This window comes from Artemia franciscana, chromosome 5, assembly GCF_032884065.1.
Source record: "Artemia franciscana chromosome 5, ASM3288406v1, whole genome shotgun sequence".
Lineage (NCBI taxonomy): Eukaryota > Metazoa > Arthropoda > Branchiopoda > Anostraca > Artemiidae > Artemia > Artemia franciscana.
In genome coordinates, this window is record NC_088867.1 from 50,749,211 (window position 1) to 50,893,389 (window position 144,179).

At 34.7% G+C, this 144,179-nt stretch overlaps 3 protein-coding genes across 3 annotated transcripts in view; 1 reads left to right on the forward strand and 2 right to left on the reverse strand.

The window, feature by feature from the left end:
• Positions 1 to 9,022, reverse strand: part of LOC136027558 (ADP-ribose pyrophosphatase, mitochondrial-like) — a 22,751-nt gene extending 13,729 nt beyond the window's left edge. The window contains exons 1-3 of the mRNA XM_065704926.1: positions 8,890 to 9,022; positions 4,093 to 4,214; positions 413 to 508 (exon numbers count right to left, since the gene is read on the reverse strand). Coding sequence (XP_065560998.1) covers positions 413 to 508; positions 4,093 to 4,214; positions 8,890 to 8,982 — 311 coding nt within the window. The 5' untranslated portion in view covers positions 8,983 to 9,022. The remainder of the gene's footprint in view (positions 1 to 412; positions 509 to 4,092; positions 4,215 to 8,889) is intronic.
• Positions 9,023 to 28,432: 19,410 nt separating this feature from the next.
• Positions 28,433 to 47,322, forward strand: LOC136027559 (THO complex subunit 3-like). Its single transcript, XM_065704927.1, has 5 exons — positions 28,433 to 28,624; positions 31,265 to 31,421; positions 36,628 to 36,832; positions 43,253 to 43,414; positions 47,059 to 47,322. Exons 1-5 carry the CDS (start codon positions 28,448 to 28,450, stop codon positions 47,285 to 47,287), a joined length of 930 nt encoding a protein of 309 aa, XP_065560999.1. The 5' UTR covers positions 28,433 to 28,447; the 3' UTR covers positions 47,288 to 47,322.
• A 4,744-nt stretch (positions 47,323 to 52,066) lies between these two features.
• Positions 52,067 to 84,509, reverse strand: LOC136027560 (uncharacterized). Its single transcript, XM_065704928.1, has 3 exons — positions 84,335 to 84,509; positions 73,658 to 73,852; positions 52,067 to 52,269 (listed from the first exon to the last, which is right to left on the reverse strand). The coding sequence occupies exons 1-3, from the start codon at positions 84,387 to 84,389 to the stop codon at positions 52,211 to 52,213; spliced, it is 309 nt and encodes a 102-aa protein (XP_065561000.1). The 5' UTR covers positions 84,390 to 84,509; the 3' UTR covers positions 52,067 to 52,210.
• Positions 84,510 to 144,179: the final 59,670 nt, after the last annotated feature.

The following is a 144,179-nucleotide window of genomic DNA, read 5'->3' on the forward strand; positions in this document are numbered from 1 at the left end:
TAAAACGTACAGGAATTAGAAGAGGCAGTTGGGGGGCTGCCGCCCCCCAAACCCCCAGCTTTTAAAGACTCTTTTGTACAGGTTGTTTTTGTGGGGGGACTTCATTGTTACTAATTACTAGTTTCGGCGCAATGGTTCTCCTGTCCTCTTGTGTTTAACATTTTTCGAAGTTATTCCATTATTCATTCATTTCAATGTTTTGTTAATTAAAAGAGGGCCTTTCCCAAGCCAAGAGCGGGGGGTTAGCAAAAAAACAAAAAATCTGTACAAAAGAGTCTTTAAAATCTGGGGGTTTGGGGGGCGGCAGCCCCCCAACTGCCTCTTCTAATTCCTGTACGTTTTAAGGTTCGACTTTGGGACGCAGCCTCTTTAACTCTTTAAGAAAACGAAGTTTTTTTCATATTATACTTACAATGGGCGGCCGCTCACAACTTGATAATACCCAATAAAGCTTCGGCGATCCACATTTCCATCCTTCTCATTCCACCGTGGTGCAAAAGACTTGTCACTGTAAGCAAAGAAAAGAAAGTCATTAGTTTTCAAAACATGAATTTTACTTGTCGTTTCCATAAATTGCAATATGTAATTGAAAGTGAATAGAATATTTTAGAAGAAGCAGGGAACGATGAAGCCTTTTGCATTTTAACACAAATATGTAGAAAAAAGAATGGTTAGCTCAACAAAACTTGAAGAGCAATCTTACTCTCACAATATTCTAGGAATACTGGTTCAACAAAAATTTTCTCTAAAAAGCAAACAAATAAATAAAAATCTGTGACAATCCGTGTCTTAATATTTCACAATTTTTTTACCTGGTGTTTTTGCATTAAATACTAAATCAAGCATACCAGAAAAATTTACAAAAATTATTTGTTGTATTTTTCTCGTGGATGAACTTCTGTTAAATCCCAACATTCTCTTGAGCAGGATTTTACATCTTTTTTTTTATATCAACTAGCTCGATAATGCCTTATTTCCTCTTGAAGGCCAACATTAACTTCACTTGAGCTGAAATCTTCCTTTTCTTTTTGGGAGTATTTTCCTTAATTTTTATTCTTTTTTCTTTCTTGTCTAATATTATCTTTTTTACTTCTTCGGAAAAGCGTCATGAACTTCAATGGGGAGAAATATTTCTTTATGGAGTTTCCCTTCAGTTTTTTTTTGTTGGGGTGGGGTATTCCTTCACATATTAATCTTTTTTAGGCAGAGTGCTGGATCCCGTCACTAGCACAGATAAAACTTGCAGAGATTAGACATTCTGGACTAAATTTATAATGACACACTAGATATAACATAGAAAAAAGAGAAAAGATAAAGTAGAGACAGCTTTAAACTTTCTGTTTAAAACAAACTTTTATTCCCTTTCAAAAAGAAATAAGTTTTTGTACATATTTGTTATTAAATTTCCTGATCCTGAAACATGATTGATTTCACTGTTGTCAGATGCTACTCAAAACGTTGGACAACTTACTCTTTCATTTCTTTTATTATTATTATTAAATGAATGCTTTTTTGATCCTGAAGCAGTTTTTCCGTAATTCTCGCATTTCTAGATTTATATAGACAGGTAGGTAATTTATTAGCACACCAATGACCTTGCTTTGGCTCTCAGATCTATTGAATTTGATAGTGAAGCTATGTATCATTTCTCGTATTTTTGATTGCACCTCTTTCGCAGACAGCTTAATTTTTGACAAAAAATTATACCATCAGTCTCTTAATTTTTCCGTGACGATTATATTTTAATCTCTATCTTTTATTCTATATTCTATACTATATATACTATATAGTATATACTATATTATATACTATATTCTTTTTATCAAAGTGCCGGCTAAAATAATAGCTTGTGGAAAAGGCTACTTTTCCTTCTTTTTCTATGCAGTGCGGTATATGACTTTCAGCTTAGGCTATTAGATTTGAACTAGCGGTTTGAAACAACGGATGCTACCCGAGCAAAGCCATAAGTGACGGAATTAAGAAAAAAAAGCGCCACGCAAGTTCTGTTTTAAACGATTTGGTATCTTCAAAAACCATAATTTTTTACTTTTAGTTCACTTCTGTCAAACATTGGAATTTGTTTTTAATGATTATTTTTTTTTTTAGTACCGGCATTTTTGAGGTAAAAATCCATATAAAACTGCGGCATTGTTTTCTTATCCTGTGCGTTTTTTTTTTTTTTTTTTTTTTTTTTTTTTTATCAAGTCTTCCTTTATAAGCAGAAAAATAGTCTTAGCAAGAGTAAGGCACATATACAAAAAATTCCTACCCTCGATAAATCATAATAAATATTAGCTGCATTTTTGTCACCAGTGACTAGCAGTCACTGGGTAGTCAAAAACTCCTGGGCTTCTGGTCATCCATTATAGGCAAGCCTGTCCACAAACGAACTGTCCTACATGAACTGACAATCCTTTGCAAGTTGATTAGTGAGCTCAACAGACTAGTCATCAACTAGTAACCCAAGCCAGCATCGCCAGCTTTCCTTCACCTGACCCTGCTCACCGGGTCTTCAGCCATCGCAAATATAGATTGACGTAGCCTCACTCCACTCGTTTCACTCAGGACCGTCAGCAGTTAATCTAATCGGCCATCGCATGCTGATATATTTAGGAATTGATTAAAGGCACGAAATAGATGCTAAAACTGCCTCAACCTTTAAAATATTTTACAAAGTCGTCAAAATAAGATTAAATATCACGAAGCCATAGACTATGCTGGAAAGCCTCTACAAGAAATGAACAAAAAATTATAGATTAAGAAACAATTAGTTATCAACCAAAACATAAAAAGTTATACAGGGCCGAATGGGGGAAACATTTGCTGATCTATCGCTACTGATAAACAGAAAATTTTTCCAAGCGAGGAACACCAAGCAACGTTACTATATGCATTCAATCTAAAGCCTTTCACACAGAAAGGCTTCTAAAGTCAGATAAAAAAAACAGTACTATCACTACTACTACTACTAATAGCTCACTGCATCACCAAGCCGCCTGAGGGCAGCACAGCTACACACGCTCCTTCTCCATCCTAATCTATTCAAAGCCTCCCTCTTTACACCCTCCGAGGAAGTTCCCATTTCCCTTAATTCTTTCTTTATGACATCTTCGATTGCTTCGAATACTACTACCACTACTACTACTAACAGCTCATCGCTTTACCAAGCCGCCCGAGGCCAACACAGCTACGCACACTCCTCCTCCATCCTAATCTATTCAAAGCCTCTCTCTTTACACCCAGGAAGTTCCCATTTCCCTTAAATCTTTCTTTACGACATCCTTGATTGCTTTCAATACTTTTCTGAACAGAAATGTCAACCATTCATTTTTACCAATTCATAAAAAAGAAACTTTTAGTTATTTTCGTCATAATTTTACTGGTCGGAGCCTACATTGAAGTAGGTAACTAGCACTTGCGTTTTCAGTGAAGGTCATACTCTTGTTCTTTAATATTGAATATTAATTATAACTTGATATTTAATATACCTTATATTTGATGCTTAACAACTAAATATAACTTAAACTTTAATATTTAGTTATAAATGCTTTGAAAGAGACACTTTATCCTACTACTCAAAAAACGTTTCAAGCCCACTGCAAGACCAAAAGAACGAAACCGTAAAATACAAAATCTCATAGCGGTCAGAAAATTTGTAAACGACCGAAAATGTGTCAAAGATTACAAACAACAGTACATTTATTAATTATTATAGTCTATTTTGCTTTCTAACAAAAAGGAAGATACACCTACTACACAAAAAACATGTAGTTTCCCAAACATGTAGTTTACCTAGTTTCCCAGGTGCAACTAGATGTACATCCCGATCAGCACCAACGCTGGGCTATAATCTAAAGTATAGGTGTCTTTAACGGTTTTAAGCTAGGAGTTAACGAATATTTCACTCGGGTCCTAACCAAAGAGCGAGGCAAATATTTGATTATAAGAAGAAGACGTTTTTCTTTCATGAGGTGAAGTTGAATCCAGCAGTCTAGAGGTAAATTTGCCTCTTGTCAGAACCAGGGTTAAGAACCTAACACTAGAACAAGTCTTGAGTAGCAGATTCTCTTACTTATGAAGTGAAAAGCTTACCCACTGTCTTTGTCAGCCCATGGTTTATTAAAGAGAGATTCCGACGTGTAATCAGGTGGATTGTAATCCTTTAATGGGTTTTCCCATGAAATCTGATCAGGCTCTAAATGGAATCGCTGGACCTATAAAAAGAATACAAATTGATATGTTGCCAAAATGGTAAAACCTTCAAGAAACATGTGTCGTCCCAATTCAAATCCTCCAATTTACACGAAAAATTAAAATAAACACGTCCTAAAAGCGTCTAAATAAAATCCTCTTAATGTGAGGAATATCTGTGAACCATTTTATGTTATGTCGAAATCAGAATCATATAAAGATTTTTAGTCTGCATGATTAGATGTCAGGCACATCTATTGGAGAGGGGGGAGGCAGTTACTTCATCCCTCATACTTCCCTCCTAAATTTTAATAAATCCCGTATTTGGTATTTCCATTGAAAAATCCTATTTTTGTTACCTCCATTGAGAAAATCGACAAAACAACAAACACCCCCTCCCTCCAATAGGCTTTAAAAAACACACTTTGCACCCCTCCTGGAGTTCTGCAAATTGATGTGACTGTGTAGCGCACCAATGAGGGTCATGGAGTGCAATTCCCTCGCCGCCTTTCTGTTTTATTGGTACATACAGGCATGAAAAGTCTATGTCAACACTTGAGCATTCCAAGATTTGTTGGGTAGTAGTCCTCAATGGCCAAATATTACAGATGGAAAACAAATCACATTAGTCTACAGTTTGAATTTTAATGAAATTTAGGTTTACAGAAAGTATCCTACGCATAGAAATGAAATTTCTATGCGTTGGCATGAAGCATCCAACCCTAACACTACACCAAAGGAATTTATTTATGACCTGTTGTAAATATAAACGACAAACGGAACGCAACCTAAATAGAGACAGGCGGAAAATGACAGATAAAACACACAAAAAAAGAAATCCATAACACACTACATACAGTCATACAAACACATATACAGTCACGACAATAACGGAATTCCCAATGGATAAAAATCCCAGAAAAACGTTACGTTTACTGTTTTAAAAAAGGACACATCGTGTTTGTTGATTTGGTTATTGTATGCTTCAATGCATCTGCCGACGGCAGCATTAATGTCTATGATGCCCTGGCTCAAGTCGCCACAACTACAACTACTTCTACCGCCGCAGTTTCTATTAATGTTATCTTAAACTAACTACTCTAACCACAACTGCTTCTACAACTAATATTTAGACTAGAGCTAAGAAGGGCAGCCCTACTCCTTCCAAGGCTGCTACAATCAGAATTAGTAAGTAAGACGGCACTAGACCCTTAAGGTCCAAACCGGCGGTGCTGATCTCCGTTTCATGGCTCTTCAGCCAGGAAGTGCAATGGGGGGTTGGGGGCCAACCATCCTGTGCTTTCACACACCCTTCCTGCTTACCTTCCCCAGATTTCTCCAGGTACCCATTTAGAGCTGGGTCGACTCTGGCTGAGATTACAGTCACACCACTGACCCCCGTCCCAAACTAAATAACTGGTCATAACTGGGATTGAACCCGTGGCCCTTGGACACAGAATTCCCACGCCAGCGCGCCAACCACTCAGCCAGGACGGTACTATCAGAATTGTTCTACCATGAACACCCCTACTACTTCTACCACCATCTCAACCACGACACTCCCAATACAACTGTTCCTACAGCAAGTATTCCTTTCAAGACTGTTACTCCTCGGATAGCTACTTCTTCTACAAATAGCCCTGCCAGAACTACTTTCACAACGGGTACTTGCTCATTTTTGGAATACTTTAGGTATATACTAACAAAAATAGGAGTTATAAGCTGAAATTACTATTATTAATACTAGCAGAATCTACTAAAAGTAAAAAATAAAACTATATTGAGATAAAAAAACAATCCACAAAAAGTAAAGAGTGAAATAAACCTTTAAATGGCCACAAACTACCTTATATCAAATGTTAAACTTAAACGAACAGAAATAACAACGAATAAATAGATCTTCAGTGCAAAGCCCCACGGAGCGTTGCTGCATCCGTGATCCATGGGTCACAGCATGTGTCATAACTATATCTCCCGAGTAATAAATATGTATGCTACCGTGTCATGCTTGCAGATGCATCCCGATTACTATGACTTATTGTTTGTAAGGTCAACGTGCACCTTAAAATTTCAAGTGTAAACTCAAATGTGGCTGTGACCCATCTCTGTGACTCATGGGTCACAATTGCGGAGCAACACAAAATGCTATATCTCGTAGGTAATAAATATGTATACTCCCCTATAAAGTTTGCCGATGCTTTAAGATTATTGTAATTTTTATTTGTAAGGTCAACGTGTAATTGAAACATTTGAAACAAGTTTTGTGTGTACAACCTGTATCAAGACTGTGTACTATTTACCCCGGTCAATTAACATCCATGAAACGGCACATAGTGTAAAATTTTATATTTTAGTACGTGGCTCATATCAGATATAGAAGGGCGCATGTCTTCTTGTTTACTTGTATGTCATTAAACGTCAAAAATATAACAAACATCAAAATCGAAAATTTTCGAAAATAAATGAAATTCAAACCTCTTATTGGAAATCAGGATTTACGGTATTATTTCCCGAAATTTATGAAGAATGCAGAAATTTTGCTTAGGTTTTGAAGAGATAGTTTGATATTCTATCAGCATCCAAAGTTATTTGATTTCTAAAAAAATTCGCTTCGAAGCTAGCGCTTCTTATTTCAAAAATATATAGGAAATTTGCAAACTTAAAACTTTAAAACAGAAAAAGTCCCTGGAGAAATTTTAATTTAGGAAAAACACCGTCAGCTCCAGTCCTATATCAAGATCCGGGCGGAGGAAAAATTCTACCTTCTCTGGGAAAACAGTTGCCTCTAGGATATCAAAAACGAGAAAAAATTCGGACGTTATTTCTAAGTGAACAAAGCAATTTTGTATATGGGTTGAGTACTTTTCGTAGAATTATTTGACTGAAATACAACAGGAAGCAAATCAAAGACTTCAGAAACCTAGAAAACCAAAAAAACTAGGATTTGGCATTTGAAATTGACTTTTCCAAAATTATTTCAAAGAAATCTATAAAACATACGGCATTTTGTTATCCAGGACTCACTCTGAGATATAATTTAATGTTCTGCAAGAGTAGGACATAAAATTGTTCTGAAAACGTTTAGTGTTTTGTTTTCGCGCCATGCGTAAAATGAGGAAAAAAGAATTTTTTTCATTTTTCTTTTTCTCGAAAACGAAGTGAAATTTTTACAAACTTTAATAGAATTTTCTGCCCTATTTCACAATTCCATACCCAGAAAAATTTCAACTTTGGATATCTTATAACTCCTGAACTACAGACCACAGATCACGGGAGAATAAAAGGTGCAAATCATGCTGCTCTGCAACACAATGGATATAAACTGAGGTGCATTGATTACTCAATTAATTTTCTATACATTTGGGAGGAAAAAAGCAAAAAAACAAAATAACAAAAGAAAAGGAAGAAATCTGACGTTTAGTGCTACATTAGATTAGAAAAAAAGTAACATTAATAAAAGTCACAACACATTTGGTCATTTTTATGTTAAAATAGATTCTTTTTTTAGGGGAAGGGGCATAAAATATCCCAGCAGCTCATAGGACCAAAAAAATTCCTTTACTCCACCAACATTCAGCACAATTTTTCTGTTATACGGATATTTGTTACTTGTAACGTATAAATGTTATTCACTGTTTTAAAGTTACAAAATTACAAATATTAGACTAAACATACAACATGGGCATTCTAAAACAAAAACAGCATGAAGCCTAGATGTTTTACATATGAATTTTAGTTTCCATCACAATTTATTTTAAAGGATATCTGAGCTTGTTGATTACAAATCAGGTGCTAATGTTGCAAAAAAGTGCGTGATCACCATGGTCTTATCAGTTAACTGATGTCGTTATCTGGATAACGATAAATTCTGATCAAGATAAACTAATTAGTTTTGTTTACCCATTTTCATTGTTCAACCTGGCAACACTGACGTAAATGTGACATTTCCCAAAAAATACACCCTAATTTCAAAACAATCAAAAGATTTTTTTTTTTGTATGAATAGAATACATACTTTTCAATATCCATAGTACTTAATTTTTTTTTCAAATTTAGCTGATGAAATTATTCAACTTTAGTTACTTCAATCATTCCTAATACATTGAATTCATTATTATTGAATTATAGTTTTTATTGAAATGCATGTCATATTGAATTTTAAATAGTAACTACTATCCTAAACATACTAGCACAAATCATTACATAGTGTAACACTGTCTAGCGAAACAAGCTGCTTTCATACTATAACAGATAAGAATAATTTAGTTAAATAGGTGAAACTGTAATGATAAATTAACAAAACACAAAATCGCAAAGAAAAGAAGAACGAGGACAATTAACAGCCAGTGAAAAAATTTTCACAGTGAAAGAATTTTCACTGGCAGTTAATTGTCCTCGTTCTTCTTTTTTTTTCGCGATTTAGCGTTTTGTCATAATTAGCCAGTGTGGTCTCAGAAATTATTTAATGATAAATTAACCATTATTATTAATGTGTCTTTATTTTTAATAAGTCTTTATATTAGTAACTAATATAGTTATAGTACTATCTATCACTGTCTCATCAGATCGATTAGAAAAGTCCTCGAAAATAACCAATGTATGGACTTTCTTACCAGATCAAGAAATAAAAGTACTATAAACTTCATTTACGAATTAAAATTTTGTTGAGATTTTTTAGATATATTAAATTGTACTTAACTTGCTTCTAGGATAAAGTTGATTTACACACTTCTCATGATTCATCTTTAACATTTTCTTGAACATGAGCCAAATATAAACACAAAAGAACATACAAATTATTAGTTCGTAGTAAATGTAGATGCTGTTGCTATTTTTTGACAGTTGCAATCACCCAGTCCATTCCATCCTGCAATTCAGATGCAACAATTAGATAAAATCAAAACAGCCACCAAATCTATAATTTAATTTTCTTAAAATATAACTAATTTTCATTCTTATCTTCTTTTCATTTTTCTGTCTTTTCATGGTTATATTTCCTGTATATGCTATGACTAGTACAGGTTTGCACAATACAGTACTCTGGTATCCAATTAAAAGGAAATAGAAGTTTAAGTTGTCTTTATCAGAGAGAAAGAAGAGAGAGATAGAGAGAGAGCGAGCGAGAGTCAAGCGAGAGAGAGCAAGCGAATCAAATTCCAAGCATTCCAACCTTTATAAATATTCAGTTTTGTTTAATTGTTTAACTATCTTGAATTTTTTTACATCTGTTTAGTAGCTAGTATTGTACGCCACATTTATTCAAGTTTCAGTGCGAACTATCAATTTGGGTCATAAGTAAGTTCCAGGTATAAATTTCGAATATTCGTTTTACTCTTGATATTTCTTACAAGCACTTATCCTGTGTGTGTTCGGGAGGGGGGGGCGGTATTGAGTCTGAACTCCGCCTACTGCAAATTTTTCCTTGACTCATATAATGAACTAGAAAATGGAGGTAAAAAGCCCCCCCCCCCACAAAAAAAGAAATTCCCTTGGTACTTCTCCACCACACCCTGGACAAAAATCCTGGATACAATCCCGGTTTCTTATCAGTTTTGATGAATTGTAGTATTTCTAGTTTGTCCTGCAGTGTCTAAAAGAATATATCACAATTATTTCTTCGTTTTACTGTTGTAAAATATGCCTTAATATGCCGAAGATACATGTCTAATCTTTATTTCAATTTTAGGTGTTTTTGCTGAGATAAATTTTTTCTCTCTAGTTGATTATGCATAAGATATGCATAGTAATGAGAAACATAAAACTCTATTTACATAGTATCTGTGGACCAAAACGACCTCAGGATGGATAATTGGCACACAAAGCTACTGGTTTTATCAACAAATTTAAGAAAAGGAAAAAAAAAAGGAAATTGCTATCCTATATTTTCGTGTTAAAAAGTGTTCTGTAACTCCAATGACTTATTACCAGTTTCCTACACTCTTTAAGACCAGCTCTAAGCTATCCCACAAAGATGGATGAAACATTAGCGCGCAAGACCATTCATTTTCTGTTGCCTCAAACCTTACTGGAGGCACATTTAAAAGAATGGCTGAAAGAGCATAAATCATACTAGCAGGAGGAGGAGGGGGGTCAGTACAACACAAAAATAGATTTTTGTATGTGTTCTATGAATCTAAATGGATCATCTACAAGTGAAGACTAAGAACTTACCTTTATGCCATCCCCATTTACAGCACAACAGGCTTGAATTTGCCACACACGATCTGTTATACGATGAAGACCAAGTCCCTGAGCGATAATGCTTGCTTTCAAAGCTTTAGACAGGTCTTGCTTATTAGCATAGATTAGAAGAGGCACCTCTTTGAGCTTTTCTTCGTTTATGAGCTCGAACAATTCTTCACCGCTTTCTTCTAACCGATCAGTGTCGCTGCTGTCTATTACATATATCTGAAAATAATGAATGCAATTTTTAAAAGCCCTTTGTTATTTATTCCGACGATTTAAGCATATTCTAGTAAAGTGCATGTCTTTAAGTTCCCAATTCAAACCTGTCTATTGAATCGTTAATTTGTCCAAGGAGTCACAACTCTTATAAGGTCGGGATTACACATACAAGGAGTCACAGTCAGTCAGTAATAACAAAATTACTAAATTTCAATCACAACTAATGCATAAATAAATGCAATCAACGAACAAGTGCATCAATCAATAATTAATAGGACGTTCAGATTCGGCTAATACAACAGGTAATTAGGCTCAACTTATAATTTATTTTAAAGGGTTCGTAGGGTAGCACATATAATTTTTTTTACCCTTATTTAGGGGGAGGAGGGAAAGAGGGAGGAAGTAAACTTAATAAAAAGTTTAAGTACGATCTATCGCCATGTCAGATGATAGTCTAACATATTTTTTTGTGCGTGAGTCTCACAAAAAAATGATCATAAAAAATTGAAGTTCACAAGGGCGTATCCAGTATTTTTGTTAAGAGGGGGGTATCTTTTTGAAGGCATGTTTTGCAAAAAAAAAATCATTAAAAATCAGTTTATATGTATTTTAGCTACGATTTTACGAGTCAGACAGTTTTTTTTTTCTTTTTCTTTTTTTTTTTTTTTTTTTTTTTTTTTTTTTTTAGAGGGAGAGGTTTCAAACCATGAAACCCTCATCCTGGATACAACCTTGATGGTCTATCTTAGGTTTACAGCTGCCCTATTTTGAAAATATTAATGTTTCGCGTTTCCTATGGAATTTCACCTGTGCACATCGGTGTAAGAACATACGTTATGGCGGTTAGGCGGGAATGCTAAGTTACATACAACTGATGATAAGAACAAAACAGACTTGAAAGAGATAGATTTAAAAGGAAGGAAGTATTGTTGAAAAATCGCCATATTGATTAATTAGTTATTAGAGCCATGAGAATATAGATGAAATTTAAAGCCCCATTAAACCTCTGAAACTGAATGGATAGCAACAGCTACTACGGTGATATCAAAACAAAGCTCCTACTGTTGAAACGAAACTTTCAAAAAAGCAAAAGCGAAATTCTAAGCTTTAAGCAGTAAAGAGAGGAAGAAATACCATCCTTGTTTAGGATAATTTCTGTTTTTTCAACTCCTAATTCGTGGTCCAGACGTTTGACTAACGAGTTCATTTCTGCGCATTTTCAATCAGAGAATGACTCCTCACTATGCGATAAGAATTTTACGTTTGCGTTTACTTTATTTTTACGCTCACTTTACGTTCTTGTTTTTTTACTTCACAATAATAAAAAAACGATAATGTTAATGACTTTACATGTCTTTGACAAAAATAACGACTGAAATAAGGATAGGGATTCTGTTTTCAAGAATGAAGAAAAGGTTTCATCAGACCTTAAATATCACATCGTTTCAAATTCAATCTAGCATTAACTGAAATTCAGTTTCAATCTCAACTTCGATAAACACTAAATTTCGGGGAACACGAAATAAATTATAGAAAATTCACGTTCAATGTTTCATAGGGGACAGAATGGTCAAAAAAACGCTCTCGTGTGGAAGTGCCAACTTGCGCTATTTTTCTGTTCACTCATTTTTACTATGTATTTCAACACTTACTTACTTTTTAATGAGATATTTCAATACTTACTAAAACATCCGTATTTTCAAAGTAGTTCCTCCAGTATGGTCTGATCTTTTTCTGTCCACCAATATCCCAAACATTCAATTTAAATCCATCAGATTGAACAGATTTGATATTAAATCCTTGAGTTGGAGTAACTTGGGTAATATCCTCTAAGGCCAATTTTTTCAGAATTGTAGTTTTTCCGGCATTATCAAGGCCAAGCAATAATATTCTCAGTTCTTTTCCTTGACTTCCCCGGAGCTTCCGGAAGAGAGAAAGTAGTCCTTGGGTGAACTAGAAATAAAAATGGAAATTAGGCTAAGACTAACATAACAGACAGGTACAGAAGTCATAGTACAACTTAGGCTTAGATGAAAAGTTGTAATTATAGGTTATCATTAATAGATTATGCTTTAAATTTGAATTGCATTATAATCATGACAAATTACTACTAATAACACACTGCAGCACCAAGCCGTCTGAGGCCAACACAGCTACGCACCCCAACCTAATCTATTCAAGGCCTTCCTCTTTACACACTCCCAGGAAGTTCCCATTTCCTTTAAATCTTTATTTATGACATCCTCTCAACCCAGACGAGGACGACCTGCTTTCCGTGTAGCCCCAGACGGTTGGCCAAAAAGGACAATCTTCGGCAATCTGTCATCTATTCATCCGCAGAACGTGGCCTAGCCATCTCAACCTTTCTTTCATTATAGCCCTAGAAAGCGGGATTGAACCACATTTTTCGTACAACCTACTGTTTGAAATACGGTCAGTCAGCTGGGTACCTAGAACAATCCGTAGGCAATTTCTCTGGAAAACATCTAGAAAGTTTTCGTCTGCTTTTCGGAGCACCCATGCTTCAGAGCCATATCTGACCACTGCCATCACTGTAGCTTCAAATATTCTAACCTTGGTTTGCAGACTTATCTTTCTATTCTTCCAAACTTTTTTTTTGACTGTGAAAAAACACCCTGAGCCTTAGCAATTCTACTTTTAACATCTTCACTGATCCCACCGTCTTTACTAATAATACTTCCAAGGTAAGTGAAGCTGCTAACCTGATCAATCTTTTCGTTACCCAACGTCACCTTTTCATCTTCACTTATTCCTAGTCTTAGTAACTTTAGTCTTCTTAAGGCCGATCTCCCATGCCGATCTCCCTGGTTGTAAGTCAATGCCATTTTCCTTTAGCATTGAAATGCGTATTAACAACAGAAACGAGCAGATTCTTTGATGAAAAAATTACTGTGGCTTCATTGAAAGCTTTAACATGAATAGGCCGAACAAATTTGCATTTTTTTTTCTTTAGAGCTTCATAAAAAATTAATTAGTGGGGACACTTCTAATTTCTAAAAGTAGTAATAAAACTATTTTTATTAGGCGTAGAGTATTGTAATATAGCCCCTCGATTTGCCACAAGATTCCAAAATTTTTGGCCGTGAATTTTTTTTTATTATTATCAGTTTTCTTTAAAATTGGCCATTTAAGATATGCTTCCTTTACTATTTATAAGGGTTGTACTAATCACACAATTTTAATTTTTGTGTTGTTTTGTAGATCTTATACCAATAAATAATCCCAAAGATTCTTAAGTTTGTAGTTATATGACATGATTTTTAGCAATAATTTTTAATATCCAAGATTTCCATATTTCTCATTGGCTTCAGTTGGCCAGTTAGCTTAAGTCAACAGCCTTCAGATATTCTGGCACACCCCTCAAGGAGCAATTGAGCCAATGAAAAAGGAGGAAATTTCGTTTACGTTTTGAGAAATCTTGTTCGCTTTCAACCAGGGAGATTCGCGACATTTCCAAGCCTATTCTAGCACCCTGAACTCGCAAAACCTCTAAAAATTCATTCATTTTGATCATACTTTCATCTAATATGCTTAAATCATCAGCATAATCTAAGTCCAGGAGCGTTTTTCCTCCCCATTTTGATTCCATGGTCTCCAATTGCCTCTCCTGTGCTCTTTAAGACGAAGTCCATCAAAATGATCCATATAAAGGGGGATAGAACACAACCCTGCATAACTCCTGATTCAACACAAAACCAGTTGCTAACCTCAATTCCTACCTTAACCGCAGCAGTATTATTCTCGTACATAGCACATATCACCACTTGCACATGGGCGCCGGCAGGAGGGGGCAGGCCATGCCCCCCTGATAATTTGGGACTATAAAGTAATTATAAGGAAATCAAAGCCATGAGAGCAGAATAGGGAAAAACGAGCGAAAAATTTGTGTGGCCCCATTGTTGGCTGTCTGCCAATAGATTTTGACCATTAATAAGGAAAATAAAAATTCTAATTTGTGACAGAGTGACCCCTTTCGAGATTTCGACAAACATTTTTCTAAATAATTTGGTTGGAGCAAAAAAAAAAAAAAAAAAAATCAAATTCTTCATAGTAATGAATGGTAAACAAATAACGATCCTTGTCAATAAGGAAAGTAAAAGAGCCTAACAATTGATAACATTCAATCAAAGAATCAGCTTTTTCTGGTGATCATAAATATGCATTTGTTCATTAGTAATTAATGCAGTTATTAGTACACAAGAAAGTTCGTATAATTATAGAAAACACAAGGGAAACCACTTAATAAGGAGCAATTTCGGTAAAAATATGCCGTCAAATTTTGCTTGCATTGTGAGAGTACCTATATATGAAGCCAGTACAATCAGAAATGTTTCCCCTGAGCGGAATGCAGGGAATTTCTGTATTTTCCCCCTGACCGGACATGTTTTTTAAGTTTTATTATCATTTTTTTTCCCAGAAGTAATTGTATTTATCTAGTTGCCACTTAAAAAAAATCAATTTTTTACAGTTATGAAGTATAAAGGTGCCAGACATATTGATTTTTGGTATCCAAAATTAAATTAAAAATATTACCTTAAAAATTTTTCTCTGATTTTATTAATCTTAGTTTTAATGTTTTACTTTGAACAAACTACTTTGATAATGCGTTACTTTTTATGAAGACTGAGTCTAAAGGCATTAGATATTTTGGTCTTTGGTAACCCAGTTAAAAACTGTCGATATTGTTCAAAAATATCCGTCCAACGCTTCGAAATCAAACAGTTCGTGGTAACGAACAGTAGCAAGGAGCGACCTGGCTCAATAGTAACCAAAAATCTAAAAAATGGAATTTTGACACCAATAGCTACATCAAAAGAATTGAATTTTAATGCTGATTTTAAATATATAGGTTTCATCAAGATTAGTCTTACACATCAAAAGTTACAAGCCTGAGAAAATTTGTCTAATTTTAGAAAATAGGGGGAAACTGCCCCCAAAAGTCATAGAATCTTAACGAAAATCACATCATCAGATTCAGCGTATCAGAGAACCCTGTTGTAGAGGTTTCAAGCTCCTATCTATAAAAAAGTGGAATTTTGCATTTTTTGCCAGAAGACAGATCACGGATGCGTGTTTATTTCTTTTTTTGTTTCTTTGTTTTCCAGGTGTGATTCCAGGGCTCATTCTAACGGAAATGAAAAGTTCTAGTTCCCTTTTTAAGTGACCAAAAAAAATTGGAGGGGAACTAGGACCCCTCCCACGCTAATTATTTTCCCAAAGTCACCGGATCGAAATTCTGAGATAGCCATTTTATTCAGCGTAGTCGAAAAACCTTATAACTATGTCTTTGGGGACAACTTACTCCCCCACATCCCCGTGGGAGGGGCTAAAAGTTATAAACTTTGACCGGTGCTTACATATAGTAATGGTTATTTGGAAGTGTGCACACGTTTTCAGGGGGATATTTTTGGTTGGGGGAGGGGTTGAGAAGAGGGAGATACGTTGGGGAACTTTCCTTGGATGAATTTGTCATGGGAGAAGAAAATGTCCATGAAGGGAGCGCAGGATTTTCTAGCATTATAAAAAAAAAACAATGAAAAAATAAATATGATAAAGTTTTTTCAACTGAAAGTAAGGAGCAGCATTAAAACTTGAGACAAACAGAAACTATTACGCATATGGTGGGCTCACCTCCTCCTAATACCTCGCTCTTTACACTAAAGTATTTTTAGTAATTTCAACTATTTATTCTACGGCTTTTGTGATTCAGGGGTCATTCTTAAGAAATTGGGACAAAATTTAAGCTTTAGTGTAAAGAGCGAGGTACTGACCAGGGGGAGGACCCTCTCATATACGTAATAAAAACACGAGAATACAGAAGTTCGTTATGTAAGCTACGTATATTTTTTTTACTAATAAAAACATTCATAAAAAATTAGAAGTTCTAGTTGCCTTTTTAAGTAACCAAAAAATCGGAGGACAACTAGGCCTTCTCCCCCGCTCCTTTTCCTCAAAATCATTCGATCAAAACTATGAGAAAGCCATTTAGCCAAAAAAAAATATGCGAATTTCGTTTTAATTATTCATCTGAGGAGAGTCAAGATAAAAACATGCATTGATTCAAAAACGTTCAGAAATTAAATAAAAAAAAGTTTTTTTTTAACGGAAAGTAAGGAGCGACATTAAAACTTAAAACAAACAGAAATTACTTCGTATATGAAAGGGGCTGCTTCCTCATCAACGCCCCGCTCTTTAAGCTAAGGTTTTTTACTGTTTTAAAAAGTAGAGTTAAGAGAAAGAGTCAAACTTTAGCATAAAGAGCGGGGCACTGATGAGGCAGCAGCCCCTTTCACATACGAAGTAACTTCTGTTCGTTTTAAGTTTTAATGTTGCTCCTTACTTTCCGTTAAAAAAAACTTTATTTTATTTAATTGCTTAACAGAACGCTGGGAGTTTATACGTTAGTTTTTGTAAGTAGGCTATTGTTTTGCGTATTTTTGTAGTTACTTACTTATTTGATTTTTGTATGCTTTTACTTTAATTGAAATACTTTTTTCCATTGCCTTTAGAAAAATGTTAGTCTCTAAGCTTAGTGAAATAAAGAAAAAAACAAGTTTTTTCAACTGAAAATAAGGAGCAACATACAAAAAGTAAAACAAACACAAAGCATTACGTATATGAGGGGGTTGCCCCCTCCTCAACACTTCGCTCTTCACACAACAGTTTTTCGGTACTTTGAAAAAAGTTACTTATTGTTCTAACTAAACAACCCTCATGTTTCAGGAGTCTTTTTTAAAGAATTCGGACAACATTTAAACTTTTTAGTGCAAAGAGCGATGTGTTGAGGAGGGGGCAACCACCCTCGTATTCGTAATAATTTCTGTTCGTTTTAATTTTTAATGTTGCTCCTTATTTTCAGTGTAAAAATTGTTTAATTTCTGATCGTTTTTTAAGTAACGCCGGGATACCTGGCTCGACCTCCACGGAAAAATCTCCTCTTCATTAAAATATCCTCTAGACAATTCAATTCTGGCGAAAACTTACTCCGGGCAATGATCCTTAACATCTCGACGCGTAAAATTGAATCGGTAAAGAGAAAGCAAGACATATAAAGAAATTTCGTATAGGAATTCTGGCAAACTCACTCAGTGTAAAATTGCCCCTGAAAAGTTCACCCCCTGGATCGTTTCCTCTCCATGGAAAATTCTCCCAGCAGAAAATTCGTCCTCACCTCTTACCCGAAGAATATATGCATACTTCCAATTAAAAAATTAAACAATGGGCAAATTTGATAACTTAAAAACCTTTCTCCAGGGGCTTTAGGGGGTCATTTTATGTCCAAAAACATACTTATTGGGCCTTATTTTTTTTTGATAATTCGATGACACTTGTCCTCTTCCCAAATGACAGGTCTCCTATGAAATGATTTCCAGTGTAGGTGCCTAAGACAAACCATATCTTACGGTATAACATTACCCGATTGTTGTTGAAAACAAAAAAAAATTCTTTTGAAGCCTTTCTCCCCGTTCTTCTAAAAATATATTATCCGAGGATCATATGTTCTTTAAGTGATCTCAGGGCGTCTGGCTTGTAAACTGAACTGCGAAAAGAATTTCATAAGGGGTTTTTCTTTTCCTTTTTTTTTTAGTACAGACGGAGAGCTTACCATAAAAATCTTTAATCAGTCATTTCCTAAAATCACTCAACTCAAAACTAGCTTACTGCGTACGGAAACGGAAAAATTGTATACTAGAGCGTTTCTACGGGTGATATAAGTAAACAAACTGAGTTAAGAGATAGAAACACCAATCAATAATAACACAGCAAGTCAACACATAGGATTTCCTATAAAATGTCCATGAAAAGGGGAAGAGGGGTGCTTAAAGAGCGGGGTAAGCTCGAAAAATATTCCAATGGAGGAGGTTTTCTAAAAGAACATGCTTTTCCGAACACGTTACACAGACGCCCACCGTTTTTGTGTGTTTTTTGGTCTTGCGAAGAAGGTGTAAATGCCTGTTTTACACTCTTCCCATCTTCTGTGAGCAGCCACGAATTGACCGTCATGATCTCAAACACACAAGCCGATATTTAGGGAATAGGTGAAAGATTTTCCGACGGAGAGGAGAGAGGGCATGAAACATAGGAAAGTATCTGTCGGACCACAGAGACAGTGTTCAAAAACTGAAAATTTTCAGCTATTTATAGTCATAGTTCAATTGATGATTTATAAACAAGTTTGTACTTTTTGTTGAATCGATTACGTGTTTCAACCTTCAACTGCTTTAATTTTATTCTTGCAGACTTTCTTTTCTTGAAGCTAATCTAAGCTTGTGGCTTTTATGTGTAAATTTTTCTTGACAGAACCAGTTCGAAGCACGAGGAATGACTTAGTTGCGAAGTCAAATCAATGAAAAAAAAGGCCACGCTGCGATGTGGGCACAGTGTATTATTATTTTTTTTTTGTTTCTGACCAGCGCAGTTCGTATGGGAGGAGTTGTTGTAACAACTACGAAAGAGGCTCATTCGATTGGAAATTGAAAGGGCTAGTGCCATTTTTAATAGTCAAAAGTGATTGGAGGGCAACCAGCCCCCTCCCCATGACTATCATTCCTCCAAACTCATCCAATCAAAATTCTAAGATAGCCATCTTGTTCAGCACAGTTGAAAGCTATGTATGTCTTTTGACATTAATTAAGACGACAACCTCCCACAGCCCTCAAGGCAAGGGTTGTAAGTTATGCCCCGAGGGCATATAAGATTTTTATGGAAAGAGTGGTCGTATAAACTTCAAAAGACGCTCATTGGATTGGAACTCAGGTTCTAGTGCCCTTTTTAAAAGTAAAAGTGATCGGAGGGCAGCAATCCCTCCCTACGTCGTATTTTCCCAAAATGCATTTGATAGATATTTTGAGATAGCCATTTGTTCAAAAATATTCCAAAGATCACCTATCAAGGCTTTTGGGGTTGACATAACCCCCAGAGTCTGGGGGTTAGGGTTGTAAGTTAACCCCCGGGGTGTATAGGGTTTTTATGGAAGGGATGGTCGTGTGAACTTTAGAGGAGGCTCACTCGATTAGAAAAGTTTAGTTCCAGTTCTCTTTTAAGAATCAAACGTGATGGAGGATGAGAGAATGGATACATCCTCTCGACAACCTATCTGGGCTTAGTGTGTTTCGATTTAGTTTAATACAGTTTCAATAGTGCCCAACATTTTCGTCTTAATACCTTTAGCTTTAGTAGAAGTAGCAGTAGCACCAGTAGTTATAGTAGTAGCATTAGAGTTAAAAGTGGTAGTCTTAGCTATAGTAGTAGTGGTAGCAGTAATAATAATAGTAGTTGTTGTAGGAGTAAAAGAAGTAGTATTATGATGTAAATATTGTCTTTGGGTTAGTTCAATATCCCCCACAACAAGCTTTGTAAGTTTTAACTTCTACGTCAAACTGTTCCTAGATATTGCTGATGTGCTCTTTTGACAACCTGCATATGGATGGCGTGTTGTGATTTAGTTTACCTGCCACCAAAAAACTTCATTGAAAATTTCACCTCCATATCCTTAGGTATAGTTGCAATAGAAGTCATAGCAGTAGTTTTAATACTCAACTTAATACAATTATCCATTGCTATGACATTGTTGATGCTTAATTTTGATACCCTATATATTCATATACTTCTTGAAATTTTCACCTTAATGCTCTTAGCCTTCCAAGCAGTTGCAATAGAAGTAGTAGTTGGAGCAATACTGATAGTAGTAGTAGAACAAGTAAATGTAGCAGTGGTAGGAGCATAAGTAGTAGTGAGCACATATTGCCTTTTGGTCAATTGCTCTTCCCGTTTAAGTATTCAATGAGTATTCCAACTCCATACACAAATCAGTTCTTAAGATGTGCTGTTTGACAATCTTAATGCACAAAGTGTCTTTAGTAAGTTCAAATTTGCCATCAATATTCTCTCAAATTTTACCTTCACAGACTTAGCTTTAATTGTACTAGCATCACAGTAGTTGCAGTGGTAGTAAGAGAAGTAGTTACACTGTTAGTGTCATATTAGTAGTAGTAGTAACAGCAGTATTAATAGCAGTAGTAGCATATACATTTTGCCTTTCGGTCAGTTGAACATCCATTTCATGATCCCCTGGAAGTTTCATCTTGACACAGTAAGCCATTTCAAAAATATTGCTGATGTATGCTTTTGACCCCCTTTCCATCTTAATTACAAGTTGTGCGATCGAAGTAGTACTTGGAGTACTTTAGTAGCAGTATTAATATCAGTAAAAGTAGCAGTAGTATTAGTAGTGACATGCATATATTACCCTTTTGTCAGTTAATTTTCCCCTTTAAGTATTCTCTGAAAGTTCTAACTTAATCTACAAATTTATTCTTGAGACATGCCCTTTTGAAAATCTGCATGCACATTTGCATTGACAATCTCCATGCATTTAGTCCAAATTCCCCCTCAATATTCTGTAAAACTTTCGCCTTCATACATGTAGCCTTAATTGTACTAGCATCATAGTAGTAATGGTAGTAATAGGAATAGTAGTAACAGCAATAGTGTGTTATTATTATTAGTAGAAACAGGAGTAGCAGCAGTATTCACAACAATAGTAGTAGGTGCATTTTGCCATTTGGTTGACTGAGCATCCCGCTTATGACGTCCTTGAACTTTCTTCTTGATACAAAAAGCCGTTCCAAAAATATTGCTTATATGCCTATATCAGTAATCTGTATGCACATAGTATGTTCTGATTTAGTCTGACATTTCCCTCAACATTTCCTCAGATATTTATTTCAATGTCCTCAGCCTTTGTACCACTCACTACAGAATTAATAGATTTAGTGGTAGTAGCAGTGGCAGTTTTGGTAGCAGTAGCATAAAAATATTGCTTTTTTGGTCAATTGATCATCTCCCTTATCATTTCCTGGTAGTTCGAAATTAATTTGCTCAGTCATTCTCGAGTTACATCCTTTTGACGACCCATATTCACATAACATGTTTTGATTTAGTTCATCACTCCCCTCAACATTTCTTGAAAGACTTTTCCTAATGCAGTTTTTATTTTGGTAAAGTAGAAGTCAAACACGCACACCTTTTCTCAATAGCATATACTGTATGTAAAGTTCCAAGTTAATATAACCAGTCATTCCTGTGTGATGCTCTTTTGACTAGTTCTCCTGTCACTTTTGACTCTTAAAAGGGAACTAAAACTTCTAATTTTCAACCAATTAGCTACCTCTAAAGTTTATTCAACCTTATCTTCCATAAAATCTTCAAATGTCACCAGAGCATAAATTACAACCCTTGCCCTCAGGCTCTGATAGTTTATATCAACCTCAAAAGCCTTGTTATATGATCTTTGGACTATTTTGAATAAAAGCCTATCTCAAAATAATACAGCTATCTTCATTTCAGGAAAAACAATGTGTGGGGGGGCATGGATGCCAGCAGGGAGGGGGAAATGGGGCATGCCCTCCTCCTTAAAAATTTGGGATTATAAAGTAATTATAAAAAAATAAAGGAAAGAGAACAAAATAGGGAAAAACCATGAAAAAATGTGTATTACCCCATTGTTGGCTGCCTCCCGATAGATTTTGACCCTTAATAAGGAAAATATAAGTTCTAATTCGTGACTGAGTGACCCCTTTCCAGTTTTCCACAAACATTTCTTCTATATGATTTGGTATGAGTAAAAAAAAAAAAAAAAAAAAAAATCAAATTTTTTCATAGCAGTGAATGGTAAATAAACAACGATTCTTGTCAATAACGAACGTGTAAGAGCCTAACTATTGATAACATTAAATCAAAGAATCAGGTTTTCATAGTGATCCTAAACATGTATTTGCAAGAGTAGGTCTACCCATGAGCTGATATATGAAGCCAATATAATCAGAAATGTTTCCCCTGAATGGAATGCTGGGAATTTCTGTATTTTACCCCTGAACGGACTCATTTTTGTGTTTTATTATCATTTATTTATTTTTTCCGGAAGTGATTAAGTTCATAACTTAAAACACATTAAAATTGTCTGTATATAAGGGGGACTGCCCCCTTATATACAAGGGGGCAGTTGATTAGTACCATCCTATGTTTAAATTTGCAATTCCAAACTTGGATAAAATTTAAATATACTTAAAAAATTAGCAATGAATAGCAATTTTGGTAAAAAATCCGGAAGTCCATGTCAATATTACTACTAAAGAATTTTGATTGGATGAAAAGGAGTATTATTATCTGTATGGATGGAAATTCAGTGAGACCTTTGATCTTCTACATAACTAAAGCCATCACAACCTCTACAACAGTATTTTCTTATCAATAAATACATTACATATATTTTTTTAAATACATTGAAGTACTTCATATAAATTGAAAAAAAATATTTCGATTTAAAATTGATGAAAACTAAGTTCCTAGCAGTATTCATCTGATCTAGCACATTTATCTGAAGCCTCATGAAGAGTAAGCAGTTTGTCCAATAAAATGTGCTTTTATTAGTCATACCCTACCCCCCAAACAATGACTCCCCCCTCCCCATTATAGCTGATACGCAATTACAGATCACCAAATAAAGCCAAACAAACAAAGGGAATTAACTTGGTTGAGTCCAGTACTGCAACCATGTGGCATTACTTGTTTTGCAACTGGGAAGCCTAAAATATAGTTATTGATACTTTTAAATCAATCAGCTTGAATTTTAAATTGATTGCAAATTCGTCCTTTTTGGGGTAAAAGTCATAGTGTGGCGCCTTAAATGGCAGAAAACAAGACTTTCCCAGGCCCAGGATGTATAGTCACTTAAAAGAGAGCTTTAAATTTACATTTGAATGAACTCTGTCCAAATTATCTTGGACCTTCGGTTTGATACAATCACCACTGAAAAAAAAAAAAAAAAAAAAAAAAAAAAAAAAAAAAAAAAAAAAAAAAAAAAAAAAAAAAAAAACATGCATCAATGATGTTTCTTCTGAAAGATAAAAAAAATATTCAAAATTCCACATTTAGAAGATTGGAAGTAGAATTTGCATAGAATTAAAATCGAATAGTTGTGGGCATCAAGCCATGGCTAATTGTAGAAAAAGCCAAGACAGATAGTCTGATTGACCAAGAGGCAAATCTGGCATTAACCCCCATTTCAGGATTGTATAAAAATGGTGTTAGTTCATTTGTTAACAGACCAATTCCACATTTTGAAGATTGGAGCTTGAAACCTACAGTAGGGTTCTCTGATATAATGTTTCAAATAAAAGGATTTTCAATAATATTGCTTGCTTTTTTGGGGGTGTTTCTCCTTTTTTCAAAAATCAGAAAAATTTTCTCAGATTTTGGGTTTTGGTTGGTAACAGTTGGTAAAAGGGCAATCAATAGGCTATTGTACAAGGATGGTTCAAAGTCCCATCTTAAAAATTACACACCAATTTCAAATACATTCATCTTTTCCCATATGATGGAGAGAGTTCTGGAGAGCAGAATCCAAACCCATTTTGACAAAAATAATTTATAGCATTCAGCTCAGCATGGGTTCTGTAAGAGGCGTTCTTGTAACATGCAACTTCTGGTGGTGATTAATGATTTTCCATTGATGGCAGATAATGGTATTTTACTTGATTGCATTTACACTGACTTTTTCAAAGCGTTTGACAAAATTTCATTCCTGTTCTGATAAAGAAACGTAAACTATATGGTATCAGTCCACAAATTGAGGCATGGATGACAGATTATCTTAAAATAGAATCAAAGAGGTTGCAGTAGGTAATGATTTGTCATCACCTATGTCTGATATAAATGGAGTTCTGCAAGGCAGTTGTCTTGGGCTTTTACTCTTCTGCCTTTTTATCAATGATTTGCCACATGTTGTTAGGATGACAACCTTTAAAATGTTTGCATAGGATATGAAAGTTTACAGGTCAGCCATGAATGAGCATGAGATTTCTTTCCTTCAAGAGGATTTGATTGCTCTGTACAAGTGGTGTATGGTGAATTTATATGTTCATTAACAAAATTAAGTGCATATAAATATGTATTGGATATCACTGCAAGGCAAATTACCAATTATTATGTCAAAAGTGTACATTTTATAAGTTTAATGTTTATTCATTGATTTCACTTTATGTATCCACTGTAATAATAATAATAATTTATTTCTTACCCACTTACAAAAGGGAAAAGTGGAGTACAAGGAGAAAAACAAAGAACTACAAACAACACAAAGAACATAAAAAACACAAATACAAGAAAAAGAAATAACAATTTGGCAAAAGAGGCAGATAAGATGATTGTTAGGACCAAAACAGATTGGCGCTTCATCTATTAATTTTGAGCTTAGTTTTTCCACTGAGAGAACAATATCTGTTGCCTGATATTTACTAATTAACCTTCAGTTCTGAAATGATTGTGGTAAATAAAGTAAGAACTTACAATACTGATAGCAATCCGTCTTGAACCTCTTTACGTCACCTTTATTCAAAAGCATATAAAAAACCAGCACAAAATAACACAGAATGGTTGCAGAAACTCGAGTACAGCTTTGTAAGTGCTTGTTGCTGGAAATGTCCACAATTTCCAGCAATTTTAGAATACCCTAGTTTAAGCTTAAATTGAATATCCTGAATACTGTACATCCAATACTTGAGTATTGCTCATCAGTATGGTATCCCCTTAATAAGAGACATAGAGAAAGACTTGAGAAAGTGGAACATGGGGCCACCAAACTCATACCTTAACTAAGACATCTACCATACCACCAGAAAATGTAGAGGCTACAGCTGCCTAGTCTTCAGTTCTGATGTGATAGAGCCAATCTAATAAATATATTCTGCATTGTTAGGAATATTGATAATACCACTCCAACTCACTTCTCCACTTTTACAGAATACAGTAGTACCTGTCAATACTAACACAAAATATACCTACCATGTCAACATAAAGATTAAGCCAAAACTCTTTGTCTAGCCAAGTGTGGAAGACTTGGAATGCACTTCCATTGAAAATGGTTTTGACTATCACAGTCTAGTCATTTGAAAATAGTTTAGCCTCTACAGATTTCCATACTAGGTCTTATAATAATATGTTTTGAGAATGTTTTTGTTTTTTTGTATTAGTTGTTTTGTGACCTGTATGTTTTCATAGTGTGTTATTTTTCATAGATTAGTAGGCTATGTGTGTATTATGTTGGCAGCATTGCCATAAACCTTTTTATAGTATTTAGTGTGACAAGCTTGATAAAGCTTACAGTATTTTGGTATTAATAAATATATAAATAAATATGATTCTCTCGTGACAAATTTTTTTTTGAATCTCTTCATTTTATTTAGTTGAATAGGACTATAAAAAGAAAGAGTCAATTTGACAGTTGGGTAGTTAAGTTTAAACTTTGTTTTTCTTTTGCTCTATTTTTTTTAATGTCTGAATATATGAAAAATTATTCAATCTGTGAATAAATCTCACAATTTATTGAAATTAAATTTATTGAAAATTGCCTTGAAAATTCCTCAAGGGAGGGAATTTTCCTGTTTAAAACAGGTACATCTTACATGGCTGTTATAAAATTCAAAACATGGTATCCATGCAGGCATGATAATTTTTTAGTATCTCTACTCCTTCTGTAAACTATTCTAAGGTGTAGGAAATTGCATAAAAACAAGTCTATATCTGTTATAACCTACCAAAGCAATATATCTTTCTGTAATTTTGGTTTGAGTTTGATTTTCTTTTAAGATTAAATGCATAGTAATTAAAAACATTGATCCTTTTGCCAGGAATCCTTGTTGTTTAAAATTTACTGTATTTTGTTTCACTTTGCATGCAGTTTAATTGCTCTTTCTATTTGAGAGTTTTTTTCTAAAAGTATTAAAAAATAAAATTATTCCTACAAAAACATATCCTGAAATGTATTTCCTGTCATCCAGCCACCATGGCTATTTTGGTGTCTGCCCCCTGGAAAATTTTCTGCCAGCACCCTTGGGGGGGATGAATAACAATATTGTCTATTAATTTTCAGTTTTCACTTTCTTTTTCTCTGGTTTTAGTTTTGAAAATGCTATTCTTGTTATTGAATTTTAAGCCATATCAATGTTTTTTCTTCTAAATTTAGAAAATATACTTGTAGATTTTTTATATCTTATAAATTGGAATTGAGCAAAATTGTGAAGCTGAAAATACTCTTTTCATACTTTAATTAAGCTCAAGATCTATTTTAGTTTCACTTTTATAAAAAAAAGATTTTTTAAGGTCATTAAAGGTTGTTACTGTCTAGAAGGAGAAGAAGCAGAAGTAGGCACTTCAAAACACCTTCCTAGGGCATACTTTAGTCTGTAGATCTATCCCTGAAAGTTTCAGTGGTAAAATTCTAGTTAATTGACTTCTTGCTATCTCAGAAAGGGTTTAGGTTAGGAAAATGAAACTTTCAGGGATAAATCTACAGACTAAAGTATGTCTTGGGAAGGTATTTTGAAGCAACTACCTCCACTCCTTCTTGCTCTTGAGGGCCCTGACCTTTGATGACCTTTAAAACTATGTGTGTTAAACAGATCATCTGCTTAATTGAAGTACAACAAAATTGGGTAAAATTCTAGTCAATTGACTTCTTGCTATCTCGGAAAGGGTTTAGGTTAGGAAAATGAAACTTTCAGGGATAAATCTACAGGCTAAAGTATGTCTGGGAGGTATTCGAAAGTACCCACCTCCACTCCTTCTCCCTCTAGAGGGCCCTGGATTTTGCCTAAATGACAGGTCTATACTTATTGAAATTTTGACAAAACAACATTTTACCTTAATTTTTGGTTACCAGTTGCTTTTTCTCTGCCTTTAGTTCTGAAAATGCAATTCCTGTTATCTGAGTAGAATTTTGAGCCATATCAATGTTTTTTTTTCCAAAATTTAGGAAGTGTATTTGTATATCTTTAAAACCTTATAAAATGAAATTGAGCAAAGTTATGATGCTGAAAATAATTTTGTTGTGCTTCAATTAAGCAGAAGATCTATTTTGCAACTGTTTCACTTTTATAACACACATATTTTTAAAGGTCATCAAAGGTCAAGGGCCTCTAGAGGGAGAAGGAGTGGAGGTAGTTGCTTCAAAATACCTTCCCGGCACATACTTTAGTCTGTAGATTTATCCCTGAAAGTTTCATTTTCCTAACCTAAACCCTTTCTGAGATAGCAAGAAGTCAATTAACTAGAATTTTACCATTTCAGTTTCTAACCTAACCACTTTCTAAGATAGCAAATTTTAGGTCTATACCTATTGAAATTTTGACAAAACATCATTTTACCCTAATTTTTAGTTACCAGTTGCTTTTTCTCTGCCTTTAGTTCTGAAAATGCAATTCCTATTATTTGAGTAGAATTCTGAGCCATATCAATGTTTTTTTTTCAAAATTTAGGAGATGTAGTTGCATAAATTAAAAACCTTATAAATTGGGATTGAGCAAAGTTGTGAAGCTGAAAACAATTTTTTTGTAGGCTACTTTATTTAAGCAGAAAATCTATGGTGCAAGATTTCACTTTTATAACACACATATTTTTGAAGGTCATCAAAGGTCAGGGCCCTCTAGAGGGAGAAGGAGTGGAGGTAGGTACTTCAAAATACCTTCCCAGGACATACTTTAGCCTGTTGACCCATCCCTGAAAGTTTCATTTTCCTAACCTAACCCCTTTATGAGATGGCAAGAAGCCAATCAACTAGAATTTTACCTTATGCCATATGGTTGATGTCACTCAGTGTGCATTTACTGAATTAAGGAGGCTTCTTAACTAATATGGTCCTTACATCAATCCTTGCTAGTGTCTTCTTCCGCGTGTCTATTGTTTTAAATTTTGTTCTACAGTCGTCATCTATGCTGTATTCGCGCCGTTGAGAAATAGACAGCATTTTCGCTGAAAAATTCAAAAATTAAAAATGCCAGAAAGCCTGCAGGATCTCCAAAATCATTTCAAAAGGAATAGCAAAGTCAGGGACTTTCCAACGCATAAATCAAAAGTCCATTCTGTTGACTGGAATTCTGATGGTAGAAGACTTGCGTCTGGGTCTTTTGATCAAACAATATGTATATACAGTCTTTCAGGGGACAGGCTAGTAAGAAACAATTCAGTCTTGATCTGTTAGGCTTGCTATTACTTTAATTGTTTGGGATGCTAATGATAAGAATTTTGGTAAAAATTTTTGATGATTAACTATTGTCTATCTTGGAAAGAAGTAGAGTAAGGTGAATGGAGATCTCAGGAAATTGATCCAGATGTCAATTATTCACAGTGAATGTATTTGCAGTACACACATCTACCTATTCCAAGAGAGTAAAAGTGAAGCCTTGAGAAATAGATTTGGGTACTGGTCCAGCTAAGGGGTCATTAAGAAGGAATCATTCTGTGCAAATAGTTTTTACTTCATAATGTTTAGAATAATTATATCTAGCACATTTTCCATGCCATACCTCTTTACTTTACCCCCCTCCCTCAAATGTGTAAATATGTAGTTCAAATTATCCTATATATTTCTAATGTATTCAGCCACACTGTAACTCTTGTTTACTCACAGTTTGTTTAATTTGTGGATAGCATGCACAGGTTGAAACAAGAGAGATGCATTGGCACAGTATATTGTAAATATATAATTTGGACTAAACAGTAGAGGGGAGGGGGTAAAGTATAGTCAATCTGCAGTCAAAATATTAGCTGCTACTATTATTCTGCATTTATAAAGTAAGAATTGTTTTCTTAACATATTTCCTTCTGAATAGCTAATCTATAATTTTCCCTAGATCTCCTGCTGAAATTAAAACCAAGGGGTGTGCTTATAACCCTTTTCCTTTGCTCATTTCCGATTTGTTAAGTTATAAAAGATATAATAACTTCTTCCTTGAATTTTAATCAACTAATAATGACTTTTTCTTTGAAGAAAATAAATATTGCTGGCACCATTGTCTAAAAGGAATTATAAATTTTAAGAATCTCCAGTACATATACCTTACAAGAATGTAATTGTTCTACTTTAAAATCCTTATATCACTCCAAGCTGTGATTTAAGGTAATTTAAGATTTAAGGTCATTTAGATGGACTATGTTTTTTTATACTGCTAGTAATGGTACATTATCTCAGCCCTAGACTCTTTAAACATTTTTGTTTATTCATTTTTTTTTCAAATTTGTATCATAGCTATAAGCCTAGAATTAGGGCTGTTGAGAAGGAAACTTGTTTAGAAAACAATTCTTCCTTCATAATTTTCAAAATAATTGTAATAAATGTATTTTGACTTCAATTCTGCTATGCAAATACTTACATACATAAATAAATAAATGCACAATTATTGCTCACTTATAAAGATAATAATATATACTGTCTTTATAAGCAAGCAATAATTGTGTATGTATGTATATATTATATTTCTTGAAAACAGCTTCATATTTTTTAAAGAAAAATTGGCATCCTTGGATTCTGGCCTAAAAAAGTGCAGCTAAAGCAAAGGGCATTGGCAAATTGTCTAAAGTAAAGAAAATCCAAAATGGAGAAGAAAGAAACATTTGCATAATTATTGTATTATTCTTTAGTTTTCAGTCATGAGGGGGTAACTCAGCAATTTCAGTTGAGTTAAGAAATCTCAGCACAAGTTCAAGTCATTCTTCTTGTTTATCCTTCACAGAATCATATAGTTTCTAGGATTTTTTTCCCTGAGATCCATTGTGATTTTTGATATTTCTTCTTTTAGAACTATAGATTTTGTTTATGTTTTGATATGGTCATTGCTTGCCTTCTAACTGGAGATTTCATTGCTTGTTTATGTTCATCATTACCTTGGAAGTTTTTTTCCATTCCTTTTGCTTTAGTAGTTTGGATTCATTCATCATCTTATATAATTTTGCGTGAGCCAGAAATGCCAAAAAAACTTCTTTTCTGGCTTCTAACAGCAGATTCTTGTTTGCAATTCAATGTGCTTTTTGTATTGCTTGTTCTATATCTTTTGCTTTAGCTATCCAGAATCCATAATTGGCAGTTTAAATTGACATAAGGATTTCTACTGTAAATTTAATTCTTCCTTCCTCTTTATCCTTCACAGATGTTAAAATAACATGTTGTTCATTTCATTGTAATTTTTCTTCTAACCACAAAATTTTGTTTTGCCACATTTTATTTGCAACTTCCTATTGAAGTTCAGAAGCCCTGAAAGAGATAAATCAATAATGAAAAGCAAATTGTCTGTTGAAAATAAGCAATTGCATTACTTTAGTTGGTATTCCAACTAAATTAATTTATTTATTTTGTTAATGTTAAAATTAATTTAATTTTTTAACTGCAAGGATTGGCGATAAGAGATGGTAAAGATTTCAAGTTATTTTGATGAGTTTTGCCACTAATGAAACAAGAAAGTTCACTTCGCTTAATTTTATAGGAGTGACTCCCCTTTATATAAGCCATTTTCTTCAAATTCTTTCTACAACCAAAGACCTATGCCAACGAGAAACCAATAGGGATTGTTGTCCCATATTTGCATGTTAAAAAGTTTTCGTTAATGCCATTGGCTGATTTCTGTGACATCTTCGTGAGACAAATCACATTATTCCGTATTTGTTGACAGACAATTGCCCCCCTTTAAAAAAAAAACTAAGTCTATATGATCAAAAGCCTGATAATGGTGCATGATACCATTTTAAGACTTCCTTTTATCAGTTTCCCATACTCATTGGTCTGTAGCCTCGTATCTATAAAGCTCTTGTTTTTAAGGAAAAGCCTGCTTTCTGCAAAGGGCATTTCAATACAGTTGATCAGATTAAATGGCATGCAACTAATCCTGATCTTCTTAGCTCTGCAAGTGCTGACAAAACAGTTCGAGTCTGGGACGCTAGGCTAAACAGAGATGTTGCCAAAGTATCCACAAAAGGTAATAAGGTTTGATTCATTTTATGTAACTATTTGAAAAGAGCATTGAATGATTGGCTAAACAGAAATGTTTCCAAACTAGCCACAAAAAGTAATAGCTCTTGATCTTTCGTACGAATTATTAATTTACAAATCATAAACTGCTTTTTTTCTCACTAATTAAATAGTAAGTATAAGTTGATGTGCTCTTTTGAATGAGTTTGTATCAAAGAATAAGGTGCCCGAAAATTTAGTTTGGTCCCACTTTTTAAGGCTACAATGAAAGAAGAATTAAGTTGATATAATAAGTTGATTATGAGTATAAGTTGAGGTGCTCTTTTGAATGACCTTCTATCAAAGATTAAGGCGTCTGAAAACTTAGTTCAGTCCTACTTTTTAAGTCTACAATGACAGAGGAATTAAGATGGTTAAGTCACATTTATAAGTTGATTGTAAGTATAAGTTGAGGTGCTCTGTTGAATGACTTTCTTTCATAGAATAAGGCGTCCGAAAATGTATTTCGGTCCCACTTTTTAAGGCTACAATGAAAGAACAATTAAGATGGTTGAGTCACATTTATATGTTGATTATGAGTATAAGTTGAGGTGCTCTTTTGGATGACTTTCTATCAAAGAATAAGGTGTCAAAAATGTAGTAGGTCCCACTTTTTAAGGCTACAATGAAAGAAGAATTAAGATAGTTAAGTCACATTTATAAGTTGATTATAAGTTTAAGTTGAGGTGTTCTTTCGAATGACTTTCTATCAAAGAATAAGGTGTCCGAAAATGTAGTTCGGTCCCACTTTTTAAGGCTACAATGAAAGAAGAATTAAGATGGTTAAGTCACATTTATAATTTGATTATAAGTATAAGTTGAGGTGCTCTTTTGAATGAGTTTCTATCAAAGAATAAGACGTTGAAAATGTAGTTCGATCCCACTTTTTAGGGTTACAATGAAAGAATAATTAAGATGGTTAAGTCACATTTTGTGCTTTTGTGTTGACAAACGATGTATTTTTTTTTGCAACTCAGCTGAAGCGAAATGAACAGGAGGATATCCTTGTTTGGGGAGGTGAGAGGTCATAAGTAAGGTTTTAAAGGAGTAGGAACTCAGTGGGAGTGAGTAAATTGTGAATATTCGAACTAAGTTGGGTGGAGGAGGACCTTTGATATCTGTGTCAGCCATGTTTTGTGACAATTTAGCGGTAGTAGTAGCTATAGTTTTACCCATGCTGTAGAAAGAATGACTTGTATAGAAATAAATAAAGAATTTTAGAAAGGCGAAAGTGCATAAAATAAGGAAGATAAAAACATTCTTGACTTTGGGAACTACTAAAATAAGACCAAAACAACAATAAATTAAAATAAATTCAAAACATGAGGGAGGTGTAAAAAAATACATAAGTAGAAACAATCCAAATACACAGTTCCAGAATTTAGATATTGTTGTGAAGTTCCTAACTTCAACACTGTCATTAAATTATTTCTTTTATCATTTATTTTCTTCGACTGTATTCCTTTAATCCTGGCTCAGTATACAGGCAATAAGGGTAGTCGTGCTCAAGGTACAATCAGCTTATGAACTCTAGGATTTCCTGCTAGCGTTCTACTTATTAGTTCTGTCTTAGGAGTAATCTTTTCTGGGTGGTTTCTAGAGAGTTCGTTAGACACAAGCTTAGAAAGAGAAGAAGGGTTTAATCATCATGTGAAACGTTGCATCTTGAGGGAGGTACCACATATATTGCTAGATTTGTATTCCTCCTTAAACCCTTTTTAGTTCGTGTTAGCTGAACTAAACTAATTTATTTAGCCTACAAACTTCTATGAAATTAAGATCATTAAAAACAACCGCAAAGGAAGGCAACAAAAGCACTTGATAAAAGGCGGCTATCATTTAAAAAAGAAGAAAATCAAAATTCTCCCTCTATCATCGCCCTATCATCCCTCTCCCTCTACCTCCCCTAATCATCGAAAAAAGAAATATAAAGCAAGAAAAATTATTACAAAAAAAGAAAAAAAAAATAATATTTCTCCTCCTTGTGACAGTGCAGTGGGTAAAGCCATACCTGGATACTATGAGGACTTCGCTTTAATCTTACGTGTTGTAAGCCGTTCTCATTTGAGAAGCAGCAAAAAAGGGGTTTTTGCTCTGCTGGCCTCAAGTGGCTTCGTCGTGTGATGAGTCAATGCACGTCAGCCATTATGGAGGAGGGCCGACAGGTTTTCGTGAACAATACTTCATATAAGGGCTTTTTCTCGAAGCGTTGCTGTTCAAACGTCAAGTTTTGATTTAAAGTGTAAGGGATCGCAGGGGTGGTAGTCCTCCTCGTATTTAGGGTAAACCTTTCTATTCAAGTGAAAACGAACTGAAATTAGGTCTTGGAAAACAAGTTTTTCTAAATAAAAGTAAAGAGCGACATTAAAACTTAAATGGACGTAAATTATTTGGTATATAAGGGGCGGCCCCATCCTTGACACCTGCTCTTTGTGCTTAAGTTTGACTATTTCTCCTAATTCTTTGAGAACGTCTGCTCAAACACAAGGGCTGTTGTTTCAGATGTCAATTAGGACACATGAAGTTTTCTTTCAGATGAAAGTAATGAGCGAAGCTGTAGCCTGAAATTAGCAAAAATTAATGCTTCGCAGTTTATGCAACGTATTTTTGAAAAATTGTTTCAAACAGACTGGCTCGTGATATTTCCCTCTATTTGTAGAAGTCGATTTTTATAATTGTAAACTAGTGCTTTCCTGAAAACACAAAACCGACGCAACAAAACAGAAATAGAAACATGAAAACCCTTATGTGGTCTGCATAAACTAAATGAATTATTCATGAAGTCCTCGATAGTCTTTTACCGGCCATAAAATAAATAACCTTTACAACAAAATTTTAACTCTCTAAAAAACTCAAGAAAGCTTAGTTTTCAGAAAAGCAATAGTTTTTCAGAATTCTACAAATATACAAAAATATCACGATTCAGTTTATTGGAAACAGTTGTTCAAAAATATGTTGCATAAGCTTCGTAGCAGTAACTTTTGTTCGTTTTAAATTTCAACTTCAGTTTTTAGTTTCTTCAGAAAAACTTTTTTTAATTAATTTTTGCACGTGTTTTAGGTTTTAAAAATATTGACAGTAAACCTTATAAAAAATTTTTTCAACTTGGGCAAAGAACTAATGAAAATAACATAATTCTTTGCCAAACTAGGGTATTAAATATAGGTCTAGCTCCACATCTCTTCTAAACTTTACCTTAAAAATCTTAGATTTGTAAAAAGAGTCCTTGGGGAATCTATCCTTGGCATTTTTGAGGAGTTGCAAATGAAAAATTCAACTATCTATGAAATTACTAAAGGAATTTAAGATATGTCGCTAAAATAATTCAATATTTTTTTATTTTATTTTATTTTACATTATTTTAGTTTTCATTATTTTTGCCTCTTTGACTTTAACATTTATGGAGAATCGATCATTGGTAGTTAATTGGCGCTTGAAAGAGAACACACATCCAAAAAAATGTTCTTTCCAAGACTCGAATTTCTGTTACCAAAGCTACAATACATAGCCGTTGCCACTAGACTAAACGCCTTATAAATAAGTCTTCTGTATACTGTTTGCTTTTTCTAATTACGAGTTTGTTATTAGCCAGAAACTTAAGAAAATAATGTAATAATTTTCACCATAAAAACCTAATTCTTTGATGTATATTTTGCAATAATTTTTTTTTTTAGATTTTCATCTACTATCATCCTGTGTCGCTCCTTACCTACAGTTAGTAACTCTGAACTGTTTGATAATATCTAATGCTTGATCTTTTTTTATTACTATTTTTCTTTTATGAGTTCAATAAATAGTTTCTTGATTTCTAACATAAATGTTTCTAATTTACAACTTTCGTCACTATGTTTTACAAAAAAGGTGGAAAGATTAACACATACTTAGAATTAATTAGTTTAATCTAAATTAATTCAGAAAGAATTAATATCTAGGGAATACTAAGGAATATTTTTATCTTGAAAAGGGGGGTAAATAATTTCTTAGACCACACTGCCTCTCTATTCACATAATTTAACAAATGAAAATATACAGAGAAGAAACTGGTATAATATTTAAGGAGAGCAGTGGACAAAGAAAACAAAATAAACAATAAAAACATTAATTTTTTACTCAACATCCGAGAGCCTTTATCAACTGAAAAAAACTGAATTGCGCTAAATTAAACAGTGAAATATCTTAATAACTCCCAGAATCACTGAAATCAATAACCATATCACCTCAAATAGATTGATAGTTCAGATAGCACAATATTTTTGATTGAATCGTGACGGACAATGTCCCCTGGACTTGTAGGTGAAACGGGGGACTGAGATATTTTCAAACACTTCAAGTTCTGCCTATTGGGAAAGCCTAGCAGAATTATAGTGGGATAAGGAGACCAAGATCCTTAGGTTGACTCATGACTGACTATGTTTTGCCTAAGTTTGAGTAGGTGACGTCTAAAGTTAGAAGTAGATGTATTTTAAAAGTAAAATACATGTATTTTAAGTCGTCTCTGCGAGGAGAGGAGGTGGGATTTTAAATTAAAAAAAATAGCACGAATTTACAACACAAAATGACAAGTTATATTGTCTCTGGTACAATTGAATTACCAAATATAAATTGTAGCAGTGACAATCTAACTTGTCTTTCTGTGTTGCGTATTCGTGATACGTAGCACTATCAGTCTATTGGAAGTGATATTGAAATTGGTTCAGTAATATTGGAAGTTATTAATGTGGGAGTTTTATTTATTTGTTTGTTTTTGCTATATGGTTTGGGTTTAATTTAGCTTAATTAATTTTTTTCCCGTTGATAAAGACTCCCGGACGAGGAGTCTCTATTACATTTTATCAATAATAAAATAAAATTTTATTATTTACTTTTTTGTTTTTTTTTTGTTTTGTCCAATGCTTTGTTTAAATATTATGCCTTTTTTTTCTTTATATTTTTCATCGGTTAAATTCTGTGAAAAGTGTTGGCTCACCAGTAAGTGGTCTAAACTTTATGTTTTTGAAGGTGAGAACATTAGTTGGTCCTCTGATAAAACTACAATTGCCGTTGGAAACAAAGAAGATTTGGTCACTTTTATTGATACGCGTAACTTCAAAATTTTTCCCCCTATTTTTCATTGGTTAAATTCTGTGAAAAGGGGTGGTTCACCAGTACATGGTTTAAACTTTATATTTTTGAAGGTGAGAATATAAACATTAGTTGGTCTCCTGATGGAACTACAATTGCTGTTGGAAACAAAGAAGATTTAGTCACTTTTATTGATACGCGTAACTTCAAAATTCGAACAGAAATGCAATACAAGTTCGAAGTTAATGAAATCGCTTGGAACAAAGCTAATGACCTATTCTTCATGACAAGTGGCCAAGGACATATTCATGTTCTAAAGTAAGATTTTCTAATTGGAAACAGTGTCAATTGAAGTTATTTTCTTGTGTTTAGCAACCATTTCGATACACCTCGTTTCTAGGTAGTCAGTATTCTAGTGAACTAATCTATTTTCTTAACTAATTAAGATACGCCTTTTAATTCCGAAGTAATTTTTATTTGCTTTTCGGTCATTCTACGATGGAGGAAGGAGTGAGCACATCTGGAGTTTACTTCAGATCGCTTGTTGCTGCGATGAATTTTTAGTAGAAGAAGCGTTAGTATTTTTATGAAGTCAGCCCACATAACTTGCGTCGTGCTTGGTTTTTAATTTTGGATCATTGCCAAATCTTAAAACTTACTTAAATTTTTCACATGATGACCAAAAGTCTACGTTGCGCAGGTACCGACCTCCTGACTCGATGCCTTCGACTGGGAGCACAATGCGTGTTTGGGGGCAAATCATCCGACACTTCCCGTGTTTTTTCTCCCAGATTTTTTCTGGTGCGCATTTAGAGCTGGGTTGACTCTGGCTGAGCTTATCGAGTTCACACCATTGACTCCCATTCCAAACCAAATAACCAGTGACACCAGAACTCGTACCCCTAACCTAAGGATTTCAAGTCTGGAGCGCCAGTCACTCGGCTAGGACGGCTCATCATTACCAAATCATTTATTGTTAATGTATTTTCAAATAAGGGTGATGAACTCCTGAGTGTAAACTCTATGGTCTGCTATTACTACTATTAAAAATTCACCACCAAGCCCCGTGAGGCCAACACAGCTGCGTGTGCACCCCTTTCGTCTCGACCTATTCAATGTTTCCCTCTTTACAACCTCCCAAGAAGTTCTAATTTTCTTCAGACCCTTTCTTACGACACCTTTCCGCCCCATTCGGGGGTGACCTGCTTTTTGTTTTGCCCTGGATGGGTGGCTGAAAAGGATGATCTTTAGTAATATGTCATTCTTCGTCCCCAAAAATTTGTTCTAGCCATTTCAACCTTTCTTTTTCTTATAATAGCCCTAGAAAGCAGGATTGAACCACAGTTTTTGTACAACTCACTGTTTGCAAACACGATTAGTCAGACGGGTACGCAAAATAATGTGTAGGAAGTTCTTCTTTTAAACATCTTAAAATTCCTTCTCCGTCTTCTGAAACGTCCATGTTTCAGAACCATGCCTGACCACTGTCTTCGTTACAGCTCCGATATTATAATCTTAGTTCGCAGATTTGTCTTGCTCCGGCGTTGAAAAAGTGCGATAGCATGGTAGTCGTGCTACTTAGCAGTTTTCATGAAAATGTTAATGGTAATTCAGAAAACTATTGATATTTCTAACAACAGGCTATACTAAGTTACATTTGTTACTGTTCTGCTAAAATGTTGGCAGCTTTTGGAATTTTGTCGAACTTTGCTACTAGCAGCGTTGGAGCTTCTTCATACCTGATATTGCTTTTCTTAATAACTTTTCAACTGTGAAAATCACCGTGGACTGTTTTTACATTTTCACTGCACCCACTGTATTTACTAACAATACTACCGAGGTGAGTGAAGCTATCCACTTGATCGATCTTTTTAGTTCAGACCAAGAAAACACCTTCTTTTTTTTTTATTCTAACTAATGCAGTAAATGAAACAATAAAGAAAAGATATTCCCTAGAGAAAAATCAGAAATACTCCTAATAACTCTCAAATTGGCTTCAGCGCTATCTGTGATCAGTCACAGATAGCGTTGTAGTTAAAGACTACTATGCTTTTTTCTGTTTTCAAATCACTAAATTCCTTTTAGGTTCATGTTAAAAAACTCAAGTGTGGGTTCTCTCTATTTCTATGTGTACTGGTTCTTGTTAAGTTTAGGTTAGTTATATTGTTGTTGGACAAAATTTGATTCTGTCCTTGAATTTCTTGTTAAACCTAGCGACCCATTTTTCATGGAAAGATAGCTAGGTTCCATTCACGTCCTTATTCAGCTTACATTTCTAGTTATGTACATGGTTTACGGAAGGAGGAGAAGTTTAGATGTGTTGCTAATAATATCATTCATGAAAATTGTTTTATTGTTTTTTGTTTTCGTTCTAAAACACCTGATAAAGTGTAATTTCTTAGTATTGACATGGTGGAAAGAACTAGACAGTTAACAAATTTTGCTTATTATGAGTATATAGGGGGTTGAATTTGAATTATCAGTAATTTTATCATGAAGGTAACAATAACTAATTAATTATTATCGATGATAGTTGGCTGCTAGAACGCACCCTTAGACGACTATTTCATATATTTCACTTTCTGTTTAATCAAACTTTACTTTGCACATGTAAATCATGAGTTATAATCCCCACTTTTGCGTTGTACTGTTCAGTCTTAAACGAATTATTGCTATTATTCAAGTATTCTTTTTTCCCCTTTTGCTTCTTATATCGTCTTGAAACATACAGACTACCCTCAGTCAATTGTGAAAGAGCTAGATTTCCAATGAGATTTCAATCCCTTTTATAGCAAATGGCTTTAAACTAAGCTGTAAATTTGAAAACCTATTTATCTTTTTGCAATATTGTATGTTGAATTTTCCACGTTGGCGGAACCTCTTTCGTTTGTCTCTTGGACGAAGTCGTCACACTTTCCAATATCTTTATTCTTTATTTTTTTTTGTGTGTCTTTTGGCATTTGATAAAGCTTGTCTGATAATAAGTAGCCTTAGATTTGAGCTTGCTCTGTGTTCGTTTGTTTATTTTGCATATGAAATAAAGAATGTTGAATCTTTTGAAATATTAAAACAGAAACTTATAAACTAAATTCAGTTACCCAAAAGAACTTTCGGCTAGACGTTTTTATAATAGAATACATGCATAATACCCTGCGGAGAGAACTTATACTTTTTGTTTGGATTGGTATAGAGACGCTTTCGCATAATCTCATCGCTGAAATCAAATTCTGGTTCCCGCAGTGGGTTGCTCCAGCCGAGTTAATTATCGTCTCGTATTACCAACCATAGATCAATCCCGTTGCGCATTGCATGATGCTTTTTAAAAGCCTATTCTTTTTTCATCTTATTCTTTCTTTTTTTTCTTCTATTCTTTTTTCATCTTATCATCTTACTTATCATCGTGTTTATTATCTTGATTGTTATGGAGACGCTTCTGCGTAATCTCATCACATGAATAAAATTCAGAGATTTTTATTTAAGTATTTTCAGACAGTTTGTGGTTACGAAGTTTAAGTAAAGAGTGACCCGGCTCAATAGTAACCGAAAGTCTAAAAAATGGAATTTTGATACCAATAGACATATCAAAATAACTTATTATGTATTTACTTATTATGCTGACTCCAAATATATAAGTTTCATTTAGCTTAGTCTTATTCATCAAAGGCTATGAACCTGAGAAAATTTGCCTGATTTTCGAAAAAAACGGGGAAACGCCCCGTAAAATTCCAAGAATCTTAATGAAAATCCTATCGTCAGATTCAGCGTATCAGGGAACCCTACTGAAGAGGTTTCAAGCTTTTATCGGCGAAAATGTAGAATTGTGTATTCTCTTTTTTGTCAAAAAAAGATCATGGATGTATGTTTATTCTTTTCTTTATTTACGTATTATTTTTCAGGAGTTATCGTATCGACTCAGCGGTCGTATAATATCGGTAGAGAGCCCATTTAAATGAAAAATAAGCGTTCTAGTACCCTAGTAAATATCAACGAATATTTAACAGTTTTTCAAGTTCGGGGTAACGAACTGTAAGTAAGGAGCATCTCGGCTTTATAGTGACCCAAACTTTAAAACACAGATTTTTGATACCAATAGATACACCGAAAGAATCGGATTTTTATGCTGATTTTAAATATATATAAGTCTCGTTAAGTTTAGTCCTACTCGTCAAAAGTTACGAGCCTGAGAAAATTTGCCTTATTTTCGAAAAAAAAGGGAAAATCTCCTAAAAGCTATAGAATCTTAATGAAAATCACATCATCAGATTCAGCATATCAGAGAACCCTACTGTAGAGGTTTGAAGCTCCTATCTGCAAGAATGTGGAATTTTGTATTTTTTTTTGCTAAAACAAAGACTATGTATGCATATTTATCATTTTTTTTCATTTATTATTTTCCAAGAGTGATCGTATCGATTCAGCGGTCATAGGATATCGAGAGAGGGCCCATTTAACTGAAAAATTGTAGTGCCCTTTCAAGTGGCCAAAATAATGTGAGGGTAACTAGGCCCCCTCCCACGCCCTTTTTCTCAAAATTGTCTGATCAAAAGTTTGAGATAGCCATTTTGTTTAACATAGTTTGAAGGCAAGGCTAAATAACTATGCCTTTGGAGATAACATGACCACCCACCGCTTTTGGGGAAAAGCCTTTAACTTATAAAATTTGTTCATTATTTATGTATAGTATTTGTTATTGGAAAATATGCATATTTTTTTTTTTGGGGGGGGGTATTTTCATTGGGATAATTTTCCATGAGGGAGGGGGTTTGAGGGGGTAATTTTTCAGAGAAAATTTCATACTATGGGAATTTGCCAGAATTCCTACACGAAATTCTTCTTATGTCTTGCTTTCTCTTTGCCGACTCAATTTTACACGTGGAGATGTTAAGGGTAATTGTCCGTTGTAAATTTTCACCAGGATCGAATTGTCTAGAGGATATATCCAGGGGAGGAGGGACTTTTCCAGGGAGGTGGAGCCAGATTTCCTGGCACTATAAAGAAACGATCAGAAATTAAATAAAAAAAACAAACTATTTTTTCAACTGAAAGTAAGGAGCAACATTGAAATCTAAAACAAACAGAAATTATTAATTATAGGAGGGAGGTTGCTCTCTTCTCAACACCTCTCTCTTTACGCCAAAGTTCGAATTTTGTCCCAATTCTTTAAGAATGGCTCCTGAATCACAAGGTTCGTTTAATTAGAACAATAAGAAGCTAAACAACTTTAGTGTGAACCCCATATCATACACGAAATAATTTCTGCTCGTTTTAAGTTTTTACGTTGCTCCTTACTTTCAGTTGAAAAACTTATTTTTTTTATTTAATTAAACGTTTAGGGCTGTTTGAAACTATAGTTCTTATCTGTCTTTTGACAGCCAAGCTCAGAATCTCAAATTATTTCTTGAATGGATCTAAATTTAAAACATACATTATTTCTTTACTAGTAGTTCCGGGGGCTTCACAAGGCTTCAAGATATACGAAGAATATGGCTCTTTTTTTCGGTCAGAAAACCTCTTCACGCCCAAATGGTTTTTGGGAATACCCTCTTGGGGTTTTTGAATTATTTGCACCTACAGGAAGGAGATGGAGGAGGATCATTTTACTTGTTCTGAAAGTTCACGTTTAGTTATTTTAAGCATAGACACTTAAAACAACTGAAAATTTACTACTTCGAATTAGGAGTAATGACCCCCTCCCTCCGAGATATATTCTCCGACCTCCTCTTGGGTTTCAGAAAGCCAATTTATACGTGATGACATTATTAATTTTCTTTTTATCTATTTCTCTGTCTTCATGATTCCTCTTTTTGTCTTTTCTTTTGTTGTTGTTATAAACTTATTTTTAATTAACGTTATTGTCATTTACTTTTATATGGTAAATTTAATATAAAAAATTGTTTATTAACAGTTAAGTTTAAAGAGTATACACATTTATGTATATTATATTTATATACATATTATAAACAATATGTATGATTCTTGATAATAATTTTATTATAAATAATATTTATGTGTCTCTCTGTCTCTGTCTCTGTCTCTGTCTCTGTCTCTCTCTCTCTCTCTCTCTCTCTCTCTCTCTCTCTCTCTCTCTCTCTCTCTCTCTCTCTCTCTCTCTCTCTCTCCTCTCTCTCTCTCTCTCTCTCTCTTTCTCTATCTCTATCTATCTCTCCCTCCCTCTATCTCTATCTATCTCTCCCTCCCTCTCTCTCTATCTATTTGTCTATATCTCTCCCTCATCCCCTCTCTCTTTCTTTCTTTCTTTCGCTCTTACTCACCCTCTTTTTGTCCCTCGTATGTCCTTCTTGTCCCATGTCTTTCACATGCATGAAGTAAGTAAGTATGACGGCACTAGACCCTTAAGGTCCAAACCGGTCGTGCTGATCTCCGTTTTGTGGCCTTTTATCTAGGAAGTGAAATGGGAGGTTGGGGGCCTGCCACCCTGGGGTTTAGAAGAGTAACTATTTATGAACAGCTTTTGTTCTTATATATGGCAAAAAATTAATATATCGTTTTTTCCTATTATTTGCAAATTATGATGATATTTTTGTTAACTCATCTTTTCTAAGTCCACTAACTTTCTAACTAACAACTTATTTTCGTCTTTTCTAAATAAAATTAATTAGTAAAATCCAATAGTTTCTAGTAAACCAAGGGAAACACTAAGGTGATATTGTACAAAGGTAAAGAAAAAAAAGAATAAATTTTGAAATTACGAGTATATCACTTTTCTCATGTTTCTAGCTATCCTGAGCTGACCACTGTATATACCATTAATGCTCATCCTGGCAATTGTATATGTATTGAATTTGATCCTTCTGGGCAGTTATTCGCAGTCGGGTCAGCTGATGCAATTGTGTCTCTCTGGGACCTCAGCGAACTCGCTTGCTTGCGGACTTTCTCTAGGTTTGTTATTTCCAATTATTATGTTTATTATGGACAATTTTCTGTGTATTAATTGAAAAAAAAAATATAGAAAAGCAAAGAGCTTGTTGGCATTGGTGTAGCACATGGTTACCGCTTGAGCAACGGTCTTACCACTGACGGTCTAAGCATCCGTGCTATATTAAACCGAATTTGAACAACGGTTAAGTGATCCTATCCTACATAATAGGCTTTACCCTATACTTAGGAATAAAGATTTTAGTGATAATCGGGTAGCCTATTTCCGTTTTTGTAAATATCTTCTTTATCTTCCTCTTTGGTATAGGAATAGAAAAATTATAAACAAGTTTCACCTCCCAAGTATTACTGAAAAGCTGACTGGTTTACACAAAAAGATTTCGGAAACAACGTATCGATGTTTGTTGCCTCATCATGGTTTAATTTGGTTGTTTCATTAATTTTATTTATTGAATGTTATTGTTGTTTAATTGTTTTTGGTGATTTATTTTTGTTGTTGTAATGTTATTGTTGATTTTTGTTTGTGTTTACTCCACTATTTATCTTTATATATAAGTGGGTTATAAATATATATATATATATATATATATATATATATATATATATATATATATATATATATATATATATATACATATATATATATATATATATATAATATATATATATATATATATATATATATATATATATATATATATATATATATATATATATATATATATATATATATATATATATATATATATATATATATATATATATATATATATATATATATATATATATATATATATATATATATATATATAAATATAATAATTAAAATCTAAAACGAATAGGAATGAAAATGAATACTCTCATGAAACAGAAAAATTAAATTTGCTTCTATGGGGAAATAGATGAAATCTAAAGCGAACAGAGCTTACCAAATATAAGAGGGAGGATACTGTCCCACTAAAATCTCCGAGGATTGTAACCTTATTACAATTAATCGTTTGCTATGCTCGTTTAACTGGATGCATTACAATATTTATTTTATTTTCGTAAAAACAAAAGCTTTGTAGAGGTTTTATTTTTATGGTTTTCTTGCTTGACTCCAACAATTTTCTTTATTTCACACCATTTATTTTGATATTGTTAGATAGATTTCTACGTAGGGAATCTTTAGCCTATCAGCTGTGTAAAAGAAACAAAACATTTTCGTGTCCTATTTTATCTTACATAAACATGAAGTTATATTGGTTTTAAATTGTTCGTGTTTTATTTTATTTAATCGGATTCCCTCCCACACTCTTAAGCTGGCATTGTTCAATTCACTCAATTCTATATGATACTCAATTTATTTACAATATAATTAATAACCGTAGGTAGTTCATGACTAATAATCATCTTATTATATTAATGTAACATTTACTAATATTAGTTTATTTAGTACGTATCAACAGAATTAAAAATCGAATGAAAATTAATCGAAAATTAAACAAGACTGAAATCGATAAAATTGAAAATAAATTTATCGAAAAAATGCTTTCAGTAAAATTGAAAAAAACTAAAAAATTGATATGAAATAAGAAGAGAACTGAATCAGACGAGAGCATTATGCCTCGCTATTGATCTTTAATTTTATATTTTTATTAAAATTTGATCAACATCATAGTATTTTTTGTTAATTTAATGAGTTAATTATATATTTTTTCAAAAATAAATTTTAAAACTAATACCTATGACCTCAAAGACTGAGAATTCGTTGTATTTTTTTTTTTTTTTTGACTAATAACTCTGACAGTGGTTTCACATTGGCCTATCATATGTATACATACGGCCCTTAGAAATATATCTTTACCTCTAGCTGTTAGATTATCTTGAGGGAACTTGTGTAGACTGTTTTATATAATTAAGTCAAGTAGCTCTTGTACTGAATGGCAATTTGAAGGCCATTGCTTGCTTTATTTAAACCGAGAATGCAACATTTCTATTCCTCCATACTTCTTCCACTATGCTTCTTCTTCCACAAATCCGGCATAGAAATTAATGGCTACCACTGACTGTCTTGCGACGAATCAAAAGTAATAAGACCTAAATGAAAATCTCCGCGGGTGGCACTATTGGGCGTTGCTGTCAGTTGTACTAGTGATATAGGCTTCTTTTAAGATTTTTCTCGGTAATTAATAGATGGCGTTTCTCGGAGACCTGCTTGAATTTTGCTCTGATTGGTTGCTTGTACTCTCTGGAGGTAGTGGTAAGTTAGTTCAGCCATTAAAGGTGTTGGTTAAGTTTCTATTGAAAGGAGGAAGTCAAAAACTAACAGATGCATTTCTAAGCCATTGTTTTTCTAATTGTCCAGGGGAAAGGTTCATTGGTACCGTACAGTTTTGGTGGAAATCTCCCTTACCATAGAAGACAAATCTAAGATCTTTAAATAAACAGCAATGGGACAAGATATACGGTAGCGTTATAATTTTGCATATATTCCACTATTATATGGTTTGCTATTATTAAAAATGCAACCTCCAAATGTACCTAATATTATGCCCCTTTTATCAAAAATTTAGCTTTATTTCTCAAAAAAAGCTAGTATCATTATGCCTTGCTACTGGCACAAGTACTATGAACTGCTCTCACTGGGATAATCTGAAATAAGGGAATATTGTTGTATATATTATAAGCTTTATTAGGAAACCTATACTTTCTATGGTTATAACAAGGCTATATCTTCTTTCAAAATAGCTTTCTTAGAAAGGACCGAAAATAGCCAACTGTTCACTTATTACTGTTGATTAATGACAGAGAATTGAGTTGAGTTGTTGAAACGAGATTTTCTCTGTTTTCGCTACAGTTGCATTGAGTTGACTTTCACTATAGAAGTCATAATTTAAAATCTTAGAATTTCAATTAAAAGCCCTTGCTGATTTGAGTAAAGATATGGCTGAGTTGAGTTGACTTTCTCTATAGAACTCATGATTTAAAGTTTTAGAATTTCAAATACAAGCTGTAGTTGAGTTGAGTAATGACATAGTTGAGTTGACTTTCACTATAGAAGTCATGATTAAAAATCTTAGAAAATTCAAGTAAAAACTTTGGTGTGAAATCTTGTACTTTTATATAGATTATTGATTTGAATTTTATCCGAACATTTTAAACATTTGAGATAAAGTAGGGTATAAAAGCTAGAGACATGATTCTGTATAGCTAGGGTAAACAATCGCTTTCGTATAATATTTTCTTTGGTAAGAAAGTATTTTTAAAAATTGTTTAAATAGTTTTATTATTTACCCTACTTTAGGGTGTATCTAGAAAGAAGTATTTAGTATTTTAGGAAGTATTTAAAATAGTATTTTAGAAAGTTCTCTATACCCTACTTTATGGTATTGTGTCTAGAAAGTATTTAGTAGTTTAGAAAGAGTTTTAGAAAGAATTTAAAGAAAGTATTAAGGCCTGATGAATGAAATTTCAGACATCGAATCAGACATCAAGTCTAGAAACTATACGAAAGTTTTATTCCTCAAGCTCAACTACGGGTCTTTGAAATTTTCAAGAAGGTTCAATCTAGATTACTAATACTTTATTTTTCCTTTGCCCGTGTTTCTTTTGAAAAAATCTAATTTTTTTTCTGTTTAAATTTAGACTCTTATCTTTTATTTAAGATTGGAGTGGCCTGTTAGAACCATTAGCTTCAGTCATGACAGTCGGCTTCTTGCTTCTGCTTCAGAAGATCTGGAAATTGACATTAGTGACGTAGAATCTGGTGAGAATGTATCATCTGTGAAAATTGGTCAGCCCTGCTTTACGGTTGCTTGGCATCCAAAACGTTATTTGCTGGCTTTTGCTTGCGATGATCCAGGCAATGTCCAGCTCTATGGTATTCCAGATTAATTATTCATAAAAATAAATTTTTAATTTTGTCTATAGTTGGTGATTTTGCCCACATCTTAGTGGCTTCGGTTGGTATTTTCATGGATTGAGAGTTAAACGAACAACAAAACAATTGAATAAAACAACAAACAATCTTAATATTAGCGTTAAGCTTCTATAAAAGTGATATTATTGGAAAAACTCTGTCTAAGGGCGGGTATCTTCTATCATTACCGTTTTTCCTGCTTTTCTACCGTTTTCTGTCCAATGTATTCTGTTGGTATATTTTGATCTTAGAGACTGGGCCTGCTGATCTTGAAAATTTACTGATAGACAGATATCACAGTTCAAGCGATAATATGTACTATGGTTACAGCAATAGCTGCAGTCTAGTAAAAGACAGCATACGCGGATTTTGATGATTTCATACTGGTTGGATCTGTACGCGATTCATTTGAAGCCAATCCGGCTTGATTTGAAGTTCGAAGCTTGTCATAAATTTTGTTTTAGAGATGAGTGAAGAGTTAAGATGTAATTTTAATTGGCGGTGCCATAAATGTCTAAGTAAAGAGCGATGTGGTTACAATGTATTATTTGCTTTTTTTTTCACCGAAGCCCTTTGTATAGAAGGAGCTATTGTAAGAACTTTGGAGTGGCTGTGGGCTGTGGAAAAATCTCCAAGGGCTGTGGAGGGTATGACATTCCTAAAGGCATAGTTATTAGACCTTTTGAATAATTTGAAAAAAGTTACACGTGACTTTATTAGACTTGACTTTATTAAACAAGAAACGATATACACAAATCTTATACAAAGGAGTCAGGGAGGCAACTCGTGGCTATTCCTTTCATTTGGTTCATCGTCACCTGATAATTTATGTAACAAACCGGAAGTCACTAAACCATTGACGAACTTAAGAACGTGATCCGTAGTCATACTACAAGTAGTCATACTAGGCATAGTTATTAGACCTTTTGAATAATTTGAACAAAGTGGCTATTTAATAATTTTTATCAGTATTAATTGGGTCTAAAAGGGGGCCCTTTGCACTCCAAGCACTGTTCAATATGCCCTGGAAGTTCCAGCTATTCCTGAGATATAGCTGAAGCGCTCTTTTGACAATCAGCATGCATCTAGTGTCTAATTTTGTTCAACATCCTCGTCAATATTCCTTGAAAGTAGTTGCAAGTAGATATAGTAGCATTTGCTGGCCGTCGCAAACATAGTTGCAAGTTGTTGTTGTCGAAAGTAGCCGCAGTAGTCTTTGCAGCCGCAGTCGTAGCAGTAGTAGTGGCCCTGAAAGTTAATACCCTTACTCATTCCTAGGACATTTAAGATACGTCGTTTTTGTCGGAAGTAGCCGCAGTAGCGTTTACAGCTGCAGTCGTAGCGGTAGTATTGACCCTGAAAGCTAATACCCGTTCCTAGGACATTTAAGTCACGCCTTTTTGATGAATTGTATACAAATAATTTCTTGTGATTTAGCTTAACATACTGTACAGCATTCCCAGAAAATTCACCTCAATGCCTTTAGCCTTTACAAACACACCCAACATCAAACATCCCCCCCTTTTCCCAATGATAAATCCTGTATGTAACAAATGGAGAAATTATGAAATTTATATTCATTGCCCCGGGGGCTGTGGGGTCATGGCATCCCTGGAGGCATAGCTATTAGACTTTGTAAATATTTTGGATAAAATGACTATCAGTATTAGGGGGGCAACTAACAGGACAAGTGTGATTGCCCTCCGTTCCTTTTCCGAAACCACTCTCAATATGTCTTTAAAGTTTCAACTTAACACCCTAAGCCGTTCCTTAGATATTGCTGTTATGCCCTTTTGACAACTCCTTGCATACATTGTGTTTTGGTTCTGTTCGACATCCCCCTCAACACTTTCTAAAAGTTTTACCTTAATATCCTCAGCCCTTCGGTAGCTAAAAGTAAGGAATGGAAGGGGGCTGGTTGCCCTCTGACCGCTTTTTAACATCCCCCTCAACTTACCCGGAAAGTTTAATCTTAATACCCTCTGCCGTTCTAAAAATATTGCAAATAAGTTTTAAAAAATAATTTTTTATTTGTCATTAAAAATTTTAAACGAAATCACTTTTTAGAAATTTCGATGATTTTTGAGGGGAGGGTGTATCTAAAACTTCAACGAGGCTGGTTACCCTCCGGCCACTCTTCACCCCCCCCCCCCCTTAATATACCCTGAAAGTTTCGACTTAATACCCTCATCTGTTCCTTAGATATTGTTGATACGCCTTTTTGACAACCAGCGTGCACACATATTTTTCGATTGGGTTTGGCAGCCCTCCCAAAACCAATGGGGGTTATATCATCCCCAGAGGCATAGCCATTTGAGCTTTAGACTGTTTTGATCAAGATGGTTAATTGATCGAATGTTTTTGGAGGGACAGCAGCTAAAAGGACATGAGAGGGAGGCTTATCCCCCAACATCCCCGTCAACATGTCCAGAAAGCTCCCTAAGAAGGAAAAGGATCGGAGTTGCCCCCCCGATCCCTCTTCAACATACCTTAAAAATTCAAATTAATGCACTCAGCCGTTTCTTAGATATTGCTTTTATTCCCTTTTGACAACCAGCAAGGAAATAGTGTGTTTTCATAGTTTTCAGCATCCCTCTCGACATTTCCTTAAAATTTCAGCTGAATCCTTTAAGCCTTTTTGGAGACCCAGGATCAAATTTACCCTCTCCTCCCAATGAAAAACCTTCTATGTTAATAGTCGGCAACTTGCATAACTTAAAACTTTTGCTAGTGTCTATGGGGGATATTGTCAACTCTGGAGGCATAGTTATTTGACCTTTGGACTATTTTTAACAAAATGCCTATCTCAAAATTTTGATCGGATGTACATAGGGAATGAGGCATGGGAGAGGGGGCTGGCTGGCCTCCAATCACTTTTGACTCTGAGAAAGGGAACTAGAACTTTTGGTTTCCAATCTAATGAGCCTCCTCCGAAATTTGTTTATGCGATCACCCCTTCCTATGAAGTTCCTCTGGGGGAAAAATGATACATGGAAGATTTGTTGCCATTAAATCCAGAAGGTGCTATAGCGTTACCTTGCTACCAAAACTTGCGAGCCTTGATTTAGAAGCATTTCTCATTACAAAATGAATTCCCGATTTTTTCATAATTTTTTAAGGCATATATGGTTGCGTAAAATTCCACTCACCAATCTAAACAATGAGGTTTCGTTTTCAATGTCCTTGGTGCTTTAATAATTGGGTAGAAATACGGTCAAAAATGTGCCGTTTAGTAGATAAATATGATACCGTAAAGAAATGTCGAATCACACAGTGTGTTTTGAATGCGGTTGGCAGCCTCTCAAAATCTTTGGGGGATTATGTTATCCCCATAGGCATAGCTATTTGAGATCTAGACTATTTGGAACAAAGTGGCAATTTCAAATTTTGATCGGAGAGACAGCAGCTAGAAAGGACATTGGAGGAGGGCTTATCCCCCAACATCCCTGTCAAAATGTCCTGAAAGTTTCTACTTAATACTCTCAGTTGTTCTTAAGATATTGCAGATCCTCCTGTTTGGTAAACGGCACACACAATGTGCTTTTTCATTTAGCTTGAAATACCTCTCAAAATTCTCCAAATTTGATGGTAATACCCTTAGTGTTTTTCGATACATCAGAATCTTTCCTCTTATCCTAATTATAAATCTTATATGAAAACAATGAGCAAATTTCATATTTACTATCCATGCCCGGGGATTGTGCGGGGCATAGCATCCCTGGAGACGTAGCTATTAGACCTTTTTGACTAGTTTGAACAAAATGACAATTCCAAATCTTGATCAGTGTTCAGCAGAGGGGGCACCTAAGAAGAAAAAGAATCGGAGTTGACCTCCAGTCCCTGTTAAACATTCCTCCAAAAAGGCTTAGGACGTTCAACTGAAATTTTAAGGAAATGTCGAGAGGGATGCCGAACAGATTCAAAACTCACCATGTACCCTAGCTCTGCAAAGGGTCTTACGCTAGATTAGCTTTTATTATGTCTTAGGAAAGTCAATATAGTAGCAACAAAATTGAACTTTTGGATAAGCAGTCAATAAATTTTCAAATTAATCATTGCTAGAAGTCTTCTCAGGATTGACCAGAACTGGAACCTCCATCTCAATTCCACATTTTCAAATTTTGAATAGTTTGCTTTTGTTGATTTTGACAATTTTAGACGATGATTACGAATATTTTATGATTTTGACATTACCCTAGTATGAAAGGACGTGTTTAAGTGTAAAATTTTAGAATCAACCCCTTGGCATAGGACATTAATTACGTTGCAGGAAAGCCTTTTGTTTCCAAAAGACTGGCAACAGCCTAGGGAATTAAATGCGTTCCCATTTTAAACATTATCTGTCCAATTATATTTTGTGCCAGATAAAGAGAATCTAAATCTCCAAAAGTTGGCTATAGTATCTCTGTTCATCTTAAATATTACATCTGGGGAATAAGAAGATGCCTTGCAATGCTCTTATTCGAAAAAAAAGAAGCTGTGTCTGATTTTCTAATTTGAATGAAACCTCTTTGGGGCCCACTCATAAGGAAGGACTTCGAGAACAGAAGTGTCCCTAAAGAGGACTTTTATCTCAGAATAAGTTATCTTTAAATACTGCTCAATAGGGTTGCTATTTATTTTGTTTTCCTCAATGAAAGAAAAAAAAAATATTAGCACTGGACTGGTAGGAAGTCAATTTTGATTCTAGTTTCTCTCGCTCCAAAATTTCGGGATTTTTGTTTCGTTGCGCTTATAAACTTCTTAAATTGCTATTCAAGTATTGTATTGACTTATAAAAAATTAATCACTTTACGAAAACTACCACAGCAGAGGTGGAATTTTCAAATGGCCTCTTCAATATTACTACCATTTGGCCAACTGATAAGCAAGCCAGCTCATGTTCCATTCATCATTCACTAGAACTTAATATACCATCGATGACACAAAGAAATCGTGATGGCATGACTGGTACGAACTAAAAAAGAGACTTAATTATAATCAATTTAGTGAAAACAAGAGTTTAACAAGACCCATGTTCCTGATCACGTGAAATTCCAGTTTGACAGCATCGTTTATCATCAAAGATAGAGTTAATAAAAAAAAAAAAAAAATTCTTCCAAGATAAAATCAATATGTGCGGCGATTGATAAATGTGTTTTGGTCTGGTTTTAACTGATCATCAATACTACTTAACGAATTATCAAGGCTTCCTTAGTAATGACATTTATTTATCATACTTTTTCGCCTTTTTCAATTTAGACACAATACTATTATACAGCCAATCAATTAAGAAGGAGAAATTAATTAAAGCTCTCATATTATAGTTGCAGGCATGACTGTTCTTTTCTTACAATTTTTTTTATGCATGTTCCAGTTTCTCAGATACGCTTAGGTGGACGTTTTGATAATATTTAAACATTAATAATAATTAGTAATAGCAGTAGGTTTTTCTTTCTTTTTTGGCCCAAAGCTACGTGTTCAATTAAGTGAGGCGCTTCATGGTGTGATATCTGGCCCCATAAAACCTACATTTACTATATGTAGCAGATATACAAAAGCCCCCATGTCATTTTGGGGAATTGGGGGAGGTGATGCCTGGTGAACTCCTCCTTCTCCCATTGCCAAAGTATTCGGATAAGGGTATAGAAACAATTGAGTGATTACAAAGTTGTGATTGCAAATTTGTGGCTAGTTATGCAATAAACGTCCTAAATCAAAACATGTTGAGTAACCCCACATATTTCACAAATGACTTGTATGTCATATCTTGTTGAAATCAGAGTGTTTTGCGAATGATTGTGTATCCTAAGTAGACTCCTCGGATCCCTACCGTCTCGATTTTCCCCTTCTCTCTACATGTAGACACATTGCACCTCTTTCGACTACATATTTCAGAAATGGTGGGTATGTTCCATCTTGGTGAAATTAGAGTCTTGTAAGGATTTTTACTTAGCAGGATTGTAGGTCCTAAGCAGACTCTTGGGATCCCTGCTGTATCTCCTTACATATAGACATTTTGTACCTCTTACGACTGATTGGTTATAAACCTTATCTTGCAGATGAAATATATGAGAAAATATTGAAATACTAAGTTATAAAATTAAAACAAAGTCAAACATACAATTAAATGTGTGTATCGCGTCAATGCTATAGATTTTTCTGAGGTTTAGGAGGTAAGAAACCCCCCTCCCCCCTTATTTTAGTTATTTAATTTTCGATTTATTCAATTTGGCTGCTTAGTACATTAGGATATCTAGCAGTTTTATACTTCATTTCTATCTTCACGGGAATTTTGCTAATTTAGCTCTGATTTCCTATATAGGCTAATTCCTACTCCATTTAAGCTTTTAATTCTCTTTTTACTTTTATTGAAAACTTTGTTTTTATTTTCACTTTAATACTGAAATTAAATAGATTTTCAAACGTATTTATGTCAAAAAAACCTTTTATTCTTGGAAACTATGTTGGTATTTTATTCCTATCTTTCTTTCTCTAATTGGTAAGTTTCCCTAATACCTGGCAAGGTAGTAACAGGTAGTCTGTAACAAGTAGCAAGCGCTAGTATTTCTTAGAGTCCTTTTGCAGTTAGTGTCATTTTCCTCCTGATAATCACAAAAGAGTTGTGATTATCGGAGAGGCGTGATCTTGTTGAATAAACACAGCAAGAGAGTTTTGTCTCATATAGGGGCGGGGTCTGGGGGTTTGACTTCAAACCTTCATATTTTTTTGGGTGGGGGGAAGTAAAGAGACTTACAGTTTTATTTTCGGAGGAAAGTGCAAACTATTTTGTCTCCATCCTCATAAAAGAATATACGAAGCTATTTTTAGTTTTTTATGCCCGACAGGTTCTTTGGCTGGTATAGTATAATAGAATATATTCAACAGTGCAAGACAGTATAATATAATAGAATATATAATAGAATATAATAGAATATATTCAATAGTGCAAGACAGTATAATATAATAGAACTAGCTGTTGGGGTGGCGCTTCGCGCCACCCCAACACCTAGTTGGTGGGGGCGCTTCGCGCCCCCCCCCAAGCCCCCCCGCGCGCGTAAGTCGTTACGCGCCATAATAGTTACGCGCCATTGTAGTTGTGTCCCTATGTCCCACCTGTGAATATAGATATATATATATATATATGGTTTTAACTACGTAAAACTTGCGAATATACAACATTCTTTGCTGTCCCATTGTCTTTGCATATAAATAGATTGTCAGGTTATCCCCCTGTTTCCCCCGGTGTCCCCGTTGTAGTTGTGTCCCTGTGTCCCGGTCGTCATTTATATTCCCTGTGTCCCGGGTCCCGGTCATCATTTGTATCCCGGTGTCCCGGTCTGTATATACATTCGTTTTTTAGTTTTGTTTTTCTCCTTTATTTTTTTCCTTTTTTTTTCTTTTTTAGCTTATTTAGATTTTTAGATTTTTTAGTTTTTTTTATTAGTTTTTAGTTTTTATTTCTTTTTAGTTTTTTTGTCCCGGTCGTCATTTATATCCCCCTGTTTCCCCCGGTGTCCCCGTTGTAGTTGTGTCCCTGTGTCCCGGTCGTTATTTATATTCCCTGTGTCCCGGTCGTCATTTGTATCCCGGTGTACCGGTCTGTATATACATTCGTTTTTTAGTTTTGTTTTTCTCCTTTATTTTTTTCCTTTTTTTTTCTTTTTTAGTTTATTTAGATTTTTAGATTTTTTAGTTTTTTTATTAGTTTTTAGTTTTTTTTTCTTTTTAGTTTTTTTGTAGTTTTTACCTTCTTTTTAGTTTTGTCCTGGTCGTCATTTATACTCCCTGTGTCCCGGTGCTTTGTTGATTGCTAATCGAACATTCCTTTTGTCCTGGTCGCTTTCTCTTTGAGTGTCGTCATTTATTTTTTTCTTTTTTAGTTCTTTTAGTTTTTACCTTTTTTAGTTTTTTTTTAGTTTTTAGTTTTTTTAGTTTTTAGTTTTTTTAGTTTTTTACCTTTTTTTAGTTTTTTTAGTTTTTTAGCTTTTTTATTTTTTTTATTAGTTTTTAGTTTTTTTGTAGTTTTTGCCTTTTTTTTTAGTTTTTTGTCCTGGTCGCTTTCTCTTTGAGTGTCGTCATTTATTAGTTTTTTCCTTTTTTTTTTAGTTTTTTATTGGTTTTTACCTTTATTTTAGCTTATTTTTCAGTTTTTTCCTTTTTTTTAGTTTTTTTTTTATTTTTTATTTTTTTAGTTTTTTACCTTTTTTTAGTTTTTTTAGTTTTTTTAGTTTTTTAGCTTTTTTACTTTTTTTATTAGTTTTTAGTTTTTTTTTGTAGTTTTTGCCTTTTTTTAGTTTTTTCAGTTTTTTTTTTAGTTTTTTATTGGTTTTTACCTTTATAGTTTTTTTAGTTTTTTAGCTTTTTTATTTTTTTTATTAGTTTTTAGTTTTTTTTGTAGTTTTTGCCTTTTTTTAGTTTTTTCAGTTTTGACGTCACCTAATCCAGTTTTTTCAGGTGACGTCACCTGACACATCCATCCACACATCCATCCACACATCCACAGACAGACAACTTATTTTTATATATATAGATATATAATAGAATATAATAGAATATATTCAATAGTGCAAGACAGTATAATATAATAGAATATATAATAGAATATAATAGAATATATTCAACAGTGCAAGACAGTATAATATAATAGAATATATAATAGAATATATTCAATAGTGCAAGACAGTATAATATAATAGAATATATAATAGAATATAATAGAATATATTCAACAGTGCAAGACAGTATAATATAATAGAATATATAATAGAATATAATAGAATATATTCAATAGTGCAAGACAGTATAATATAATAGAATATATTCAATAGTGCAAGACAGTATAATATAATAGAATATATAATAGAATATATTCAACAGTGCAAGACAGTATAATAACAGCATACTGTAATAGAATAATAATAGACAGTCTTCACGATATATTTAACTTTTCTTTATTTCATTTTTTTCTCTCAAATGAAGAAAAACAGTTGAGGACTATGACTTAAAGCTCTCACCAAGTTTTGAGGTCAATGATTTGGTCCTGAAAGAAAAAAAGGCTTGTCCCTCAGTGGTCTGTATATAATCATCGTCAAATAGAATCAAAAGAGAGAAGTCATCTCCCATCTGGCATAGTATACAGCTTAACATACAAAGTTAGGTCTTATTAATAGAATAATAGCAGCGATCAACTCTTCATTGGTATGAGCGTGTCAACTCTATTGTGATTTTAACAATACTTTGATTTATCTAGGTTTACAGTTGAGTTGTTGAAGTCTTTAGGAAATGGGAGTAATCCGCTTTGTGATTGTTCGTTTCGGAAATCCTAATTGGGTTACATTCACAAGTCAGTTGTCTTGATAGACTCGATGACTTTCCATCGAACAAAGGTACGAGTTGATTTATGGAAAAGTAATGCTCTCTAACTAACAGCTGGCCTAATCACAGATGCTAAAGAGGAGGAGACTAGAGCCTGTTTGTGATAATCATTAAATAAAAAAAAACAGGTTTTTTTTTTCAACTGAAAGTAATGAGCAACATTAAAATTTAAAACGAACAGAAATTGTTTCGTATATGAGAGGGTTGCCCCCTCCTCAATACCTAGCTCTTTGTGCTTAAGTTTTTAGAGCTTTTTAAAATGATTGTTGTCCCAGTTAAACGACCTTTGTGTTTCAGGAGTCGTTCTTAAGGAATGGGACAAAACCTCTAAGCAAAACATTTTTGGCTCATTTTTCCTTATTTTTGCAGATTGGAGCTTGAAACCTCTACAGTGGAGTTCTCTGATACGCTGAATCTGATGATATGATTTTCATTAAGATTTTTTGACTTTTAGGGTGTTTCTCCCCCTTATTCGAAAATCAGGCAATTTTTTTAGGCTCATAGCCTTAGCTGGGTAACACTAAACTTAATGAATCTTATATATTTGGTATCGACATAATAAGCCATTTTTTTTAATCTCTCTATTGATGTCAAATTTTTTTTTGAGTTTTGGTTACTTGTCGTGTTGCTTCTTACTTACAGTAATAATAATAATAATAATAATAATAATAATAATAATAATAATAATAATAATAATAATAATAATAATAATAATAATTTATTATTACCCTCTGCATACAACACAAATGCACGAAAGAGGTGTATAAAAAAAATGAAAAGAAAAACAAAATGGGCACAGAAAAAAAAGAACACGTACAATTCTTGACAACTTCAGACAATTTAGAATACTTTTTTTTTTTAAAACAAAATATCCTCCGATCAGCTACCAAAGGGTTCTCCTTATGAAACTACGTAATTCTAATGAAGTGTAGTTGGAAGTGCGCGTACTTGAGCTGCCTGTCCCCAGCAGTTTGAGGCCTATAGGCCGGCCGGTACCAATACGGCTCTTCAAAATACTACAACAGTGCATTACTACAGAAAAAACAGCCAGAAAAAGTTTACTTGGTAATACGGATCGGGAAAAAAAAACTAATATGGGACAGGGTTACCACTCCCGTGGTTTTACCAGAATATTTTTCGATTCCGGTCTCGAGCTTAGGAACCTGAACAAAATATTTAAATTCAAAAATATCGTAAAAATTATTTAGTATATAAATTATTATTGTTATTATATAACATCTTTGGCTCTTCTTCCAAACATCGAGATTCGTTGAAAATTAATTTTTGGTGTTGTCGTATTTTCAGAGACAGCCCTGTTCATGATTTTGCTTTACACTTTAAGGATGTGGAATATAGACTGAGAGAATGAGTATGTTTTCAGGTCTATTTTTTGAAGTTACTTCCGGGATTGGTTACTTCCCAATAACCAATACTATATGTAAACAATGGGCAAAGCTCATAACTTGCAGCCCTTCCCCCGGAGACTCTGGGGGATTAAGTCATCCTTAAAGACATAGTTAATAGGTTTTCGACTGTACTGAACAGAATACCTATCTCAAAATTTTGATTGGATGACTGGGAAAAAATGAGCGCGGGAGGGGGCCTAGTTACCCTCCAATTTTTTTGTCACTTAAAATGGGCACTAGAACTTTTAATTTTGGTCCAAATGAGCCCCTCGCGATATTCTAAGACCATTGGATCAAGACGATGACCCTTGGGAAAAAGAAATAAAGAAACAGAAAACACGCATCCGTTATCTTTCTTCTGGTAAAAAATACAAAACTCGACATTTTTGCAGATAGGAGCTTGAAACCTCTACAGTAGGGTTTTATGATACGCTGAATCTAATGGTGTGATTCTCGTTAAGATTCTATCACTTTTAGAGGGTGTTTCCCCTTTTTTTGAAAATAAAGCAAATTTTTCCAGGCTCGTAGCTTTTGATGGGTAAGACTAAACTTGATGAAACTTACATATTTGAAATAAGTACAAGAACTCAATTCTGTTCATGTATCTATTTGTCCGTTTTTTAGAATTTCGATTACTATTGATCAGGTGGCTCCTTACTTACAGTTCGTCACCACAAACTGTTTGACTGTTCTTCATTATTTTTAGGAGTTTGTAAATATTGCTACTTTGATATAAAATTTATGCAAAGGCAAGAGTGCCAGCAGAAAATTTTCCCGGGGGGGGGGGGGCAATTGCTAAAATATTAACGGTGGCTGGGTGACAGGGAATATATTTCGGATTTTGTTTTGTAAGAATAAATTTATTTTAAGTACTTTTAGGAAAACCCTCAAATTAAAAGAACAGTTAAATTGTATACAAAATGAAACAAAATAATGAAGCAAAATGAAACAAATGAATATAAAAAGATTTGTTGCTTTGGTAGATTATAACAGATGTAGACTTGTCTTTATGCAATTTTATACGCCTTAGAATAGTTATTAAATAAAAAAAACAAGTTTTTTGATTGAGGAAGCAGGCTCATCAACGTAAAGAGCGGGGCTTCCTCATCAACGCCCCGCTCTTCATGCTAAAGTTTGACTCTTTCTCTTAACTCTACTTTTTAAAACAGTAAAAAACTTTAGCGTAAAGGACGGGGCGTTGATGAGGAAGCAGCCCCTTTCATATACGAAGTAATTTCTGTTCGTTTTAAGTTGTAATGTCGCTCCTTACTTTCCGTTAAAAAAAAATATTTTTTATTATTTAATTTCTGAAAGTTTTTGAATCAATGAATGTTTTGATTTTGGCTCTCCGCAGATGAATAATTAAAACAAAATTTGCATATTTATTTTTTTTGGCTAATTGGCTTTCTTTTGGTTTTGGTCGAATTATTACGAGAAAAAAGGAGCGGGGGAAGAGGCCTAGTTGCCCTCCGGTTTTTTGGTTACTTAAAAGGGCAACTAGAACTTTTAGTTTTTTACCAATGTTTTTATTAGTAAAAGATATACGTAACTTACAAATTGGCTTACGTAACGAACTTCTGTATTCTCATGTTTTTATTACGTATATGAAGGGGTTCACTCCCTCGTCAGTACCTCACTCTTTACACTAAAGCTTAAACTTCGTCCCAATTTCTTAAGAATAACCCTGAATCACAAAAGCCGTAGAATGAATAGTTGAAATTACTAAACATGCTTTAGCGTAAAGAGCGAGGTATTAGGAGGAGGTGAGCCCATCATATGCGTAATAATTTCTGTTCGTTTTAAGTTTTAATGCTTCTCCTTACTTTCAGTTGAAAAAACTTTTTCATCTTTATTTTTTCATTGTTTTTTTAAATAATGCTCGAAAATCCTGAGCTCCCTTCATGAAGCTTTTCTTCCCCCATGACAAATTCCTCCAAGGAAATTTCCCCCAACATATCTCCACCTTCTCAACCCCCCCCCCCAGAACCTAAAAATCCCCCAGAAAACGTCTGTACACTTCCAAATAACCGTTACTATATGTAAGCACTGGTCAAAGTTTGTAACTTGTGGCCCCTCCCACGGGGACTGTGGGGGAGTAAGTCGTCCCCAAAGACATAGTTATAAGGTTATTTGACTACGCTGAATAAAATGGCTATCTCAGAATTCTGATCTGGTGACTTTGGGAAAATAATTAGCGTGGGAGGGGGCCTAGGTGCCCTCCAATTTTTTTAGTCACTTAAAAAGGGCACTAGAACTTTTCATTTCCGTTAGAATGATTCCTCTTGCAAGATTCTAGGACCACTGGGTCGATACGATCACCCCTGAAAAAAAACAAAAAACAAATAAACACGTATCCGTGAGCAAAAAATCGTCACGCAGCCTTTTGGCAAAAAATAAAAAATTCCACATTTTTGTAGATAGGAGCTTGAAACTTCTTAAATAGGGTTCTCTGATACGCTGAATCTGATGGTGTGATTTTCGTTGAGATTCTATGACTTATAGGGATAATTTCCCCTGTTTTCTAAAATAAGGCAAATTTTCTCAGGCTCGTAACTTTTTATGGGTAAGATTAAACTTGATGAAACGTATATGTTTAAAATCAGCATTAAAATGCGATTCTTTTGATGTAGCTATTGGTATCAAAATTCAATTTTTTAGAGTTGTTGTTACTATTGAGCCGGGTTGCTCCTTACCGCGAACTGTTTGAACAGAAGGAATAGAGATGCTCAAAAATCGTCCTTCCTGCCTAGATATCGGGTTTTGATTTTATAACGGTCGTATCTCTTTCATTACTGGACAATTCTCCTCCTTGAACTTAAACCCCGTATATATTCAGACATTAAAAAATAGAATAGCGAAAGAAAAGCAAAATTTAAACTTACCATCCAGCTGTCAAATTAACGCTCTTTCTTTTTATTGTCCTTTTTATTTTATTTTTATTTATTTTTATTGTCAAATAAATAAAATGAACAGGTTCAAAAAATGTTTCGTCACAAGAGAATCTTATCAAATAGTTTGTGATTAAAAAACTGGAAGCAAGGAGTGACTTGGACCAATATTCACCAAAACTAAAAATAAAATCCTCATAACAATTTCTATACCGGCAGTATTGGCTTTTTGTTTTGATTCTAAATATATAAAATTCTTTCAGTTTATTATTACCCACCCAAAACCAAAAATATGAGAAAATTTGCCTGATTTTCGATAAAAGGGGAAACACCTCCAAAACAGCAAGCGATCTCATTGAAAATGCCTTTATTAGATTCATCATATCAGGGAACCCTACCATAGAGGTTTCAAGCTCCAATCCTCAAAATGTAGAATTTCGAATCTTTTTTTCAGAAGGAACATCGTTGATGCATGTTTATTTGTTTTGTTTTTTTCCAAGGTGTGATTACATCAAACCGAAGGTCCAAGATAATTGGGAGGGAGCTCATTCAAACGTTAAATTTAAAGCTCTTTTTTAAGTGACCACACAGATCGCGTTAGGGGAAAGTCTTGTTTTCTTGTTATTTTAGGACACCAAATTACGACTTTACACCGAAGAGGACAAATTTGCAATCAATTCAAAATTCTGAGAAGCTAATTGATTTAAAAGGATAAATAATAGGCTTCCCAGTCGCAAAGGAAGTAATGCCACGCGGTGGCAGTACTGGATTCAATCACGTTGATCCGCTTTATTTGTAATAAAATTAGGCTACGTTTGGCAATCTGTAATTGCATGTCAGCTATAATGAGTGGGGAGTTATTGTTTTGGTGGGGTAGGGTAGATTCCTAAAAAAGTACATTTTAATGGCAAACTGCTTACTCTTCAAGAGGTTTCAGATAAATGTTGAAAAAGGTAGGGCGGGAGTGGGAATTAATTAAATTGTTTTTCTATACAACTAAAATGTCACATTTCCATATCTACCAGCAGAGGGTTGGAAAAGTCAAGGCAGGTCATCATCACCCCGCCAGGAAACTTCTAGGGGATGGCAGATACTGCAAAGAACTTAGTTTTGAGCAATTTCAAATGGTGCTATTTTCTTTTTCTATTTATATGAACTAGCCTTCTTTAATGTATATAAAGAAACGCATGTAATGTGTTTATCGATAAGAAAATCCTATTGTAAAGGCTGTGATGGCTTCAGTTATGTAGAAGATCAAAAGTCTCATATAATTTCCATCTATACAAACAATAATCCTCCTTTTCATTCAAATAAAGTTCTTTACTAGTAATTAAAAAAAGAACAAAAAAAAAGAGCTAAGAGTTCATGTGGCCCTTGTGACGAGGTCGGAAGAGCCAAGAGCTCATATGGCACGAGCTCTAGCAACATTCTAAGAATCAATAGATTTATTCAAAAGGAAAATCAGAGGCTGAATGCCCGTCGGGATTTAAAATAAGAGCTCTGAGACACAAGGTCCTTCTAAATATCAAAATTCATTCGGATCCGATCACCCAATCGCTATTAAAAAAACCTAATTTTTTTCTCCTTTCTGCCCCCCAGATGGTCGAATCGGGGAAACAACTTTATCAAGTCAACTTGAGCAGCTCCCTGACACGCCTACTAATTTTCATCGTCCTAGCACATCCAGAAGCACCAAACTCGCCAAAGCGCTGGACCCCCCTAACTCCCCCAAAGAGAGTGAATCCAGTCCGGTTACGTCAATCACGTATCTACGACATTTGCTTATTCTACCCTCCAAGTTTCATCCCGATCTCTCCGCTCTAAGCGTTTTCCAATATTTCTGGGTTTTCCCCTTCAAACTCCTCCCAATGTCACTAGATCTGGTCAAGATTTAAAATAAGATCTCTGAGACATGACCTCCTTCTAAATATTAAATTTCATTAAGATCTGGTCACCTGTTCTTAAGTTAAAAATACCTCAATTTTTCTATTTTTTCCGAATTAACCCCCCCCCCCCCAACTCCCCCAAAGAGAGCGGATCCGCTCCAGTTATATCAATCACGTATCTAGAACTTGTGCTTATTCTTCCCATCAAGTTTCATCCCGATCTCTTCGCTCTAGGCGTTTTCCAAGATTTCCGACTTCCAAGATTTCTGTTTCCCCCCTCCAACCCCCTATGTCCCCGGATCTAATTTGAATTGAAAGTGAAGCCTCTGAGACATAAGATCTTTCTATATATCAAGTTTCATTAAGATCTGATTACCCATTCGTAAGATAAAGATACCTCAATTTTCACGTTTCCACCCTCAAACTCCCCCAAATGTCACTGGATCTGATCGGGATTTAAAATGAGAGCTCTGAAGCACAAGATCCTTCTAAATATCAAATTACATTAAGATCTGATTAACCATTCATAAGTTACAAATGTATCATTTTGTCTAATTTTTTCCGAATTACCCCCCCCCCCTTTCACAACTCCCCCAAAGAGAGCGGATCCAGTCCAGTTTTGTCAGTCACGTATCTTGGACTTGTGCATATTCTTCCCACCAAGTTTCGTTCTGATCTTTCCACTCTAAGCGTTTTCCAAGATTTCTGGTCCCCCCGACTCCTGCCAAAGACACTGGATCCGGTCAGGATTTAAATTAAGAGATCTGAGTTACGAGGTCCTTCCAAATATGAAATTTCATTAAGATCTGATCACTCCTTTCGCAAGTCAAAAATATCTAATTTTTTTATTTTTCAGAATTAACCGTACCCCCAACTCCCTCAAAGAGAGTGGATCCGTTCCGGTTATGTCAATCACGTATCTAGGACTTGTGCTTAGTTTTTCCACCAAGTTTCATCCCGATCCCTCCACTCTAAGTGTTTTCCAAGATTTTAGGATTCCCCCTCCAACTCCCCCCCAATGTCGCCGGACCCGGTCGGGATTTAAAATAAGAGCTCTGAGACCCGATGTCCTTCTAAATATTAAATTTCATTAAGATCCGATCACCCGCTCGTAAGTTAAAAACTCCTCATTTTTCCAAATTTTTCCAAATTAAGCGTCCCCCACTCCCCCCAGATCATCAATTCGGGGAAACAGCTATATCTAATTTAATTTGGTCTGGTCCGTGATATGCCTGCCAAATTTCGTCGTCCTAGCTTATCTAGAAGTGCCTAAACTGGGACAGACAGACAGACCGACCGACAGAATTTGCGATCGCTATGTCACTTGGCTAATATCAAGTGCCGTAACAAGTTTTTTTAATGAAAGTAAGGAGTGACATTAAAACTTAAAACGAACAGAAATTACTCCGTATATGAAAGGGGCTGTTCCCTCCTCAACGCCCCACTTTTTACGCTAACGTTTGACTCTTTCTCTCAACTCTACTTTTTAAAACAATAAAAAACTTTAGCGTAAAGAGCGGGGCGTTGAGGAGGAAGCAGCCTCTTTCATATACGGAGTAATTTCTGTTCGTTTTAAGTTTTAACGTCGCTCCTTACTTTCAGTTAAAAAAACAAGTTTTTTTATATATTTAATTTCTGAACGTTTTTGAATAATACTTGTTTTGATTTTGGCTCTCTGCACATGAATAATTAAAACCAAATTTGCATATTAATTTATTTTCTTGGCTAAATGGCTTTCTCATTGTTTCGATCGGACAATTTTGATAAAAAAGGAGCGGAGGAGTAGGCCTAGTTACCCTCTAATTTTTGGGTTGTAACTGGAACTTTTAATTTTACGAACATTTTTATTAGTAAAAATATACGTAACTTACAAATTAACTTACGTAACGAACTTCTAAATTCGTATTTTCTTATTACCTATCTGAGAGGGTTCGCCCCTCATCAGCACCTCGCTCTTTACACTAAAGCTTGAATTTTGTCCCAATTCCTTAAGAATGACCCCTGAATTGCAAAGGCCGTAGATTAAATAGTTGAAATTAATAAAATTACTTTAGCGTAAAGAGCAAGGTATTAGGAGGAGGTGAACCCCTTATATGCGTAATAATTTCTGTTCGTTTTAAGTTTTAATGCTGCTCCTTACTTTCAGCTGAAGAAATTTTTTCATATGTATGCTTTCATTGCTCTTTAAAAAAATGCTAAAGAATCCTGCGTCCATTGGAAATTCTCTTCCCCCATGACAAATTCCTCCATGCAAAGTTCCCCCCGCATAACTCCCTCCCCTCAACTCTTCCCCCCAACCAGAAAAATCCCCCTGAAAATGTTTATACACTTCCGAATAACCATTACTTTGTGTAAACACTGGTCAAGGTTTGTAACTTGCAGCCCCTCCCACGGGGACTGTGGGGGAGTAAGTCGTCCCAAAAGACATAGTTTTTACGTTTTTTGACTATGCTGAATAAAATGGCTATCTCAGAATTTTTAGCAATTAAGCTTTCAGCAATTAATATCACTACATATCCAATATTCAGTTTAATTTATTAGTTCTTATCAAAACTGTTAGTTTATTTTAGAATGAACAAAATATTTTGAAATAGTGAATTAAAAAAAAAAAAAAACTTTTGACAATCAAAAACGAACAGAAATTAATTAATAAAAAACTTTCCAAAAGAGAAGTTTACTGAAAACTAATTATATTACAAATATTTTCTTTTGTATTTATTACGACAGTGAAAATAAACATTGAAATTCGAGTAAAGTTGAACTTTGAATTTATGAGCTTTCAGCAATTAATATCATTAAATATCAACTGTTTAATCTTAATTTTAATATAATATAATATTGTTTCACTACAAACAAGAGTTGGGATACTGCCTCCTTCCCTAACTGTCCAAGTCTAAAGCCTAATACTTCATTGGTGCTTCACTGAAAACAAATTATATTACAAATATTTTCTTTTCCAGTTATTGCAGCATTAAAAATTAAAATAAAATTACAGTGAAATAAAACCTTAAACTGATGATCTTTCAACAATTTATAGCATTATACATCAAACATTCCGCTTGATTTTATTTGTACTTATCAAGATTGTTCAAGACACATATAGTGGAAATGATACAGTAGGTTTTAGACTTTTACAGTGAAAGAAGGAGGCAAAACACAAACTATTCTTTGTTATTTCAAGCTGGATTTGTATATTCAATTTAAGTTTCTCTCGTTTTAAGATTTATTTACTGATTTATATTAGTAACTATTGTTTGTTTGTTTGCTATGATTGTTTATTTAATTTCTGTTCGTTTTGGGTTTCATTTGCGCCTCAGTAGCAAAATATTTCTGTTTGTTTTAAGCTTGATTTGCATATTCAACTTTAGCTTTACTCATTTTTAGAATTATTTATTCATTTATATTAATACCTGTTGTATGTTTTTTGCTATGATTGTTTAGTTAGTTTCTCTTCGTTTGGGGTTTCACTCATTCTTTAATAGTAATTTTTGATTGTTTTGAGTTTGAGTTATTGTAGCTTTCTATTTCTTCTGATCTTAAGTTTAATATGGCCTTTACTTTTCTTTAGAAAAGTTCTTTTTCTGATTTTTTTAAAATTAATTTTACTAAAAACTGAACAGACCACTTAAAAGTTATCAATAAACTTTTTTTTAAATGTTACTGAGGAATCAATATTCTCTTTCTTTAGAATGATCTGAGATTAAAAAACAAGATGGTACCGAAAATAGCAAAAAAACTAATTGCCGCAAATATATTTAATCTAATAAATTATTGGTAAGGCTATTAAAAAAGTGTCTGTTGAAAGTATATAATAATTTGTTAAAACTACATATAATTTCATCTAGGATTACCCCCCCCCCCTCTCGCTACCCTCCCATCCTATCCTCTATATATTGCTGATGCTGTTACAGTGTACAGTGTGGCACAACAACAACAAAGACTAACATCAACTAATAGTGTTTCATAGATTAGTTCTTCTTGAAGCCATTCGGTAGTGATCCTTGAGCAGGAAAAGAACCCACTAAAAAAGAGGGGCTTTGTCTACATAATTCAAGGGGCTGAGAAGCTGAAAACCGGCTTATCTGGGATCACAGGCTAAGAGTTTCATTTTCTCCCTGGGCAGCGGACAACCCTGATACCAAGCAATAATGTGACTCTTCAGATATTCCAGAGCAGAACCCAAATTGCTATGTGTGTGGTCATTGCCTCCAGAGCTTCACACAGAAGGGTTTTTGGTCCTTTGCCCTTTATTTGACTGTATTAAAATGGGGTAACTGGAAATTGGGTTGGTTGGAGGTTGTGGCTAATCGGTGTCGATGAAAGGGATTGAGCCAGAAGTAGAGTAGTCGGACATAACCTTGACTTTCAAAGCGTTGGAATCGTCAAGGACATTCTCAGCTCCATGTCCAGCCTATCTTAGTTCTTCAGCCACTAGATTAATAATTTCCACTTGCTATGATTATCTCTCAATGTTTCTTATAATTCGCTCTTTGATAATCTTACTGAAGAAGCGAAGATAATTTATGCTTTTAATTTTGTTCAACTAATTGCAACATTTGATTGTGGGTCTGTCGTCGTAAGAGTGAATATGAACGATTGCTTGTCTGAAACATTTTTGGACTAAAGTTTTACAGCCATTAGATAATTTGCTAGAATAAAGAGCAGTCTGCCACTAAACTTGGTTACCTACTTTTTTCAACCGGTAGGTGAACTGGTTGTAGCTAAATTTCTTGGTTGAAGCTAAATTTGCTGTAGAAGGTGCACGGCAAGTTTGCTATTAGCTGCTCCCTAAGCTTTGACCCAACCGAATAGTGGCGGAAAGATCGTTCGTTAGTTAGATAAAGTTCCTGCTTAATAGTGTTACAGGCGTAGAGGGAACCAGACGTCAATACCAGTTGTCTGTCCTGGCCGAGGATTGGAGCTTCGTTGAGGTCAGTGCTCCCTTAGGTAAAGTGACTGCGGATAAAGTCCAGCGATATTGTGCGTGCTCCGGCGTTTTTAGGATAAAAAACACACAAAATCAAGGACTCTTTCTAGACTATTTTCTGCACTCCTGGTCGTTGTCTATCAATCACACGAACATATTTTTCCACCATCTATATTTATTCATGTTACATAAAAAATTGAAGGAAATTTGCCCTCCCCCGGACAACATAACTTGTGGAGGGAATTTTCCTCCTATTATTTCGGATCCTTGGGCGAGAAAAGGCATGATTGTCAAGTTGTATCGTAAAATTTTTGTGGTTGGATGGAAGTTACATCAGTTATATAAAGTAATATCAGAAGCAGTAATTGACTTTGCAAAGCATAAAAATTGGATTTAAAGTGCCTCTCCACATTTTAAGGTGTATATAGAGCCTAATGTCAAAAATAATTAAGTAATTACTAAAGGAGATTAATTAAATAATAATTATAATTAATAATGATTAATAATAAATAATATTAATAGTAATTAAATAATTAAGGAGAATTTAGATATAGTGTTCCGCTTACTTTACTGAGTATTTTGTTTAAAAAAATTGGGTTGTACTGGAATCAATTGCGGATTTGACCCCTTTTTTAGTCTTTCTACTGCACCAATTAGGCTATGTTTCACCCAATTTGGCTCCCATTAAAATAACTCTTAGGAGTTTCAAAAAAGTGCAGTATGACTTTTTTTTAACACGTTGGAGCTTATTATCATTGTAATCTTAATATTTCATAAAATTATTTAAGAATCGTGCATATAACTTGTAATTTGTCTCATGCAACCTTCCCATTAGCCACTATTTAAGAATGTTATTCTGGCGGCACCTTAGTCAACTTTTTTAGTATTTGCGAAAATTGAGTACATCTGACAGACAAATGAAAGTGATCTTTAGCTGTCGGTCTGGGTACTGCTTACACAAATACCTTCAATCTAATGGGCAAACTATCGGACCCTTAAGTCAATTGTTCGCACGAAATTCAGATTGACAGAACCAATTTGCATCTAGTTAGGATTCTCTAAGTCGATCAGCAAGGCAATGATAGGGGCATTATAGTCAGGCGATTCTGGCCATTATCATAGAGTTTATATCACGCCTTGTAATCACAATAGATTAATTGACAATAGGGTAGATGATAGGAGGGGTATTTCGGTTTAACTCAAAGCTAATCTCTTTCTTTTGAAAGCTGCTGCTACCTGTCAAATGACACAAGTAGAAATAGTTCATTGCCTAGTTATTTTAGATTGCATCAACGATAAGCGCAAGAAAACGGGGATGCCCAGAAATACAATGGGGTGGTAGCCCATCTTCTGGGTCAGCTCATGAGTTTTTCGGCCATGCAAGAAATTATTGCTAGATACCCCTCCACCCTTAAATTATTCAGCCACTAAACTACATTGTATTTAAAAAACTAGAGAAATCATTATGTTTTAAATTTAAAATTTATTTTGTTTTAGAATATTAATTTGTCTTGTAGTTAATTATATTTTGTCTTATAGTTAATTTATAGCTATTAAAATATGTTAATTTTAATAAATATAAAATCAAAATCATATATGAATCGTTCAAGAAGTATTTTGCGTAAATATACACTATGGATTAAAAAGATTCGTAAAAGTGAATTTTTGTAATCCCATTTGCCCTCTGGTTTAACCTTGAACACTCCTATAATCTTAGAATGTGTAATTGGGGACAAGGCTGAAACCCCTAAATTTAAATAATAAACCATGTTTAAAATACCTTATTCAGAGACTTTGAATAAGAGACGGTTTTGCGATTTTGCTTTCACGGAGACAATAATTCCTACCAACTAATTAACTTTAAAACAAAACTCAATGGACATCGAACACTTTTTCAAACAATTTTAACAATTTTTCAAGTTCGTGGTAATAAACTGTAAGTGAAGAGCGACCAGGGTGACCGAACTCTAAAAAACGGAATTTTGATAACAATAGATACATAAAAACTATTGAATTTTTATGCTGATTTTAGATATATAAGTCTCATTAAGTTTAGTCCCACTCACCGAAATTACGAGCCTTAGAAAATTTGCCTTATTTTCAAAAAAAAAAAAAAAATGAGAAAACAACCCCTAAAAATACTAGAATCACAATGAACACCATACCATCAGATTCAGCGTATTAGAGAACCCAACTGTGTAGGTTTCAAGCTCCTATCTGCAAAAATGTGGAATTTTGAATTTTTTGCCAGAAGAAAGATCACGGATGCGTGTTCCTTTTTTTTTTTTTTTTTTCCCAGGGGTAATCGAATCGAGCCAGTGGTCCTAAAATGTTTCAAGAAGGCTCATTCAAACTGAAATTAAAAGTTCTATTGCTCTTTTTGAGTGACCATAAAATTGGAGAGCAACTAGCCCCCCTCCAACGCTCATTTCTTCCCAAAGTCATCGGATCAAAATTTTGAGATAGCCGTTTTGTTCAACAGGGTCGAAAATTTTTGTAAATATGTCTTTGAGGACGACTTAATCCCCTACAATCCCCGGAGGAAGGGCTGCAAGTTATGAACTCTGCCCATTGTGTGCATGTAGTATTGGTTATTGGGAAGCATGCAGACGTTTTCAGAAGGGATTTTTTGTGGTGGGGGAAGGGGTGGGGTGGGTTTACATGGGTGAACCTCTTCCATTAAGGAATTTTTCATGGGGGAATAGAATTTTCCATGAAGAGGTGAGGGATTTCCCAGCATTATTTAAAAAACGATAAGAAATTAAATAAAAAAAATAAGGTTTTTCAACTGAAAGTAAGGAACAACATTAAAACTTAAAAGGAACAGAAAATATAACGTATATGAGGATACGCCCCCTCGTCAATACCTCGCTCTTTGCGCTCAACATTTTTTTAGTACTTTCGAAAGAACTATTTGTTCTACTTAAGCGGCCTTCGTGATTCAGGAGTCATTCTTAGAGAATTGGAACAAAGTTCGAACTTAAGCGTAAAGAGCGGGGTATTGATGAGGCGGCGAACCCCCTCGTATTACATATATGAGGGAGTTTCTTCCCCTCGTCAGTACCTCACCCTTTACGCTAAAGTTTGAATTTTGTTAAATAATGGCCGTTATAAGCAATAATTTGTTTGTGTTATTTTCCGGCCAATTTTAGCATTTAGTATCAGCTAAAGCACCTTCATAACTATGATTTTTATGTGATAATAAACCAAATATATTGTATGTTGTTGGCTTGTGGTTGTTATTAAATAAAAAGAAAAGTTTTTTCGAACTGAAAGTAAGGAACAACATTAAAACGTAAATAACAACCAAAAGAAAAATCAGAGAAAATTGCGGTTCAAACAGTTCATTGTAACGAACTGTAAGGAAGGAGCGACCCTGCTCAATATAGTAACGAAACTCTAAAAAACTTTTTTTTTCTAAATTTGATACCAATAGATATATTAAAGGAATGTGCATTTTATGCTGATTTCAAATATACAAATTTCATTAAGTTTAGTCGTGCTCATGAAAGGCTACGAGCCTGACAAAATTTTACTGATTTTTGAAAAAAGGGGGAAAAAACTCCTAAAAGTCAAGTGATCCTAATGAAAATCACACCATCAGATTCAGCGTATCAGAGAACTTAGCTGTGTAGGTTTCAAGCTCATATCTGGAAAAATGTGGAATTTTGTATTTTTTGCCAAAAGAACACGGATGCGTTTTAATTTGTTTTTTTTCCAGGGTTGATCATATCAACCCATCAGTCCTAGAATATTAGAAGAGGACTCATTCAAACGGAAATTAAAAGTTTTAGTGGCCTTTTTAAGTGACAAAAAAATTGGAGGGTACGTAGGCCACCTCCTCCGCCACTTTTTGCCCAAAATCGTTCGATCAAAATTTTGGCCATTTTGTTCATGATAGTTGAATGGTCCAATAACTATACCTTTGGGTATAACGTGACCCTCTCCCCTCACAGCCCCAGGGGAAATGTCTTTAAGTTATGAAATTTGCCCATTGCTTACGCATAGTATTTGTTATTGGGATGATCCATGGGATCTTATGTTATTGGGATCTAAAAAATAGATGTTCAAAGAAAGCAAGAACTTTAAAGGAGATAATCATGGAAGAAGTTCAAACTCAGTTAATACATTGGTGCATCTTAAATTCAGTAAGTCAGAGAGGCAAGAAATTTCCTCAAGAAATTATTTTTAGTTTAAAATATTCTAAAGAAATTTGACTTTCATTACAGCTGTGGCCAGACCTCCCTCGTTAACCAGGCATGGCTTGAATGTGTAGTTTTATCGTTGGACGACTATAGTCGTTCCGATTTGATCTGTAGCTGGTCTTTATCCCACAAGACCAAGATGAAAGCTGGTACGTGTATCATTTCATTTTCAATTAAAAGACCAGGAAAAGGTATTTTTCAAGATTTAAAGAGGATAAATAGAACACGCCCTTCTCGCAATTGCTGCTTCTACATCATAAATGATGTGCAAAAAGTAGATGTTCTCTGACTGGAAAACATATTTTCACGGAGAGAGAGGTATTCCAGTATTCTGGAAATTCCAGATAAAGCAATTTTAATCGTCAGGGTAATTGATCTACGGTCTGTACATAACAGTTGGTTTGGACTCTTCTGGAAGAACAAATGATTTCGTCAAAATAGCAAGCAATTTGTAAACCACAAGAACTCATTTTATAAATGGAAAAAATCACGTAAATCAGTAAGATGGCCTCGGAAGCATTTTAAACATGGTGCTGGAACATTGTGAAGAATCTTGAGAAAAAAGTTTGCAATCTCTTTGGTAAATGATCGATTATTTGTAGAACCTCATAAAAAACTTTTCTTCAAGCAATTTTTTCAGTTTGTAGTTTTGCGCAGATAATTTTTTCCTTTAAGACGAAAGGAAGTGAAATTATATTTTAAACCCATAGTGATGTAAGAAGAATAGGCATTTAAACATTTTTATCCAGGTCCTTTAAAATCTAGTTTTTGGTAAAAACAAAAAATTATGTTTAAACTAAGATTTTCTGAATTACAGCAGTTTTAGATAAATAAGATCTGTCCAATGTATTGTTGAGCTATTTTGTTGAATATGATTTATCTCAAGGCTCATTAGAGATACTAAAACTTATTTTTAAGTTACAAGAACAGAAATAAATAATTACATATTCCGTTATGCATTGATGTTAACCATGGAGAGTTAAAAATTGAATATTTACATGGTATAAGAAGGAAGTATAAGGAGTATGCATTAAGGAAGTATGTGAATCCAAAATCTGAAGTAACACATAGAAGGGGGGGGATTTGAAATCCAAGTTTAATTTAACTTGAAGTTTTTAGTGGTGCTGAACTTCCTTTAAAATCGTGGGGACAAAAATAAAACAAATTTTCATCGTTTTACAAGAGAGGGGCAGATAAATTACTGTTCTATACTTCTGGGGGGGGGGGCTACACAAATCTTTCCATGGACAAGTACTACATATATTGCATACATTCTTACTACTGTTGGACGAGTTGGGACAAAACTATCGGGTAAAAGAGTTCAAACTGGTTAACACCCTCTGGATACAGCCGTGGAAGGAATATTAGTCCTGAGTTCTTTATTTAACAATAAATTTCATAAAAAATTACTTCAAGACAATTTCCCCCATAAGGCTCCATGGCTGGGAAAGAACAGGGGAGAAAAAATATCAACACAAAAAAATATAAACAAAATCCTGAAAAATCGAGTCGCCCACCTTAATAATCCTAAAAATAACAATCTAGGCAGGGGTTAGGACAGGATTTCACCAACTCAATTAAATATCCAATTCGGTCCAGAGACATCAACCTCAAGGGAAACCGGATAAAAAATTATTTACTAGTTAGAAAATCTGTAACATAATTTTCGAACATACCAAACGAGCGGCAGCTTCGTGCGAACTCTGGGAGCGTGTTCCAGATCCTGTTGCAAACTGTCAGAGGGTTAAAGTCAGACCTCACTGATGGACTGTGAAGAATCTGTAAATCGTTGGAAGTGTGGAGATGATAAGTCGATTGATCAGAAACAAAAGATATATTATTACATAGAACAGCAGGAAGATGGCATGCAACTATAAAAGAATGAAAGAAGATCAAGAAAGAAAATAGAGAGATTTCAAATCAAGCAAGGGTTTAAGTGAAGATCGGTTAGTTTCCTGAATAAGAGTCCTTGCTTTATCATAAAGTTTTGAAAGTAGTTCTGTAGTTTTGGTAGTTCTGGTTTGAAATAGTAGTTCTGGTAAGTCAAAGCAGAAAAACATAGTGCACTTATTTTGAAGAAATTTAATATATTTTCCCTAGTTACAATTTTATCCTGGCGAATTAACATTTCTTGTCCCAGCACTAAGCACTCTGAGGCTACAAAATGACAAGTGCTTTCTTATACTTGTGACTACAATTTTGTCCAAGTCCAAATAAGTGAATGTTCGGGACCGACTGCCCTGAGACAAGGCTAGCGAAGACCATAGAGAAGAGTCACAGTCCATCAGCAGCATCAGCAACTATTTTCTGGAATAAGACTAGCTTGAATATAAAACAAATTAGACAAATGAGTATAAGAAATTTATAATGAGTAATTTGTGATTTAATTGCATTGGTTTATTTTTGTGACGGACGTCAAGCGTCATATTCTTTCGATCCAACTACATTATTTCTTATTTGTATGCCAGAAAAGAAAGCTGGATAACTTTATCTTTTTTACCCGGTATCAAACAGTTCGTGGTAATGAACTGTAGTAAGGAGCGACCCGGCTCAATAGTAACCGAAACTCTAAAAAAAGAATTTTGATACCAATAGCTACATCAAAAGAATCGCATTTTAATGCAGGTTTTGAATATATAAGTTTCATCTAGGTTAGTCTTACCCATCAGAAGTTACGAGCCTGAGAAAACTTGCCTCATTTTAGAAAATAGGGGTAACACCCCCTAAAGGTCATACAATCTTATCGAAAATCACACCATCAGATTTCGCATTTTTTGCCAGAAGAGAGATCACGGATGCGTGTTTATTTGTTTATTGCTTTTTGTTTCTTTTTTCCCAACAGGGGTGATCGTATCGACTCAGTGGCCATAGAAAGTCGCGAGAGGGCTCATTATAACGGAAATTAAAAGTTCTAATGCCCTTTTTAAGTGACCAAAAAATTGGAGGGCATCTAGTTCCCCCTCCACGCTCATTTTTCCCCAAAGTCACCGGGTCAAAATTCTGAGATAGCCATTTTATTCACCATAGCCGAAAAACCTAATAACTATGTCTTTGTGGACGACTTACTCCCCCACAGTCCCCGTAGGAGGGGCTGCAAGTTACAAACTTTGACCTGTGTTTACATATAGTAATGGTTACTGGGAAGTGTACAGACGTTTTGAGGGGGATTTTTTTGGTTTAGGGGGGAGAGTTGAGGGGGAGTTACGTGGGAGGATATTTCCATGGAGGAACTTCTCTGGGGGGAAGAGAATTTCAATGAAGGGGGCGCGGGATTTTCTAGCATTATTAAAAAAAATGCAAAAATAAATATGAAAAGTTTTTTCTACTGAAAATAAGGAGCAGCATTAAGACTTTAAACAAACAAAATTATTGCGCAAATGAGGGGTTTATCTCCTCGTCATACCTCACTCTTTACGCTAAAGAATTTTTAGTAATTTCAACTATTTATTCTACGGCCTTTGTGATTCAGAGGTCATTCTTAAGGAAGTGAGACAAAATTTAAGCTTTAGTGTAAAGAGCGAGGTATCGACAAGGGACGAACCCCCTCATATACGCAATAGAAACATACGAATATAGAAGTTCGTTGCGTAAGTTAATTCGTAAGTTACGTATATTTTTTACTAATGAAAACGTTCGTAAAAAATTAAAAGTTCTAGTTGCCTTTTTAAGTAATCGAAAAATTGGAGGGCAACTAGGCCTCCTCCCTCGCTCCTTCTTTCTCAAAATCTTCCGATTAAAACTATGAGAAAACCATTTAGCAAAAAAAAAAAAAAATATGCAAATTTTGTTTTGATTATTTATGTGCGGAGAGCCAAGATCAAAACATGCATTAATTCAAAAACGTCCAAAAATTAAATAAAAAAAAAGTTTTTTTTTTTAAATGAAAGTAAGGAGCAACATTAAACTTAAAACGAACAGAAATTACTTCGTATATGAAAGGGACTTTTCCTCCTCAATGCCCCGCTCTTTGCGCTAAAGTTTTTTCCTGTTTTAAAAAGTAGAGTTAAGAGAAAGAGTCAAACTTTAGCGTAAAGAGCGAGGTGTTGAGGAGGAAAAGCCCCTTTTATATACTGCGTAATTTCTGTTCGTTTTAAGTTTTAATGTGGCTCCTTACTTTCATTTTTAAAAAAATGTTTTTTTATTTAATTATATTTAGGCATTGGTGCTATATGAAATTAAATTAAAAAAAAAAAAATTTAACTGAAAGTAAGGAGCGACATTAAAACTTAAAACGAACAGAAATTACTCCGTATATGAAAGAAGCTGCTCCCACCTCAAAGCCCCGCTCTTTGTGCTAAAGTTTGACTCTTTCTCTCAAATCTACTTTTTAAAACAGTGAAAAGCTTAGGTGTGAAGAGCGGGGCGCTGAGGAGGGAACAGCTTCTTTCATATACGGAGTAATTTCCGTTCGTTTTAAGTTTTAATGTCGCTCCTTACTTTCAGTTAAAAAAACTTGCTTTTTTATTTAATTTATGAACGTTTCTTAATTAATGTATGTTTTGATTTTGGCTCTCCGCACATGAATACTTAGAACGAAATTTGCATATTTTTTTTTTGGCTGGATGGCCTTTTCTTAGTTTTGATCGGATGATTTTGAGAAAAAGGAGTGGGAGAGGAGGCTTTGTTGCCCTTCAATCTTTTGGCTACTTAAAAAGGCAACTAGAACTTTTAATTTCTTACGAACGTTTATATTGTTAAAAAATATACGTAACTTCCGAATTAACTTTCGTAACGAACTTCTATATTCATGTATTTTTATTACGTATATGAGGGGGTTTGCCCCCTCTTTAATGCCTTGCTCTTTACGCTAAAGCTTAAATTTTGTTCCAATTCTTCAAGAATGGCCCCTGAATCACAAAGGCCATAGAAGAGATAGTTGAAATTACTAAAAATACTTTAGCGTAAAGAGCAGGTATTTAGGAATAGATGACACCCTTATATGCGTAATAATTTCCGTTCTTTTTGTTTTATTGCTGCTCCTTACTTTCAGTTGAAAAAACTTTTTCATATTTATCTTTTCATTGCTTTTTGTTTTAAATAATATTAGAAAATCCTGCGCCCCCTTTATGGAAATCCTTTCCTCCAATGACAAATTCCTCCATGGAAAGATTCTCCCATGTAACCCCCTCCCTATCCAAGAAAAAATTCCCCTGAAAGCGTCTATACACTTCTCAATAACCATTACTATATTTATATACTGGTCAAAGTTTGTAACTTGTAGCCCTTCCGCCGAGGACTGTGAGGGAGTAAGTCGTCCCCAAAGACATATTTATTAGGTTTTTCGACTATGCTGAACAAAATGGCTATCTCGAATTTTGATCCGTTGACCTTGGGAAAAAATAAGCGTGGGAGGGGTTCTAGGTGCCCTCCAATATGTTTCGCCATTTAAAAAGGGCACTAGAACTTTTAATTTCCGTTAGAATGAGCCTTCTAGCAACATTCTCGCAATCCAATTCTTTTGATGTATCTATTAGTATCAAAATCCCACTTTTTAAAGTTTCGTTTATTGTTGAGCCGGATCGCTCCTTACTACAGTTCGTTACCACGAACTGTTTGATTTGAAACCATCAAAAAGAACATAAAACCTTCTTTTGCATGACATTTTATTAAAGTTTTTAGAATCCACAGAGAACGAAAACTTTTAGAAGTCACACCTATTTGTATAAGTAAACACTTTTTCCTTCTGTATTGAATAAAGAAAAAAGAAGTATCTTCAACTGAAAGTAAGGAGCAACATTAAAATTTACTACTATTAGTAATTATTACTTATATGAGGGGTTTTGCCCCCTTCTTAATGAAAATCTTTTCACGCTAAAGTTTTATAGTACTTTGGAAAAACTTCTTATTGTTCTAATTAAATGACCCTATTTCAGGGGTCGTTCTTAAAGAAATGAGACAAAAAGTCAAGCTTCAGCCAAAAGAGCAAGGCATCAAGAAGGGGGCAAACCCCTTTCATATACGTAATAATTTCTTTGCGATTTAATTTTTTTGTGTCGCTCCTTACTATCAATTGAAAAAAACTTTTTTTTTTGGTTAAGTTCTGATTATTTTTGAAATGATGCTAAGAAATCCGGATTTCCCTCCACGACAATATCCTCTAGGCAATTCGATCTCGGTGAGAATTTGCCCCAGGTGATTACCATTAACATCTCCACATGCAAAATTGAGTCGGTATAAGAGATAGTAAGACAATTAAAATAATTTCGTAGAGGAATTCTAGCAAATTCCCTCGTTGTAAAATTTTCTCCGAAAAGTTCACCTCTAGGAAACTTCCTTCCCCATCGAAAATTCTTCCGCAGAAAATCCTCCCAGCAGAAAATTTACCCTTCCTTCCCCAACCTTAAAATGTATGCATTTATTCCCAATAGCATATTATAGCCTAGGTAAACAATGGGCGCATTTCGTAACCTAAGAACCTTTCCCCAGGGGCTCTGGGGGTCACCTCCAAAGACACAGATATCGGACCTTTCAACTATGTTGAACAATATGACTATCACAAAATTTTGACCAAACGGCTTTGGTGAAAAAAGGAGCATGGGAGGGGCTAGATGCCCTCTAGACCTTTTGGTCACCTAAAAAGAATATTAGAACTTTTACTTTCCGTTTCAATGTACCCTTTCCATATATTTTAAGGCTATTGATTTGATACGATGACCCCTGGAAAAAAAAAAAAAAAAAAAAAAAAAAAAAAAAAAAAAAAAAAAAAAAAAAAGTATCCGTGATATTTCTTTTGGCAAATTCCACATTTTTGAAGACAGGAGCTTGAAACCCCTACAGAAGGGATTTTCTTATACACTGAATGTGAAGGCGTGATTTTCTTGAAGATTTCTTGACTTTTAGAAAATTAGGCAAACTTTCTCTGGCTCGTAGCCTTTGATGAGTAAAACTAAATTTAATAAGTCTTATATATTTGAAATCAGCGTAAGTAGCCAATTCGTTCGGTATATCTATTGATATCAAAATTACTTATTTAGAATTGCGGTTTGGTCTGAGTCACTCCTTACTTACAGTTCGTTATCCCGAACAATTTGATTAGCAATGGAAGCAGAATTCAGCTGCTTATTCATTTTTGACAAAACAATATAATATTCAAAGAAAACAGATAAATCATACGGTTTAATTTGGGAATGATTATTGAATATTTGGTGGTATCTAATCAGTTAATTCAAAAGAGAAACAAGAACTATCAAACCGACTTCAATAATTGTTCGGTTAAGGTATGAATATCGTTAGCAAACAGCCGTGGGCTGACACATATTATCGTCTCAGCCTAATTTATTGTGTATCAAGGCACGCCCCAAGACTATTTCTGATCCTTCGTATTTCGTCAAGTATTTATAGGTAATTACATTCTCGTGCCGTCCATAATTCATTATAGGCTGATCAAAGATCGATTACCAATTTGGCTACCTGGCTGTTTTGAAAGGAGTGTCCGAGGCAAAAGGTTTGCGAAAGTATTGTGGGTAAGCTATGTGGCGCATGCCTTGTCATCTTCAATAAACAGTTAGAGTGATCGAGATAACCACAAGGAAATTGGTTTCCACGTAGGAGCAAATTGTGCGGGGCACTTAAAAAAAAAAGACAAGCTGGCGCTAGTATTGTAAAGAAAAATCACCAGCCCTGTCCATATAGTGCTTGATGATTCTGTTCTGTTTTTCTGCCTACCTTATAGCCCGTACAGTCGCATGGGAGAACGCTCAAAAACCGACCGGTATTCCCATAGTATTGTCAGTTTTGTGGCTAGGAATTTTTCCTAGTTTCACTGTGGTACCGATGGGTTTTCGGCTTGTCGTCGAAAATCGAATAATAGCAATAATAAAACATGATTCTGATCTTAGCACAGATCAAGGCCACGCAGTCAAATACAGCAAATTCCAGACGTTCATAAAATGACGATCATTTAGCAGTTGAAAACTTTTCCCCAAGCCACACATTAATCCTGCTGTTCATAGCCAGCGCAATAGCGCTGCCTAAGTAAATAGTGACAAGGCTTCAATGTACTATTTATTTTTGTATCTGGTCACTTCATATGGACGGGTTTGTCGCAAAAGACTTTTAAGAGATTCGATTGAAAATTAAAAGTTTTAGAGTCCTTTTTAAGAGTCAAAGGTGTGTGAAGGCCAACAAGCCCCCCTCCCATGCCTTGATCAGCTACCCTGCCCCCAAGGACATCCAAACAGAATTTTAACATATTCAATTTGTTCCAAATAGTTGAAAGGTCCAGTAACCATGCCTCCAGGGATGAAATGACCCCACAGATCTTAGAACAAGGGCTCTAAGTTATTGAAGTTGCCCAATATTTACATATAGGTTTTGTTATTTTAAAACGGGGGCATGTTTGATCCTGTGCATCCAGAAATGCTAAAGGTATTAAGATAAGACTTTCAGGGACTGCTGAGGGGTATATTAAACGTAATCAAAAGACTTTATGTGCATACAGGATGTCAGAAGACTGTATCAGGAATATCTCAGTTACGGTTTAGGGTGCTAAGTTTAAACTTTCAGGGCCAGTTGACTAGAATCTTTGAATAACCTCAAAATACTATGTGCATTCTACTACGACTACAACTATGTAGTAGTATATTTTATTATATATATACTTATATATGTATACTTATATATGTAGTTTTATATTTTCAAAATAAAAAATGAAGATGATATAGATATTTTAGTCGTGATTTTTCCTATGAGACAAATAATATTTGTAGTAACACTTTTTTTTCTTTTTTTTACTTTGAATTTTTCGACTTCAAATTTTTTGGACTGTATTTTCAATAAATCAATCGACTACTTCTAAGCATCAGCACTGTTTCTGCTTTTCAGAAAAATAGAAACGAAAAAAAAGGAAAACAGAACAGAACACAAACAAGTTCCGTCAAAAACAAACAAGTTCCGTCAAAAACAAGTGACCTGTTGCTACTTTCTGTTTTTTTTTTTTTGAAAACAAGAAACAGCTGTTTTTATATTCCCCAAAGGTAGCAAGCTTTAAGAATAACTTAAACCCAAGCACTTGGATAAACGAAGAAAAAAATAAAAACAGAAAACAGGCAAAAAACAGAAACAGAAAAAAAGGTTACCAAAATACAAACAGAAAAATAAACAGGTCCGACATAAACAGATGTCCTGTTTCTGTTAATTTTTTTTTTAAACAGAAACTGGCTAGACAAAAACAGGAAAAGACATAAAAAACGGAAGTAGCGTTATGCTTAAATAGGACTATTACGACTGCCACAGTTACGACTTCTACGTCTAATACTACTACGATTAAAACTACTACAACTGTTAAGGGTATTTTTTGAAAATCCGGGATACATTCTCAGGTTCATAGCTTTTGCTTGGTAGCTTTAAACCTAATAAATTTTATATATTTGGATTCAGCTTGAAAAGCCATTTCTTTTGATGTAATTATTACCAAAATTACTTTTTTAGACTTCTGGTCACTATTAGGTCAAGTCACTCATTACTTACAGTCCATTACCACCAACCGTTTGGTATCTATATTGTGTGGTAATTATAGAAATATTTGTTTCCTATATTGAGGAAACAAAGTATTTCGAAGCACTTCTTCTTGAGCCCTACAACAACGGACTAGAAATTAAATTTTTGCCAAAATTTGTATATTCCATCAACATTTTTACCTTATCAGCTGAAAATCTGCATGATTTCTTACCTCCTAGGTCACTGAAGCCACCATTACCTTAATCTTGTGGGAAACCTCTGGGAATAAACTTATTTAATTTTTATTTAAACAAACTTAGTAATAAACTTTAATAAACTTATTCAAGTTTTATTTTTGTGTTATCTTGATGCATTTGTTCAAGGTTGGACTAGTTTTTGTCAATTGCCTCCTTTGGCGTAGACTAAAAAAAAATATCGTGACGGGGGCAAAGTCATTTTGTTTTTGAAGAAACTAGACCCAGGTTAACAATGGAAAACTAAAAGAGGATGGAATTGAGCCAAATTGAGCGTTAGACAATTTCAGTTGTATGAATAGCAGGGTATCAAACACTTTATGCTACAGAACTGTAAGTAAGGAGCGACTCGGCCCAATAATAAGCCAAACTCTAAAAAACAGGATTTTGATAATAATAGTAATTGACACAGCAAAAGATTTGATTTTATATGCTAATTCCAAGTATACAAAATTCATTAAGCTCATGTAACCCATCAAAAGCTACAAACCTGAGAAAATTTGTCTTACTTTCGAACAAGAAGGAATCATCCCCAAAAATTTGAGTGACCCTAATGAAAAACAATGCCATCAGATTCAGCATTTCAAGGAACCCTCCTGCAGTGATTTAAAGCTCCTGTAAATATGTAGAATTTGTATTTTTTTTTTGCTAGAAGAATGATCACAGATGCCTGTTTCTTCTCTATGGTTGATCATATCGAGCTAATGGGCATAGACTATCGGAAGAAGGTTCATTCGTATGAAAATAAAAAACCCTAGTGCCTTTGTTTCTGTGGCCATAAAGATTGGAGGGAAACTAACCCCCCTCTCGCCCTCTTTTTACCCCACAGACATCCGACCAAAGTTCTGAGATAGCCATTTAATTTACCATAATTAAAAGGTTCAGTAACTATTCCTCTTGGGATGACAAGACTATCTATATTCCCTGGCTAAAAGACTGTGAGATATGCAGTTAACTTATTGTTCACACATTGCGCGTATTTCTAATTGGGAGATATAAGGAAGTTCTTGGGGGGGGGCTGCATGGGGAGTTTCCCCGAGGAGAATTTTCTGTGGGATGGAACGTTTCGAGGGGAATCTTTCAGGGGAAATTTACATGGGGGAAAGGAAAGGGAATTTCCTGGTATGGTTTGAAAAACGGTCAGGAAGTAAATTTAGTAAAGCAAATTTTTTTCAAGTAAAAGCAAGGGGCAACATTAAAACTTAAAACGAAAAGAAATTATTCTGTATATGAGGAGGGCTGTCCCCTCCTCTATCCCTCACTCTTGACGCTAAAGTTTGACTTTTCTCATATTTCACTAAGAAAGACTGCTCAAACACAAGGGCTGTTAAATTTGAACGAGAGGTATGTTTAAAGAACTTCATGACTTTAGCGTAAAGAGCAAAGGATTGAAGAGGGGATAGTCAACCGCATATACAGAATAATATTTGTTCGCTTTAAATTTTGATGATGCTCCTTACTTTTAGTTGAAAAAACTTTTTTTTTAAATGGCTTAATCACAGTTAAAAAACAATAATAGAGATTCTTTTTGCTTGAAATCGCTAGAGAGGATAAAAAGAAATATGTGGATAAAATTAGCTGTGAAAACGGCAAGTTGAGTTCTGAAAGATGAAACTACCCCAGCCTACCTCATAGTAATTTATGCCTCAGATGGGCCTATGAAACTGAAGGAGATCAATCATTCCTTCCCTGGATTTTCCCCTTCTCTAAATTTTGGAAAATACCTTTTTCGGCATTATCAGTGCAAGATACCGTATTTTTGGGTATTTTCGTTCTAATAAAATTGGAAAAGCAACTAAATTACGTCAAACAATTTTTTAAAATACATTCTTGCCCCTCCCCCTAATTTTTTGCAAGTTGGGATCCCCCGCGAATATGATAGCCCAAACTTCTATTGTCTGACATTTTACATCTACCAAAAATAAAAGCATTTCAGATGGCTTCTAGCCTCTTAATGACCATGAGAAACTTTATACCAGTTTTCAAATCAAACGCTAAAAAGATATAATGTTTTTTTCACGATTGTAATCAGCGACACAAATAACATTAAATAATGGTAAGAATTATAATGACACAAAAAGTGTCGTTCATTAATTATACTACACGACCAATTACCAAGTCTCTACATGTCGCTCGCGTCTTCCCTCCTATAGATCATTTAGATTAGTCTTTAGTTTCTTTTTAGTGAAATTACTACTGATTTCCATCAAAATGGTTAGTAAAAGAGTCTCAGATAGTCGTAAATGTGCAGTGTGATTTACGAAAAGACTTGTTAAGTCGCTATGCAGGTTGAAAAAAGCGACTAGATAATGTGATGTATTTGGTGACATTCTATCCCAAATTTATTACCATTGAATAGGTTTAAGGTTTATTTAATTTGTTCGTGGCTCCTATTGAAAACTATTGATACTTCATTTTAAATTTAATTTGTTTTGAATCAAATGACTAATTGTAGCAATATTCATAACGCTTTGATAAATCAAAATAGTCTATATTTTACTTTAGTACCTAAATTGTATGGTAACGGCAGGCAACTTGGGATTTTGTCAGAAACTGAGGCAAATTTTGACACTGAAAGCATAAAATATTGTGGGAGGCAAGAGTTTACCTTTCAAGGTCATACCTTTTCCGTTTCTTTTACCCTTACCTTTCAGAGCTTACCTTTTCCTGCTGCATTGCAATTACAGAGATAAAACCGTCTTAAAATTATGGCCATTTCTGAAAATTTGAAAAATAATTTGATATGATGACAAATTCTTGATAGGACCTCTTCTCCTGCTGCCTCATACACAGCTGCATATTAAGAGTTTCTTCTACAATTCATTGCCCTAAAACGATTGCAGTTACAAGTAGTATAGCCATAAACACTACAAAGCTTATAGTGCCCCTTTTTTGGGGCAACTAAAGCTTTTTCTACAGCCCCTTTTTTGGGGCACTAAAAATTGCCGATACGACTTGGGTCATTGACTTACGTAGATAGCCATACTAAAAGACAGATAATTCATTAGCATAATCGGTTTTTCTAGAAACCGGATCCGGTGAATAACCTACATATTTCTGTTAGGACATGGTTAACATATATTCAACATTTTAAGGGTAGAATCAACGTTGTCAGAGAAATGAGCACTTAAATAAATCGTTTCATTTGATTTCACATTGGACTAATAGAATTTATGATATAGTGTATCATCATATAATATAGTGTATCATCATATTCATGAAAATGAGTGCTTATATCAACACTTCTGCTAGAGGGAACTTATGATCATCCCATCTCCATGGGCCGAAATTCCTCTCCCTCAGCTTTTTGTCCCCCTTTTCTTGTACTTAATTTTTTTGAGCTTTTTGATTTTAATTTTTTACTCTGTTTATTTATTTTTTTTTACTTAGAACCATTTAAAACTTTTTTTCGTGTCTTAAAGTGACGTGAAACATCCGTTAAACAAAAAAAACCCTTGCGATATTTTCAAAATAAAAAATGAAGATGATATAGATATTTTAGTCGTGATTTTTCCTATGAGACAAATAATATTTGTAGTAACACTTTTTTTTCTTTTTTTTACTTTGAATTTTTCGACTTCAAATTTTTTGGACTGTATTTCCAATAAATCAGATGTATATTAACCGTCTGTGTTCTTATTTGTCAAAATTTAAACCCAAGTTTCTTAAATGATAAATATTTTAAATAAAATCAGCTGTATATTAACCGTGTATGCCTTAACCGTGTGTGTTTTTATTTGTCAAAACTAAAACCGAAGTTTTTCAAGTTATAAAATATTTCTAATCAGATGTGTGTGTTTCTTTATTTTTCAGAACTAAAACCAAAGTTTTTTAAGTTATCGAATATTTCTAATAAATCTGAAGTGTCTTAACCGTGTGTATTCTTATTTGTCAAAACTAAATCCCAAGTTTCTTAAATAATCAAATATTTTTAATTGGTCAGATTTATCTTAAACCACATGTATTCTTATTAGTAAAAAAAACCCCAAGTTTTTTAAATGATCAAATATTGTTAATAAAATCAGATGTATTTTAAACGTGTGTCTCCTTATTTTTCAAGACTAAAACCCAGGTTTCTTAAATAATCAAATATTTTTTCATAAACCTGATGCATCTTAACCGTGTGCATGTTCCTATTTATCAAAACTAAAACCCAATTTTTTAAATGATCAAATATTTAAAATAAAATCAGATGTATTTTAAACATGTGTCTTCTTAGTTCTGAAAACTATTACCCAATTTTCTCAAGCGATCAAACATTTTTGATAAGAAACATGTATCTTACCCGTATGTACTCTTATTTTTCAAAACTAAAACCCAAGTTTCTTAAATGATCAAATATTTTTAATAGATCAGATTCATCTTAACCATATGTAGTCTTTTTTGGCAAAATAAAACCAAAGTTTCTTAAATGATAAAATATTTTTAATAAATCAGATATATCTTTCCTGTTTGTACTATTATTTTTTAAAAGTAAAGCCCAAGTTTCTTAAATGATCAAATAGTATAATAAATTAGATTTATCTTAACTATGTGTGTTCTTATTTGTCAAAACCAAAACCCAAGTTTCTTAAATGATCAAAAATTTATGATAAATCTGATGTATCTTAACAGTGTTTGTTCTTATATATCGAAACTAAAACTCAAGTTTCTTAAATAATCATATATTTTTATTAAATCAGATGTTCATCGGTGAGTTTGGCTAGTCGAAGCTTCAATCCAGTTGATGGTTCATTTGCATCGCTGCATGTAGCTTCCACTGCTAAATTTCTGTTGATGTATATACTGCTATTACTAATTCCTAATGCTATTACTAATAATTATGAAAATTTGACAATTTCAATGAGTTTTATATTTGAAAGTGTAGATGGCAATACCATTTCCATAACTCAAGCGACATCCAATGTTCATCTGACCACCCTTTCCGTAGAAATTTTATGCGTTAACAATGTGCAACTTGCATAAGTTATTGTTCTTGCATCGGGAGCTAGGATTTGTCAACCCCTGAGGCATTTTTATTTACCGTTGGAGTGTTTTGAACAAAATGGCTATCTTGAAATTTTGATCGGGTAGACTTGGGAATAAAGAGCCGTTAGAGGGGGGGAGGAGCTGGCTCCTTTCCAATCACTATTGATTCTCAAAATGGGACCTAGAACTTTCAATTTACAATCAAATGAGCCCCCATTGAAGTTTATATGACCATTCCTTCCGCATAAAGTATGTCTGGGAAATAATAATAGAAATGAATAAATAATCATTGAAGCCATATCGATCTTTACTATAGTCAACACTATAGTTTTGCCCCTGATGTCTGAAGCTTGACCACTATAGGATTTGAACACTTTCTAACCATCATCAGTAACGTAAAGGGAACTTTTTCTAGTCGTAAAAGTTAATATTTTTATAAGTTTGTTTAATTTACCCGGTAGACTAGCTTAAGAAGCATTCAGATGTATATCTAGTACGACTTATATGTCTAGGCCTGTGATCTCTCCAATTTTCACTATCCAGACAGTTAATGTTCACACGGGGATTTCGGTGCTTGGCCAAAACATGTTATAAATAAAGATCTCTTTTTAGTGTCCTGAACTCTGTGTCTTGTATTCCAAGTTACGGAAATTAGGAAGCTTCTTTTCTCATTAACTTTATCATATACACATAAAAGTTGCATTCAAATGTATGTCTTTCTGCGCTTCCACCCTCAAGCAAGTCCATGGAAAGACATATTTATTTTGGCATAGACTTTTGGCTGGACATTCATTAATAGGCTAGACCTTAATTACTTAAATAGTTAATTTTGCTGGACATCTGTGAAAGCTACTTTAGGTTAAGAATAACTAACTCTACCTACTCACGCCATTTTTCCCTAACATCGTTGCTTTCAGAGAACAATAGCTTTTATTCAGAAACCCAGTGTTGGTTGGAATTTCTTATTTAAATTCCTTTCATAATTCTTTTATACGTTCTTATCAAATAGTTCGTGGTAACGAACTGAGTGACCTGGCTCAATAGTAACCAAAAATCTAAAAAATAGAATTTTGATACCAATAGTAACATCAAAGAACCACATGTTTATACTGATTTTAAATGTATAAGTTTCGTCAAGTTTAGTCTTACCCATCAAAAGTTAGGAGCTTGAGAAAATTTACATTATTTAGAAAATAGGGGAAAACACTCATCAAAAGTCATTGATTCTTAACGAAAATAACACCATCAGATACAGCGTATCAGAGAACCCTATTGTAGAAGTTTCAAGCTCCTATCTACAAAAATTTGGAATGTCGTATTTTTAGCCAGAAGACAGATCACTGATGCGTGCTTATTTGTTTTGATTTATTAAAAATATTTTATCATTTAAGAAACTTGGGTTTTAGTTTTGAAAAATAAGAATACATACGGTTAAGATACATATGATTTTTTGTAAATATGGGGAAGTAAAACAGTTCAAAATAGGGACGACCCCAAAAGGTCAAATAGTTATGCCTCAAGGGATACTATGTCCCCACAGCCCCGAGGTGAGGATGGTACATTATGCAGCTCATCTATTGGTCACATCTGGCATTTATCATTTGGCGAAGAGGAAGGTCTTAAATCTAGGTATATCTGAAAAAGCCAACGGTATTAAGATTAAACTTTGGAGCATTAATGGGTATCTTAAACTAAATCAAAACGCACAATGTGCGTTTTGATTTCGAATTATTTGAGTTTGAATTACTATAGGGATTTGTTTATGTTGGTCTTCATATTTCTTTGAAAACTACTGTTTCGGAAAGTCTTTTTCCTTCTTTTAATTAATCGAACAAAGAAATCAACCCATGTAACTTTGCTCAGCATGAAGTCTGAGGACATTTCATAAAAATGAAATGTGATGCAACAGGAAAAAGATCACAGTGTAACATCTCAACAGACAAACATCAAGTGTCCTCTCTTCGAGCTAGAAGTATTGAAATTTCTTATAAATGTACCAGCTTTCAATAACTTCTCATGTGGTGCATTGTTGTTCAGCTTGTAGTCTATTTAATGTACAAAAGAAAGACTATAAGCAGAGAAAAATATATATATTTTTAATCAATTTAATATGTATGAAGGTAGTAAGGGGGGTAATATTTACAGCGAAAATATATTCCGCTAATTATTTAGGGAGCTGCCAATTCCGTTGGTCTCGCTCCTTGAGCTATAGCTTAAAAAGCACTTTACTGAAAACTTGTTAGAATATGAAAAATAAGCTGGTTGGTAATTTCTAATACTTCATTTGCCTGCTGTTTAAATGGGCAATTTTTTTTATAATTGAAATGGTATTGTTACTGTTGGACTGACAATTTCATGCATTACTGCAATTGCGAAATGAGTAAATTCATTCAAAACTTCCAAAAAAAGATATTTCTTTTCAAACCTACCAATTGTCAAAGGGTGACTAAAAATCTTTTGTCTATTCATTTTTTGGTAAGAAACAAAAAAATGTGTTGTCTGTCTATTCCTCTTCCTTTTTAATAATTAAATTTTTTAAAAACAATTTTTTTTAACGGAAAGTAAGGAGCGACATCAAAACTTAAAACGAACAGGAATTCCTTCGTATATGAAAGGGGCTGCTTCCTCATCAACGCCCCGCTCTTTACGCTAAAGTTTGACTCTGTCTCTTAACTCTAGTTTTTAGAACAGTAAAAAACTTTAGCGTAAAGGGCGGGGCATTGATGAGGAAGCAGCCCCTTTCATATACGAAGTAATTTCTGTTCGTTTTAAGTTTTAATCTCGCTCCTTTCTTTCCTTTAAATTTTTTTTTTTTTTTTTTTATTTAATTTCTGAACGTTTTTGAATCAATGCATGTTTTGATTTTGGCTCTCCGCAGATGAATAATTAAAACGAAATTTGCATATATATATTTTTTGGCTAATTGGCTTTTTCATAGTTTTGATCGAATGATTTTGAGAAAAAAAGAAGCGGGGGAGGAGGCCTAATTGCCCTCCGATTTTTTGGTTACTTAAGAAGGCAACTAGAACTTTTAATCTTTTACGAATGTTTTTTTTAGTAAAAGATATACGTAACTTACAAATTAGCTTACGTAACGAACTTCTGTATTCTCATGTTTTTATTACATATATGAGGGGGTTCACCCCCTCGTCAGTACCTCGCTCTTTACACTAAAGCTTAAATTTTGTCCCAATTTCTTACGAATGACCCCTGAATCACAAAAGCCATAGAATAAATAGTTGAAATTACTAAAAATGGTTTAGTGTAAAGAGCGAGGTATTAGGAGGAGGTGAGCCCATCATATGCGTAATAATTTCTGTTCGTTTTGAGTTTTAATGCTTCTCCTTAATTTCAGTTGAAAAAACTTTTTCATATATATTTTTTCATTGTTTTTTTTTTTCAATAATGCTAGAAAATCCTGCGCTCCCTTTATGAAACTTTTCTTCTCCCATAACAAATTCCTCCAAAGAAAGTTCCCCCAACATATCCCCCTTTTCTCAACCCACCCCCAACCTAAAAATCCCCCAGAAAACATCTGTACACTTCCAAATAACCATTACTATATGTAAGCACTGGTCAAAGTTTGTAACTTGTGGCCCCTCCCACGGGGAATGTGGGGGAGTAAGTCGTCCCTAAAGACACAGTTATGAGGTTTTTGGATATGTTGAATAAAATGGCTATCTCATAGTTTTGATCCGGTGACTGTGGGAAAATAATTAGCGTGGGAGGGGGCCTAGATACCCTCCAATTTTTTTGGTCACTTAAAAAGGGCACTAGAACTTTTTATTTCCGTTAAAATGAGCCCTCTCGCAAGATTCTAGGACTACTTGGTCGATACGATCACCCCTGGAAAAAAAACAAAAAAAAAACAAAAAAAAAACAAACAAACAAACAAATAAACACGCATCCGTGATCTGCTTTCTGGCAAAAAATACAAAATTTCACATTTTTGTCGATAGGAGCTTGAAACTTCTACAATAGGGTACTCTGATGCGCTGAATCTGATGGTGTAATTTTCGTTAAGATTCTTTGACTTTTAGGGGTTGTTTTCCCCTATTTTCTAAAATAACGCAAATTTTCTCAGGCTAGTAACTTTTGATGGGTAAGATTAAACTTGATGAAAGTTATATATATGTAAAATCAGCATTAAAATGTGATTCTTTTGATATAGCTATTGTTATCAAAATTTTATTTTTAAAGTTTTGGTTACTATTGAGCCGGGTCGCTCCTTACCACAGTTCGTTACCGCGAACTGTTTGATTAAAAATCTTACTACTGTCAAACTGACAATCCCATACATTACTGCAATACCGAAATGAGTAAATTCACTAAAAAAAGTTATTATTTTTCAATCCTACAAACTGGCAAAGGAATACCTTAAAACCTCTATTTATTTATTTCTTGGTAAAACTGAATGGTTTCTTTTGTCCATCTATTCCCCTTCTTTTTTTAAGAATTAAGAACCTTATTGTTACTGTCTAAAATTCGCAATTCAGAAATTCCAAAATGCGTAATTCGCAATTCCGAAATGAGTAAATTCATTCAAAATAATAAAAAAAAAATTGATCCTAAAAACAGAAAAGATATCTAAGGACTCTATATCTGAGGACATATCTAAGGACTTTAATTTAAGTATTTTCGAGTAAAAAAGAACAAAATTTGTTCTATTTACTCCCCTTTCTTCATTTTTTTTTTTTTTTTTTTTTTTTTTTTTAGCAAAACACGAGACAATTTTTGGCTGCAAACCAGTCTGGTAGTGCGCATTAGCAATAATTCCAAATAAAGAAGAAAATGGGAAAAGAGCAGTAAAATTAAAATATAAAAAAGGTTTCATGCTTTGAAAATGTTTAATGACACCAATTAGACGGCGATAATAGCAATCACAAATAACTGTCTTGGAGAGCATGTTGAATTCTTAATGATTCTAATACCCATTTTAATGGCATAATCAAAATGAATAGCGCATTGCTACAAAGCATAAGCCTTTAAACACAAAACTAGTTAGCTGTAACGATCGTTTAAAGTTTAATAACTGCAATTTGTTATGATAAGAAAAACAAGCAGGTTCGAGGGCAAGATTGGCGCCAGGATTCATTATAGCTCCAGCATTTAATTTCTTGTCAAAAACAACACAAAGCCATTATTTAATTAACCTTCTCAAAACCCGTGTCGATGTATAAATTCATGACACGCTTCTATAATTTATGTACCATGCCCCTAGTGTTAAAATGAAATTTAAAGGGAAATATTCTTTTAGTCGAAAATGATTTTAAAGTGGGTGAGCTTCAAAAAAAAAATAACGTTCTGAATTTAACAGAGCACTATTAGAAACTTTACATCGGTTTATTCATATTTTGCAATAAACCGATGGTTTTAATAGACCAACTTTGTTCCAAGGAGCCTTTCTACAAATTACACCATGCCCCTTTCGTTCAATGTAGATTACATTCGAAATAACACCCTGATCACTTTCAATATAAAAATTATTGACCCTTGACAGAGCCCCTGGTTATAACCAAGGTTTTTTTGGACCAACCCTTTCAAGGTATTTGGCCCCCTTCAAATTTTAGCAATGGCCACGTCCCTTATCCCCGTTCTAAGTCTTTTTATAACCGCTCCCCCTCAGAAAAAAGAAATGCTACTGGCCTCAAAATTAGAATCATTTGAAAGTTAATAATCTGTATAGATTGGAGACCATAGGGCCACAGATTAGAGACCGAGACCCGTTCACTTCGACATTTTATGCCTCTGTTGAATAAGAATTATTCAGGAATTATAAGCGCTGGCAGGGGAGGCCTTAGCCACTCTCCATGGGAATTTCGGACTATATAGTAATTATAAGGAAACCAAAGGAAAGAGAGCAGAATAGGAACAAACCATGGGAAAAATGTGTGTTGCCTCATTGTTGGCTGTCTGCAAATATATTTTGACCCTTAATAAGCAAAATATAAGGAAACCTATAAACAAATATAATAATATTGTAATATAATATTCAAATATAATAAGAAAATATAAGTTCTAATTTGTGACTGAGTGACTGTTTTCCAGTTTTCCAAAAATATTTTTTCTATATGATTTGGCTGGAGTAACAAAAATAATCTTCGTTTTACTGAATGGTAAGTAAATAACACAAGAAAGTTCGTATAATCATAAAAAACACAGGGAAAACAACTTAATAAGGGACAATTTTGGCAAAATATGCCGTCAAATTTTGCTTGCATTTCAAGAGCACCCGTGAGCTGATATATGAAGCTACTATAATAGAGATGTTTCCCCTGAAGGGAGTGATGGGGAATTTCTGTATTTTCCCATTGAACAGATACGTTTTTTGTGTTTTATTATCATTTTTGTTGTTTTTTTCCAGGAGTTTTACAGTTATGAAGCGTAAAGGTTTCAAATATATTGGTTTTTGGTATTCAAAATAAAATTAAAAATATTGAATTAAAAATATTTATTTGATTGTCTTTTAATCTTAGTTTTAATGCTTTACTTTGAACAAACTACTTTGATAAGGCATTACTTTTTTTATATAAGCCCCGAGTCTAAAGGCAATAAATATTTTGGTGTTTCAATAACCAACTTCAAAACTGTCAATATTGTTAGTCCATCGCTTCGGCATAGCTCAACAGAACTGAATGCTGGGAATTTACATCTTAGTTTTTGTAAGTTGGCTATTGTTAAGTGTATTTTTTAATTACTTACTTTTTGTATTTTTATATACTTTTACCTCATGGACATAGTTTTTTGCCTTTACAAAAATGTTTTACAATAAATAAGTAAAAAATAAGTAAAAAACAAGTAAAGTCTGTTTCTTAAAAAGAAACAGAAATTATGACGTGTATCTGAGGGGTTTTCCCCCTCCTCAACACCTCGCTCTTCACGCTAAAGGTTTTTGGTGCTTAAAAAAAATCATTGTTCTAATTAAACGACCTTTGTGTTTCAGGAGTCGTTTTTGAGGAATTGGGAAAAATTTAAATTTTAGCGTAAAGAGCGAGGTGTTAAGGAGAGGGCAAAACCCTTCATATACATAATTATTTCTGTTCGTTTTAAGTTTAATGTTGCTCCTTAGTTTCAGCTGAAAAAAAAATAATTTTTTATATTTAATTTCTGATCATTTGGACGCCAGGATAATGACGCCAGGATATCTAGCTCCACCTTCACGGAAAAATTCTCGTACCCATAGAAACATCCTCTGGACAATTCAATCCTGCCGAAAATTTACCCCGGACAATTACCCTTAACATCTTCATGTGTAAAATTGAATCGGTAAAGAGAAAGCAAGACCTTTAAAAAAATTTCACATAGGAATTCTGGCAAATTCACTCAGTGTAAAATTTCCCCTGAAAAGTTTACCTCCTGGAGATTTCCCTCTCCATGGAAAATCCTCCCCGTGCAAAATTCTCCCAGCAGGAAATTTGTCCTCTCCTTCCCACCCGAAAAATTTATACATACTTCCCAATAACAAATACTATACGTAATGGGCCGATTTTGTTACTTAAAATCCTTTCCCCAGGGGCTGTAAGGGGCCATTTTATCTCTAAATACATAGTTATTGGGCCTTTCAACTATGTTAAACAAAATGGTTATCTCAAAAATTTGATTGGAGGGGTTTTGGGAAACAATTGGTGCGAGAGGGGCCTAGTTGCCTTCCTAGTTTTTGATCACTTAAAAAGGGCAAAATAAATTTTCATTTCCATTAGAATGAGCGTTATCCCGACGTTCTAGGTCGATTGGGTCGATATGATCACCCCCTGGGAAAAAATAAACACGCACCCGTGATCTTTCTTTTGGCGAAAATTACGAAATTTCACATTTTTGCATATATGAGTTTGAAACCTCTACAGTAGGATTCTTTCATACGCTGAATCCGATGGTGCGATTTTCAGAAAAATTTTATGACCACTAGTGGGGGGGGGGGGGGTCCTTCTTTTTTAGAACACCAGACAAATTTTCTCAGGCTTATAGCTTTTGATAGGTAAGACTAAAGTTAATGAAACTTTTATATTTGAATAATAATGATAAGACAATTCTTTTAATATATTTGTATCAAAATTCCGTTTCTAAGAGTTTCCACTATTATTGAGCCGGGTCACTCCTTACTTACAGCTCGTTACCACGAACCGTTTGATTACCCGTCAAAATCCCAACAAAGATCATCGAAATATTGATCTTTTTTCCGTGTTACCAAAAGTATTGTATTCATAAGACTTTAGGGTTTTATGAAATGTAATTAAACAAATAGAAACGGTTTTCAACTAAGGTAAGGAGCCAGTTTAAAATTAGAAAAATTGAAATTACTCTGTATGTAAAAGGGGTACTGCCCCCTTTTCATCACTTTGCTTGTTAAACAATTGTTTTTTAGTGCTTTGAAAAATCTGTTTTTTTCAATAGCAAATTTTCTATAAAAATTTGGACAAAAGCCAAATTTCACAGTAGAGAGTAAGGAGCTAAGGAGGAGACAGTTCCCTTCATATAAGGAATAATCTGTTCAAATAGGCTTCAAATCTGTTCCTTGCTTTCAGTTGAAAAACACTTTTATTTTCATTTAATTTCCGATTGTTTTCCAAATCAAACCCAGGCCTAACCAAGATATAATTTGAGGTACCGTTCCCTTAAATCCCTGGTTAATTGCTTTTAAAATGTGTAAATCGATAATTGCACGTGGATTAGTACCGTCCTATGTTTAAATTTGCAATTTCAATTTTTGAGAAAATTTGAATATACTTAAAAATTAGCGATGAATAGTAATTTTGGCAAAAAGTCTTAGTTTACATTACTACTGACTGAAGAATTTCAGTTAAATGAAATGGAGTAGTAATGTTTGTATGGTTGGATATTCTGTGGGACTTTTGATGTTCTACACAACTGAAGCCATCATAACGTCCACAATTGTCTTATCGGTAGTTACATTATAAACACTTGTTTAAATACACTGAAGTATTTTCAATAAATAGAAAAAGAAAAAGATTACCATTTAAAATTGCTGAAAACTTAGTTCCTAGCAGTATTTGCCACCTGGCGGGGCTGATCATGGCTTGCCTTGTCGTTTCCTACACTGTGTAGGTAGATATGGGAACGTGATATTTTAGCCGTATAAAGAAACATTTTACTTATATCCTACTCCCCCTACCTTTTTAAACATTTATCTGAAGCCTCATGAAGAGTAAGCTGTTTGTCCATTAAAATGTACTTTCTTAGGAATCGTTCCTACACCCACCTACACAATTACCCCCCCCCCTCGTTACAGCTGATACGCAATTACAAATCACGAAACATAGCCTAATTTCGTTACAAATAAAGAGAATCAACTTGGTTGAATCCAAGACTGCCACCGTGTGGCATTACTTCTTTTGCAACTGGGAAGCCAAAAATATAGTTATTGATAATATTAAATTAATTAGCTTTTCAGGATTTTGAATTGATTGCAAAGTCATCCTCTTTAAGGCAAAGTCGTAGTTTGGTACCCTAAAATGGCAGAAAACAAGACTTTCCCCTGGCCCAATCTGTATAGTCACTTAAAAAAAAGAGCTTTAAATTTATGTTTTAATGAGCTCCCTCCCAATTATCTTGGAATCTCGGTTTAATACAATCAACCCTGAAAAAAAAAAAAAAAAAAAACAAAGCAACAAATGCATCGACATGTTTCTTCTGAAAAAAATGCGAAATTTCACATTTTGAAGATTGAAACCTCTACGGTAGAACCACCATCATACACGGGCTGGAAGCCAGTATTATTGAAGGAATAAGCTTGACCCTTGACCCTTCTCAAAACTATTCCTTCTGTTCTTCCAAATCCTAGATTTTTAGCCAATTAGTAGGTAAGTTGCAACCTGTTTGAACAAGGGTGGCGCAAGGGTTTTTGTTATATATTTTGGGAAATTGAAAGCTGGGTAGTGGTCACATAGTCCTGGAAGCATGTGAAAAAAGGTCTAACACGAAAAAAATTGCTTGAAAAATGATTCTTCAACTATCAGACTCAGAAAAATATGCCGTTTCCAAGTATGCAAAGTTTGCTCTTCTAGCTATGTCAGAATTTTTTTTTTTGAGGTCGAGGTTGATTTTGAGGAAGTGAAATTCATGTTGGTAAATAAAGGCTTACAACATCAAAATTGATGTCTATAATAGGGTACGGTGATTATAAAAATTACTTTTGTTTGAAATTGTAATTAAAACTTTTTGAGATTGAAGTTGATTTTGAGGAGGAGAAATTTGTGCCTCCATATAAAGGCGTACAACTACAAAATTAACGTCTACAATTGTGTACTAGATCATGGTGGTTATACAATTCGCTTTTACTTGAATGTGAAAGTAAAACTTATATTTTTTTTTATATTGAGGTTGATTTTTAGGAGGCGAAATTCGTGTTTTCATATTAGGGCGTTTGACAACAAAATTAATGTCAGCAACTGGGTAATAAACTTCGGTGATTATGAAAATCACTTTTATTTGAACGTAAAATTAAAAATTTCATAGATCTTTTTTAGTTGAACAATGAATATATAGCAAAATACTATTAAACTTCAAATTGTCGACATGAAGTATCATTTGCAAGGAAGAAACAGTTTTGAGGATTTCGCAACAGTTATTGGGGGTCCTGTTCATATGATGTGCAGGTTTAGCTTCATAAACAGGAAATATATTGGACAATACTTGGCATTGTTGCCACAGGTAAAACAAAATAAGAAGCGAGAATCTTCTCGTTTATCTGGAAACTTCAACGTCAAAAGCGATTGTATATTATTTCCAAAATGTCTTGAAGACCAGAGTCTTCCATAATATGTGCAACAGCCCCAAAGTGACTGATGACTGTGTAGAAGCCACCGAGCCAGAGGCAAATCTTTTGACAAAACTTACATCCGTATCGACCGCAATAATGGGAAGGTCTCTCCAGTAAAGGGGCTGATTGATAATCAGTGCGGGGGTCACACCGCATCTGAAACACTGTTTGCAAACGAAGCTGAGGGCGGAGTGAATACAAATGGGATCCCTTGGTCTAATATCTATCATGGGTAATAAGAGAATGGAGGCAATCCCAGTATAAGAGTCTGAGTGCGTATCGACGTACATCTCACTCACAGCTCCCTGCCATCTAGGCAAGGATGTAGGAAAAAGTCTTGACATCTTCCATAGCAAGTCACGACATTTTGAGGCATCCAGAATCAAAGCTCATGATAGCGGATCATATAAAAGGTCAGGTTGTTCATGTGTCTGTCTGAGACACTTAATGGAAATTCGGTTCGGTTTAGTTATCTGCCCTGAATTAACAACTTTATCATCTCAAGTACTGTTGAAAACCTCAACAATGGCGTAAGACAAACAATAATGCGCATACCGTGAAAAGCGGTATTACCATCAAGGGTTCGGACATTGTGATCAACGTTACAAGCTGTAAGCAAAAAGTTTCTTCCAGTCCTTCAATGTTTACGTTCTTAGAAACCGAAGCTTTACGCTCCAGGAGCTTTGTCTCGTATTATGATGAGCTGACACCCATACCCCTAGGCATGTCAATTACAAAGCGACTGCTTCAACTGATGATGCAACTGGACAGGTAATCCAGTCTGAAGAGGTGGTATGATTGCCTTTGGCTGAAGGCTTTTAACATGCACTGAGAAGAGTGTTGAGAAAAAGCCACAAAGATGAGGATAGGTATTTGATGTGGTCAGCTATCTCCCCGAGGTTCCAGAATTGGGATGCACGCTCATCTATTGTTCAATACTTTTGCCATCACTATTGATTATACCTACTGTAGTTCGGACGATAGCTTCCTTCTCCAGTTCTACGTTGACATTTATTCGCTTTTAGTAACACTCGTTGAGAATGGCTTTAGCTGTGGCTCTTAGCGTAATGACAATCTGTTTGCCGTCTATATAAGCAAATACTGTGCTTTCACCAAACCTCTCTTGCATCTTCCTTTTCATGTATCTTTCACTATGTCTAGAGTCCTCTGAATCACCCATGAGCTCGTTCATCATACTAACAAGATCATTTAGTGTTAGTTGCTCATCAACGTTAGCCTGAAAAAAACTCGACAACTTTTTCTAACGCCTCGTTTTGATTCAAGTTCCGTGGGTGACCAGACTTTCGTTTTCCAGACTGTGAGGGAATTCCGCTATTCTTGTTGGGGATATTATTTTTTGTCAGAACTTTTGAGTAACAGGAATTTTGGTAAACTACATCAGCAGCGTTTAGACGGCAGTGGCAGTAAGATTTGTACTCATTACTGCTCCTGACCAGTCATCATTTTTCTTTCCACAGACCTTTCTTAGTGTATTTTCAAAGTCTCTCGTTCTAACCTGTCTTCTGTCTCCTTCGTTCTATTAAAGATAACTGGCGTAGAGCCAAAGAGACAATCGGATTTGGAGTCGAAGCTTCCACATAAATGGGCATATTCTCGCCTCTGACTGTATTTCACCTGTGAAATCAATGGCAAGTACTGTTTAATAGACTTCTTGTTTGTGAAGATAGACCTTTATGACTAATGGACAGGATCCCAAATAACTGCTGTAACATCTTCATGCTTCTTTGATCGACTAGCTTGATTAGCCGAGATTACACCTGTCTTCCCCCAAACAACCTTTCCTGACTCTTCCAGTATTTCTTCTTTGCAAATATACAATTCATATCAATAACTTAAAGTTTAATAGTAGTTCGATATATATTTATCGTTTAATCTAAAAAGATAATTGAAAGTTTTAATTTTATGTTCAAGAAAAGTTTACTTTCATAATCACTGTGATATATCACCCTATGATTTTGTTGTTATACACCTTATCATGGAAACACGAATTTCACCTCCTCAGAATCAACCTCAATCTAAAAAAAACGAAGTCTTAATTTTACGTTCAAATAAAGATAATATTCGTAATCACCGTCATCTCGTACCCTATTCTAGACATCAGTTTTGTTGTTGTACGACTTTATATGGAAAAACGAATTTCACCTCCATGAAATCAACCTAAACCTCAAAAAAGCTAACATTTAGTTATACACTGAAATAAGATTTTCATAATCCTCATGATTTATTACCCTATTCCAAACATCGATTTTGTTGTTTTACGCCTATATACGGAGACACGAATTTCACCCCCCTCAAAATCAACCTCAACATAAAAAAAAATATTTTTGAAACAGCTGGATGACAAAACATTGGACTTGGAATCAGCGCATTTTTTTGAGTTGGGTAGTCATAGAATCATTTCTCTTGCAATTTGTTTCAGGTCAAACCGTTCCCTTCCTGGACTACCATCAACGACGCTTCCAGTCAATAGCTTTTGGTGGAAGGTTAGACGTGCTAGACTGGGTGAAGGCGAAAACGTGCCAGGATTTTTTGTTTGTATAAGTTGAGGCTCAAAGTGGGACTATGGTCCATCCATGGCCCTTTTTTCCCCTCCGCCTTTTTTTTTCTAGCAAAAAATTGTTTACGTGTTTTTTAGCGGAATTGGGCCCAAATCTTCAATCTACTTGATTGGAGGCTTTAAGCCTATATCTGTATGGATGAGGCCACAGCTATGTCACCTCATTACCAACTTTTCTGCAGAAAGGTAGGCAAGTATTTTTTCATGAATTAGCATGAAATTTACGGGGTAAGTACCCTGGGTATAATAATGATTTTGACATGTACACTCCATCTCTCTGCCCTTTACACAAAAGTTTTTTTGGACAAGTAATTTTAAGTCAAGGAATAGAGAGTATATGGATTTTCAAATGTTTCCCTCAATTCTATAGCCAGAAGTATTTAAAAAAAGAAATTTTAGACCGTTGACCTTTGTGGGGCCTAGGCATTAGCAGGCTTCAAAGTTTTAGTAATTTGGGGGGAAATTACAGAGCAATACTTGCTAATTGAGGTTTGCCACTCACTGTCTAAATAAATGGATTTATTCCCATTTGAACGTTATTATTTCTTCGTCAGAGAATAGTAGTCTGAGAAAAAAGATGCCTAATTTAACCTGTTACGTTGAAAATACTTCGCATATATATATATATATATATATATGGAAATGAGGCCATATAACTATAAATTCACAATTTCGTTTGCAATTAGAAGGCGCAGAAAACTTTGCCACCTTCGTTGGAAATTTAATTTACATTCAGGCAAGATTAAAGAAGAAAATTTACGTAGAGAAGGAGCGTTGACAGCTGTTTTGCCCTCAAGTGGCAAGTTATTTTGGGGAAATGAGACCATACTACTGTAAAATCAACATTTCATTTCCAATTAGAAGACACAGCTGACTGTGCCACATTCGTTGGAAATTTATTTTCCATTTAGGCAAGATTAAAGAAGAGAATTTACATCAAGACTGTGAATAAACTTTGTCATTGAAAAATCATTGTTAAAAAGAATGAGTCACCTAGCCTAGGAACAAATAAAAGTAAAAGGGTTGATACTGGGTAACTAGAAGATCATTCAGGCTTCACTTACCTGGGTAGTACTATTGATAAAAATTGTGGATACAGTGGCGATATAAGAGTATAATAGCCAAGGCCCCAGGTTTTTTTCATTAAAAAAAAAAATGGAAGAATAGGAAGATATGTCTTCGAACCAAGACTAAAATATTGAAAGCTACAGTAATAACAGCGGTCAAGCATGGTTCTGAAACATGGGTGCTTCGGAAGACGGAAGATGATTTGTTCGATGTTCTCCAGAGAAATTGCCTTCGGACCGTCTTGGGTACCCGACTGACTGACTATATCTCAACCAGTCGGATATACGAAAAGTACAACCCCACTTCTTAGGGTTATAGTGAGGGAAAGTTTGAAATGGCTAGGGCACAGTCTGTGAATGAAGGATGGCAGATTGTCAAAGATTGTTAATTTTGGCTGTCCATCTAGAGCCAAACAAAAAGCAGCTCGTCCCCGAACGGATCAGAAAAAGATCGCAAGAAAGAATATAAAGGAATTTAACTCCTTGGAAGGAGGTAAAGAGTGAAGCTTATTGTAGATGGGAGTGGAGGATGAGCGTGAATAGCAGTGTGGGCTTCAAGTGGCTTTGTGCTGCAGCTAGTTATTAGTTTTAGTAGTATTAGTTCTAGGTACTGGTTTCACTAACCGCATATCAAAGAACAAGTCACACAAAAATACGGTTCGATCTATTTCGGATTCCAAAGCCATGATGACAGGAAGATTAAGATGACTAGGCCACGTTCTACTGATAAAGGATGACAGATTTCCAAAGATGTTGTTTTCGGCCATTCATACAGGGCCAAACAAAAAGAAGGCTTTCCACCCGAAAACGGGGTGAGAAGAGATCAAACAGTTCGTGGTAAGGAACTATAGTAAGGAGCGACCCGGCTCAAAAGTAAACGAAACTCTAAAAAATGGAATTTTGATACTAATAGATACATCAAAAGAATTAAATTTTTATGATGATTTTAAATATAAAGTTTCAAAAAGTTTAGTCTTACTTATCAGAAGTTACGAGCCTGAGAAAACTTGCCTTATTTTGGAAAATAGGGAGAAACACCTCCTAAAACTCTTTCAGTGTATCAGAGAACCATACTGTAGAATTGTCAAGCTCCTATCTACAAAAATATGGAATTTGTATTTTTGCCTTAAGACCGATCAGGGGTGCGTGTTTATTTGTTTTTTTTTTCTTTCTTTTCCTCATGGGTGATCGTATCGACCCAGTGGTCCTAGAATCTTGCAAGAGGGCTCATTCTAAATGAAAAAAAAGTTCTAGTGCCATTTTCAAGTGGCCAAACAAATTGGAGAGCACCTAAACCCCCTACCATGCTTATTTTTTCCCAAAGTCAATGGGTCAAAATTTTGAGATAGCCATTTTGTTCAGCATAGTCGAAAAACCTAATAACTATGTCTTTGGGGACAGTTTACTCCCTCACAGTCTCCGTGGGAGGGGCTGCAAGTTACAAACTTTGACCAGTGGTTACATGTAATAATGGTTATTGGGAAGTGTACAGACGTTTTCAGGGGAATTTTTTTCTTGGTAAGGGAAGGGGTTGAGGGGAGGTGGTTATATGGGAGATTCTTTCCACAGAGTAATTTTTCATGGGAGGAGAGAATTCCCATGAAGGGGGTGCAGGATTTTCTACCATTATTTCAAACAAGAAACAACGAAAAAAGTTTTCAAGTGAAAGTAAGCAGCAGCATTAAAACAAAACGAACAGAAATTATTACGCATATGAGGGGTTCATCTCCTCCTAAATACCTGCTCTTTACGCTAAATTATTTTTAGTAATTTCAACTATTTATTCTACGGCCTTTGTGATTCAGGGATCATTCTTAAGGAATTGGGACAAAATTTAAGCTTAAGTGCTAAAGCAATGTATTAAAGAGGGGGCAAAACCTCTCATATACGCAATAAAAATATACGAATATAGAAGTTGGTTACGTAAGTTCACTCGTAAGTTATGTATATTTCTTCCTAATAAAAACGTTCGTAAAAAATAAAAGTTCTAGTTGCCTTTTTAAGTAACCAAAAGATTGAAGGGCTACTAGGCCTCCTCCCCCACCCCTTTCTCTCAAAATCGTCCGATCAAACTAAGAAAAAGCCATTTAGCCAACAAAAAATTAATATGCAAATTTTGTGTTAAGTATTCATGTGCAGAGAGCCAAAATCAAAACATGCATTAATTCAAAAACGTTCAGAAATAAAATAAAAAAAATAAGTTTTTTTTAATGAATGTAAGGAGCGACATTAAAACGTAAAACAAACAGAAATCGCTCCGTATATGAAAGGGGCTGTTCCCTCCTCAACGCCCCGCTCTTTAGGCTAAATTTTTTTTTACTGTTTTAAAAAGTAGATATGAGAGAAAGAGTCAAACTTTAGCGTAAAGAGCGGGGCGTTGAGGAGGGAACAACCCCTTTCATATACGGAGTAATTTCTGTTCGTTTAAGTTTTAATGTCGCTCCTTACTTTCATTAAAAAACAAGTCTTTTTAATGAAAAGGTAACCCCCCCCAAAAAAAAAGAAACAACACGACCAAAACAAACAATACCCAGAAGTCAGAATCCAGTGCAACCGTATGTCAATTACCGTAGTCACGGTTCTGGTGACGTGTCCACCCTGACGCCAATATGAGCCTACGCAAGCAGGGCTTCCCTTTCGAGAAGAGGGATAGAGGAAGGAGTTTGTGACAGAGCAGAGCCTCCATACCATTTCACAGCACCAGAACAATTCTAAATTTTTACACTTACCCCATCCTCATCAGAACATTCGTCAAGGAATCATTCAATATATCCTTCTCAGGCATTGGAAACACCCTTGTTCCAGAGTCATGCTTGGCCATGGTCATGACACAGGTTTTCAATATTTCCATCTTGGTTTGTAGACTATCTTGCTATTCCTACGAACTTTTTTTGACTGGGGAATTGAACTACCTTTTCTATTCTACTTTTTATATCTTCGCTGCATCAGCAACCTTTACTATTAATGCTACTCAAGTAAGTGAAGCTATCCAGTTGATATATTTTTGCGCTTCCTAGTATCACCCCTTCATCTTCATTCCTTTATAATCTAGGTGACTGGACTAAGTAATAATTTTAATTATAACATTAATTTAATTTTATCATTAATTTTTAAACATACTCTTAAAGCTATTCAATCCGCTAACTCTTTTATATAGCACACTGAATCATCAGCATGATTTAAATCTAGGAGAGATTTACCTCTTCATTTGATGTCACGTTTTCATTCAGCAGTTGCGTGTTCCTCAGGAGAAAGTCTATAAAATTTATTTGTATAGGGGGTAGAAAATAATTCAGCTTAATTCCTGATACCAGGCTGAACCAAGTACTAAACACATTTTCTACCTTAACTGCAGCAATAGTATTTTTAATTATCATGGTCGTGTTCTTAGAAAATGTACTTTTATGGTCTACTTGCGAAAGTGAGACACTCAATAAAACTTTTGTTTCAACTGACTCAAATGCCGATTCATATTATTTAAAAATGATGACTAATGGGCAGAGGAAATCAATATAGTTACTGTGTATAAGTAATTAAAAGTTAAAAAATTCCTATTTGCGCCACTGCATCTTCTCCAAAAAGCATTTTACTCTCAAAAAAGTAAATATAAACAAAGTTTTTTCACTCTGGATTCAAATTCTCAAAAGTGATTTTACTCTCAAGAGAAAAGTGACTTGTCCTCGGGGGTTCATGCTCCCAGATTCTTGGGTCAAGCTTATTTAGGATAAAAATGAAAAAGGAAGAGTAGTAAAAAAAAAAATATCGTATCTACCATTAAATGCACTGGAATACAAAATTAGAAAATAAATTAGAGCCGTGTTGCCTGATTTAGAAATTCACTCTAGATGTACATAGCACTAACACTAGGGTCTGAAACATTAGCAGAAATAAGTTTCAATGATTTTAAAATAAAGCTAGCCACGGTTAGCGTGGACTTAATTTATTAACTAAAATTCATTTAACAAGTGCGTCTCTAGAAGCGCTCACTTTTGAATACGATAAGAATGCCTGTTCACAGAAATGTGGCCCAGTACGTAAAGACACTTTATGGAAATGAGTTCCCATACTAAGCAGATGAGTCACAGCCTTTTGAAACGTTTCCAGTTCACCACTGTAAAATTCCGGTGTCTCATTAGGTAAAATTTTAGGAAAAAGCCATCTGTATCGCTCCTAACAACCCTGGCGGCAAATATTGCTCTATGAGAAGATCGTTCCCGGTCTCCACCCACAAGAAACTAAGGGCACCAGTAGACAAAAAAAGTCGTCATGAATTGTATCTCATATTAATTGAATGTATTTGAAATTATAACTGAAACTCAACCGATTATATGGATTGAATATTTTTAATCTATATTATCGATTGTGTTAAGTGAGCTCGCGGTTCCTCAACAAACTAACCACCCGCTTAACACCGACTTCTCAACAGGAAGTTATATTGCTTTGCACAATGTATGAAATGATAGCATGTAACTATTTTCATTTCGAATAATTGGAGGAACTAAAGATCCCTCCCTTCACTGCCAGATTTTTAGTAAAAGCGTGGATAGGTAGCACTTTATTTAGACCAGAATAAAACAGAATTTTCAATAAATGTTGGAGTCAAAACATGCCTTAGGACCCACCGAATTCCTTCTCTCGCCATATTAATTTTATTACAAAAATGCACATTGTTTGGAGTGTGATCATGCAAGGTTTTTCAGTCTACATAATTGGAGAAATTAGTAGGGTGTACCATTGACTACCCATTTAGCCACCCACTCGCCTTGCCGTATCCCTTATAATTCACCATTTCAAAGATGGTAAGCCTTTTTTTTGCCTTGTTTGGACTGGAATCAGGCAAGAATTTTAATGCAAAAGAAGAAATACTTAAATATATCGTAAAAAAGATATTTTTTTAGCCATCTACCCACTGACATCTCTCTCCAAGTCAAAATGTGCAGTCGGCTCGTCCGACGAGTTGGAATTTGATTTAACTTCTAATTCCCTGGAAGTTAAATTTGATTTACCAAGCCGTTCTAGAGATATTCTAGATACACAAATTTGATAACCCCATGCCTTATAGGTATAAGCCTCATGAAAAGCTTAAAGATTCTAGGCTCACTGGGGCTTGATGTACCTTAGCTTTTAGTCAGCTTCGGGAAAAAAAAATATGGTTTAGGCGTTCTTTCTCCCTTCCCAAGCTAAAATTTGGAGTCTGAATCCTTCTTCCCCACCCCCAAAAAATAACTCCCTGAAAGATTTAAATTGATCCTTTAAGCTGGTCCCATGACAGAGTGGACGCACTATTTTCAAAGCCTTTTAGCAAATAGTGGCTTTTGATTTACCCCGCTACTAAACTGTACATAAATTATGAGCCTCATAGGAGCTAACTGTACCAAAATATTTTGGTGGATCAGAAAAAAAATTGTTCAGCCCATTATTCTCCTTCACTCTATTGAAACCTTCTATTTGAAATTTCCTTGCCCCAGCCTCTTTCTTCTCTCCCCAACCGTGCCTGAAAGTTTCAAATTCACCTCCCAAGTTATTGTCGTAATTCTACAGTTATGTTATTTCGATTGCCTGAATAAACATAGATTTTATAACCTACCTCTCCCAATCCCCAAGTCAAATTTCGAGATTCTATTGACACGTCCCCCCTCAAGCATTGCCTGAAAGTTTCAACTGATTCCCAAAGCAATTCCAAAGACACTGCAGCTACTTTGAAGACTCGGGTACAAACTTTGACCAAGTAAATGGTCCCAATAAGCTTTTCTACAAAAACCAATCTGGGAACAATGGCTAGTTTTTATTACATGAGACCATTGTCCCTGGGACTGTTAGAGTCATTTTGATCCCAGAAGCACATATATTAGGCCTTTCAACACTTTTGAACCAAGAAAAAATCTAGAAATTTGATTCAATATAATTAGGTTTAAGGGGAGGGGTTAAAAGAAAGAGACACAGGAAGGAGGCCAGTTGCCTGCAGATAAATTTCAGTCCTTAGCAGAGCATCTAAACATCTGATTCCAATCGATTTGACCCCCTCCGAAGATTCTATGACCAGCCTTCCATAAGGAGTGGCTGGGGAAAAGAAATTCTACCCTTTTGCGGCCCTTTTTAGGGGAAGCAAAATATTTTTCTATTTTTTCTTCTGTATTGGAGTCCTCTTATGCAAAGGACTTAAGCATATAAGTTTCGAGCCTATAAGGAAAAAATGTGTTTGGCTTTTTTTCGACCCTATTAGATTCGGAGGAGACGTTGCCCTGGAAACTGTTCGCACGTGAGGTTCCTCTTGGCCCAAGGATTTGCGACTGTAAGTTTCAAATTGATATGGGAAAATTGTTTTTGCTCACTAACCCCACCACCCTACAGCAAAATGTTTGATTTTTTGTTACTCACAGCATGAGTTCTGAAACTGTCGAGCCATATACGCACCCAGTACAAAGCAATCCCCCTTCCCCAATTTAAAAAAAAGTGCTTAAACAAATGGCAATATGCATTATTCACTGCCCTAGCCCTATGGGCTTTGACCGTCATGTTATTCCTGGAGGTATATTTATTAAACCTTTTGACTATTTCAAAAGAGAGGACTGTCTAAAAAAATTATCGGATGTCTCTTGGGGTCAGGGAAGGGGTTGCGATAAAGGGCTTGGAAGATATGATTTATTAATAAAAATAGATATCAAATGCTCCTTTTCCCTCAAAGCTCTATAAGTCAGGACTGAAAAGAGGCTGCCTGCCATTAATCACTTTTCACTCTTAGAATAGACACTAGAACTTCAATTTTCGAGCAAATGAGTCGCCTCCAAAGTTTCTGCGACCACTTGCAATAGAATTGTCTGGCGAAAATAAACAAATAGATGATGCATTGAATCCTTATGTATCTTTATCAAGGTAACCCTAGTGTACTGCACCTGATGAAAAATAAAAATTGGACAAGTAGCAAACATTTTCAATTTATTACGCTTATATTCACTTTGCAGGTTCCCTACATTGAAGGTCCTTATACTTACTTTACATTGAAACTTACAGAGTAGATACTCCTCCCCACTCCCATTCAAGATCGTAAAATGCAAAATTTTACAATTTTTACACCTACAAAAGACTTTTCAGGAAACAAAAGGCTTATTATAATCCTCTTTAAAAAGCACTTTTTAGGTCTACCCATCCCTCTTCCCTCTTGATTTTTTTTTAGGGGAAATCAATATATATATATTAGGATAATAATTATACCAAAAATAATGATTATCTTAGAAATTACAGCGATTCTCTTACTTGATATTCAAAATCAGATGGAATCTTAACGCAAAGAAATACCAAGACAAAACCCCCAAGCAAATTCAGTTTCAAGAAATTCCACAGCCATTTATTGTCTCAAAGGAAAGCTATTGTGGTAGTAACAAGTTCATACAGAAAATCAGTCATATTAAGTTCGTCTGCCACAACGGGTGGCTTCGACACGTAATATTTTCAAGTATACAACCGACAGTCAATTTTCCTCTTCTAGATTTGTTAATCCCATTAACCGCAAGAGGCGCTCATGTCACCAATTTTCATTTCAGCATTGCGATATAGGCAGTTTCCAACCTTCTCTTTATAAATAGTTCATAATGTTATACCCGAACTCTATCTTTTTCGGTAAAATTTTAATTAAATGAGAATTAGGGGAAAGATCTATAGATTGATGTGTGTGGTTCTTCTAGGGATCTTTTTCTGACAATGACAATTAATGCTTCTTTCGGCAAATCAGACAGAATCCCGTCGGGCTTTTGTAGCATGTAGTATCTCGCCTAGAAACCCTGTAATTACAAGTCCCGGCAAATTAGCTGAAATTTAAAAATAAAGCCAAAGGCAAGCCTCTATTTGTTCAAGCAAATATACACTAAGACCTATAATTACAAGAACATTCTACTGATACTCAATAGGAATATTTTCAGCAGTTAAAGGTATCTTCACAATAAGAATGTGTAATTTGACAAAATTAAGAAAGAAATTCAACTTAACAAAAGCATTTAATGGGAGTCAATATACGAGTAAGTATAGGGTTTAGCTGAGTTTATCCTTTTGAGGGAAATTTATGAAATGCCTTGGCAGGATCGTGTATGAATGTTTCATCGTCTTTATGACAACTTACAGTAGCCTTTAAAACTCAACTGTGTAATAGCTAGTAATCATTTATTGTAGTTTAGAGACTGCTAATAGCGTGCTAATACTAGTCTAGACGGTGTTAACGCAAAGTCAATTACATCCACTTATACGATCGTTTTTTTGTTCATGTTCTTTTTTTCTCTCTCGTTGAGTCAAGTTTCATAATTACGTATTGAATGGATATTAGACATGCGCAATGGCGGCACTTGTTTTATGTGTGTCATGACTCCCTTAATGAGGATATTTATGTTTAGCTTAATTTTTGAAATAGTGCTGAATCAGAAATATAAGCAGAGATCAATCAGGGGGTACTCAAAAATCAATAAGGGGGAAATGCGATCAATCACTGGGTCTTTTTTTACAAAACATTTTTACTTTGTCCCCATACTCTGGCAAAATTAATCGAAGTTTTGATTTTACCCTCTCCCCCCACTCATCAAAGGTATCAATGGTCAATGTTTTTCCACATTGCTTCTTCAAGACTAAAGTGTTGGTATTGATATTTTAACTTCTCTTTCTATTATAATGTTGACATAACAAAGAGCTAAACTGGCGTTAGGTATAAAGGTGGAAAGTGAAACAGACAACCCTGTCAGCTCTAAAGAGAGTCTAAGACTAGAGGGAGTGAAATTTAAATGTTATAAAATGCAAGTGGATATTAAAAAACAAACTAGTTCTGCGACCCCCAGTTCGGCAAACCTCTATGTTCTGTAAAATCTTTTATCCAGGAGGTTATTTGCCACTAAAGGTGCAATGTTTGTTATAAACTCATAAAAACAACATTCCACTTCTGCCTATAGCCTGGACTTTAAAACTACCAGTCTTAAATATAGGAGAAATGGTTTGCCATTTAATTTTAATCCCCTTTTAATCCTAAAAAATTGTATTAAACAAGTGAATTGAAATATATAATAATGGAAAATTAGTAATTTATATAGTTTTATATTAACATAAAAAAATTCGTATTGTAAAACCCTTGGGCCACATTAAAAAGTCGTGATTACATACATCAAACAGTTCGTGGTAACGAACTAGAAAGGAGCGACCCGGCTCAATAGTAACCAAAACTCTAAAAAATGGAATTTTGATATCAATAGCTACATCAAAAGAATTGCATTTTAATGATGAATTTAAATATATAAGTTTAATCATGTTTAGTCTTACCCATCAAAAGTTACGAGCCTGAGGAAATTTGCCTTATTTTAGAAATTAGGGAGAAAAAACCCCTAAAAGTCATAGAATCTTAACAAAAATCACACCGTCAGATTCAGCGTATTATAAAACCCTATTGTAGAAGTTTGAAGCTCCTATCTGCAAAAATGTAGAATTTTGTATTTTTTGCCAGAAGGCAGATCACGGATGCGTGTTTATTTGTTTTTTTTTTCCCAGGGGTGATCGTGTCGACCCAGTGGTCCTAGAATCTTACGAGAGGACTCAATCTAAAGGAAATGAATAGTTATAGTGCCCTTTTTAAGTCACCCAAAAAATTGGAGGGCACCTAGGCCCCCTCCCACGCTAATTATTTTCCCAAAGTCACCAAATCAAAATTCTGAGATAGCCATTTTATTCAGCGTAGCAAAAAAACCTTATAGCTGTGTCTTTGGGAACGACTTACTCCCCACAGTCCCCGTGGGAGGGGCCACCAGTTGCAAACTTTGACCAGTGCTTACATATAGTAATGGTTATTTGGAAGTGTACAGACGTTTTCAGGGGGATTTTTAGGTTGTGGGGAGGGGGGTTGATAAGAGGAGGATACGTTAGAGGAACTTCCCTTGGAGGAAGTTTTCATGGGGGAAGACTATTAAAAAAAACTGTTAAAAATATGAAAAAGTTTTTTCAACTGAAAGTAAGGAGAAGCATTCAAACTTAAAACGAACAGAAATTATTATGCATATGATGGGCTTACCTCCTCCTAATATCTCGCTCTTTATACTAAATCATTTTTAGCAATTTCAACTATTTATTCTACGGCTTTTGTGATTCAGGGGTCATTCCTAAGATTTGGGAAAAATTTAAGCTTTAGTGTAAAGAGCAAGGTACTGACGAGGGGGTGAACCCCTTCATATACGTGATAAAAACATGAGAATACAGAATTTCGTTACGTAAGCTTATTTGTAAATTATGTATATCTTATAAAGAGATTCGTAAAAAATTAAAAGTTCTAGTTGCCTTTTAGTAACCAAAAAATCAGAGGGCAACTAGGCCTCCTTCCCCGCTCCTTTTTTTCTCAAAATCATTCGATCAAAACTATGAGAAAGCCATTTAGCCAAACAAATAAATATGCAAATTTCGTTTTAATTATTCATCTGAGGAGAGCCAAAATCAAAACATGGATTGATGCAAAAACGTTCAGAAATTAAATAAAAAAAAACAAGTTGTTTTTAACGGAAAGTAAGGAGCGACATTAAAACTTAAAACGAACAGAAATTACTTCTTATATGAAAGGGGCTGCTTCCTCATCAACGCCCCACTCTTTACTGTAAAGTTTTTTACTGTTTTAAAAAAGTAGAGTTAAGAGAAAGAGTCAAACTTTAGCGTAAAGAGCGGGGCGTTGATGAGGAAGCAGCCCCTTTCATATACGAAGTAATTTCTGTTTAAGTTTTAATAGGTTTTAAGTTTTAATAAGTTTTAAATTTTAATGTCGCTGCTTAATTTCGGTTAAAAAAACTTTTTTTTTATATTTAATTTTGTTAAAGTCGCTCTCAGGAAAAGTGCTAACGCGTTGATCAGGCTAAAACTGAATTTTCGGTGTTAAGCAACAAAGGGTCCCCATGAAGACCATTCGAAGGAACATAAAAAATTATGCTGAATGGCAAAATGTAGCTTAAATGTTTCTTCTTAAGGAATAGTATGATTTTGTCTTTCAGATCACGTAGCGCTTTACTGAAAGCATTTCAGAGTTTAATATACGTAGCCAACTGGTACTTGAAACTTTAGCCAAGTGTAGCAAGCACAAAAAAGGAAGGTATATAAGAAATATAAGAAATTACGAATTGAATTTGAATAAAACTTGAAACCTCAGAATCTTGAAAATTTATTGAGATCACATTTTTGGGGTTAGTATGAAGTAACCCGAAAACAATCATAAGAATTTGTGATGGCAAGATACTCATTTTTGCCATTTATATGACTTTTTGGTTACAAAAGCAACATTTTCCAAATAAATCCTTATTAATGCGAATTAGCAAAAATGTAGCCGGTGGGATATATATTTCTTGAAATTTAGGAGGAACTTTGCTTTTTTTTTTTCAAAACAGTTTTTCAAATTTCAAACTACACTGTAAACTATTACATTGTAAACGATACTTTTTCGAATTTTCAAATAAAGTATAAACACCAGCAAAAAAGCCCCTAAGAAAATTTATGCATAACAAATTGAAAAAAAAAAAAATTTGGCATTTCAGGCAGACCTAAAGGAATCACCTTCTTCGGGCATACTTTGCAGTTCTTAATTTATAAAACTTACTAAACTTTATACTTTAGCAAATTTGAATTGTGTTTCTAATTGAGCGGATTTTTTTAAAAATTAGCCACATGGTAAAGATGAATTCTATAATTGTTTAGTTCATTCAGGTTTTTTGCAATGTGTTAATATTTGTGATTTGGTAAAATTTATTATATTTAGTTTACCTATTGTTGCTAAAAAGAGGGATATATTAACAGGATAAGCTTGTTTTGGTGTTACTTGGTTGTTTTACATTTGCTGTTTTTTTTTTCTTTCATAGGCATGTATTTTGGGGGTTATACCTGACACGGGGAAGCCATGGATATTCTGTGGTAGCCACAACACTTGGCTGGGTAGAGAATTTAAAGTGGTGAAACCCTATATAGGCTAGTGTATTCTCCTGATGAGCCCTTGTGTTGGGTTGTTGCCTCTGAATTACTTGTCTTTATTATTTTTTCTATTGTTTGGTAAATGACGACCTATACTTATTGACGACATGACTGCCTATCCATGGATTATTCTTTATGGTTGATTGTGTATGGCTATGCTGTTTGACCTATGTGATTGTATGGATGAGTAGGGTTAAGACCTCATTCAAGTGCTGGTCTGTATTAATCACTAATTTAGGAGAAAATCTTCCTTTTCTCCTTCTGTCTCTCTCTCTTTTTTTTTGTATGTTTGTGCTGTTGCATTGGTGATTTCTCTTTTCATCATATATATATATATATATATATATATATATATATATATATATATATATATATATGTCCTGGCCGAGTGGGTTGGTGCGCTGGATTCGGGATCCCTTGCCTGAGAGGACGCGGGTTCGAATCCCAATGTACCCTATTCTTCAGTTTGGGACGGAAGTCAGTGGCGTGACTCTGTAAGCTTAGCCAATGTCGACCCAGCTCTAAATGGGTACCTGGAGAAATCTGGGAAAGGTAAACAGGAAGGGTGTGCGAAAGCACAGGTTGGCTGGCCCTCAACCCCCCATTGCACTTCCTGGCTGAAGGGCCAAGAAATGGAGATCAGCACCGTCGGTACGGACTGTAAAGTCTAATGCCGTATCTTTTACCTTTATATATATATATATATATATATATATATATATATATATATATATATATATATATATATATATATATATATATATATATATATATATTAGCTGGGTCCCGGCGGCTTCGCCGCCGGTCCCTAGTATGGCACACGGCAGGTTTCTATATATGGATTCTCATTATCCCTTGTGTTCTAACCGTAGACAGCGCTTTTAATTATTTTTTGATATTCAGTCAACAATTAAAAGAATCGGAATTGACCAAGTAGCTGAGTTTGTTGTACTCGAAAGTACTTTCACTAATTTTTACTCATTCACCAACTAAGTCACTTGTAATTCACTTACTAGCTGAGTTCTCTGTATTCAAAAATCTTTTTTTTTCATAACCACCATTCAAAAGACATGGAATTTACCAATTAGCTGAGTCTGTTGTATACAAAAGTGGATTTATTAAATTTTATGATAATTAGTCACCAATCAAAAGACTCGGAAATTACCAAGTAACTATGTTTGTTGTAACCAAAAGTGCTTTTGTGATTTTTTGATACTTAGCCAGCTAGTAAAACACTCGGAATTTATCAACTACCTGAGTTTATTGTAATCAGAAGTGCTTTCAGCAAATTTTCGATGCTAAGTTAGCAACTAAAATAGTCGAATTTACCTACTAGCTTAGTTTGTCTTATACAAAAGGGCTTTTATGTAATTTTTTATAGTCACCAATTAAAATATTTGGATTTGCCAAGTAACTGAATTTGTTGTAGTCAAAAGAGTTTTTATTTTGTTCTTGTACTCAGCCAGTTAGTAAAACACTCAGAATTTATCAACTACATGAGTTTACTGCAATAAAAATGCTTTCATTAAATTTTTGATACTCATTCAGCAACTAAGACACTTCGAATTTACCGACTAGCTGAGTTTGTTGTATATAAAAGTTCTTTTAATTATTTTTTAGCGCTCATTCACCGATTAAAAGACTTGCAACTGACCAAGAAGCTGAGTTTGTTGTACTCGAAAGTGTGTCTATTAAATTTTTTGATAATCAGTCAGTAACTAAGACACTCGAAATATACCTAATAGCCGATTTTCTTGTAGTCAAATATGCTTTTATTACATTTTTTATACTCAGTCAGCAACTAAGACATTCGGAATTTGCCGATTAGAAGAATTTATTGTAGTCTGAAGTGGTTTTATAATTTTTTTTTCGTGCTCAGCCAGCAACTAAACCACTTTGAATTTATTTAGTGCCTGAGTTTATTGTAGTCGAAAGTGCTTTTATTAAATTTTGGTTACTCGGTCAGTAACTAAGACACTTCGAATTTACCTACTAGCTAAGCTTGTTTGAATGCAAAAGTGCTTTTATTTAATCTTTTGATATTCAGTTACCAATTTAGAGACTCAGAATTGACCAAGTAGCTGAGTTTGTTGTACTCGAATTTTTTTTTATTAAATTACTTTTATACTCAGTCAGCCGCTAAGTCACTCGGAATCTACCTATTAGCTGAGTTTGTTGTATGCAAAAGTGCTTTTATTTAATTTTTTTATGGTCACCTATTAAAAGACTTGGAATTTACCAAGTACTGAGTTTATTTCAGTCAAAGGTGCTTTTATCATTATTTTCTGTTATTCAGCCAGCTAGTTAAACACTCGGAACTTATCAACTGCCCGAGTTTATTGTAAACAAAAGTGCTTTTCTCGGTCGGCTGCAAGCACTTCGAATTTACCTACTAGCTGTGTTAGTTGTATGCAAAAGTGCTTTTATTTGGTTTTTTCATACTCAGTTACCAATTAAAAGGCTGGAAATTGACCAAGTAGCTGAGTTTGTCGTATTCGAAAGTACTTTTGTTAATTTTTTTATAGTTAGTCAGCAACTAAGACGCTTGGATTTACGTACTAACCGAGTTTTTGTAATCAAATGTGCTTTCATGAAATTTTTGATGCTCAGTCAGCAGCTAAGACATTCGGAATTCACCTAGCATCGGAGTTTGTTGCATGCAAAAATGATTTAATTTAATTTTCTGATGCTAAGTCACCTATTAAAAGACTCAGAATTTACCAAGTAACAGATTTCGTTGTGGTCAAAAGTGCTTTTATTAATTTTTTGGTACTCAGACATCAACTAAAACAATCGGAATTTATCAACTACCTGGCTTTGTTGTAAAAGTACTTTTCTTTGATTTTTAGATACTTTTTTGGTACTCAACCAAATGTAAAAGTGCTTTTGTTTAGTTTTTTGATAATCAGTCACCAATTAAAAGACGTGGGATTGACCAAGGAGCTGAGTCTGTTGTTCTTGGAAGTACTTTTATTTATTTTATTCCCAGTCAGCAACTAAGACACTCTGAATGTGCGTACTAGCTGAGTTTGTTGCATGCAAAAGCGCTTTTATGTATTTTTTGATAGTAACCAATTAAAAGGCTAGGAAACATCGCTACAAACAGTATTTTTCTAATAGGAAAAATCACGACTAACATATATCTATCATCTTCGTTTTGAATTACGAAAATGTCACAAGTGAATTTCTTTTGTTGTAAGTATATACGTCATTTTAGGACCTCTAAAAAAGATTAGAAGTTCCGAAAAAGTTGAAAGTTCTGTTAAAAAAACAAGTAAAAAAATTCACTACAAACATTACTTTTCTAATAGGAAAAATCACGACTAACATAAATTTGTCATCTTTATTTCGTGTTTCAAAAATATCAAAAGTGGATTTCTTTTGTTATGAATATATTTAACGTCATATCATTTTAAGTAAAAAAAAAGAAAAGGTTTCTAAGTCCCAAAACAGTTGAAAAATTTGAAGTTCAAAAACAAACCAACTCAAAAAAAGAAAAAATGTCGCCACAAACATTTTTCTGATGGGAAAAATAATGACTAACATGTTTATCGTCCTCATTTCGTATTCCGAAAATGTCTCAAGTGAATTTTTTTTGTTACAATTTTATTTCATGTCATTTTGAGACATGTTTAAAATTGAAACAATTTTAAGTCCTCAAAAAATATAAAAGTTAGAAAACGGGAGGGGGACATTGGGACCATGGAGGGGTACAAAGGGACCCAATGACAATGGAAAACCAATGTGCTCAGGACCATTACATTACGTAAATCATACCTGGCCGGTTGTAGTCATTACAAGTTTTATAGATCGAAACAAGTTTTATTAACCAACAACAGAATATGTTTGTCAAGCAAGCATCTTTGATCACTGTTGTATACATATTCTCGGAATAATTCCAAAACAGGTGGCCGGAAACAAATCACTAATAGTATTTACCATATATTCAACTATAATTGAGAAATCAATTAACTTGTTACGATGTAGTGACGCTTAACACCAGCTGGATAGCGTCCCAGGAACAACACGTTGATTACCAAAAATGTATTTCCAAGAATATAATATCATCAATGACGTGTTGGCTCACTCGAGTAACGTGTCGCTCTTTTACCATGGGAAATCATGGGTCTCACGTTCGATTCATACATCAGGCATAAATTTCATAAAATGAATCGGAAACTGCTTAGAAGCAAAAAAATGTTGTTGGCTCAGTTGTTATCTCAAAAAGATCGGATGTGAGGGCTGTCACGATTTTCCAAGAAACACCTTACGCAAGATACCGAGTACATGGTACTTGTATCCAAAGTTCCTTCTCACCGAAAAATAACCGCTGGCAAGCGTTTCCTGGAAATATTCTTATCCCAGGAAGCTGAAATAATGCTATGTGTCTCGTAGGAATATTGGATGTACTTTGTGCTTATATCGGTTGATGGGGTACGGGAGAACTATGTGCTTTTATTTTTAATGGGATACGGAAGTACTGTCCGCTTTTTATCGTTGATGGGATATGGCGGTGCTGAGAACTTGTATTCGTTGCATTGTTTCGGCGAGAAACAATGGCTGGCAAGTGATGTTTCCTGGAAGTATTCTTATTTGAGATAACGTCATGTGTGTCGTAGTAATGGTGAGTGTACTGGGCAGTAATATTTGTTAATGGGATACAGGTGTATTGTGCGCTTATATAATGGGAGTACTGTAAGCTTATGTTCATAGCATTGTTTCATCAACAAAATGAATGATTACGCAATACCAGATACTTGACAGACCAGATGTGGGGGATTGGCAACTCCAAATGGTAGGGTTACTGTGCGCTAGTATGGAGGGAGTAATGTGCGCTTGTACCAATCGAGGGACCTCGGGGCTACATAGGACTTAAACCAAGTGAAGATTCCCGAGGGTACTTAGTGCTCGGGCGTACTATGACCATACTCCTCACGCCAAATCATCTTAGATTACACTCGAAATTTTAATTTTCCTTTAAAACTCTTTGCTGTTTTCCATGGTAACCGTATGCACTAGAAATTTTCTTTTAATTTTTGCTTCATGCTTTTCTGGCAAAAATAATTCTGAATTTGATATCGAAGATTTTTCAGAAAAAGTAGCAAACGTTGGGAGTTTCTGTCGAAACTTTGATAAAATGATCTGCATAACTAGGAAAGAATTTTTGGCAACTACTACTAACAACACATTAAAGCACCAAACCACTTGAGGCAAGCACAACTCTTTTCGTTTCTTTTTATCCTAATATGTACGAAGTTTTACTCTTTGCATCTTCTGGTGTAGTTCTAAATTCATTTAAATCCTTACTTAGGACCTTTTCCAACGATATTTGGGAACAAACTGCTTTTCGTGGGGCCCCTGATGGATAGCCAAGATGCATAATTTAAAGGAATCTTTTGCACCTCATCAATAAAACACGACCAAATATTTGAGCTCTTGGGTTAAAAACTATGTTTTCTTAAATGTGTAGAAACTTACTAGCACAATCTAGAAATCTGGTTGTTTTCATCTGGTTGCTGTCAATTAGTTACCAGCTAAACGGATGGCTATTGTATTCCTTACTTTTATGTTTTTGTACACTTATCTTTTAAAATTTTTTGGGCACATTGTCAAATTTGGCACCTTTTGCCCGCCTAAAAAGTTTGCCTGGTTCTAGAAAAGTAAGTAGGAAATGCCAAACCCTTGAATATAGAAACTCTTTAAAATTTAGTGAAGGGGGATAAATGTGTTCTAAACAATCTAATGGGGCAACTTCATGTTTTATCAACCAAAAAATAATGTCTATGCTCTTTTGGTTCTATTTTATCCTCTTATTTGACCTTGAAAATAAATTTTTACCCAATTGAAAGTTCTTTAATTTTCAAGTTAATCAAGTTTATAAGAAAATCAAAGTTTAGTTCCACATGCTTGTTTTTCCTGTACCAAACCATAGACCTCTTTGAAAAGACATAAATGCCAGTTTTGCTAACTGTTAAAAAAAAAGAAGATGAAAAAACAAACTCTAAGAATTAAATTAATACGACAAAGAATAAAACACATCCAGACAGCTAGTAAAGGTAAAAGATAAAGAATACATAAATCTACTCTTTATACTAGGCTTTCACGCTTTCTTCTTGTTTACATTCCCCACTTTTCTTCAGATACCCATTTAAAGCCTAGTCGATTCTGGCTAAGCTTACAAAGTCACGCCAGTGACCCCTGTCGCCTGGACAGTGCTAATGATAATATAAAATAAAACTTGCATGATAAGGAGTACCTCAAAATCAAAAATGGATTCCGAGGGTACTCCGGGTTGTACCATCTCCCTCTGCCCACGTTTCTCAACTACCTCCTCAATATTTTCTGCAAGGTCAAAAAAAAGTTCAAACGTTTCACAATTTCTAAAGCTATTGAGTATTTGTTTTGACTAGGCCTAACTTATTTAAAAGTAGTGCAGGTTTGACCCGGTGGACATGCTCAATAACTGAGTCGGGACTCAGCCCACAAAGTTCCATTGCCTCAGAATGTTAGCTTGAGCCGTTATGCTTCTCCAAATTTATAAGATTCATAAGATATTATTTGTAAGATTTGAGATTTATCTGCTTAAGCATAGAAATAATTAGTTGAACCGAAATTCTTTGGGGTGGTTTGACTGCCTTTTTTTAATCAAACATTTAAAAAGAATTTTGCATAGGAATTCTGGCGAATTCCCTCTGTGTATAATTTCCTTTGACAAGTTCACCCCCTGAAAAATTCCCTCTCCATAGAAAATTCCCCCATGGAAAAACACCCAGCAAAAAATTCCCCCGTCCTCTTCCAAAAACGTACACATACTTCGCAATAACAAATACTATTTGTAAAAATGGGTAAATTTTATGAATTAAAAATCTTTCCCCTGGGGCAGTGGAAGGGGGGTTGTTCTTTCAACTATGATGAGCAAAATGGCTGTCTTGAAATTTTGATAGGAAGACTTTTGGAAAAAAGGGGTTCGACCATTACAGATTACCCTCTCCGCGCTTGGGCTTTGCACCGCCAAAAATCATATAAAATTTAAAATATGATGATGTGTCACTTCTGGGAACGCGATTGAAAACTAAGGCACGTGGAGATGAGTTCCTGACACCTGGGACGTGGGACCGGGAACTTGGATACTCAAAATTGCATTGTAGAATCAGGGGAAGAATCTATGAAACAAGGATTTCACTAGTAAGTATAAGATTAGGCATTTATAATGCCTAGACAATGTTTAAAATACACAACTAGATTTAGTTGCCGTATTTAATGTATAAGTTATATTTTTAACGATTTAGGGGCAAGGCCCTATCCAGGGAGAGTAGGGGGTTTGAACCCTCTCCGAAATATTTGTCCAATTCGTAAAAACATAACAAAAAGTTAATATAAACCAAATATATGTGTTATTTAAAGTTAAATAACACCCCCCCTCCCGAAAAAATTCTATATACGTCCCTGTGTAGGGGTAGCAAAGTGGACACAAGTAATTATTTCTATACATAAAACCATACCCAATGCGTATTGGTGCTTAATGCAATTGATGACTTGCACTAGAACGTTTAAACAAGTAGACCTAAGCCAATGGAAAAAAAGAAAACAGTATTGGACTTTACAGTCCATACCGATAGTACTGACCTCAATTTCATGGCCTATCAGCCAGGAAGTGCAATTGGGGGCTTGGTACCAGCCATCCTGTGCTCTTATACACAATTCCTGTTTACCTTTTCAAATTCTCCAAGTACCCATTTAGAATTGGGTAAGTTCTGGTTGAGCTTACAGAGTCACGCCACTGACCCCGTTCCAAACCGAACAACCAGCGACATCAGGACTCGAAACACTGTCCTCACGGTCAAAGGATTCAAGTCTAGCGTTCTAACCATTTGGCTAGAACAGAGGCAAATAAAAGACGATTATTTGAAATGTGGAGGAATATCATCTTAACTTTGTAACCCATACTTATTGGATTAGTTTTGTATATTCAGCTAAATATTATAAGTTACTAGGAGGTGAATAATGCAGCTATGCGTTCTTCATCTCTGTTCAACATCACTACGCTGAAACAAAGTTTTAGAAATAAAATAAATTACCCATGTTGTTACAGAGCTTCAAAAAGGTTCTGGTGGCTAGGATGGCCATACGTTAATATTTTAAGTTTCAAACACAGTAGACATCCAATCATATTTTAACATAAACGATGATATATATGGGCAATTTTTCAGTGTCAGGAGTACCAGTACAACAAATAAGGAATTTAATAAAACTCGATCTCATGAGTTACGGATCCTAAGTGTGACAGCTACAGCAAGGTATAATTGGCCTTTTATTCCTGTTTAAAACCTGTCGATATAAGCTGATAATAAACTAGGCTCACCAGGGTTGTAGCGTAACATGGCGCCTCGCAGTGAACGGGCTCTTAATGCTTAGACATCTGACGAATTTATTTAGTTCCTCATATTTTATTCATACCTTTTGCTCCCGGAGACTTGCGACTTGTGACTCCACGGGGTAGCGTCCTCTAATATGTTAAATGCAAATTGAGTGCTAAAATGATTGCTTGTCATTGAATGTTGGTGACGCTCCCGCGCCGTTAACCACAAACATATCGATTAACCAAGAAGATGAAGATGTATGGAATTTTGGAATGTCCAATTGATATGCAGTAATGAGATAAACAAATGACTAATGCCAAATAAGGAATACAATGATATACATACGCAAGGGCGTACCAAAAAATTGGGTCTGAAGGCAGTTGGAAGGCCAAAATCCGAGTTGTTTTGCCGGGTTGAAGGGTATTATATAGTATTATGGCTGAAAAAAGGAAATATGGATATTTGAAAAAAAGGAAAATATGATATTATGGCTTACATTCGTTTCACAAGCATTTTTCTTTATTTGCCAAGTAGCTATATAGGTTTTACTGACTGTACACCAATCAATAAATCGATATAAAATTATCTTCCATTCACTGTACATTAGAGCTTTTTCATCGGAAGCACTTGTGGATAAATGTATCAGGCTGACCAAAAAATAAAGCTTGTCAGCTCAGATTTAGACCCCGCAACCTAAAAAACTGTTAGTAAATTAGCGTTCCCTTTACTCTGGGCTTGCTTATTTATATTTCAAGGGGGAGCCAAGCGCGGCGGAAGTGTGCCATGCGGGGTAGGACTATGCCAAGTTTTTTTGGAGACTATGTTATGTGTGAAACACATGGCACTCCGAGATGCAAGCCACGTGGTGGAATTTGGGCAGCCCATCGGTAGATTTCGAGATGTCTAAAGAAATTCTTTTGACCTGTTTCCTGGCCCTATTTTTCGGTAAACTTTTTTAATTTGTTCTACATTAGGGCCTTTTCTAGACCAGCTTTTTGTAAACCAACATTTTGTTTTACTTGTTCTACATTAGAGCCTTTTTTAGACCAGCTTTTCAGCTCGTTTTTAGACTCTGCAACCTAAAAAATTGTTTGTACATTAGCGTTCCCTTTAGCCTGGGCATGCCTATTTAGATTTCTAGGGGGAACATAGCATAGCTAGGGGGAACGAGATGCAAACCAGCGTGGTGGAATTTAGGAAGCCCATCGGTAGATTTCAAGTTGTCTAAAGAAATTCTTTTGACCTGTTTCCTGGCCCTATTTTTTGGTAAACCAACATTTTTTTTAATTTGTTCTACATTAGAGCCTTTTTTAGACCAGCTTTTCAGCTCATTTTTAGACCCTGCAACCTAAAAAATTGTTTGTACATTAGCGTTCCCTTTAGCCTGGGCTTGCCTATTTAGATTTCTAGGGGGAACCAAGCACAGCAGAAGTGTGCCATGCGGGGTAGAACTTTGCCAAGTGTTTTAGAGACTATGTTATATGTGACACACGTGGCACTCCAAGATACAAACCAGCGTGGTGGAATTGGGGAAGCCCATCGGTAGATTTCAAGTCGTCTAAAGAATTTTTTCTTGGCCCGTTTCCTGGCCCCATTTTTTGGTAAGCCAACATTTTTTTATTTGTTCTACGTTAGGGCTTTTTTTGTACCAAGGAATAAAGGAAGTAGATTTCAAACAATAGTTATAAAAATGATTGGTCGTTTTTAGGCCTCGTTGTTGTGCGAACTGTTTTTTTTTTCTTCTTTTTTAAGTTTTGTTTTCCTTGGACCAAGAACGTACATGTAAAATTTTCAAGGCATTTGGAACTTTTTTTTTACATTTTGATTCTCTTATTCACATCAGGAAAAGTACTTGGACCTGTTTTCTTGTCCTGTAGCACCTTCCCCCACAAAAATTTGAGATCCAATAAAAGATACCTGGAAGTTTTAATCTGACCGGGACATAAAGTTCTTTAGCTCATTTTTTGACCGTGTTTTTTGGGGCCCGTGTCTCTGACATAATGCCTTGTTTACCCTTTAGAATCCCCTAAGTCCAGAGACTTAAGAAAGTAGCTAGCACGGAGTTCGGAAATAAATATTCCTTTTTAAGCCCCCTTATTCGGTAAGACCTTTTTTGTATCCGTAAATCTTCTTGGCCCAAAAACTGAAGAATATCACGTTTCAAGCGTTCAAAGAAAAAAAAAATTTGATGCCCTTCTAGGATTGTCTTTGCTCTATCCTAAAGCGACCTTGGTAATTAATGCCACCTAGGCCCAGGAAATCACGGATGTATATTTTCTACCCACATTTTTTGCAACCCGTGCCCTATCATGTTTTTTTTTGGCCGGTTAGGGTCTCCCTGGCCTATCATTCATGGCTTTTAGTTCCAATGAGGATATAATCAAAAAGAACTTTGGGCCATTGCTTTGTTCTCTAGCATTTTCTCGCCTCCTGGTAAAATATTAGGAACCGATGGCTCAGGAAAAAATTGATGAAAGTTACAATCTCACACGAAAGCATCGTTTCCTGCCCTGTTTATGGACCCCATTTCGGGGAGCTTCGTTTAACGAATTTTCCTTTCGTTTTTGATTCTGGTATGTTAAATAAGCATACCAGATATTCTGTATGCTTAATCAGGGATAAGCATTCAGAAATAATCTTTAGGGGGAGGGTCAAATACAAAATATAAGTCTTATCCTGAAAAGCGTCATGTTTTTTTTTCAAATTTAGAAAATATTACTCGTGTCTTGAGTGTTTATTCCTTTCCTTTCGTTCCCCTGTGTGTACTGTTGCAAACAAGGCCTGGGTCGGCCAAAAAAACTGACTACATATTTTGCCAATTTACATCACATTTCCTGGCGAAATTACCATTCACCAAAATGATTTAATAATAGCTTAAAATGGGACGATTTATACATAGAAAAAATTATTTTCATGGAAGTAGAAAGTACATGGATTTACTTTGAATTATAAAATAACTTGTTTTGCAAGTAATAATTCTGAGTGACATTTCATTAAATTCAACTGCACTTTTTTCTTTATAACACAATCTTGAAATGGCCATTCAAAATTATTATTACCTATTGTCCATAAAATATGTGTCATTAAACAGAATAAATCGACTGTGAAAACTCTTTTATTTATTTTTCTGATTTGAAGAGAGATGAATGAGCAGTTTCTTTTAATGCCTGTTTAACTGCGAATTTGTGACCTGTTCTTACAAATTAAATGGCAGTTTTCTGGACGAATACTTTGGAAGAAAAGTAACAAAATAAGCGAGAATAACGGCTTGAACTCTACAGAGAAGATATAAATTGCGATAAAGAGGCCGCATAGTGAAGAACAGAGTGACGCCGATTACTGATACTATCAATATTGTAAATCGTAAGCTGATTATCTCCCACAGTAGCAACTTGGTTGAAGAAGAGAAGACGCCAATGGGATACTCGCCTTGGCAGCAATCCTGCTTATTTGCTGCTTATTTGTAACAAAATAAGTGAGAATAACGGCTTGAACTCTACAGAGAAGATATAAACTGCGATAAAGAGGCCGCATAGTGAAGAACAGAGTGACGCCGATTACTGATACTGATACTGACGCCGATTACTGATACTATCAATATTGTAAATCGTAAGCTGATTTATCTCCCACGGTAGCAACTTGGTTGAAGAAGAGAAGACGCCAATGGGATACTCGCCTTGGCAGCAATCCTGCTTACCTATCAAATATCAAGATGTCACTTCAAACCGAAAGATGATGGGTTATGGCAGCCACGGTCATGAGGGATGACTGGGCGGTCTTCATGGATGGACCTAGTGTCTCCCGAGTCAAACTAGGATCTAAGACGTAACCTAATGTATTGAAGACCCAGCTTTACAGACTTTTTCTTTACAGCTCAGTAAATACTGTGCTGTCGCTATTCGGAGTAGAGGATCTTATAGACAAGAAAAATTCTCAAAATTATCTTACTACATAATTTAAAGTGCTTTTTGATCAATACGCTATTGTTTTTGGCCCATTGAAAACTAATTTTAACAGCAATGTAGCTTAACAGTAAAAAAAAGTTAAAGAGAGACACGAAGGAAATAATCTGGTGCAATTACAATCAATTACTAACTAAAAAACTTGATAATATGCCCTCTATCCATGTGAAACAGAGGATGACCTGGAGTCCGTGTCATCCAATTCTTGAGAGACATCTGACTTCCACTTCTAAAGGAAGGCAACTCAGTGCGCTTTACCCAAAGACTTCTGAACAGATTGAATACTGAAAACACTTGGATTCCGTCATTTCTTTTCTTACCACCATTTTTCTATTGGGCTCTAAGGGCTGGAACAACTGCTAGAAAAAGCTTTCATTAGCTGCGTTCGTTTTCGTCGTTCTATCGAAGTCCAATCCTGGGTTTTACTAATAAGCCGTCCGTTTTCGTCGTTCTGTTTTACTTTGCGCTTATAGGCCGTTCTTTGAAATGACGTTGTTCGTTCTTAGCACGTCATTCTTTAGAACGACGAGCTGAGCTCCGTTTCATACTACGATGATACTCATATCCGTTCCACTACTTTAGTTTTACTTTCGACCTCAAAGTTTTAAAATCGAAAACCATGCTAGAACAAACTACCATCCAGTGTCTTAATTTGCTTGATTTTGTCGGTTTTGAGGATGGAGTATTTTATCTAAGAAAGGTAGGAATTGGTTTTTGTAGGTGTGTTAGAACTTTAATATTTTTTGACAAGTTTGTGGAAGCAGTTTTGATATCAAGTGCTTTCCAAATTTCCCACAAAATGTCCGAGGGGTATTTTGGAAAAATCTTTGAAGGAATACTTCAATATCATAGATTACAATTAATTTCCAAAACTTATAGGAGCTGACCCCTGGACTTCCATTGCCTAACTCTCTTTCCCTCCAAAAGAATATTTACAATGTTTATATTCCAAAAATTTATACAGAACAATATTTAATTCCAAAATATACTATGCAGAATAATTGTAGCCAGAACATTTTTGCCTGCAACCCTGCTCTACCTTACCCCCAATCCTCCTAATATGCAAATCTATACCTTAAATGACTTATTTCCCATTTTTTCTGCCAATATGTATCTCTTGCTTCAACCCATATGCCTGTAAATTCAATCAGCTACGACAACACGAGCTGGAAAAACAGTGACAGGCAGCAGAATGGCCTTCAAATGTATAATTTGGGCTATATATTTGCACTTTAGGGGAGTTGGGGGTAAAATATAAGAGAGCTGCAGGAATATCCCTTGGGTACGTAGTCTAAGTGGGTGTGTCACTTGTACCTGATGCTGTCCCTACTGTTTTTAGTCGGATGGAAGAAAAACAACCAAAAAAAGTCTCCCTTGAAAGAAAGAGCCCAAAAGTGAGATTGAATTTGTCGAAGCTTGGAGGTTTGCCCCTTCTGTCTGTTCAAGGAACACAGATGCATAATTGAAGTTTTGTTCATTTTTATCTTAAGGGTACCCTACATTGATGACCTTTCCTTTGATGGGGGAAAAAGGGCACTTTTCCTTATTGATTTGTCTTATTTGTTTCTACAAGAGTGTTGTTTATTTTTAAATTGAAACAGATTTTCTTCACAAATGACTCATTCATATCAGAAGTTCATTTACAAATTGATGACCCTCTTTAGAATCCCTGGTCTCAAAATTATATTTGAATTTGTTGAAGCTAGGAGGAATAAAACTCCTGCCTGTTGAAAGAAAATGGATTCACATAGATAAGTTTTATTGCACTAACGCCCTAGGGCCATAGCAAGACAAAACAAAGAAAGAAAAATAAATTTTAATTACTTTACAAGATATAAGCGTAACAGAAACAAAGAAAAACTAGTCACTAAATTCTTCTTCTGTGCTCCATTACCAACATGAGCAATCGTCCTAAGTTTTTAAATCCTACAAAACATTGATCCTTCTATACATTCACAATCCATCTTCCATCAAACCTGAACTTTCAATACACTTTATTTCTCAACTCACGCAAATATACACAGATACATACATCACATGGCCCACACTCTTATCTATACTTCCACGGATCAGACAAAGGTAAGGACGATCTTAGCTGCAATTCAATCTAACATTTAATGGGTTTAAAAGAAGGCTCCTGTTGCTAAGTCAGCACTTAAATATTTTGTTTTATCTTTGAACAACATAAGGCTGGTAAAACAGGGCTCTCTGAGACTAAGGAACGAAGCTTATTAGGCTTAGGTCATTTTTTGGTCTGTGAGTTCAAGCAAATTCAGTCGAGCATTTAGTATACTAGTCCAGTGGACATTGTCTGTCATGAGTCAACCCAAAAATCTTTCTCATTACTTATTTGTACCCTTGGACGGATGGACAGATTATAGACTATCTATCAACAAGTGAACTAATATCATTTTTACACAATCGTGAAAAAGGCTTGTGCCAGATTTACCCTCCAAGTAGCCATGGCTTGATGGCAACTTGATTTTAATTCAAGGTGGTATTAGAGTCTCTCACAAATAATTTGTGAGAAATCAAAATTTTGATAGAGACTTTCTGTTCAGCGTAGTTAAAAGGACTGAAAAATACGTCCTTGAGGATGGCAACTCTAGTGCAGTCCTCAGGTCATGGGTTGTCAGTAATACCATGGGGAGATATAAGGTTAATATGGAAAGTTAGGTATATTTATTACTAATAAAAACGTTCGTAAAAAGAAATCAAAAGTTCTAGTTGCCTTTTTAAGTAACCGAATTAGAGGGGAAATAGGCCTCCTACCCCACCCCTTTTCTCTCAAAAGCGTCCAATCAAAACTATGAGAAAGCCATTTAGCCATAAAAAATTAATATGCAAGTTTTGTTTATATCATTTATGTGCAGAGAACCAAAATCAAAACATATATTGATTCAAAAACGTTCAGAAATTAAATAAAAAAACAAGTTTTTTCAGCTGAAAGTAAGGAGTGACATTAAAACTTAAAATGAACAGAAATTACTCCGTATATGAAAGGGGCTGTTCCCTCTTAAGCGCCCGGCTCTTTACGCTAAAGTTGTTTATTGTTTTAAAAAGTAGAATTGTGAGTAAGGGTCAAACTTTAGCGTAGAGAGCGGGGCGTTTAGAAGGGAACGACCCCTGTCATATACGGAGTAATTTCTGTTCGTTTAAGTTTTAATGTCGCTCCTTACTTTCAGTTGAAAAAAAACTGATTTTTTTTTTATTTGCTATCAAACTAAATCAAAACGAACTATGATCATATAGATTGTCAAAATGGTGACAAAACAATATCACAATAACGGCTTACGTTATACCTTTCAGGGTAAGTTGCGGCGGATTTTGAACCAGCCAGAAGACAATATGTGCATAGTTTTAATGCCACTTCTGCGGTTGCTGTAGCTAATGATGCCAATGGTATTTAGTCAGAACTTTGAGGGAACGTTTAGGGGGAGTTTCAATTTGTTGGAAAAACTGTATATAGAAAAGTATTTACTTTTAAATATACAGCAAAGGGAATATAAGCAATATCATAAGCAGTGCTGTTCTATCATAGCTGGTAATATCATTGTTATTTTAAAGGAGCTAATTTGAATGGAAATTAAAAGTTCTAGTGCCTTTTTTAAGAGTCAAAAAAGACTGAAGGGCAATCAGCCCTCCTCTGTAGCCAATAATTTTCCAAACACTTCCAGTCAAAATTTTAAGATAGCAAATTTGTTCAGCATAGCTAAACTGTCTAGTAACCATATCTTTAAGGCTATTGGGTAGGTCAACCTTCTCCCCCCCTCAAGTTATGCAATTTGCCCATTATAATTAAAAACTAGATGTTGTTGTAAAATTAAATGCAAATGCACTGTGTGTATGTTGGTTGCCATAAAGACATCGCAGCAATATCCCAAAAACAAATGAGGGCATTAAGTTCAAACTTTCGGGGCTACTTGTATTACTACTTCTGCTATTCAAATTTAACTAAATCAAAAGAGTATGTGTATCCAGGCTGTCAAAAAGCATAGATTGAAAATTTTTTCGGAATGGTTTTAATTTGATTCTTAAAGTCAACTAGAGGATGTATAAACTAAACAGTGCTGTTTGTGCCAAGATTTTCAAAAGGGCATATGCTATTGAAAATGTTGAAAAAGTTTCCCCAGCATACAAATAGCAGGCCAAACTATAATTTCCAAACCGAAAAGATTTAAACATGCATTTTCTGTGTCAATAAAAAACGAACAGAAATTAATTTAAAAATAACCTTCCACAAAATAAGTTTTTCAAAGTAAAGTAAAAAAACTCCAATAACCCAAAAATGAGCCGAAATAGAATCAAATAATCTACCAAGCGTAAAACTACCACAAATCAACATCAATAAACAAATTTAACCCAAATGAGGAGAAAATAATAATAATAATAATAATAATAATAATTTATTTCTTACTCACAACAACACTATAAAAGTATTAAAATGTGGAGTACAAACAATTAAATACACACAAAAAAAGCAAAACATACAAAAAATGAAAAGTAATGACAATATAAATTTTTTACGTTAATACAAAAAATTAAATAAACACACAAAATAACGAACTATGAAAAAAAAATGAACATTAGATACACACAAAAAATAAAATTCAAAAAACACAAAGAGAAAAACAAATTTAAATAGAATAAACAACCAAGTCAATCTCAAAAAGACCAGAAATTAAAATGAGTAGGGCTCACAGCCCCTAGGCCTTCTCAGGGCCGGAAAATAACTTGCACTTTACTGAAAAAATACAAATGAACGCGTATTGTCAGTTTAGTGTACATGTGCTGATATTCATTCCCTAAAATATTAATAATTTCAAATTTATTAAAGCTATAAATGTGGAAAAATTGATTTTTTTTTAATGAAGTGCAGATTATGCTCTGGCATTGGGAAGGCATAGGGGTTTTGTGCTCTTCTCGTGTTAATTTCTGCTTGTTTTGAGCTTGACTCAGTTATTTATTGTAATGTATTTGTTCGTTTTGGGTTTCATTTATTTATTGATGCTGATTCGTGGTAGTTTCACGCTTCGTAAATTATTTTATTCTATTTTTGCTCATTTTTGGTTTAATGGAGTTCTTTAGTTTAAAAAAAAAAAAATATTTTGTGGGAAAAGTTCTTTTAAGTTACACTTAGATATTATCCCCTCTATTTGTTTTATTTTTGACTTAATGGTTTATCATTTTTCCTGTTTGTTAGTTTTCATTTCTTTATTCAAGTTAATGTCTCTTTAGTTTGAGTCTTTCTTATTTTTATTTCTATATTTATTTATCTTTTTAATTCACACTTTGATTTTGTTGAACACGTATGTTTTCTATTTAGTAAAAAGAAATAACTTCTCTGACAACTTATTCGAGAAATAAATACAAAAAGATAACAATTCTACCTTATGTTAATGATTTTTCAACCTCAGTCCAAAACAAACAGTCTTCACATGTACATCTTTTTTTCGCATACACTTTACTTATACAAATTCTTATACATTTTTCATACATTTCGTATTTTTTCTTTTACATTTCTTATACTTTTTTTTTAATTTCAGTTTGCCTGGGAACCATACACAGTGGAAAACTTAGCTCGTGTCAGAACCTAGCTTTATGGCCAATGTTCCGCAAATGAATGTGTATTGTCAGTTTAATGTACATATGCTGATATTTATTCTTTAAAATCTTAACAATTTTTATTTTATTAAAGTTATAAATGTGAAAAAACTGATATTTTCTTATTAAAGTGCAGATTATGCTCTAGCCTTGGGAAGGCATAAGGGTTTTGACCCCTACTCATATTAATTTCTGCTTGCATTGAGTTTGAGTCGGTTATGTATTGCAATAGAATAGAATATAGAATAGAATACGATTTATTGGCTAGAATAGCACACAAGCTAGCATAAGCACGTCAGAACAATTACAATGATACAATAAATGTTAGGGATAAACATTGTTATAAAGTTAAATCAATTATTAAAATGCGAAACAAAATAGGGAACGAAAGAGTTTTTGTACCTCATGGTCAACATTTGGGGACACAAGTCAAGTTGGGTATTTGGAGCTCTACGAGCATTAAGTCTTGTATTCGGAAGGATTGGGGGATTTTCTTCGAAGGGGGGAAGAAGACGTCGATGATAGTCAGAAATAAGGCACGTGTTCCCAAAGTTCATAGTAAGGAAGTAACGTCGTGATTCCAATGTAGTAAGCTCAAGTCTAGCCAAACCTTCATCGTAAATAGTATAGGACGTCCCCAGTATAATTTTTATAGCTCTATTTTGGATGCTTTCAATTTTAGAACACTGGGATTTGGTCAGCCCAGGGTGCCAGACAGGGCAAGCATATGCAAGACAAGGTTCGTTTGGGTTTCATTTATTTATTAATGCTGGTTTGTAGTAGTTTCATGCTTCATAGATTATTTTGTTCTAGTTTTGCTCATTTTTGGTTCAATGGAGTTCTTTACTTTTCTTTAAAGAACTTATTTTGTGGAAAAGGTGTTCTTTCATGTTAATGTCTCTTTAATTTTAGTCTTTCTTATTTTTATTTCTAAATTTCTTTATTTTTTGAACTCGCACTTTGATCTTGTAGAACACATATGTTTTTGATTTAGTATAAAAAAAAAAAAAAAATAACCTCTCTGACAACTTCTTCGAAAAATAACTAAAAAATCAGTCCAAAACAAACAGTACTCACATGTACATATTTTTTCTTATACATTTTTCTTATACAATTCTCATATATTCTTATACATTTTATATTTTTTCTGTTTCCATTCGTTATACCTTTTTTTGTAAATTTTATATAGCCTGGGAACCATGCAGAAAGAAAAGTTCAGTTCTTGTCAGAACCTAGCTTTATGGCTAATGTTCCGCATAAAGACCATCCTAATGTCTTAAAGAAGCAGTCCCTGGATTTTCCTTAGAAGAATTCTGCGTTTACGATAAAAGAAACAACAGGCCATATCCACCTACCTCCTACATATATTTTCCAAATTGTACATTTTTTTTGTCAGGTGGTACAGAATCTGGTGGTCAAAACGCACGTCAAATACAGTCAGAATCACTAGGAATCATTAACGTGAATCACTAATAAGAATCACTAATACATTTTGAATCACTAATAAGAATCACTAAGAGTCACTAAAAATATTTCTAAACAATGATCACTACTATGATCCGTATGATCCACTTTTTCGGACCCTCCTATTGCCTTACAGCTATCCGCCCTAAGTTATTCTTATAAGAAATCTAGCTTTACGAAAAAAATCAGTGTCTTCATCTTTCCGACCTCTCACGTACATCTCCCATTCCTACGTTTTTTCGGATAAAATCTGGTTGCCGAATCGGGACTCAAATACTATATCTAGTTAAATGATCAGCACTACGATGCTCTGTATGTTTCACTTATCCTCACTTCTATTTCTCTATTTTTACCCTCTCCAGATCATCCCTACGAGAAATCTGTATTTATGGAAAAAAACTCAACATACAGGGAGACAAAATTTCAACTTCTGTTGGAAAAAAATCTAACCTGCACAAACCAACTCCCACCTGCACATTTGTTTTTTATCTGCACTGCAAATTCCGACTGCCGAAGTAAAATTCGGACACTATTCAAATTTAGCTGTATGGTCAATATTCTGATCTCCGAATATATCGCTTATCCTTACTCCGCAACTGTCTTACAATTGTCGGTTCTAGCCAAGGCCATATCCAGGAATTTTTTTCGGGGGTGGGGGTGGGTAGAGTTACAAAAGGTTTTTTGAGTGGAGGGAGGAGGGTTACAAAAAGTGTTTTAAAAGCGCATCTAAAATCTGTTTATATTCATTTTTGTTACGTTTTTACGAGTTGGACAAACATTTCGAGGGTGGTGTACAAAAAGAAGTTTCTTTTTTTTTGGGGGGGGGGGTCAAAAAACTTTAGAAGCGCATAAAAATTTTGTTTTAAAAACGCATCTAAAATCTGTTTATATTCATTTTTACTACGTTTTTACGAGTTGGACAAACATTTCGAGGGGGGAACGTACAAAAAGAATTTTCTTTTTGGGGGGGACAAAAAAACTTTAGAAGCGCATCAAAATTTTGTTTATATTCATCTTTGTTAAGTTTTTAACGAACAAACATGGGGGGGGGAGGTTCAAACCCCCTAACCCCCCATGGATACAGCTTTTTTCCTAGTTTATCCTCGTGAAAATCCTGCACCGACCAAAAAAAAAAAAAAAAATTACAGCCTACACACGATCGGAATTCCCAAACCAGTCGAACAAAGAAAGTCAATAAGCCAATTACGTCCCTAACTCAACCAATTATTAGAATTATCAAAGATTTTGCTTAAATCAGACAAGCAATCTAAGACAGTGACATATTACATGGAGTCAATGAAAAATCTTAGGCCTTTCGAGCTGATTGAGGCCCATGGCCTTTTGTGTGCTTGTTTATCAACTATGATCTATCATTTAAGTCAATTATCTTCAACATAGGTAGTTGCACCTATAAGGAGTTTCAAATATTCTGCATCAATTACTGAATTGGCATGTTTGCAATCGAACTTTGACTTGAGGGAGTTTAGAAGACCGTGAAAAATAATCAACTATGTTTTAGCTTAACCATATCCAAGATATGTAACTATATTTTTAATTATCATTTGAGTGTTTGACATAATATTTTGTTTTAAAATATCCATGTTTATTAACTCTCCCCTTTTCATCTCAAATTGAAAAAAAATATTTTGAAAACAAATAAAAAATATTAAAATTCTGCTAGTATTACTCATTAAGGCTCACTTCAGGGACTTTGATTTCAAAACCCAACTTGGCCAGCTTTTTAGTACCTCCGTTCATTCATCTGAACCTACTTCACGGCATAAGGTCCTCGATTCACCTATTCTGGCGAAAGTAAAACAGTTCAAAATAGGGATGAAACCTTTTTATTGACAGTGAATAGATATAAAATTATTTAACTGGATATTTCGAACACATATACAGTGTTATGATGCTGATGAGCACTGATGATGAACACTGTATATGTGTTCGAAATATCCAGTTAAATAATTTTATATCTATTCACTGTCAATAAAAAGGTTTCATCCCTATTTTGAACTGTTTTACTTTCGTCATGGAAAGGCAGTGTGGTCTTCGAAGTTATCTTCACCTATTCTGGTGTTTGCACATTGAGCCCTAGTAGCTGACTCTCGCAGATTGTGGGAACTGGTTTGGGGTGCTTTTACATTCTGTTTGTGTGCATTGCAATTTGCTAGCTCGAGACTAACTTGGACATTCTTCTCTGCATATGGTCCTCAATTCACCTAGTCTCGTGTATTCACTTAGTCTCACTTAGTCTTCAGCCCCAGTAGTTTACCCTCGCAGATTATAAGAACTGCTTTGGGGTCCTTTCACATTCTTTTTTTGTGCGTTAAAATCTGCTAGGTCGAGACTAAATTTTATTAGAATTTGACTTTACTCTTTAATTTCATTTAAAAAGCCTGTTTGTTAAATTTAATTTCTTCTGGTTTTCATTGCTATACTTAAAACATTTAGGAAGTTCATCTATAGAAACAGATTTTTGTGTATTTCAATTTTCCTAATTATAATGAATATTCTGAATCAATCTCGCTTCATGTTTGCCACTTGGTATCTCACCAACCAAATAAGAAAGGGGTATTGTTACCTCCCCCCAATCATTAAAATAATATTACCCCCAACTCATTAAAAGGTCGATACAATGTGCGATTTTTCTTGAAGAAATGTCCATTGCAATATTGTATCGTCACCGCATCGGTTCGATCGGGGAAGTCCTTGTGATTATACTTTTAGAGGGGTCTAAGGAGGAGGAGGGCATCAAGTCATTAAACACGGGCTACATCTTTTCCAATGTTATATTACAATATCTTTCAGTTAATCCTCATTATCTAATCTCTGTGTTTTCTTAAGTATTTTCATTTGGCCTTTAAAAACCCCTTTTTTGATCATTTTCTTCTTTATGTTTCAGCTGAAATCAGCCCATGCGCTTATATAATCGCCTAAAATATTCTTAAATGATTATATAATTGCCTAAAAAATGCGCCTCTATAATATCGCCTAAGAAACTTTTGATCTTCTTGGCCAAAGTATCCGTACGAAGTTCAAGCAGCTTATTACGAAACCTGACGATTTATTTACAAATTCTTCTGCATGAAATAAGCTTTTCTTCATTATTTTTGGCTCTTTCCAAAGGGGCTTTGTGGCTCGCAGCACTCTTGGAACATTTTCCTTTATATTTCAACCCTTCTGATTAAAATATCTATTTTTTAAATATTTACTTGATGTTATGCTTGCTTGAGGGGCCAAGGGGGAGGAAAATCACACGGGACGTGGTCTAGTTACTATTTATCATTTCAGGTCTTTAAAGAGTCATTTAAACTAATGATTTTCAAGAGCTGCCGCCAAATTCTAGGATCACGTTGTCTCAGCTAAAAGGGTGAAAATATTGCCAGAAGAGCATTGGGTATCCGGAATTTGACGGTGCAATTCTAACCCAAGACAGGTTTTTTTCTTGGGGGGGGGTCCTTTTTATAAAATTATGCAAATATTCTTTTGCTAATAAATTTAGATGTATGCCTTCACAGTTAAGGAATAATTGGTATTTTGAACTATTTTTTGTTTTTCAGGGTTTCTAATGTTGCTCCTTACTTTCTGATCGTTTTCAAATAAGTCAATGAAATATACCTCAACTTCCATGTTAGAATCCCTCCCTCCACGGAAAATTCCTTTTGTAAGGTCTCTACCGCTTAGGATACCCCGAAAAATTCCTTCTGGACAATTATATCCTCACTGAAGATTCACCGCAGAAAATTTCCTACGAACTATTCCGCCTAGAAAATTTTCTTTAGCCTACTTTCATTTAAAAAACGACTTATTTTTATTTAATATTTGATCACTTTTCAAATCATACCGGATATCTCCTTCCCAAACGGAAAGCTTCTCTCGCAAAAAACTTCCCCATGGAGACATTTTTCGCTGAAAACTACCCAATGGTGAATTGGAAATTCCTCGAAAATTCCCATGGAAAATTCCTCCGTCGAGAATTGCTTTAACGAATAATCCCCCGAGAAAAATCCCCCAGGCAATTCCAATTACTAAATTTTTCCCCGTAAAAAAAAAAAAAAAATCAAAAACAATCGCAGCCCTTAGGAACAGACTTTAACAGTATTTAAAATTGGAAGACACAAAATCGGAATGAATGCAGAAGGTAAATTTAGAGGGGTGTTTTTTATTTTATTTTTTGTATAGGCATTGTATGGCACTTTTTTGAATACACTATAATTGTTATTAGCATATAATTTGGAATAAAAACAAACAAGCTTTAGAGAAGCCCAAGGTTGTAGGTCTTCATTTGTGTACCTACCTGATAATGAATTAATTATTTGACCCAGCCTAACTAGTTTCAAGCTAGTAGTTTGGGAAATTAATATTGTCTTTTGTATACCCCCAGCATATGCAGGCTAATTTTGTCTACAGGATTACCCTAGATAGTGTTTTGTCTAAAAAGGACTAAATTCCATCAAATATCGATCCCCTCCTGTGAAAAGAATGCTGGCTATCAGTAATTTGTCAGGTTTTAGGAAGATTAGATAGTGTCTTATTAAATATTCAAATCGGTACAAAATATAGGTTTTCCCTCATTGGATAGACCTTTTTAGAATGTAATATCCCTATGATTCGTTGTATACCTGAAGTGAAAATTATGAATTGGGGTGTGGCGCGAAAACAGCCAGGAGCTTATGAATGTTTTATTAGCTTTTTGTGTTCTTCCATTTATGCCGCTTAATTGCATTTTAAAAGCATTCTAATTGTTTTAAGAGTTATTTTATAGTAAAATGATTGTAGTAGATAGGCACATAAGTAGGAGGAAGTAATACGATCGAAGGGGGAGGGGGAGACAACGCAGAAAAATGATAAAATATAATATAGAAAGGAACATTTTGATGGAGAGTAAATTTAGAATCGAAATAAAACAAATTTTGTTATTGTTGTGTTTAGTTAAGAATTTTGCTATTATGAAGTATAGCTGAGAAGAGGAAAGAATCCCTACTGCTACCAAATAAAATATTTCGAAAATTCAATTTTTAATCATAAAAAATATAAAAGTACGAAGAATTAAGTTGAAAAGTGACAATGCATAGCTTATATGTAGCCTTCTTTGAAATCACTTTTAAAATCATGCTTTAAAAAATAATATTAACAGCTTGTGTTATCAGAGGCAACGCTATAGCGATGCCTATAGTATCAAATAGAAGAAAAAAAGTGTTCTTTTAAATGAAAGTAAGAAGCAACATTGAAACTTAAAACGAACACAAATTATTCCGTGCATGAAAGGGGATGCCCCCCCTCAACGCCTCGCTCTTTACACTAAAAGTTTCTTTTGTATTGTTTTAAAAAGTAGAGTTTGGACAAATAGTCAAACTTTAGCGTAAACTGCGAGGAGTTGAGAAGGGGACAATCCCTTTCATATACGAAAAAACTTCTGTTCGTTTTAAGTTTCAATCCCGCTCTTTACTTTCAGTTGAAATAACTCTCAGTCAGAAATCTAATTTCAGAACGTTTTTTAATTAATCAGGTTCGAATTTCGGTCACCATAAATGAAAAATTAAAACAAAATTTGTATTTTAACTTTGGCAGGTTTATTCCGTATATGAAGGATTGCACTCTCTTCAATAAATTGTTCTCTACACTAAAGTTTTTAGTACTTTAATAATAGCTTCCTGCTCTAATTAAATGGCCCCCGTGTTTCAGGAGCCGTTCATAGTAAATTGGGACCAACAGTCAAACTTTAGCGTAAAGAGCGAGGTGTCGAGAAAGGGACAAACCCTTTCATATATGAATCACTTTCTGTTGGTTTTGAGTTTAGATGCTGCTTCTTATTTCCAGTTAAAAATCCTGTTTTTTTAATTTAATTTTCGATCGTTTTTCAAATAATGGCGGTAAACCTGGTACAGTCTCCATGAAATATACCCCCCCCCTCAAGGAAAAATCCTCCTCGAAAATCTCATACAACGTAAAGCACACCCCCTCCCGTCAAATTCCCTCCAGACAGTTCTATTCTTGCTGATAACCCCTCCTCCCTATAAAGTTGCTTACGGACGATTCAGCCTGAAAAATACTCCTTAATGTTCCTTTATTTGGATAAGACTTTAATTTGTAACCGGTTTCTTGATAACTCTAGAAATACCTCCTTCCGTGAAAATTATTTCACGAAAATCGAAACACGCGAAAAATAACCCCCGGATAATTGCCCTGGAATATTTTCACATAGAAAATTTAGCAAAGAGAATTTAAGATAATTAAAAGAATCTTGTATAGTAATTATATTAAATCCCCCGTGTATCATTACCCCTGGAAAATTCACCCTTTGAAATTTCCCTCCCCAAAGAAGATTCTCCTTACAGAAATTACCCCAAGCACAGTCACCCTTTCCCACCGCGAAAAATGTCTGTATACATCCCAATAACAAATACTGTCGGCAAATTTCATAACTTACAGGCCTGTTCCCACGAACTGTGTGTGTGTGTGGGGGGGGGGTTATTTTGCACCTAAGTCATAGTTATTTGTTCTTTCAGCCATACAGAACAAACTGGCTATATCAAAATTTTGATCAGGTAACTTAATGGAAAATGGGTGTGGGAGGCGGACCAGTTGCCCTTTAATGTTTTGGGCACTAGAACTTTGATTTCCGTTCTAATTCATCCTCTCCCGATCTTCTAGGACCATTATTTCAATACGATCACACGTGAAAAAAAAACAACAAATAAACACGCATCGTTATCTGTCTTCTGGGGAAAATAGCAAATTTCAATATTGTAGTATACAGGAGCTTGAAACTTCTACAGTAGTGTAAAGACGGTGTGATTTTCATTAAGATTCCTTGAATTTTAGGGTGTGTTATCCCCCAATTTCAAAAATCAGGCAAATTTTCTCAGGCTCGTAACTTTTGGTTGGTAGCACTAAACTTGGTAAATCTTATATATTTTGAATAAGCATAATAACTAGATTCTTGTGATGCATCTACTGATATTGAAATTCGGTTTTTTAGAGGTTTTACTATTGTTACCACAAACTGTTAGAAAGAGGGATAAAACTTCAGTATTTTATTATTATTTTTTTCCCTAGAGGCCCTTCATATGGAAGGCTTCGTCGTATAAACTTTGGAGGGATCTCAGTTGATTTGGAATCAGAAGATTTACTGCCCTTCTTAAGAGTCAAAAATGATCAGAGGGCAATTGCCCCCTCCCCCACGTCCTCTTTTACCCAAACATATCCAATCAAAATTTTGAAATAGCCATTTTTTGTGAAAATAGTCCAAAAATTTAATAATTATGCCTCTGGGATTGACAAACTTATCCACTGCACCAGAGGCAAGGGTCGTAAGTTATGCAAGTTGCCCATTGTTAAGGCATAAGGTTTTTATGGAAGGGTAGTCGCATATGCTTTGGAGGAGGCCCATTCAATTTGAATTGAAAGTTGTTGTTCCCTTTTTAATAGTCAAAAGAGATCAGAGGGCAACATGCCCCCACGCCCTTTGTTCCCCAAACTCTTTCGATCAAAATTTTGAGAAAGCCATTTTGTTTGAAATAGTCCGAAGGTCAAATAAGTATAGTTCCAGGTTTGAAAACCACCAACCCAATCCCTGGAGGAAGGACTGTAAGTTGTAAGTTGCTCATGCGAGTTGCTCATTGTTAACATATAAGGTTATTATGGAAGGGGTGGTTTTGTAAACTTTGAAGGGTCTCTTTCTATTGAAATTCAGAAGTTTAAGTGCCCTTTATAGGAGTCAAAAGTGATCGGAGGGCACCCAGTCCTCCCTCACACCTTTTTTTGCCAAATTCATACTATCAAAATTTAAGATAGGCATTTTGTCCAAAATACTTCAAAGGTTGAACAGTTATGCTTTCAGGTTTGAAGAGCCCTTCTCCAAAGCCCACGGGGTGAGGGCTATCAGTTATGCATGCTGTCTGTTGTTAAAATATAAGGTTCTTATGGATTGGGTTGTCCTATTAACTTACGAGGAGGCTCATTTGATTGAAAATCAACAATGCTAGTTCCCTTTTTAAGAATGAAAAGAAATCACAGGGCAACCAGCTCTTCCCCCTTGTGCACTTTTTTCCTCAAATACTCATGATCAATATTTTGGGATAGTCATTTTGTTCAAAATAGTCAGAAGTTCAAGTAACTATGCTTCCAGGGTTGAAATACCCCCCCCCCCCAAGCCTCTGAGGAAAGGGCTGTTAGTTATGCAATCTGGTTACTGTTAACATAATACAAAATTTTTATGGAAGGGATGGTAGAATAAACTTTGGAAGAGGCTCATACAATCGAAATGAAAGTTTCAATTAAGAGCAAAAAGTAATCGAAGGACAACCATCCCCCACACCCTTTTTTCCCCAAATGCATCAGATCAAAATTTTGAGATAGTCATTTTGTTCAAAATAGTTCAAGGGTCAGATAACTAGGCCTCCAGGGTAGACATGCTTCCCCACAGCCTCCGGGGCAAGGGCTGTGTGTTAAGCATTTTGTTCATTTTTTTTTTTGATTGGAAAAGTGCCCATTGATTTTTATTGGAAAAGTGAGCATGTTTGATCCTGGGTCTCCAAAAAGGCTTAAGGTATTAAATTGAAACTTTAAGGAAATATTAAGACGCATGCCCATCACAATCGAATCACACTATGTGCTTGCTGGTTGTAAATAGGGAATATCAGCAATATCTAAAGAACGACAGATAGTATTAAGTTTAAAATTTCTAGGTATGTTGAGAAGATGTCGAAGAGAAATTTGAAGGCAACCAGCCTGCTCCCTGGTCTATTTAGATGCCCTCTTTGCTCAAAAATGACCAGAGTCTTGGGATTGCCATTTTCTTTTCAAACTATTCAAAAGGCTTTACAGCAATACTTCCAGAGATGCCATGCCCCATAGCCCCGAGGCAAAGATCGCAAATTGTGCAATTTGCCCACTGTTGGAATGCAGTATTTATCATTAGGAAAGTGGAAATATTTGATTCTGGGCGGATCCAAAAAGGTTAAGGGCATTAAGGGGAAATTTTGAAGAATGTTAGGGGGTATGTCATGCACAATGAAAAGCCACTACGTGCATCCAGTTTATCAAAAAGGAAGATCTGTAATATTTAAAAATAGCTGAGGGTATTTACTTGAAACTTTCAGAATATATCAAGAAGGATATTGGAAAGCTGTTGAAAGGTTTCCAGCCTCTCCCTGCTTCGCCCTTTTTGATTTCCCTCCCAACAAAAACATTTAGTCAAAATTTTGAAATAAACATCTTATTCAAAATAGTCAAAATCTAAAATAACTATGTTTGTGGGGATGATATAACCCCACAAAGCTTTGGAGAGGGATGCAAAATACAATGAAACAAACTGTGCAAGTACTGATGGTATCATTAATATCTAAGTAGCATCTGCGGGTATTGGGTTGAACATTACAAGTGATATTGAATGGGATGTTGAAGAGCTATTGGAGGGCAACCACCCTCGCCTTTTTTAGATTATCTCTTCCCTGATTATAGGTCTAATTTGAAAAGTTATTTTTTTCAAAACTGTCGAAAGTTCTTGGAACTATGCGTCCGGGATGCAATGCCCCCACATCAGCCCCTAGGGTAAAGATTGTAAATTATGCAGTTTCCTCTTTTTTACATGCTGGATTTATCATTAGGGAAAGAAGAAATACTTGATTCTAGGTACGCTCGAATAGGCTAAGGGTATTAAGGTGAAACTTTAGGGATTCTTGAGGAGCATGATAAACTAAATCTAAAGATACCGTTTGCAACCTGTTTATTGAAAAGGTGTATCTGTAATATAACAAGAGGCATAACTAAACCTCTGGGAATGAATTAACCCCCAAAACAGCTGGTACAAGTGTTGTAAGTTGTATAAGTTGCCAACTGTTTATATACAAGGCTCATTTCGAACAGTTCGTGGTAACGAACAGTAAGGAGCGACCCGGCTCAATAGTAATCAACATTCTAAAAATATAATTTTGATACCAGTAGCTACATTAATAGAATTGCATTTTTATGCTGATTCTATATATATATAAGTTTCGTCAAATTTAATCTTACCAATGAAAAGTTACAAGCCTTAGAAAATTTGCCTTACTTTAGAAAAAAGGGAGAAAGACGCCCTAAAAGTAGTAGAATCTTAACGAAAATTACACCATCGGATTCAGCGTATCAGAAAACCCTTTTGTAAAAGTTTCAAGCTTTTGTCTGCAAAAATGTGGAATTTTGTATTTTGTGCCAAAAGACAGATCACGGATGCGTGTCTATTTGTTTTGTTTTTTCTTGTTTTTTTGTTGTTTTTTTCCCCAGGGGTGATCGTATCGACGCAGTGGTTCTAGAATTTTGCTAGAGGGCTCGTTCTAACTAAAATTAAAAGTTCTAGTGCCCTTATTAAGAGAACAAAAAAACGGAGTGCACCTAGGCCCCCTCTCGCGCTCATTTTTCCCAAAGTCACCGAATCAAAATTTTGAGCTAGCCATTATGTTCAACATAGTCAAACATCCTAATAATTATGTCTTTCGGGACGACTAAATCCCCCAGAGTCCTTAGGGGATGGGTTTCAAGTTAAAAACTTTGATCATTGTCAAACAGTTCGTGATAACGAATTGTAGTAAGGAGTGACCCGGCTCAATAGTAACCAAAATTCTAAAAAACGGAACTTTGACACCAATAGTTACATCAAAAGAACCACATTTTGATGCTGATTTCAAATATATAAATATCAAGTTTAGTCCTACTCATCAGAAGTTACGAGCCTGAGAAAATTTGCCCTATTTTAGAAAATAGGGGGAAACATCCACTAAAAGTCATAGAATCTTAACGGAAATCACACCATCAGATTCAGCGTATCAGAGAACCCTACTGTTTAAGTTCCAAGCTCCTATCTACAAAAAAGTGGAATTTTCTATTTTTTGCCAGAAGACAAATCACGGATGCGTGTTTATTTGTTTTTTTTTGTTTTTTTTCTTTTTTCCAGGGGTGATCGTATCGACCCAGCGGTCCTAGTATTTTGCGAGAAGGCTCATTCTAACGGAAATTAAAAGTTCTAGTACCCTTTTTAAGTGACCAAAAAAGTTGGAGGGCACCTAGGCCCCCTCCCACACTCATTTTTTCCCAAAGTCGTCGGATCAAAATTCTGAAATAGCCATTTTATTCAGCATAGTCGAAAAACATTATAACTATGTCTTTGGGGACGACTTACTCCCCCAGAGTCCCCGTGGGAGGGGCTGCAATTTACGAATTTTGACCAGTGTTTGCATATAGTAATGGTTTTTGGGGAATGTACAGATGTTTCCAGGGGGATTTTTTGGTTGGGAGGGGGGTTGAGAAGAGGGTGTTATGCGGGGGATATTTTCCATGGAGGAATTTGTCATGGGGGAAGAAGATTTCCATAAAGGGGGCGCAGCATTTTCTAGCATTATTTAAAAAAAAAATGAAAAAATAAATATGCGAAAGTTGTTTCAACTGAAAGTAAGGAGTAGCATACGAACAGAAAATATTACGCATGCAAGGGGTTCACCTCCTCCTAATACCTCAGTCTTTACGCTAAAGCATTTTTAGTAATTTCAACTATCTATTCTACGGCCTTTGTGATTCAGGGGACAAAATTTAAGCCTTAGTGTAAAGAGCGAGGTATTGACGAGTGGGTGAACCCTCTCATATACATAATAAAACGTACGAAAATAGAAGTTTGTTACGTAAGCTAATTCGTAAGTTACATATATCTTTTACTAATGAAAACGTTCGTAAAAAACTAAAAGTTCTAGTTGCCTTTTTAAGTACCCAAAAAATTGGAGGGCAACTGG

Coding starts and splice junctions, on each gene's coding strand:
- LOC136027559 (XM_065704927.1), top strand. CDS start 28,448: ATGCCAGAAAGCCTGCAGGATCTCCAAAATCATTTCAAAAGGAATAGC. Junction 31,422..36,627: donor TGCCAAAGTATCCACAAAAG/GTAATAAGGTTT, acceptor ATATTTTTGAAG/GTGAGAATATAAACATTAGT. Junction 36,833..43,252: donor GGACATATTCATGTTCTAAA/GTAAGATTTTCT, acceptor TCATGTTTCTAG/CTATCCTGAGCTGACCACTG.
- LOC136027560 (XM_065704928.1), bottom strand. CDS start 84,389: ATGGCCATAATTTTAAGACGGTTTTATCTCTGTAATTGCAATGCAGCA. Junction 73,853..84,334: donor TTGCAATGCAGCAGGAAAAG/GTAAGCTCTGAA, acceptor ATTCTTTTATAG/TTGCATGCCATCTTCCTGCT. Junction 52,270..73,657: donor ACGAAGCTGCCGCTCGTTTG/GTATGTTCGAAA, acceptor TCTCTTTTTTAG/TTCGTACCAGTCATGCCATC.